General features: G+C 40.7%; 4 protein-coding genes across 8 annotated transcripts; 3 read left to right on the top strand and 1 right to left on the bottom strand.

Annotated features, from left to right (window-relative positions):
• Window positions 1–45,215: 45,215 nt before the first annotated feature.
• On the top strand, window positions 45,216–53,439 carry smu1a (SMU1 DNA replication regulator and spliceosomal factor a). Its single transcript, XM_078260039.1, has 12 exons — window positions 45,216–45,324; window positions 45,883–46,093; window positions 46,611–46,763; window positions 46,964–47,074; window positions 47,521–47,649; window positions 47,834–47,953; window positions 48,089–48,205; window positions 48,575–48,702; window positions 48,839–48,965; window positions 49,806–49,973; window positions 50,291–50,443; window positions 52,160–53,439. The coding sequence occupies exons 1-12, from the start codon at window positions 45,299–45,301 to the stop codon at window positions 52,256–52,258; spliced, it is 1,542 nt and encodes a 513-aa protein (XP_078116165.1). The 5' UTR covers window positions 45,216–45,298; the 3' UTR covers window positions 52,259–53,439.
• Window positions 53,440–55,737: 2,298 nt separating this feature from the next.
• Window positions 55,738–89,685, top strand: LOC144524063 (putative carboxypeptidase X1). 2 transcript variants are annotated; one of them, XM_078260037.1, is made up of 14 exons: window positions 55,738–56,135; window positions 63,431–63,540; window positions 63,796–63,935; window positions 64,412–64,496; window positions 72,356–72,515; window positions 72,607–72,698; window positions 74,299–74,422; window positions 78,039–78,235; window positions 79,034–79,213; window positions 83,560–83,757; window positions 83,990–84,086; window positions 84,696–84,835; window positions 85,475–85,577; window positions 87,131–89,685. In XM_078260037.1, the coding sequence occupies exons 1-14, from the start codon at window positions 55,808–55,810 to the stop codon at window positions 87,436–87,438; spliced, it is 2,262 nt and encodes a 753-aa protein (XP_078116163.1). In that variant the 5' UTR covers window positions 55,738–55,807; the 3' UTR covers window positions 87,439–89,685. The 2 variants fall into 2 exon arrangements, with proteins under 2 accessions (XP_078116163.1, XP_078116164.1); XM_078260038.1 differs by lacking the exons at window positions 55,738–56,135; window positions 63,431–63,540; window positions 63,796–63,935; ... (8 more) ...; window positions 85,475–85,577; window positions 87,131–89,685 and adding exons at window positions 65,657–65,705; window positions 66,381–66,544; window positions 67,158–69,340 and having other exon boundaries at window positions 64,418–64,496.
• A 71-nt stretch (window positions 89,686–89,756) lies between these two features.
• Window positions 89,757–107,463, bottom strand: elp1 (elongator acetyltransferase complex subunit 1). The gene is made up of 36 exons (XM_078260036.1): window positions 107,368–107,463; window positions 106,168–106,380; window positions 105,819–105,971; window positions 105,580–105,661; window positions 104,974–105,054; window positions 104,715–104,800; window positions 104,392–104,582; window positions 104,039–104,162; window positions 103,810–103,903; window positions 103,175–103,405; window positions 102,921–103,091; window positions 102,503–102,581; window positions 102,043–102,198; window positions 101,357–101,463; window positions 100,731–100,834; window positions 100,575–100,628; window positions 100,372–100,477; window positions 99,735–99,850; window positions 99,476–99,549; window positions 98,440–98,518; window positions 98,130–98,209; window positions 97,900–98,037; window positions 97,614–97,699; window positions 97,366–97,514; window positions 96,577–96,700; window positions 94,687–94,784; window positions 93,961–94,162; window positions 93,767–93,828; window positions 93,610–93,672; window positions 93,437–93,497; window positions 92,610–92,723; window positions 92,073–92,172; window positions 91,824–91,951; window positions 90,635–90,786; window positions 90,131–90,206; window positions 89,757–89,913 (listed from the first exon to the last, which is right to left on the bottom strand). Exons 2-36 carry the CDS (start codon window positions 106,315–106,317, stop codon window positions 89,846–89,848), a joined length of 3,939 nt encoding a protein of 1,312 aa, XP_078116162.1. The 5' UTR covers window positions 106,318–106,380; window positions 107,368–107,463; the 3' UTR covers window positions 89,757–89,845.
• A 437-nt stretch (window positions 107,464–107,900) lies between these two features.
• On the top strand, window positions 107,901–141,432 carry arhgef37 (Rho guanine nucleotide exchange factor (GEF) 37). 4 transcript variants are annotated; one of them, XM_078260033.1, is made up of 17 exons: window positions 107,901–108,019; window positions 108,935–109,036; window positions 112,615–112,805; window positions 113,237–113,328; window positions 118,548–119,074; window positions 121,645–121,774; window positions 122,941–123,088; window positions 123,230–123,429; window positions 124,033–124,163; window positions 126,304–126,408; window positions 127,886–127,999; window positions 128,978–129,147; window positions 129,951–130,098; window positions 131,043–131,171; window positions 132,690–132,885; window positions 134,145–134,314; window positions 137,691–141,432. In XM_078260033.1, exons 5-17 carry the CDS (start codon window positions 118,559–118,561, stop codon window positions 137,907–137,909), a joined length of 2,376 nt encoding a protein of 791 aa, XP_078116159.1. In that variant the 5' UTR covers window positions 107,901–108,019; window positions 108,935–109,036; window positions 112,615–112,805; window positions 113,237–113,328; window positions 118,548–118,558; the 3' UTR covers window positions 137,910–141,432. The 4 variants fall into 4 exon arrangements, with proteins under 4 accessions (XP_078116159.1, XP_078116157.1, XP_078116160.1 ...); XM_078260031.1 differs by having other exon boundaries at window positions 113,234–113,328; XM_078260034.1 differs by having other exon boundaries at window positions 113,220–113,328.
• Window positions 141,433–144,179: the final 2,747 nt, after the last annotated feature.

Here is a 144,179-nt window from a genome sequence, read left to right as displayed (position 1 = left end):
GGGTGGACTGGCAATGGGTAATTAGCTGCACACATTTAGCTTCGGTGCTTTCCATGTCCGCCTTTAAGGTGTCAGCTGTAGATAGTGGCCGTCTTTATGTGTGATGGATGTTGTAATTACAGCAGGCGGGAGAGCTGGCGACTAAAATTGGAAATAAAGTGTAGTTTGGCCCAATCATGAGACCCTTTTACCAGGACCCAGGTCTCTCTGCCAACAGTAGCAAGACATTTCCAAACTTTTTGTTTTTTTTAGATTAGTTGGTTTTGTTTTGTTTGTGACATCTTACTTTTCAGACTCAAGTCCCAAGGAGCTTGAGATAACTTTGTAACTCCAGCACTGTGGGTCCTGGGATAAATTGCCTCTGGGCGCAGCTTCGCAGATGCCACAGATGTATGGCCTGCCTCAGAATCTGTCACTTTAATTTAACTACATCAAAGGATAGGCTCTCTGAATAATGCACTGCACCATGGGGGGGGGCTCGGGGGGTACAACTCCTGACAGCTGCATTTTGGGGAACCTGCAGAGAGAGAGAGAAAGCCAGAGACAGAGAGCTAGAGACTGACAGAAAGAGCGATGTGGAAAAGCACTGGGAATTCTTCAGCTTAATTGCATTGTGTTTGAAATCCCCTAGTTCCTCAATAAGTGAACTGTATCTAAGATAATAAATAAATAAATGTCCTGCCTACGTGGCTGAAATTGGATAATTTTCTGCTGACAGAAAACGTTTCTACCGCAGGTAAGTGGAGGATTGTTGTTGTAGCATCTCAACTGATGGTGACAAACTGTTTCAAAGACTTGTTCAGTTTCTTGGTAGGAAATTATAGACATCTACGCACATGCTGCACTACAGCAGTAGGGGTGTGAATCTCTAGGCACCTCACAATCCGATTCCTACGATGTGATTATAAAACAGTTATCAATGCATCAAACATTTAAAATTTCTATACATGATTTGTTTTTTCTCACTGTTTTTTTCACTGTGCCGATGAAAGGATCCAGCGAGTGCCGCGTCAAAGATGTCAGAGCAGTTTCACGCGGCGACACTATAGTGTGGCGATCAGCTGAGAATCCTGCCTTCACTGAGGGGGTACTATCTACAGTGGAAAACAAAATAGAGAAAAGCGACTGGTACCAAAAGTGAGTTCAGTGAAGTCGTGCTGAACCATGCAGTGAAAATAAGGCGTAAGACCACTGGACCACAATGATGCCCCCATGACTGTAAATTTCACACTTAGTTAAAGTTGCTATATGTAACTTTCCATTTGTGTTGATTTCAGCGGCCCCCTTTGGACAAACCAGGATTTAGCGTTACGGGGAGGTCATATAGTTGCGATGAATGCTTTGTTCAGACAGAAAGTCCTTCATTTACAATAAGAGAATACGTTACAGATGCATCGTTGCATTTCAAGTGTTGCATACGGTAACTTAGCCTACTTTGAAATGTATCGTGAGCTTAACCGGGTAACGTAATCACTGTCACTGTGTTACGAGCCAATCCAATAAGAGTTTGTTGTAGCAACCAACGTAAAAATAACTTTTATAACTTAAATAGCACATTTCATGAAACCCAAGGACGCGTTGCACAAATACAGGGGGACAAGGGAAAAGAAAATAGTAGGCCAACACAAACACGGACTAAAAGGAATCCAACGTCTGTGCTAAATGGAAGAGGGACGTAATTTAATGTTGGCTGCTGACGTACAACCACATGAAATAGATATATTACATACCTGAGGGCCAATTCTTGGAAAAATACACAGTTTCCTGTATGTCTTCTTATGTCTTTTTTCAGCAGAAACCAGAGGCTCCTTGGAAGCTAAAAAGTTTGTTTAGCGTGTTACGATGACTATGTTCCTGACAGAAACGATTTTTTAATAAAAACAGTGTTTGGGTTGAACTCTCCCTGTTGACCATCTGTGTGTCCCTGAACCTGCAGAAGTATTAGTTTGTTTTTTTAATATAAGTGTAGCAAATGTAAATCCTCCCTGACACACACCTTCTGTATACAGCTCTGGGTTTGATTTACAGAGAGAGAGCCTGTCTGGATTTGACAAACCCCCAAAACCTCTTTCCAAGCAATTCTCAAACAGCTTTTCTATCTCAAAATCTACCCTTTGACTGCCGTCAAGTTTAAATTTGAGCGTTCCTCAGGTTTCAATCAAGAATCGATTTCACAAAAAAAAGGATGAAGAGCTGAGAAGAGGTTTTATCGCCCACGAAGATATGTATTCTCCATGTTGTAACCATTAAACTGCTCACTTAACTCATCTGTAAAGTCATCTCTGACAGCATGAAGGTTTCTTCACAATCTCTCCACCAATGCTTCATTATGCAAATAATTTAGTAAAATACATAGCTGCTTGGCTGATGCGACGACAGACAGATGTAGATGTATAAACAGAAGAATTGGAACTAACCAATGAAGAACTAAGAGTAATAGGAAAACTGAAATGTGCCTGTTTTGAACCTCTTGATCTTTTGGACTCTGGATTTGTTTGCCTGTGTGGACTGCCTCATGAACTCGTAAGCTTTTGTCCCTTCATGGTCAATAATAATCTGAACCGCATCAGTCTGCAAGCTGTCTGCAATCTGGTCATATCCCTGTTGCCCCGCTTGCACCAACTGTGACATTCTGTTTTCTTTTTTTTTTTTTGGTGGCATTTTAGGCCTTTATTTGATAGGACAGCCTAGATATGAAAGGGTAGAGAGAGGTGGAATGACATGCAGCAAAGGGCCACAGGTCGGAACCGAACCCATGGCTGCTGCGGCGAGGACTGAGCCTCTGCATATGGGGGCTAGCTCTACCAGGTGAGTTACTTAGGTGCTGCCAACTGTGACATTATTCTATATTATTTCTGAAAGCGCCAATTAACCCTATCAAAAGCCTTTTTCGGCGTCAAGGCTTAGTAGTATCGCAGCTTTATTTTTCCTTTTCTATTCTATCTATCAAATGTAGCGTCCTTCTGATATTGTCATGTGTTTGCAAGTTTTTAACAAACCCAGTTTGGTCTTCGTCAATTAATTCCGGGAGAAGGTTCTCAAGTCTTTTTGCAATAATCGCTGTATACAATTTATAATCCACGTTGAGAATTGAATTAGGTCTATAGTTACTGCAATATTCCCTGTCTTTACCCTCCTTTGGGAGTACTGTAATAAGTGCCTCTTTCCATGATGGGGGGAGTTTACCTTCTCCTTTAATCAAATTAAATGCTTTCAGAAGGAGGGGAGCTAGCTCTTCTTTAAAGGTTATATACCACTCTGCTGGAAAACCATCACTACCGGGAGTTTTACTTGACTTTAAGTTGGCTATTGCATTATTTATCTCTTCCAGTGAAAACTCTGCAATGACACAATCATTTTGTCTCTTGCCAATACGAGGTAGATCCAGATCGATAAGAAATTGTTCCATTGCTTCTACTTTAGTACTGGAGTTTTCCGTATGTAGTTTTTTGTAGTAGTTTAGGAAAATGGCTTCTATTTCTACTGGATGATATTTTAGTTGATTTGTTTCTGGGTCGTAAACGTCGGGCAAGTAATTTAGTTGCCTTAGGGCCTGATTCATAATATGTCTGTTTGTAAAAACGAGCTTTCTTCTTGTTCTAATAGATCATTAATCTGTTTATTTAACTGTTGTATTTGCACTAAAAGTTTTGGATCACTGTTATTTTTATGTTGCTGTTCCACATTAGATAGATCTAATACAAGGTTATTATATTCCAAGACCCTCCTCTTTTTATTTGATGTTGTCACTGCCTTCAGTGAGTCCCATAGTATAGATGGATCCACCTCCCCGTTGTCATTAATCTTTACATATTCTCTTATATCTGATTTAATTTGTTTTACAGCTGCTTTGTTATTTAATAAGCCTATATTTAACCTCCACCCCGTATTCCGCCTCCTACCTTCTAGTTGAACTGTTAGATATAGTGCACTATGGTCAGAGACGTCAGCTACTCCAATTCTACATTCCCGCACCCTATAATAATCACTCTTTGGCATAAAAAAATAATCTATCCTGGAATAGGTAGAATGTGGGGCCGAATAATGGGTATAATTCCTGTCGAGTGGATGAGTACACCTCCAGATATCACAATATCCGATTTCATCCCAGGCTGTTTTGATAAATTTTGATAATTTGCTTTTTTCTTTTTCTTTTCTTTAGACTAGTAGTGTCCAGGTAGTGATTCAATACTATATTAAAATCGCCTCCGCATAAACAGACCCCCTCTGCTTCCAGTGCAATTACATCCATTAGTGATTTGAAAAATTGTTTGTTACTATTAGGAGGTGCATAAACATTTACTAAGGTTACTATATCCTCTTCAATCCTTCCGTTTACAATGAGATATATAGCCTTGTTCTCTTTTATTTCCTTAATGACTTCGAACTTAAGTGTATTTGCAATAAGAATAGCAATTCCTCTCCTGTGACTTTGCACAAATGAATTATAGTAGGTATTTTTAAAACCAAACAGTTTCAATTTTTTTATGCTCTTGCTGAGAAAGATGAGTTTCTTGCAAAAAAAATATATGTGGGTTCTCTTTTTAATCGTTCTCTTTTAATCGGGTTTCCCAACCCATTCACATTTAAGGACAGTAACTTCACTTCATTAGACTGCATCACAGCTGGGCTGAAAATATCTCACACCATTATGTTCCCACAGGCTAAACATTGAAACATTGAAGTAAAGATAACTGGAACACAATAACGTGCTTAGAACAGATTAGAACAGGCATTATAACAAACACAAAATAAGACTTCCAAAGTCTGAAGAGCATTCTTCAGTTTTAAGTGAAGGGGGAATGATACCTTTTACAGAAAAAGGGCCCCCTCCCAGTTAGTCCGCTACAGGCTGTCTCTGAACTTAAGTGCGTGCCCGTAGGCAGAGCTGAACTCTCACTGCTCCCGCGAGTCAGCACATGAATACAATATAGTTTATTATGGGACAATTATTTACCGTCTGTTTTGAAACACTACTGCTCATCCCGGTGGCTACGCTGAAATTCCTGGAGGCGCACTCTAGCTCGCCTGGCACTACTCTCAAGGTCTACACCTATGTGCAAACCCACTTTCTGCCAGGGTGAAGATCTTTGGAGACGCTCCATTAGATGTTTCCTACCAAGCGGTTTCTCTGGCACCTCCACACTGTAACCCCGCTGTCGGAGCTCCTGCACTGCCTCCCAGGAACTGCTGTACACCTGCACACCGCTATCCAGTGGATACGCATCCTGTTAAAGGGCGTCTGGAATCGGATGCCTTTATCTTTCAGTGTCTTTTTGATGCCGGTGTATGCCTTGCGCTGCTGGAGAACGGTGACCGTATAGTCGTGGTCAAAAAACAGCGGTTTCTCTCCTATTGTGATTTTCTGTCGCCATGCATTCTGGATAATCATCTCCTTAGTACTGTATTGCTGGAAATTAATTATAATAGATCTCGGGGGTGAGTTGGGCCCAGGTTTCGGCGCCAGGGCTCTGTGGGCGCGGTGTATCTGCAACTCCACCTCATCACTCAGCTTAAGTTCGGTTCGTAACAGCTTTTCAACAAACGATCACTGACCCATCTTCCGCATTCTCTGGTACACCGTGGATCCGCAGATTGTTTCGCCTTGCTCTCGACTCCAAGTCATTCAATTTGTCCTCCAGCTTCTGTTGGTCCTTCATCATTTGTTGGAGAGTGGTGTTAGCTTCAGTACTCCACGTTTCCGTGTTGTCGATCCGGGTCTCCATCTCGCTGATTTTCTCGTTTTGCTCCTGTATAGCTTGCATCTATGTAGCTAGCTGTTGGTTGACGTCTTGCTTGAACTTGTGGAATTCTTCTCTCATGTCATGTTTAATTTCTTCTTTAAACATTTTTAGATCTTGCTTTAGTTCCAATTTAAAGTCGCCAATCTGCTTACTTATATCTTCAAGACCCGTGCACCCCGCTCCTGTTGTTGAGTCGCCGCCATGTTGACCTTCTTCCTGCATGTCGTCCTTAGCATGTTCTGCCCAGTGTAAATCTTTACCCGCCGGTTTATCTTGCGTCCCTCTAACTTTGCCTTTGTACGCCCCCTTCATAATCTTAACAGATTCAACTTCGTTTTCTTTGAGTTCGTGTTATGGGGGTCGTAAATACGCCGACTATCAGGAGCTAAGCGCTCAGGCTGCCATTTCGTTCTGTAGCCAAACCGGAAGTCTGCTAACTTTACTTTTAACAGCTGAAAACATTTGACAATGTTTTCTGAAACATTTTACTAACTACTCATCAGTTTTCCAGCGATAGTTCCTCTGTCTCTGAGGTTGATTTCTTGGCTTACTGAGCAGCTCTACTGAAAGTACATGACTAATATGCAGCTTAATCAAGGCAATTGTTGGAAAGGTCATCTAATGAGTTGGAATGAAGATCATATGTTAGCCTTTATCCCTCACTGTGGGATGTCGTGGTGAGCTGGGAACACCTGCCGCCTCCTGTCAAAACATTAGCTCATGGTAATTGCCTAAAGTGATCTCCTTGTTTTACCAGATCGACTGTGTGCCACTAGAAGAAGTAGTAAAGATCTCATACAGATGATTTATGAATAGAGGATGCACACTGTATATAATCTTATTTTAAAGCAGAATTCAGAAGCTCCTAAATGGTCTCATTACAATTGTTATTTTACATTTTGCGCTAAAACTTGTTTGACTATATCTCCTAAGTATTAGCATGTGTTGCAGGGAAAGAAATTGCCAGAAATTATGTTTTATATACTAATAATTTCCAACAGGAAATGCATTTGGTGAGAAATGTAATGTCACATTAAATGTGTTTATCAACATAATCAGAAGATGTCAGAAAAAATGAATTTTATTTCTTCAGTCTTTAAGAAAATATAACGTATCCTGGACCGATACAAATGTTTAAACATTTGTATCACTAGGTGTATACTGATTAGCGATCCTCATTCTGTATAAGGATTTTAAAGATTTTCCATGATGGGGATATTAAATAATGACTGTTAGTGGGTGTGAAGCATTATTTGACACCCCTCTGTAAGGCAAAAGAGCTTAGCTCGTTTTATTTGCAAAACATGTGGTTCTCCTCCTGTCTTATGTGGTAGTCAAAGAAAATAATATTAATTTGCAACTTACTGGAGCCCTTTCAATGGGAACTGGGTCCATAAGCACAAGCTGGGTTTATGCAGGTGCTAAACAAAAGCCCAATAGAATAGTCTTTATTGTCATTGTACATGTACATCAAAATTGGATGCAGTCATTTCAGTGAAAACATGTGCAAAAGCGCAAAACAGGTAAATAAATAAATATAAAAGAGCCTCTAAAATGTACTATAAAAATATATAAAAGAGACAGAAGCTATAACTTCATTTAGTTTTTCCTGAGAATGTTCATCACTTTAAGTAGTCTTCCTACTATGCTTTCTCTCAGTTCTAACTTATGTTTGGTAAAATGAAAAATCCAACAGCCACATTATTGGCAGTAGTAGCAGTAACAGCAGTACTATGAAACCCTTCCTTCTTTTTGACTCCTGAGTCCACCGGCATTGCAACAGATTGCGTTTTTATGTTCCCATAATTCATGATCGCAGTCGGCTGCAGTCACTTTCATCAGCCAAGCCACACGCTTTACAGCCCGGTACGCTGCCAGTATTTAAAGCCAAGGCTTTTTATGAGACATCCTCAATTGAGACCCAAACACCCCATGTTATATTGTACATTGTAATTCTATAGGATGATCACTGGATTCACAGCCCGTCCTCATCCAGAAAACGACTGTATAGGTCGATTGTGCAAGCAGCTCATCACGATTTGTATTTGCATTTGTTGTTAGGCGGCAAACTTTTATGGTCGTAGTTATTATGGCAAGAACAAACCAGGAAGTGAGCACCAAATTCCACAAAAGGAAGCAGGTGGGGGTGGTGGCTGGGTCAAACAAACGGGACTTTCACTCACGGCACCGGAATTTGTGTCCTTTGTGAAAGTAAAAGTCAACCTTCACTTTTCTGTTCAAATTTGTTTATTAGGATTTTGAAATTTGACAGACTGCCTTTAATATGAGTCATTCCCACTCGTAGTCATCTTATAATTCTAATTTTGCCAAATTAATTTCTATTGAGGCTTCCTCCTCCACTGGTTTCCCTTCTCGTCTTATATTTTCTTCCTTTTCCCTCTTTCCTCTCCCGCTGTCGTCTTATATTTTCTTCCTTTTCCCTCTTTCCTCTCCCACTTTTTTTTGGTCTCATCTTGTCTCTCCTGTCCTCTGCTCCCCTCTTCTCACTTTTTGTCCACTCCTTCCATCTTTTTTCACCGCTTCCTCTACCCTACCCTTTTGTGTCCTCGTTTTCTATCTTTTTCTCTGTTGCACTAATTTCTCCTCTCCTCCTCGTTGCAGACTCTAAGGACTCCTGTGGACACCGAAAGGTCAGTGACTGTGGGACAATCGCACAAACGCACCAGTTTCCAAAACACCATAACATTATAGCGAGGAGACACGCACGCACGCACACACACACACCCCCCCCCACACACCCCCCCACACACACACACACACACACTCTGCCAGTCCAGCAGGTGACACTAACTTGAACCCAGCATGTGAAGGCTGACAGTTTTTGAAAGAAGAAATCACAATAGGTGTCCTGTAATGGTTCTGTAAAACACATCAGGCCCACAGTTTCACATATAATGTGATCCATGGACTGTGACATTTAATTCACAATTTCTAGTAAGTAATTGCTGCATCTTTTGAGGAAAATGCGCAACATTTAATTGAGATGGCAGTATATGTGTCAACATTACTCACATACAGGTAACAAGTTTCTTACTTTGAGATGTATTCAACATGGTTTCTATATAAAAAACTGACCTGTCAGATTTTCTGACAGCCCATCAATGGATCATGTTGTGTTCATATGGTAGAGGTTACATGTGCTGTATGTTGCAGAAGGATGGCTTCCAATCAATCTCACATTTCCAGTTGATGTGATGTCTGTGTTTTAATTTCAACTGATGGATTAAAGTTTTAAATCCATTTTCATCAGACTCAAAATAAGTTGTTTTTTTTAACATGAAAAAGGGAAAAGCACCAATTGCCCAAATGAACTGCAACGATTTATGTAGACAAATACTCAACCCAGGCTTCGTTGGTTTCAACATGGTGTCTTTGCCTTTCTTTTAGCCTCCTGGAAAGTTGACATTTTTGAGGTGCGAGATGTTATTAATCAATGACCACAAAATGTAACTGGAAAGAGAAGTGGGTACGTTGTGTCTGAATTTAGATTGAGATTTGAGGCCATATAATTGCATGCAGTAAATCAATTATCAAATAATTATTTGCACGATTTGATTGTGAAACAATTGTGTTACATATTTCACCACCACTGTATACACAATGTGAGGTGTGGATGCTCTGTTGTCTCAGCAGTGAGGAAGTGAGTAGTTTATCTTTCTTTCCACCCAGTTCCCAATTAAACATCCCCTTGCACCGAGTCTGTTCTCTCTTCTGCACTCCAGTGTGCCATGAAGTCCAATCACATCCTGGACCAAGTAAGCAGGCACATGCCTCACTACATACCTCATATGTAGGCCCATATCTTGTAAGTAAAAAGGGGATTATTGTTTGCATTTTTAATATGTAGGGTAGTTATAAAGACTCTCAATACTACTGTTAAGTAAACAGTAAACCTTAACCCTTGTCCCTCGTGAGAAATTTCGGTCAAATTGGACAATGTACACTAAAGTTACAACAACTTCTTCGTTCATCGATAAATGCTCAAAATGGCTGCCACGCCACGCCCACACCATTGGACGAAAAGTTTTGCTTTTAATAACTTTTCATTGTTAAGGTCTTTAAATGACACAGACCGAATTTGAAGTCGATCTGATAAAATCTCTAGGAGGAGTTCGTTAAAGTACAGCACCTTGACTTTTAGGTCTACTTCCTGTTGCCACTAGGGGGCGCTATGACTTTGAGTAAATATCGGCCTTTATTTGTCCTCAGGGTTGGACACTTAGGAATCCTGAAAAGTTTCGAGCCAACTGGACAATGTAACACGCAGGTCCCACTTTCTGTTTCGATGACGAAACGCACAAAATGGCTGCCCCACTACGGCCATGCCCTATGACGAAAAGTTTTTCTTTTAATAACTTTTCAGACCAAATTTTACGTTGATCGGATGAAATCTCTATGAGGAGTTTGTTAAAGTACGACATATGGAAATGGCCAAAATCACACTAATTTTGAACTTTCAATTCAAAATGGCGGACTTCCTGTTGGGTTTAGGGTATGGATTCAATGAGCTTTTCTGTACGTCTTGACAGGCTACATATGTGTACCAAGTTTCGTGAGTCTACGTTAAACGTACTGCAGGGGCTCAATTGTTTTGATTTTGTAGGGGGCGCCTATTCCCGAAACCCGTAAAATACGTACATTTTCACCAGAATTGATGCGACTGCCAATTTTGTTGAGTTTTTGAGTATGTTAAGCCCCTCAAAAAGGCAATTCATTTGCCAGAAGAAAGGAAAGGAAAGGAAGAATTCCTTTCAATAGGGCCTTCACCGCTGTTGGCGCTCAGGCCCTAATAATAAAAAGTATACGTGCATCAGTGTCATTTCCAGCAGGAGCAGGCAGTTGTTTTCAGTGTAAATCCACTATTTGCAACCTGTCCAGCACATAGTTTATTAAGAACTGGATAATGTGTTTAAAGATGGCGCCCCATTCATTCCTAAGAATGTTGTTTACCGAAAAAGTCTACCTCGTATTTCTGCGTTTTTGGAACTATAGACCACACTAAAGTCGTTATAATCATGCATGACTGTGACTTCCTTTGGCCGAGCCAGCTGACTTCCAGTTGGCTACTTAAAAGTGTATTGCTTGGTCTAGCACCAAACAGCAGACAGACACAGTTAATGGTTTTGGTGAACATAATGGAGCGTTTAGAGCCCGATGTTCTTCTAATAAGGTGATAATACGTCAATGTTGTGTTAACTGCTTGTTCTGCTGCCCCATGTGTCCAAAATAAATTAATTGATTGATGCTGCTGTAAAATGCAAATATAAAATCTTTTGGGGATGAAAAAAACATTGAAACATACACAAGCCAGTTTGTAAGCTCTGTATCCATGAGGCTCCACAGTTTCATACATCCTTTTTTCTCAGAGACTTGGCTGGAAAAACTATTTTTAAAGGCAGCTCCACTGTCACTGTAGCCCAGCAGCCTTGAGGCACCGTACCCCAGTGGAAACTGTCATTTTAAACAAACTGCAGCCACACAGCGTGTATTCTACTTTTTGAGCAACACACTGTACTATATTTGAAGGAAGCCTTGTTGTCACAATGCCATAACAACCTTCAGGCCTCCATGCCTCATTGAAAGCCACATTCCACTGTAGGCTGTTGCTCCCTGTGTGAGACGGACACTGTGTCGTTGTCATTAGCAAAGTGTGATGATTGGAAGAGCTGAGCTTTTGGCAGCTGCTGACAGGGATCCATTTTCAAGGCAAACACCCAGTCGTGTTTAATTCAAAGCCCTTCTGCAGAAAGTTGGCTCAAAGTCGGAGGGCTCTAACAAGCTTTAAAAGTCATCCAGAAAGCTTTCATGTCAGCGCTCATCATCTCAGCCATGTATACTAGTTGCCCACTAATGAGATTTGCCACGTTCCTGGCATTCCTCTTTGGTCATTGGGTTATGCAATAGACAGTTAGATGCAGATGTGGTAAGTGTTTTTAAAAGCCTCATTTGCTGTTTTCATGACTTATGTGTTCGCCCACGCTCTCCTCAGTCACACACACACACACACACACACACACACACGCACACAAACACACACACAGTGGCTGAATCACATATTATTTGTCCCAAGTCAATGTTATAATGTGTATGTGTCAGAGACAGAGAGAACAAATGGCAAAAATAGACAGAGGATGAGAGAAAGACTGTGTGTGATGGTATATTTCTATTTTAGACTTGAAGAGTGAGGATGTTTTTGGAAAGTGAAGACATTTTGTCTGATTCTCACTTTCAGACTTTTAGTATTAACACTTGGTCTGGGTTTAAGTTATGGTCAGGTTAAGAGAAGGCCAAACATTTTGGTTAAAAGCAGGCGGAGGAGCTGTGGGGACCACAATTTGTTTATAAATTGTGGGGACTCACACATGGGCGTAAATCTGATCTAACAGTAGGGGGGGACAATAAACATAAAATTTCTGAAGAGCAATTTTTGAAGGGGACACAAATAATTCAACCACAATTATACTCGTAGAGGACATGTGTACACAGATGAAAGCCTTAATACTATCATTAGTGTAGCATGGAGACTGTACCATTATCCTTCTTCTCAGTGTTTCTCTTGATTCAGTAAAAAAGCTGACTAAACTGACCAAAATATTCTTCTATAAAACCATGTATTTATTTCTAAGTTGTTTACAATCAAGCCACAAAAATACCTTAAAACATAATGACTTATTTTGAAAATATTTCCCCATATAAAAGAAATACAATGCTTTTGTACACTTGTTGAATTAGCTTATCATAATGTAAATTAGTGAGCCACTAGTAAAGCTCTTCTGCTCACACTGACAGCCACACACCTCCAAAAATATGAACTAAACTCAACACATTTACCTGAGACTCTACACCTGACTGTCCCTGGTCTCCCTGTTCCTCAGTTCTTTCTGTTTCCTTTGCCTGTGACATAGTGATGTTAGTATTTCCATAAGCACCCATTCTGATGTTACCAAATTGTCTTGATATGAGGACTTATTGTACTTACTTGGCGTTTTTGGTGTACTGAAAAAGGATCTTATGCCTGTTATGTCTGTCATTTTATCTGGGCAACAACAACACAAATCTTTAACGTCAGATGTCTAAATATGAGTTAGGTTCATAGGTTCACCACGTGGTCATATTATAATTCTAAAATGATCTTGCGTCCTCCACATAAATATTAGGTTTCGTCTGGGACAAAGGATATATATTTAACTGATCAGCCACTTAACTTCATATTCAGCAACACACAACTGTAGATCTTCAATATTAACCCTAATAACACATAACGTTAGGCTTGTCGCTGTGGTAACGTTAGTTGTAGAGGGTGCATTTCTATCCAACAAGCTATTAAATAAGCTAGGTAACGTTACATTATATTAAACTAACATAGCAAACTTTTTGTCATGACTAATTCGTTAATTACTCAGCATCATTTCTATTTGAGAAAAGAACAACTTCATCCGATGTTTAATGTGAATAAAATAGCCTTGAACTGCCTACTTACTACATTCCTGTCACTACCGATGTGACTGAGTGCAGATCCAAACTTACAGCAGGCAGTGGACCAAACCACTGTGAGGCAAGGGAGGGGGGACTCAAAATGTTTCTAAACTTAAAAAGCATGTCCTGACCCCCCCAATCCCCCTGGGATTTTCGCCCTTGGACTCACATATCTGGTGACAAAATGCTGGTACCCACAAGGCTAACCATGTACAGGGCTAATATTTCTTGGTTTATCTCAAAATTAGGTTTAGGTTAAAGTTAGTTTTAGGATTGTGATTTATGTAGTGGTCATGGTTAAGGTCTAATGTAGCCTCCTGAAAATTAATGTAAGTTAATATATTGCCTTCACACTTTTCCTTATACATTTGTTCTCTTAGACGCAGCATACTCTTGCGGAACATTACTTCAGTATATCTAAGAGGAGTTGCTTGGATTATTGATCGATACCAATGACAACAATTACAGGCTTGTGTCTGGAGATTTGTGGCCTTTTAAAGCTCAGTCATTGCTACATTTCATAATGGAGGAAAGACCTTTATGTGAGCGACATCTCATTCAAGAGAACCAAAACAAATGACAAGTGTTATGAATTATTCAAGTAGCTACCATGGTGACATTTAAGCACTTTAGGGACCGTTCGGTATTTATGGAATGGACCACCAGAGAAAAATAGGGGAGGGTCATGTCTTTTTATTCTTTGTTGATGGGAGGGTCGTCCAATTGTTTTTAGTCTAGGGGGGAGGGTCACCCAACTTTTGTATTCATGAGAAGAGCAAAATTTCAAAGTGGCTTGTTTGGTGCATATTTATCCATGTAGCTCTCTCAGTCTCGGCCCCTATTGCTAGCAGATGGGTCCCTCCTTGTTTAGTCAGCCAGACAATTTGAGCTGTGGCTTTAGAGACCGTGATATCCCAAACTGAATAAATCCTGCTCGCACATATTAAACACAAAATTGCTTTGCTAGCTCCATCGTGTTGTAACTAAGACATCTGCTGAAAAAATAATTTTATTCATTAGCATGATTGCCGTACAGTTTAGTTCAAAAACATCCAAAACACCGTACAAAAACATACCAGACACAAGCTTTTATTTTGAAAAGTCGAAGCTAGCGGACTACACCAGCCGGGAGGGCATGAGACGGGAGGTCTCCAGGCTGCAGCCATACCTGACTCAAATATCCTTTCGACAGCATTTTCAAGGCATTTGAGAAGGAAGGAGTGGTAGCATGCAAGCTCCCAAATTGAAGCTTGTCTGAGAAATGGAGTTTTGGATAATGTTCAGCTTCGGCGAGCTTTACCTATGTGCTAAAATATACAATGACTGAGGAAGCCTAATGACAGTCCATAGCAACCAGTGTTGAATTTGTTATTTCCCAGTGGGCTTTGCTGAATGGCCTCAATGTTTTATTGTTTTATTTCATGTGAATACTAGTTTACTAAATGAGTAACTTAGTATTTGAAGTAATGCAGTAATGCAGAAAGTGTGCATTGAAATGGCCACCACACCATAACAGAGGAGTGTGATGCCTAAGATGAGAATGCAGAGGTTTAGTCACATAAGTAATGGCTGTAAATAAAACAATAGGTATCTGTTTATCTTTCCCAAGTGCAAACCAGTACACAATGCATTCATAAATTACTGGGGAGGGTCATCCTTTTTTTTCCATATCATTTTGGAGGGTCATCTAAAATGTATTGCTGGTGAAGGGAGGATCAGGTCTTTTTTGATTAAAGATCCCAAAACTCCTCCGGTGGCCCCTGAAATAAATAACGAACAGCTTGTTCCATGCTCTCATTAGCGAGCTTACATGTCGATATTATGAGAATTAGTTTATCATTTGCAGAGACTGTCCTTACCCGAAAAACAGAAAACATATTGTATTTGTCATTGTTAGGCAGCAGCTCCCTCTAGTGGCCATAATAATTGTGACCTGTGCAAAGCAGGTAGTACAACCCCGAAATTCCACAAGGTTCCGGTTTTGTTCCATCGTCCGCCATGCGTCATACCACACAGGGAGCGTCAGAAGAGTGTTTTGCCCAAGCTCGAGCCCTTCCACTCCCAGTTGAAAGTCCCCCGCTATGTCAAAACTAGACCTGGCGTGTATTTTTAGCGGAGAGCCACTTTTGGGACGCAGCTGGTAGAATAACAAGCATTGTCTTGAGTGGCCGTGATTTCAGGCCAGGGGCACATCTCTTCACATCTTGCTCAATTGGATAGACCTACAACCAATCAGAGCCCCCCATCTTCTTAGCGACCATCGGGGCCAGCTGATAAATTAAACTTTTGCCGAATCCCGTAGGAAGGACGGCAAAAACATCTTTCTGATCGACAAATGCCTCGATCGTGGTTCTCTGTTCCTCTTTTAAAATGAATGCGCTGTCGATATCTTCTATAACAGACGCGATGGCGGAATCTACACATCTCAATTCTCCACCGGCAGCCATCTTTGTTGTAAACGAATTCAACCCAAGCACTCTTTGGTGACTTGGTTGATTACGTTGCTGTTGATCATCTGTCCATCATCGTATAAAATCTGTCCTGTCAATTTGATTGGTCCGAACAGCTCTGGTTCGAGCATAGTTGCTCCACAACGGATCAAGTCCAGACCGAACTTCCCGACCTCAAATGTTGTGGGCGTTGTGAGGCTACAGATCAAATATATACATACATACATACATACATACATTAGGTGATGCATGATACAGACAAATGTTTAAAAAGTTTATACAAATATTTTAAAAAGAGGGGTACAGTATAAAGTAAGGTTTGTATAAGAGAATTAATCCTTTAAAGTTGGATTGATGTCATTAACCAAACATACCGTAATTTTAATCATTCCATGATTTTCCTCTTTCTTCTTCTTCTGAAGAACAAATAAGATCCTGCTTGAATAATGTTGATGTGATAGTTTGCAATTAAGCACTAACCCATCATGCCATGTGGCCATTTGGTCCCAACCTGACTGAATCAAGATTATTGCCAGGGATACCTTTTTTTGTGAATGCATACACACACAAAAAAAGAAGACAAAAAATTGATTCAGGGCCAAACACCAGAGGCTGTGTATGTGTCTGCTGCTTGTGTTGGACAGAATGCCATCTTGTATTGGCTGCAAGCTTTGATGAATCTGGTCACAGCAGTAACAGCTGACTGCATCACTCTCATCTCTCCAAGATATCTAATTAGAGATGAGATGTGTGACCGCTCAGCAAGATGAATGATATGTTTCTACTAAAGCCTGAAAGCCAATTTAGCCGACAGAGTTGCCTATAGCATGAAGAGAGAACATAAGGTGGTTAGTTGTCGGCCATACCGTGCTTGCAGCACAGTCTATAGAGAGAGAGATGGCATGACTGCAAATACACTGTCTATGGCAGTAGTGGTAAATAATTAAGGGCCTTTACCTCAGTGTTGACATTTCCACTAATGGTGGCAGAGTGATCCCGACCAGCTGAAGTGACTCAGGCTGCCGACTGACTGACTCTCATTGCAAACACATACAAACGCAGACACATCCTCACTATGAATAGGCCAATCCCAGGTCCTGCCTGTTCTCGCAATCCCAGCTTGTTATGAGGGAGAAATTACAGGCTGTTAGCGAAATCACAGGCTGTTGTACCAATAATAGGAATGAGCCATTTGTGACACGCTGTGTCATTCATTTCATGTCATTACTCAATATTAGTAAAGTCTTTATACATCAGACAATCGCTAAGTCATTATGTGAACAGGAAAATATCCATGAAAACCAAGGGAACTACTCACTATGTCTTGAGAAAATTGTAAAAAAAAAAAAAAAGAGAGAGAAAAAAGGGTGGTTGTGAATAAGACAAGTGTCAAGTTTGGAATTGCCTTGCAGTTCAGATGTAATTTGATAATATTTGAGGGTATTTAGGTAAAAAGACATTCATTTGAGAGAACCCATAAACCCTCATGTCAGGGGAAAATTGCATGAAATGTGCCAAGTGTAAAATTGTTGATTGATTATTTCAAATTATTCTTATAGCATTAAATAAGGCAATCCTAGTAATAACTGGTAGAGTCAATGTTTTGCTTTTGGTCCAGTTGTTTTTGTGTCCTTTGGTCGGACACAGCCAGCCAGTTTATCTTTTTTAACAATACCAATGGGGGACGTCGAATACTTTAAGATTTTAAATTAAAAAATATAATATATGATAGTTTTAAATTATTTTACATGTTGTCAGATTATTGTAACATTCCCCCAAAAGAACCCAGGTGATGAGTGGAATAGCATTTTTTGAGACAGGCTACTAAATTAACCACTGAACACACGCAACACACAGAACAGACACCAATCCATAGCTTTTTCCAGCTCATTTATCCTCCAGGCCGTAATGAGTGACTGAAATCAGCTGCCTACAACCACTCACTGAAAATAGGCTCATTCGAGATGAGCCAGGTCTACACAGAATCGATCACCGGCGATCGCCGCCCAATGCATGCCGGTTAGATTTGTGTCCGACTTGATCCCGACTTGATCTGACGTCATGCACACATGGGCAACGATAACCTCAAGAGATCAAGGTGGCCGCAGGTTTGAGACGCAGGCAGCGCAGTTGCTTTTCACCGACTGCAAGACCCAGGCGGACCCAGGGTACGGCTGGCTTGAATAAAGTACTGTAGATTCATAAGCGGAGTTTGACATTCGAGCCAGGGGGGGCAAAATTGTAGAAGCTGAGACCTGGCCTACCATTTGGGGAACACAGCACGAGCACATATGGACAAAACAAACATGCTAAATAAACATGTTTTATTTTTAAAGAAGATTTTAAATTACATTGTAACAATTTAACAATTCGCCCTTATGAAATCCAATCGCGGCACGGCTGTCTTGGAACGCAATAGACAGACGGTGGCAAACTGCCCAAATTCAACTAAAATGTAACCGTGAACAATCAGTGTTGGACCTCCAGTCTGTTGAGATGCCTCTCCAAACGCAGAAACCAAGTGCAGTCACACCATAAAACGTAAAGACAAGTTGAGAAAAAAGATCCGTATTTTGCCGTAATCCAATGACATGGAAAAAAAAGTAATTCACAGCGATCAGGAGATCCACTTCGCCATTTAAATAATGTGGAATAAAACGTATAAAAGTCCAAATCTACACAAAACGTGCAATCAATTAGTAAGTTGACAGCAAATGTATATACATGGCATTTAGGAAACCTTTATTACAGCGTTGGCACGGTAAGATGTCCAGACTAGTGCAACAGTAATTTCCGTTTTTTTGCGTCCTGCATATGTGTCGACAATGGTCTCAGGTGAGAGCCAGAGCCCTGAAAAAATATTTTTTTTACTAAAGCAGTAGGCCTATATGAAATCAGATGTATTACCTACTACCATTTAGTTGTTTTGTGTTATTTAAAATGTTTATAAAATATCTGGTCATGCCCCCCCCCCACAAATTCCGCATATGTGTAGATTTCAGAAATGTTAGCTTGTGACTAAAGTGTGACTTCCCAACTATCATTGGAGTGTTCTTTATCAATCCACAAACCTCCAGTTTGCTCCAGAGATTGCATTTAAACTTGACAGCTCCCGGGTGTTAATGTGAAGCAACACATTATTGGAGATGAATCACCATTCGCTGACTAAAAATAAAGATTAGAAAAACCTGACATTTGTTCCACACACTTCATGTTGTGGTAGCTGGCATGTTGTGACACTAAGAAATGCCACGGCGGAAAGCGGAAATGCGTGCGCTCTTTGACACGAGATGGGAGCTCACGCTGCTGTTGTGCGTGACAGTGTTTTTTTTTACATATACTGTAGCGGCTCAAGTTGTTACAGTGTTGGAACATGACAGCCCATACATTGGCTGCTCTCAACTCTCTATGGGCAAAACAAGAGAAAAACTGGTTTTTGGTGAAACTAATTCTCAAACAGCAAGAGAGACGATGACAGTGTCTTTGTGAAATGGAGTCTCTGAGCACTAAGAGGATTCAGGCTGGCAAAGAAAAACTGGGTTTGTGTTCTGGCTGTCCATCTCAACAGGAAGACAAGATAGAGGTGTGTTGACAGACTGACGTGTGTGTGTGTGTGTGTGTGTGTGTGTGTGTGTGTGTGTGTGTGTGTGTGTGTATTTCTTTCTTTTGTGTCCATTTTCATTCAGAGTAGTTGCAGGATGAAATGTGTTCCCATGCAATTCATAAAAGCAAAGTAGTCGAAGAAGGTTTTGAAGTTTATTTGCACATGAAAGGAATAAAAACAAAATTAAAAGTAGAAAAAGATGAAGCAGAGAGTAACGAACACAAACTGTGGGTGAGAAAAAAGAAAGTCCGATGGGGTTTCAAAAATATGTCACACAAAAGAAGAAGGAAGTGATTTTATATGAAATTGGGTTTTAAATTTGGGGCATTAACAAGCAGAGTGACCCAACTCATTTCAAGCTGTCATTTGTTTGAGAAAATCCTTAAAAAACAGTGAAAAGTGCATATTAAAAAAATGCAAAATTGTCTTCACCTGCTCAGACAGTTTTCCATTGTGTAATGGAAAATTAGTCTTGACCCCAGACTACATGAGGTGGAAATAGAGGCTGGAAAATTGGACAGAGAGAACATATAGCATCAATCCTTAACACAATATCAAAATAATAACAGTTTTGGTTCATATGACAAAGAACAAATCCCAATCCTCTCAAGTGGCCTTGGGGCTAAATAATTGTTCAGCAGTCCTACGGTCCAGAGAAGTACACACTAACGGTAGCTGACTGCATCCCCAGATCAGTGATGGAGGGAGATTGGACTGACAACACTAATAACATTGATCCCTCTATCTTCCCCACACTCTCATTCTTCATTCTGCACCACCTTGATATTAAGGTTACACATCTATCTGTCTCAAAGGAGCTGCGGCTGTCTTTCCACATGATGAACAGAGGTCTTCGTCAGCCGGGCAAGAAACTGACCTTTTCATCAGCAGAGCACAGCATCTGATGAGTTCCACAATTCCTAAGCAATTTGAACAGCCTTATTAGCTGAACAGGTTATGTGGTTTATTGACAGCATTCTGATATATTTATACATTATGTCTACAATAGAGTGTTCTACGCGCTGTTCTATGTATGTGGATAACTGATTTGGCTTAATTTGATTGTTTATTTGGTACAAGTCTGTTTTTTGTTTGTTTTTTTTGCTCATTGAAGCTGGCTTAAAATGTGTCTGCAGCTGGTTCACGTCCAAGAGGTTTCAGGTTTTGTGTTTGGATTGAAACAATACATGTAAACTACCGGTAATTTAAAAATGAATGGACTTGCCTACTATAGATATTCTTTAGTTTACATGGTTTAAACATGGTATAAAGCTGCTTAATCACAAAATATCACTCATGATCAAACCACACTAAACTAAGTATATGCTGGAAGTGTGGAAAAAATGGAATACTGGAAACATTGTGGAATATAAAACATAAGATAATAGTAACAATGGTAAAAAATAAAATTAGACTTCAACCAGTGCATGCTGGGAGTTTTAGCTTCATGCCTACCGCTTATGAGTCATACATTCATAGATAGATAGATAGATAGATAGATAGATAGATAGATAGATAGATAGATAGATAGATAGATTTTATTAATCCCAAATTGGGAAATGACTCTGTTACTGCAGGAAGTTACAAGTAACCAAGGACATACACACATGCTACCTCACACACATACAGAAAATACAAGAAGTATACTAGAAATAATAAATAAGATTAAAAATAAATAAATAAATAAGATTAAAAAAATAAAATGAACTACTGAAAAATATACTTAGAGGTGTGAAAAAAAATTAACATGTATATACAAGTGTAGAATAAAACGTACAACTTATATACATAGTATATATAACAAAATATGTATAATGTTAAATATGAAGTAACCAGTGTGCAAGTAGCATAACAGTGCAATATTGTAATGTGTGTGGTAATGAGATAGTTATGTCACAGACAGCTGTGAACTGTTGTACAGTTTTATGGAATGTGGGAGGAATGCTTTTTTGTAGCGGTCTGTACGACGTCGGTCTCCTCGGCTGTGAACCGCTCCTGGCGTGCGCCCATGGATGTATTAAGAGCGTGCGCCTAGCAAATCTGCCATTATAATAGCAATCCGCCATGGAACAAGCTTTTAAAGGGAATGTGAGATAATGCTCTGATTGGTTTATTGCACGTTACGCCCAAACCACACCTATGAGTAATGTAGCTACTTCAGACCAACCAACCAATTTTAGATTTGCGTCATTTATCCCGCCGGTATAATAGCAACCGTATAGGCCCGTTGTGTTAAAGCACTCTGGCCTAATCAGTGTTCCATGAGTTCAGAATGATAATATGAGGAACAGGACAAAACTTTGGGACTTTACATATTGACAAAAGCAGAGGTGTGGTTGTAGGGAGTAAAGAAAGGCTTATATTTCATGTTTGATTTATGTACTTTACTCCTTATTGTGGCTTCATTTGCAAGTACAATAATGAAATTGTTCTATCAAATTAAGTTGAAAACACACACTGCTAACTGACTTTTAAGGCTCTGACACACCAACCTGATGGCCGACCGTCAGCAGAAAAGGCAGTTGGACTGACTGCCTCCCCGTGTTTGTCAAAAAAGTGCTTCGGAATACACCGAAGCGACGCCGACTTGAGAGTAAGTTCTGCGCGTGCGCGAGACGTAATACGTCTCCATAACAGCAGGCAGCGCTAATCTGTATCGTCGTCCAAAAAATGAAAACCGGCAGCTGATTGGAGGAACGCGTCACGTGGGTCTGGCCTCTCCTGGATTTTACCATCGGGTATAATGCCGGCTTCGCTCGGAATACAATCTCATATTTTATGAAGATAGTTCACCGAAACGTGTTTCTGAAAACATTTTAAGAGAGAAATAGGCCATGCAGTTGCTGAATCTGTCTTCATTTCAGATCGACAGAGGTCAGTTTAAAAGATTTTCGTCAGATTTTGAGAGGCTTAGTCACGCTCATCCCGCTCGTCATTTCCGGGTTAGCACTCCACCAATCAGATTGGTCATTGAGTCCGATTGCCCGCCTTCTGACCCAGCAAGTCAGGTCGGCCAAAATGAAGGCACGGAACACACCGAACAGGCTTGAGTCACTGACCTTGCCAGACTGTCCGACGGCCGAAAATCGGGTTGGTGTGTCAAGGCCATTAGGCCCACTGTAACACTATGAATGGTATTTTTCCCCTTCAAGCAACGTCAGCAGGATTGTAAACCTACAGGAAGTGTATAAATGGCTGAAAAAGAGTGACACAGAGAGCCCTCAGGCACTGGTGGGTTTCAGAGTAGGACAGCCCTGAGCTTTACAGACAGGTGAACATGGGGATAAAACCCAGATTTCTGGAGGTGATGCGTAGTTTTTTCGGACTAAACAGAAGAAGAAATGTGTAGTCAATGATTCTTTTTTTCTTTTTTAGGTGCACGTAAAACACACACACACACACACAGGCCAACTGTTCACCCACATTACTGGCAGGAAAACAGCATCTTGATACGACTCCTGGTGGCTTTTTAAACATACACAAAAATACAAACACGAGAAAAGAATCTGATGTCATCAAAGTACCACAATCACAGCAGTCTCTATGAGTGTGTGATAACTGGCTCGTTGAGAAAGAAGTGGGCCTCTCTGTGGCCCGCTAAGTAAAGACAGATATTCATGTTTAATTCATCTGTAGCCTAGTTCATTTGGGACAAGTGACTTGATTTCTTACTACAGCACATGGTCAGTAGAACTTGACAGTTGCTTGGAGACACAGACCTCCCCAGTAACACTTTGAACATGAGAGTGCACTCATAAGCTTTCGTAGAAAAGACATGCATTTTGACTCCTTGTCTCTCACTGGACGTCCAGTAAGTCACAGACGTTGACTAAGACATCTGCTGTCTGATAGTGAGCTGGGCCTGTGTTTTATTAAAGTGGCTCCCCCAACGGGGTCAGCCCTATGTTCCCACAGCCCAATGGTCCCACAGCCTAACGTTCCCACAGTCCAATGGTCCCACAGCCCAACGTTCCCACAGCCCAATGGTCCCACAGCCCAACGTTCCCACAGCCCAATGGTCCCACAGCCCAACGTTCCCACAGCCCAATGGTCCCACAGCCCTATGTTCCCACAGCCCAATGGTCCCACAGCCCTATGTTCCCACAGCTCAATGGTCTCACAGCCCTATGTTCCCACATTTCTAAGATTGTTCTTAAAAGTAGGCCCTGTGTTCCCACAGCCCCTATATTCCCACATTTCTAGGACATTTTCAAAATTAGGTGTTCCTACATTTCCATTCAAGGGTTAGGGTTAGGGGTTAGGAGAACATAGGGCCTAATTTTGTAAAAATAAATCTTAGAAATGTGGGAACATAAGGCTGTGGGAACATAAGGCTGTGGGAACATAGGCTGTGGGAACAGAGGCACGCTCCCACACCAACAATCTGAACTCCTGCTATTAAAAGAAGGACATGAACATTTCGGTAAATGTGTCTAATACTTGCATACACAAAGAGCTTTTCTTGTATATAAACAAAATTGAATTTACATTGATGCTTATTTATGCATAGTTTTCCTCTTTTCTGCTTTTTGCTGGTGCATTGCTGCGTTTCTTGCTGCGCTACGGCCACCTGTCAATCAGTGGAATAGTATGAAATCACAGGCATTAATGTTTATTGTGCATGTGCATCCTCCATCCATGCTTTAAAGTGGAATTAATTGACATGATCTCCCTCTACGAGCAATCTAAACACCAAAAATAACAACAAACACACATTTGGCAGCTGAAAGCTATGAAATGACTGGCGGAGTATTTGTAATACATTTTTTTAAATTTAGGTTGTTCATACGAATCACTTGCTCATTACAACATCCTCCATTGCTAAGAGGGTAAACAATCTTAGCTTGGCTCTAGAGCACTGATCACATATCCACATAGTTCAGTGATTCAAATGGGATGTGTGATGTGTTCACTGATGGTTGAAACAATCAACCAATCAGAACTTTGTACGTTGAGATTAGGAATGGGTTATCTTCCGACTTAGCTAGTGAGCTACCTAGCTACATATTGAAAAAATAGCGAGAGAATAATGGCTACAAAAAGGTGACAATTGGGATGAGATCATCGCAGCTGTATAGGTTGTTGTACTGTTTGATCACCCTAGCAATGCTTCTGTATCAACTGGGAAATATGTTCGCGGGATGAATACGTCACTTGATACTCATAAGAAATCGACTAACATTAACACATTTTTTAGGTTAAATGCATAAAGTGAAACAAATGTCATTTGTGTCTGATTATCAGGATGTATAGTTTTTACAGGGCCCATCAACTCAGGTTAGGGGTCATTTGCAACAGCAAATATGTTTCTAAAGAAACAATGCCACCTAAATATTTTTTTTCTAAATATGGAAACTGCAACAGGATTGGGCGGAGGACTGGAAAAGAAGTGATAGTACAGCCATCAAAGATAACGATCAACAGGGTTTTTATTTACCCTAACCCAAAGTCAAAACAGAAAATCTTTCTGCCCCATCACTATAGCTAGAAAACCCAAAACTACCTTAGCCTAACTTAACAACTTAATGATCAAAAATGCAACAAACGTTTTGTCCTGAATGTCTCAAAGGGAGAATCTGAGAGTATCTCACTCTCAGCATGTGCCGCACAGAAAAAGCTCCAATTGTTTTTTTTTCTCCCATGATGAGAAGAGCAGCTCCAGGTGTGTGACTTTCCACACCTGCTCCTAATACTGTTAATTGGGTGTGGGTGGAGCTACTTGGCAGGACTGTAGATGTTACCAGTTACCTTGCTCCTATGCCCTGGTTACACGTACATGGTTATTTTGAGGAGACATTTCTCTTTGTTTGTGCCCTTCGTTTACACGCAAATGGAGAATTCGCCAAGTCTTTCTAAAACCTCCGGCCAGAGTGGAGATTTGGGAAATCTTCGTTTGCACGTTTGCATGTAAACTGAGACAAACGGAGGTTTAGGCAGCCGAGAGAGAGAAAGAGGAAGTGATTCGTTGCTGTTGTTGCTATTTTGGGGATTCTGATTGGCTAACGTGGGCTTGAGCTGCTCGATACACTGCCACCTACAGGTTTGGCATGCTCTTGACGGCATATATACACGGGTACGTAAACGAACACTTTTCTGAAACCTGACAGCTGTGCACGATGTTATTTTTGAAAACGGAGAGGTTGAAATGTCCGTTTATGAAAATAGCCGGCCACGTGTAAACGTAGCACTAGTCTCAAATTGCCAGACCTTCCTCAACAGCGCTGCAGAGGAGGGTCTGGCTAGTCCACTCAGCATTCCGGGATGGGGAGAAAAACGTGCTCTGGTTTATTGGCATTTCTTTAAACCAATTACAGTCATTTTGGGCGGTGCTAAGTGCTGTACGGAGCAACGGTGCCTCTGCGAAATAGCCTAGGGAAGGAACTTGTTATGGTGGAACATGTGTCCGTTCAAAGGTTGTTTTAGTCGTGCAACAGAAAACTCAGATTGGACAGATAGTCTAGCTAGCTGTCTGGATTTACCCTGCAGAGATCGGAGGAGCAGTTAACCATAGTCCTCAGAAATCCACCGGAGTTTAAAATTGTTGATTTTCATTTGGTTTGGTAAGCTAAATAAAAATCATGTGAAACAATGTGAAGTTAAAAGCTAAAGTGTTGAGCACCTGACAATAGAGCACTGGCCCATAACAAGACTGAGGTGGACTGAACGGATGCAGCATTTGTTTGGCCTTGAGGCTAATGGTGTCTGAATGGAACCACCTTTCACTGTGAAATTCTGTATGCCTTGTGCGTCTGAAAGCAAATATTGAGATGACACTTTTAATCTTCTGTGGGAAAATCAATACATAAGTTTCCCCAACATGACAGCTGTGAACTTGTGACTCCTTTCAAACTCATTTTTCACCGTGAAATCTCACAATCACAGCGTAAGATCAGTGTTTTATATTGCCATGAAAACTAAATTCATCAAATCTCAGTAAAAAGCCAAGTGAATTTCATGGCATGACTCTTCACCCCGTTACAAGATAAAGTGGCACTTCAGCAGCGAGCACAATCTGCATCACGGCAACTATTTTGAGAGGAACACCTCACCAGCCGTGTGTGCAATATTCCGAGGCAACGTGTGATTACGCTATCAAATAGCTATCCAACAGTCATTATTTTATTGTCATACAGGATGAGAAGACAGGGCGAGGGGAAGCCAGAGGAAGCAGAGGCTGACTGGCGATCCTCAAGGGAGGAAGCCGCCTCAGGGAGGAAGCTGACGGCTGAGGAAGCATCACAACATCTCTTACAAGAGATGTTTACCTGCAACAGAAAGAGACAGATGCTTTATGCACACACACACATGCACACACGCACACGCACACACACACACACACACACACACACACACACACACACAGACACACACACGTAAGGAGCCTCTACTAGCCTAATGGATAAGCCAGAGCACCAGAAAAACACTCCCATTAAGTGTGTCTGAAGATGGATTGATGAAATCTCTGAAATTCTGTTTCCCTGCAAGTGTGTCATTTAGGTCTTCCCAAGGGCCAAAATGGCGTACAAGATTTAAAATGAAAGTACTTGATGTTTTTAGCCATAAGACAGCTCAAAAACGAATGAACACATTTAGGGCAAAAACAGTGGATTATTAAGCCTTGGTTTGAGGAAATATTTGATATTATTATAAAGTCCAGACAGTAATCAATATCTGAACAAAGATATTGGTATATAATCAAAGAATTATGTTATGTAGTGGTGAGCTAGACATAATTGTATTGCCAGGAACAGGCTTAAGGTTGATTTATACTTCTGCGTAAAATCTACACAGTGACTACGTACGTAGGCATGTGGAGATACCAACCCTACGCCGGACCCTATGCCGGACCCTACGCCATAGCCTGACGTGCACCTCTCGAAAACTTTAACTACATGTCGCAGCAACGCACATCGCTCGGCTGTGGCTTGGTGGCGTTGCATTCCCCCCAACTCACTTCATGGAGGACCATAAACAACATGAAATCAAGGAGAGAGTTAACTTCTCCTGCTCCAGATTTCCCACCGTGGTCAGAAAGCACAGGGGAGACACTTTGTTTCTCTCGCTATGACTCTAGAGTTGGTACTCGCTCCGAAGCTAATCGCTGTCACTCTCTCACTCTCTCTACCAAACACTCCCCACACACACACACACACACACACACACACACACACACACACATACATGCCGGCCCCGCTGAGATCGATGCACACACCAACGCACAAGTATGAACTTCAGGCCACTTACGTAGGCTACGGCGAAAGATCTGCGTGGAGCCTCGGCAGAAGTATAAATCACACTTTACCATGGACTGCTGTAATGCATTTGCCATCATCTGTGCTTGCTTGTTTGTGCTTGCTTGTTTGTGTGCCACTTGTTTGTATGTCTTAGTCCTTTTTGCTTAGGCCTATCATTATAGATGTAACGTGATTTATTTTAATTTGTTAGCCCTTGTATTTTAGGATGCCTGTTGTCAGCTGGCCAGGGGACTACAGCTGGAAATTAGCCGTAGAGGCTAAAGCTGCTCCTTTTACTGTACAGTTAATTAAGGGGAACTGTCCACGACATTATAAACTTATAAACGAAACAAAACAAAACCATCATTTCTTGCTATTAAAAAACACATCTTTCTCACATTGGAGACAACAACAGCAACAATTTGTGCCCACAAAATAAATTCAAGCAGTCAAATGTGTTCACTCCCCTTTATACAAAAATAATGTGGGAAACAATATTGACCCCAATAACACCATGAACATGTAGGAAAAAAAAATGTCTTCACCCTTTTCACCTGTATTGGAAAGCAGACTTTAAAGATGCAGACAGGAAATAAGATGGAGATGAAGCAGGTACATTGCAGTAATATAGTGTGTGCCGTAACAATTCAGGACAACCCCTCATGCCAGAAATTTGTTTTTCTAATTATGTTCCAAATTACACCTGCAAATATATTCATGGACATAGGGACTGACAAGCGAGCATGTAGGGGTGGATGCTGCATACAAAGTAGTGACAGTGTAGTGCATAATGTGAATTGCATATAAGAATGTTCTTACCCAGCTCTGAAGATAAACGTACCATAACTTACCACAAACTAAAGCACAGCCTTCAAAATGCTATTGATTTTTGTCTGATGGACTACTTTGAGTCTCATCATTGACTCCTCAGTATAAATTGCATGCTTTCATTGTGAGAAGCCTTTCAACAAGATGGATATTGGGATTCTATATAGAAGTCATCAAGAGTTATGGAGTGGAGTTATAGTGAACTTTCAGCCAGGACTGATTGCACTGGAGCTTTGACAGGGATTTCCTCTATACAAATGCTCAGGATTTGGACTTAAACTAATTGTATTTCACTTTGGGGAATGAGAAGTGTGATATCCTATCACCTTTACAATTTCCAATTGGGGGGGGATTCAGACACATCCGACCATCATATTCACCAGGCGGAAAATTGATTAAAACTGTACGTGTGAGTGTATGAGAACGAGCTTGCAGGAAAGCAGGATGACAAGATTTATTGCTTTGTGAGAGTATAAAAGACAACAGAGTTAGTTAGTCAGAGCAAAATGAGATGACCTTTAATATCATGCCGAATCTGCCCTTAAATTCCCCTGAGTCACTATGATTGTGTTTGTCATGTTTTTGCAGCCCGGCGGCAGAGAAGCCAACCTCAGGAGAATGAGTTTGATAGTCGATAAAAGAAGCGAGAACATGAGATCTTATCCTTTCTGATATGATCTTTTAAAGCTAAATGAGGCTATTTGTCACCCGTGTCTGCAGCTTTATTTTATTCCTTTTCTGGTTCCAAAGGGTCATTTAACGGACTGGTTTATTTTACTCATGAATACTATATTTCCCCCTCAACGGGTTCTGAGTGACATGGAGAAGTCTAGTACCCCTTTCACACCAATGGATCTACCAGGGTCATACCCAGGTTGACTTGTGTGTTTGAATGGGGTAACCCATCTCCATCTACTCGGCTTCACTACCCAGGTTGCCACGTGGGTAGTTTTGTGGTAGTTAGTGTTTCAAACAAAATATATATATATGTAAAAACGGTATATTGGAGCTGTGGGTAAATTACTTTTCCAAATGTTAAGAATGGGATGGTACATCCAAGTTTTTCCCAAAAAGCTAAAATGGACATTTTAGCAGAAAATAATAATCAGCAAAAACAGCAAAAGGGGTTTGTTTCTTCATGCGTAAAGCTGGATTTATCTCAGGCTGCGCTGTGGCTCATAAGGAATAAATATATCAACAATATAACTGGGAGCATGACATTGCAGACCCTCAACAGTTATGAGCCAAATCTTAAAATCAAATCCTAAAACTCACAGGGAGTCAGTTGCAAGAATGGAAGTGATGTGATCTGATTTCCTTAAGTTTGTTAAAAGGGGGCGGCCTTTTTCGGAGGTTATGGTGTAGCAACACAGCCTGCAAGTAGCCACCTTAGCTATACCACACACTACAACGTAACATGCACCTCCTCAAAAAGATAGAAGTGGAGACTGCAAGACCTGTGATTGGCCTGCTTGGGCTGCTGGTGTTTTCTATTCCGACTAGTTGTCCAATGCCAGTTGAGATTAATGACATGATGTGCCTGATAATGTGGGACATAATGCATCTAGTGTTGTAGTGACCCAATGCTAGACTACGTACAAAACCCTTCATATGCCAGCGACATTTACAGCGGGATTGTTGACACAGAAATATAAATGTAGCTTTACAGAAAACTATGGTTTATCATAACTTTGGTTTTGTTCTGGTAGCTCCAGCCTTTGTTTATAATATTGTATTCACCAAAGTGAATGCTAAGATCTCAGAATATGACAGCATTGCTAAAAATAGGTTCCAATCACACAGAGAGCCAGGGGCGGGGCTAGAACGGAGGCACGGGGTGGCACGGGGTGTTCAGTCCGTGCTCAACAGGTATTAATAGGCTGCATCCTGGCGTGAATTTTTTTAACTGTGGCTAGGTCTGATCACATTAGTGATAAAGACGATTCCTGCTCAGTCAACTTTCTCTGGAGAAACAGACTTTATTAAACTTTATTGATCCCTAAGGGGGAAGAGGCTTGCTGCAGCAGCGGAGAATAGAGATGTCAGCTAATCAAGAAAAGATCTAAAGATTGTAAGAAATAAAAATGAAAAGGCAATAAGGGATATAAATAAAGAATGCAATGAAAAAGAAAATATATTAAAGATCTTCCAGGAGTTTAATAACTGCTAGGTAATAACTAAATGTTATGGTATGATGTAATTGTTGCGCTGAATATGAATACAAACAGCGAGGGTTCACATGAGGATAGAGAGAGAAGAAAAGAGACTTTAACTCGACACTTTTCTTTTCCCAGCAGGATACTGAGTCAGGATTTTCGGACACTAGTCAACAGGTCACATCATTTAGCCCACAGTCACTAGCTTCTGCTTATATTCCCTCTCCCAGCAGATTGCATATGTAAGATTTTTCACCCTGGACATTTGTTTCTAGCTGCACCACTATGAGGTTCAGTACTTAATTATAACTTATAAAGGAGGTGGTTCCTCCTTTGAAAACTAATGCTGATGAAATGCAGTTCAAAAAGAATAAAATATGTTTTCAAGGGTGTCTTTTCTTTGTAGTTTGAGTTCAGCTAAAGCGGATGTAATGGACCAGTGCAACATTAAAAGGGATCCAAAACAATAATGCCCCATGAAAATAATATACCACCTCCAAAAATACATTGTTTAGCAGACATTGGATATGTATTAACATTAACCTGAGCTGAAATTGTTTTGTCAAACTAAATCCATGAGCCATGAGAATACTTCTCGCTTTATTTTCTCAACAAAACAGACAAGATGTCCTAAAAGTGCTATGGATGAAATCATCTAATGATCTATCTCCATGACAACTGAGCAAACTCCATCAACCTGATGAAGACTGTGAAAAGTGGTCCTTGAGTTTGAGTACTGCGGCCCTTTGCTGCGTGTCGTCCCCCTCTCTCTCCCCTTTCATGTCTTCAGCTGTCCTATATAAATAAAGGCCTAAAATGCCCCAAAAATTATCTTTTAAAAAAAAACTATATATTTTGTGAAAGCACCAATAGTCAACCCTACAATATCGCCGCAATATCTACATTTGGTCAAACAATTTGTGATATTTGATTTTTTTCCATTTTGCCCAACTCTACGTCAGCGTTCTATTACATGCAGAGCAGAAGGTCTCACTGAACCTCTGTTGTTAGTTATTATACACATGCCCAGGACCTATACAGGCACTAATGGAGAGATGTCAGAGTGAGGGGGCTGCCTGTGACAGGTGCCCGAGCAGTTGCAGTGCGGTGCCTTGTTTAAGGGCACATTTGCAGTGCCCAGGAGGGGAACTTACATGAACCCTTCATGTCCTGCAACTAAGCTTATCGAACAAGCCACCGAATCTTCAATACCACTAACAACGCACTGTCTGCTGATGACATGTAGGCTACAGCGCCAGTTTGTTGTCTCTCATTCCCTCCAAACAGGGGCACTCTGGCAGCTTAGCTGCTGTCAATTAAGCGAAAAGGACCTTTTTTTCTTCCTTTTAATAATAATAAAACAAATTAAAAAAAAAACATTAACAATACATTAAAAAAACACGTTGACATTATTTTTGGTACAAAAAGGAATGACTAAATGGGATTACGGTTGGACTTTAAAGTCACAAACTTGCCTCATGTCTTATTAATATTGTGGGTTTTTTACTCTCTGCAGGGAGAAACCAGCACTGACACCCCACTGTATTGGATTTGCTTTTGAGTCTTATCAGCTCTCCCGTGTTGGGTTGCGTGGGCTTCAGTGTTGTATAAGTTTTTTACTCCGCTGAATGGAGGTTTGGAAACACCTCTGCTCTCTAAAATCATTCATTCCTTCCATTCCCGTTGGCCACAAAAGACATTTAGTGTAACATACTCTCTCTCTCTTCAACAGAAGACGCCTCAGGTATTTTTTTCCTAGTGCTTCTTCTCAGAAGGAAATCTAATAAAAAAAATGGGATTGATAATGATTTTCTGAATAAATATTGACTTAAAGGAATGTAGAGAGTGGCCTGGAGCAACAGTTTGTGCATGCAGGGCTCTTTATTTTCAGTGCCAGGGTAAAGAGATTCTGTATAGCTCAAAGGGCGAATACTGCCAAGGATAAGGGTTTGATTCACTGTGTGTGTGTCTAAAAGTAATAATCTGCAACATTTTAGTATTGATGATCATGTCTGTCACAGATTGAATGTACTGTACATCCAATTTATCAGCACCTTATATTTGTATGTACCAGTTTATTTGCTGTGCAGTGTCTCATAGCTATATGAATTGATGTGTTTCTGGTTTCCAATTAGTTTTTAAATAAACAGAAGAACTGGGTAGGTAGGATGAGCATATAATGGCCATTGTTGAACTGACAAAATGACTTTGGATCGGCAGAAATTCAGACTTCATTAACCACCAAAACAAAACGAAGGAAAATGCCAACTGCACCTGTTTGACTGACTGTATATTTCTGGGAAGTGCAGTACATAACAACATCACAGAAATGAGTGCCTGGCACCCAACATATAGTCGCAAACAGAATGAAAAGATGAGCAGGATTACCACATTAATGGATTGGATATAAATCATGTATTTCTAAAGATGCAGTAACCCTTGTGTTGTCTTCCCATTGACCATGCAACTTTTGTTTTTCTGGGTCTAGATTTTAAATTAGCACTATTTGGTCGTCTTTTTTCTACATTTTTGTCGCTTTCCTGATGTTTTTGTCCCTTTATCTGCGCTTTTTGACGTTTTGTTTATTTATTTATTTTCACGTTTTTTTAAGCTTTTTTAACGTTCTTTCCAATGCTACAAAATTGAATTAAACCAAATGTAATGAAAGTAGTGAACCGATCGTTTATTTTACTTCTTATCAGCGTCATAGGGAACCATCCACGTTATTTTTTTTGGTTGAAAGAAACCAAAATTTCTGATATAGAAGCTTTTTGAAAACAGGACAACAGGACGGTTAACATCGTAAAGAACATTTTGGAGGCTGGACAATTGCATTTACAGGAGACACAACCAGATGTGGGTTTGCTACAGAAAGAAAGAAGTGAGGTGGAGACGTGTCCACTCTCTCAGGTTTCAAAATAAAAGTTTCTATTCATCCCAAAGCTAATGATAATAATATAAGAGTCAGAGCTGTCTCTCTCACACACATCCATACACACAGACTGCATGAAAATGTGCTTTGCGTTCAGTCTGAGAAAGAAATTCCTTCATCTGTCATTTCAGTTTTTTAAATATAAGCTAAAGGTATAGGCCTAGCTACTGCCATGGTGGACAGCCTGACAGCCCCTCCAACCTGATCTCACAGAATTCCATGAAATGAACACGGCCCCTTAACTCATAATCTGTGGCAGTTGCAAAAAAATTCCGTGATGGGTCCACAGAAGAATTCCGTGAAATGAACACAGCCCCCTAAGTTAAAGAAAAGGTCGTGGGTGGGCTTACGTTTCCATGACATGTGGGACAACAACGGGACAGTTGGGTTTAGGAAAAGAAGAATGGGACGGTTACGGTTGGGTTTAGGAAACGTGACACGAGGGACACGATCCCTGGTCTCCTGGGTGAAAGTCCTGTGTTGTTTGACCCATCCACCACCCCAACCAACCTCCCTATGCGGATTTTCGGGCTTTCATACTACTCGCTACCGTAGTCGCTCCTAATGCTACGTCATCTTCTCATTGACTTTACATTGGCATTGTTTTCCGTGGTGGCCACACGGAATTTTCACACATTCCGTGCCACCACCACGTAATGCGATGTTAACAGTTCGTGATCATTTCACGGAATTCTGTGAGACCAGGCTGGCCCCTCAGACATCAACAGTGGCAGCACAGTTAGCAGTTGGTCGATTCAATTACTGAAATTTTAAAGGTCTGAGGCTGAACTTTGCACAAAACCTCCACAAGGATTTACTTTGAGAGCAAATCCTCTGATAGTGTCAATTCCATTCTAAAAAACTACATTTGGTGTCCAATTTCTCTTTAATAAATGGTCCTATTAAATGAAATAAAACTTATATTAGAATATGTTACAAGTTATGACAAACATAGAAAAGCATCCTGTACTTAATGAATCAACTAGGGCTTAATGTAAACTCCAATCCTCATCCTGTCTTTGACCTTTAAATATGAGTTGAGTGGTTGATAGTATGCATTGGCACATCACATAAAAAGCATCCTCTTAATGACTTTGTGTAACAAAACATAATTCGTACTTTCTAGATATTTTCTGAGGCCTCAGGCCAATTCTGTCTCTCGATCAGTAATTAACATTCATGCTGCAAAAGCTCGAAACAACAGAGCGCAGGCTGTTCCACCCGCTCAATAGGCCCGGGGCGCCAAATCTTTATGCATCAGAAACTTTTTGAAATTATGCTTGTGCTTCTCAAGACTTGGCCCCTGTTTCACCCCTCACAGAACACACCATCCACCGGTGAGTTTCATTTGATAAGCAGCACATGTTCTATGTTTCATTACTTGCTCTTGGGGCGGGATTACATATGAATCACTTCAATTAATATGAATAAACAGAAGAAAGAAAAAACACGATGCACGATGCACATGCTATACAAAATCTTCTACAACCCAGAGTTAAAAATCATTGTTTCCAGTCAGCTGCAGCTATTAGACCTAGTGTCATGTATAGCTTGAGATCACATACATTTCAGCTCTGACCTCTTCCAGACTGAACGCATAGCACATTTTCATCCCAATTTATATGTGTGAATTCAACCCCTGGCATGTTTTTACAAAACAGAACTCAAGTTGTTTCCTTTATTTTACTCCAGACCCACTTACTTTGCTCCTGCTGTCTCTGTACATACATCATGTCATGCTGCTTTGGGACAAACATCATTTTTTCTCCCGAACTGAAACAGTTTAAACCTGAGTGGACATGTCTCCACCTCGCTTTATGCTTTCTACAGCAAACTGACAATTTCCTTTTTTTTGTGGTTGATAATGTCTGAATTTCTGTAGATGGCAAAAAACATGTTGTCTGCGGACTCCCTGGCTGCAGGGTTGTTGTGTAGGGAGAGATTGACAGATGCTCACACTCCACTTCTTCTGCTTCACACTCCAGTCCACCTGAGTATGTGCGTGCGTGCGTGCGTGCGTGCGTGCGTGCGTGCGTGCGTGCGTGCGTGCGTGCGCGCTGGTAAAAGAATGACATCTGTGTGAATGGGTGCATGTTTTTGTTCGCAGGTGTTTTCTCTGCATCAGTGAGCATTCATCCTCAGAGTTTTAGCAGAGAAGTGTCTCCTTCAGTCAGCAGCTGGTTTTTGCCTTTGTGCTTTTGCCTATAAATGAAGTCATACTGATAGATAATGGTCTGGCTTTTCTTTTGTGGAATACTGAAAAGTTTTACTTTGTCTGGTTGCCATCAATCTAGAAAATGTTTAGAGGGGAAAATCACTCTTTGGCAGAACTGATCACAGACATAAGAACCTGTGACAAGGGGTCTTAAGTACTGCTCCATTTTTAGGGGACACAAAACTTAAAGCTTAGGAACCACTGATTTAATGTGTAGCACATAAGCACAGTCTTTATTTTATTTTTAATATTAAAGGACAATTCCGGCGCAAAACAAACCTAGGGGTTAATAACAGATGTGTACCCACTCTGTCTAGGGTGACCAGATTTCCTGGAACTAAAACCGGGACACTTTGTGCGTGACCGGCTAGGAGTAAATGACGCCTAGGCATCATTTACTCCTCCCTCCTGTTTTGCGTCTTTTGTTGAGGAAGTAACCTCCTTAAATGTGCATATGTCAATTATTCACCTCAATGATACATGAATTCCTATTTAATTTATTAATAAACCCCTGGACTGTAATATTTCAGATGTGTTTGAGCAAGATTTCTGCTCATATCCAAAACTTTGTGCACATACACAAAATACAATATATCTGTGTTCTCTGTGATTTGGAGTCATGATATAGTTTGAGAAAAGTAAAGTTTTTTTGGAGAAAAATAAAGTTATAATAGGTATTACAAGAATAAAGTCACTATATTTCAGAAAATAATCTATACCTGCACTGCTGTGCATTACGTGATTGCTCTGCTGATATGGTAGATCTCAGACCTCCTGACAGGCACAGAGTCCCGTTTGGGTCTCTGAATGAGACAAATAGTTTAGCTAGGGAAGTGGCTGTACGCTGCTACATCGGAGGTGGAAAACCGAAACTACTGCTGCAGAAATACACGGAACACAAACGGGACACATCTGCCGCAGCATGTCGACAGCTGAGCGGTATATAAACCGCTCAGCTATAAACCTGAAGCTGCCCTGCATTTTACAGCGAGTGTGGACACTAAGCGACACACAGGTCTGCTTCAGAGCTCCGTGTGAGTCTGACCCATGGACTTGAAACGTCACGTCACAGGAACTTCAAACTAAATCATTAGTATTTCGCTCCTAAACTCTGTGTTAATGGCATCAATATATTAACATTTGGCTATTATTACTCCGAAAACGTCACCTTTCACAGCTTTCCTCACGTAAATACGATTGCTAGGTGATAGCAAAAGCAAGGCTTTTGTCGGGACTCGGGACACAGAAAATCAAAATCGGGACTGTCCCGGTCAAACCGGGACGTCTGGTCACCATAACTCTGTTGCTCTCTGGGACATGTTTTCATGCTAATCGAATGTGTTTGTAGCTTGAAACAAGCTAGCGTGGACCGCTGATTAGCTTACAACGCTAGTATTCGGGGCACAGGGAAAGTAAAAACAAATCGCTATTTATAACACTAAAAAGGCTCGAAATATCACCACACTTCAATAGTAGCATAATGAGGGTCCCTAAATGTTAACTGAAGCATTGAGAATTTTATAAGTGTACAGACAGTTTATTAAAAAGATAGATTATAAAGACAGTCACGTTCTCGTATACAGGCGGCCTCCATCTTGGGAGCTACTGTCTCCCTAGAGGCTGTATTGTTAATTACATGCGCAGGAGCAGAGTGTTAAATCTATTCCCAGATCATCAGTTGTGGGTTAAAAATGTAAAGTTTCTAAAAAAAATAAATAAAAAAAAGGTGACACTGCCCTGCTCCTGGAGGGATACTACCCTGCATAATTTAGGTAGCTCCCTACTCTAACACACCTGATTCGAATGATCTGCTCATTATAAAGCAGCTGAAGCTTGTCAAGGGCTTGATAATGAGCAGATCATTAGAATCAGGTATGAGTAGGGAGATACCTAAAACATGCAGGGCAGTAGCTTTCCAGGAGCAGGGTTGGAGACCAAGACCTCCTCGTCATTAAAATCAGAAGGGTTTGAGACCATGGATGTGCTCAGTAAATATAATTGAAATCTCCCTTAAAGGTGCAGTAGGTAAGTCTTATAAAACTAACTTTCTGTCCTATTTGCTGAAACTGACCCTATAATTTATATGCCAATGTTCTAGACAACCTTTCCAGGATGTTTCCAATCTCCCTTTTACTGTGCTTTGGGATGTTGGGAAGTTCCCACTATACCACAACCCGGTAGAGGAAATGGATTGATTGATGATATATTGATATGCAAGTAGTCTGTCTGTATGTATAATGCTGAGATAAAGCCTGATATCCGGTGCATTCCGCTATCTCCGCAATTGAAGCTACCTAGCAGAATACCGGGAGTAGGGCCACACCTCAACCCCGCCTCTTCCAGCAGTCTTATAAACACCCACCTACCCTATCCTCTCATTCCCCTCCCACCCTTCTTCTTTCTTCCTCTCCGTTCTCCTCTCCTTAAGGTCCTAAGGGGGTCTGTCGGGCTTGGGTGCTACAGTGGATTCCCTACCAAAGCTTCCTCACAAAGCAGTCAGCAAAAGGGATAACTACAACTGACTTCATGCACACTGATCATCTTTCATTCATCTTTCATTAAGAAATTGTTCAAAGGTATCTAGTCAATGGTGTGGTCCTTGCTAGTGAATACTGCAAGGGCACCTTCACTGCATCCAGGGTTTAGCACCGCCCAGGATGGTTGTGATTGGTTTTAAGAAATACAAATAAGCCAGAAAAGGGTTTTTTCCCATATGCCAGAATGTTAACCTGTGCAGTCAGACCATACTCCAGCACTGACACAGCGCTGTGGAGATACGATCTGGCATGAGGTCTGGCAATGAGAGACTACTATGCAAGCAAAAATCGTCTGATGATGGCAACAGAGGAAAGGCAGAGGGCTCACCTTATATAAATGTTAAGATTCATCCCTTAAAGCTATAGTCCGTAGTTTCTGTCTTCCCCATGAGGAATTCTAAGTAATGACAACAAAACTGTCGGCACATCCGACATGATACAAGCCTTCCGTGATCGCGCACCACCCCCACCACTCCTCCACACAGTTGCTTGTAACCAAGGAGGACACGGAGGATTAAAAAAACATGATGGACTCTTCAGAAGAGGTCATTATCTTCGCTCGATTTTCTGCACGCAAAAGTCGCTGGTTGACACCATTTTCTAAACATAACCATACTGAGAAATACAGAGGGAGTTGTGTGGAGCTGATAGTCTTAATTAGCTTCGTATCAACTAATTTGGCAATGGCTTGAATGAGACAGACTTTCATTAATATAAAAAAGCTACGCACTAAAGCTTTAAGGGTCAGAAATATCCTCAATAAATTCCGCTGCAATCTGGACAGTAGTTGTTGAGTTCTGAACAAAAGTGTTGGACGGACTAACTAAGCACCACTAATGGTCCAAAACAACATCTCAAAGATTTAAGATCCTCTTAACTAGGTTTTTCCAAAGCTTTTAACTGCAACTTACTGTTACTTACCGACACTTACTGACACTGAGGAAGACCACAAGATGTGGTTGAAAGGTTTTTCTTGTCAATAAAAAGGATTTACTGTAAATTGAATGTCTGTGTTTCCATTATAATGACAAACTGGCTATCAGTTTTTTCCTGACCTTTTCTTTGCACACTGGAATTTAAATGAGCTAACAGAGTGCAAGAACTTTATAACAGTGTTACATTTCTAGGCACGTGTTAGAGACAATGTCCATGTTTTTCAAAAATGGCATGGTTACAGTTTGTATTCTTGATACTAACACATGCTGTGAATTTTATATGGTTTTATTATCTGCTATTTACAGTAAAGGGTTATTTCCACCAGCAGTGCAGCTCCGATAAGAGATACATGAAGAAATGTATTTCAGTATAGTTCAGCGCTAAGACTTTACATAATTTCATCTTGACGGACAGTAATTACATCATGCACCGTAAATCATGAATTGAAAATGCAGATATGGAAAAAAAGCCATCTGGCTCTCATTATCTGGATGTGACCTTTGCAAATGGGTTGATCTCTTACTTTCATTCAACTGTGATGGACAGTCATATTCCTATAGAGACAAAATGCCACTGAAAAAGTAATATAACACACAGTGGTGCTATAGGACAGATGAGGCAAGGTAGTGACATTTCAGATTACTTTCTGCAAGAACCCACTAGTGATTTTCAGCCCGATCCAATATTTGAAAAGGAACCATGCATGCCAGTCCAGTCTCTATAGATGCCAACTGCCATGGGGCACGGTGACAGTCCACGGCCCATTATTTCAGCTTGAAGCAGTCTCCCTGCTGGGATGTGCTGCTGTGGACCAGTGAAAATGGCCTCAATCAAAAAAGAATGTTGAGTACTTCCTTTCAATACCAACCGCGTCTCAGAGACCAAGTGGACAGTTGACATGTATGCTAACACACTGCAATAAAGCCAAGTATATACTTTAGGAATGGGCCAGGGCTAAAGAAGGACAGAATACAAAATAATCTCCCCCATACATTAGCTTGGGTGTATCTTTCACAAAGTGCACTTATGTATTTGTTGGAGTGTTTATATTCCATCAACTAGCTTTGTTCCACTCCAACAGTACACGTTAATTAAACCACCACGGATAAATTTATTCTATTATTGGATTCTCTCTGCCGGTGAGTCTCCCAAATGAGCCTGAGTCCCATTGCACTTCATGTGTTGGTGCAGCTCAGGACGCCGTGTCGGGGCTGTACATGAGAAAACAATGCAATGGTAATCCTTAGCAAAGGACAGGAAAATTGGACCTGACTATGTTGCCCTCTTCCCCTTAGGACTGCCTTCCCTTCAGCAGGGGCTGACAGAAGATGGATTTACTTATTATCGTGCCTGTGCATTACAATGAGCGAGACACGGAGAATCAATAAATCCCCGGGAAGAGTGTGAGGGCCATACAAATGCACGTTCAAGCCAGGTAGAAAAAAGGCAATCGCTCCAGTAAAAGTAAGCAGAGAGGCCTAAGTATCTGCATTCCTTCTGTTGTATAAATTATTAGACAGTTACTAAGAAAATTACCACGTTAATTAACTGCAAATAGCCTCCCTTTGTCTTCTGTGTTTTGCATAATACTCTAATTTCAACCTGCCGGATCTCCCTACTGTGAGCTCTATTGAATGGGATTCTGAACACATTTAGGTTTCAATTGTGAGCCTCAATAGAATGATCAGAGCCTTTTGTGGCTCTGCACCTCGGAGGACCTCAAAATGCCTGCAACTACAGGCTATCATGCAAGCTTTTATTGTGCCTTCAACTACTGTAACAGATTTTATGTTAGTCCCTGTTGGTTATAGAATTGGCTGACATTTCACACCTCAAAGCTCATCATGGCCATTGCGACCCCACATTCCCCAAAGGCATGCCTTTCATCCTTACTCCATCCTAAAAGATTCTGGCATGTTTCATAAATGTCCATAAAGCCTTCCAGTGGACAACCTGACAAAAAAGACACCTTGAGTTGTAGATGTCAGACTTACATGAATATGGGCCCTGGAAAAAGCAGAGATAGACCAGTAACTGAAAAGACAGACCTTACCCTACTCAAAACCACTTGTGTCAGCACTGATGTTTTTTTTAATTAATTTCTGTAAATACAACACGGCCCAGGGAGCTTTTCAGCTGAGGAGAGGCAGCGGCATTCACCCGGTAAGTGGATAGCCTCTATTTACATTGTCACAGGTAGAAACGTGCCCTGCTGCGTATCTCTCTTATCCAGACTGCTCAGGGACAAGCATGTATCAGTTCATGTGTGTGCTGCCTGGTACACTGCCTTACAGGCACAATCCCATTTCCAGCTTAGTGCTCTATCACCTTGATGACCTGTAATTTATCATGCTCCAATGCAAGCTGCTGCGGCATGAACAAACCCAATTCTTCGTCTCTGTATGGGTTGGTGCCCCTCCTCTCCAGGAAACTGAATGCAGCTATTCCTGTTTTTGTGCCAAGAAGATTGAAAATATCAATAAGGGTTTCTCAATGAGTCCCCTTTAGCTTTCTAATGCGTCCATTTAGAATAATGGACATGCCAATAGGACTGACGCTCAGACCCAAGCTGCAAACAGCCTACAGGGACAGATCCATCAAGATTTAACACCACAACCCCTCCAATCACCAATACCTCTCAGAAACACACACACACACACACACACACATACACACACACTCAAAACACACACACCCTTCCACCCACTACCACTTGTGACTCGAGGACTGACTGACTGGCGAAGAAATCAGCAATTGGTAAGGAGTTGTAAGCTTCTCGGTCGCAAATTAATGGACCTTTGTTCATTGTGTTCGGCCAGGGAGAAAGGTGGAAATAAATAAGCATAGAAAATGTCTGACTTTGACCAGAGACAACAGTCAACAAGCTTTCCGGTAATCCAGAAAGTGATCTTTACCAGTAGTTTAACTTGCTTTACTTAACCAAACCGTTAAGTTTTAAAAAAGCAGAGTTTGTATAGTCATATGTGGATGTGGAGTTGCTCTCTAAGGCACTGAAAATGTTCCTACTTTGCTGTTTAGGTATGAAGACTTTTTGCTGGGTCTTTAAATCATGAAGAAGACCCCACCAATGGACAGTTCAACATTATGCAAAGCTAACCCTAACCCCACATAAAGTATGTCCTATTAAAAATCGGTCTCAAATTTTGTTCACAGGTTAGGTTTTTTCACTTAACGGACAGATGAAAATGAAAGATCCAGTTCACATTGTATTCATATAATTTCGCCATGACCATTTGTGTTCAGGTTAGTGAATCACGCTGCTGATTTGTAGCTCACGATGATGATGAGGAGAAATAGTCAACAATGCTGTTCAGCGAATCTCAGTTCATAATGTATGTGAGGGTGCCACAGACCATGTTTTTTCTTTTATCATGTAACATACAGTATATCTGATCATTTCAAATCCAACTACTGTGAACTAGACAATGCTGCATCAATTCAAATTGTTCGACTCTGATGTGAATCATGACCATCTAATCCTGAGTCAAACCATCAATATACAGTATGCATGCAGAGCATCTTTGCTGTTCAAATCTGAGAAAAGCCAGTTAATCCTACTCCAACAGCACATCTGCAATCCCCTCTTTACCTGACAAGACATCGCAAAGATTTACTATCATGTGTAACTTATTCTTATCTTGTGTTATCCCCATCAAAAAGTAATGTGACTGAATCTCAGCTATTACATACAGCAGTAATTCCTATTTCCTATGTGAGTTTTTTTGCATTTGTTTTGTAGTAATTGGCACCCTTGGAGAGAAAGTACTTCCTTCACTCAAGACATTGAACATAAATAAAAAAGTGTATATGAAACAAAACTACAGGAAAATAATTATTACATTAACATCCTTGTTATGCAATATAATATAATATTTCCTTTATTTGCCAAGTTTATTTATACATACGAGGAATATTTCCTCTGCATCCTAACTAATTAGGAGCGCCCTGGGCGCCAGCCATAGTCCTGTGCCTGGGGACCAACTCCGTTGTAATGCCATTGCACTAATGCATGTCACTACTGCATTTTAAATGAAACCTTTAACAGACACAATGTGTTTACTTGCCTCTAGGCTCAATTATTTTGTGCTTCCGTTAAAGTAGCTGCTCCCAGGCAGTCTCCCTTCTCTTATTTCTTTACTTTATTTGATGTCCTGTTGGGCATTTCCTACAGTGTGTCCTGTTTCTGTATCAGCCAAACACAACACGAATATACAATATTGATGCAACAACTGTGTACAATTCTGCAGGCGGTTAGGTATGTTGGGGTATACTACAAATCCAGAATGCGTTTTAGAAAGCAGGGTAGCTGTCTGCTGTCACAGTTAAAGTTGTCTCTCTCTTTGTCACTCTGCAGTTTTGTCACCAATGGATTCGTTCATCTGTTCATCCCTTAAACAAGTTGCCCTTGGCTCGATGCCTGGCTTTGTTATTATTGCCAGAGCTGTGAGTATTCAGTGTGGTCATTTCAGTTTAGCATTTCAAATGGTTTCCATGAGAACACAAGATATTGGAATTGTGAGGATTCTGCCAGAAATGCAGAATTGTCTGAAGTGTCTAGCAAAAATGTGATGCTGAAGCAGTGAATTGTGGATCACTGCTTAGATTTTCGCAGGATAGATAAACAGAGTTTAATTCATGGAAATCTGGTCATTTTGTCCAGAGTTTAAACAAAGTTTAAACAAAGTTTTTTTTTTGGCTCAAACACATTGTGGGACTCATAGCTTTGAAGTGTTTTGATGCCTGATATTAATTCATAGCACCGTCCACTAGGTGTTTATTTTCACAGTTTTCTTCCTGACTGACCAAAGAAAGGGTACATTTCTTTGTGATGGTAATGTGTTCCAATTACAATGGGAAAGGGTAACTTTATTGAACAGCGAGAATGGCACGCACCTCACATAAATTTAGAAATGTCTTTGTTTTTTCTCAGAAAGGATGAAGTGATTACATTACAGCCTTTTGTGTCGCTGTCATTCCTCCAGCGTGGTGTTGTCTCCCTCTGCGTTAAGCATTCCCCATGCAGCTTCTGCTTTGTCATGCCAGAAGATGGCACAATTATATTAACATCTTTCTTCTGCTCTTACGTTAATATATTCAGAATGACTGCGGTGTTATGGGATTGTGTGAAAACACCACTCCTCCTCTCCACATCCTGCTCATTGCTTCCCGATACATTTATCCATCTGCAAAGGCAAATGAAACCAAAGGAGGTCTGGTGTGTTCTTGGTGCCAAATTAATTTCCAACGTGGATGAGGCTCGCTGAGGGATTATGTCATGATTGCCAAAAACAATCCATCCCAGGCCGTGGGGCTGCAGACTGAAGTGGTGCTGCTCTGAGCATCATCGTAACCTTGAAAGACCTTCACTGGCGGAGAGAAGAGAGTCAAGAGGGCCTCTGAGTCATAGCTGTGCAGATAGCGCCCCCTGTTGATCATCCTGGAAACAACCAAGGAATAGCATTAAAGCAGATGGGAACTGCTGGGCACACTAATGCGTATGAGGCTCATAAGAATCACTGTATAGGTCCTCTTATGGACAGAGTACCAGGGAACACAAACCTATCCATGCTTTGACTTCATAAAGGCAAGATCTGATTCTGGTATATTCTCTTGTTCAACTAATTTCTAGCAGACATCCTGCTGCTGACCATTGTTGCCTCTTCAAGGACCCTTGTTGGTCCCTGGACAGGTGTATAATACTGAATGACCTTATAACATTATAGCCACCACAAAGGTTATTATTGTGGATGGATGAATATATGGAGTTCAATGAAATTGAATATAACTGACATCAAGTGAAAGAATTGACATATACTGTAAAGTAGCCTACACAATAGTACATTAAGTTGTATTTATTACATATGATTTATTTGTATTATAGGCATGTAATGCTCTCAATCATAATTTTGTGAGCCTTTTTTGTAAGTCAACTCGAAAAGAAAATCCTATTTAACTGTCCGTTTTGTATTTTATACAGTACGGTCTAGTTTGTTATATCCCAAAATACCACCTCCACACACTGAGCGTTTTATTTTGAAGGTCCCTAACTCCCCCCCAGTACTTCCGTGTTTGCGTGTCCTGCGTGTCTTGCTTCTCCTGCAGGCTCAAGAGTGTCTTGTGGCTGCTAATTTGAGATAAATAATCATGTCTCTGGAGGTGGAATCCGCAGAGTAAGTAGTCAAGTTAATTTATCTGAAAGAAGGGTAATTTCTATAATGAATTGCCTGCTAATAACTCCGCATTTGATAACATTGTCCGTCAAAGAGGCCTGTCTCATCCTTTGCTGCAATCCGTTAGCATTAGCTTCCTGAGCTAAGCTAACAAGCTAATCTTACAGTCACCCCCGTAGAAGATGTTTTTTTTTTTTTTTAGCGGTAATTTCAGTCCGAAGTGTTGCTCTGATATTTGAAGTATTACATTATCCTCATGTTGTATTTTCATTGCATAGCAATGGAATAAACAACTCAAATATGGGAGTTAGAATAAGTTAGCATTAGCTAACGTTACACTGCCAGTTGCCACCAGACTCTGCTCTGACCGGGGAAGTAAACTATTCAAACTTAAGCAGCAAAAATCAATTGATTGTTAGTTATGTTACTGTTGTTAAATTATCCACTAACCTCAAACTATGACTCCTTATCCAATACATCAACACATTGTAATTTGAATAGCTTCAGCTAAGCTATCTTGCAATATTTGTTTATCCAAATGTCTTGTGTTTTCCACAGCGTGATCCGTCTGATTATGCAGTACTTAAAAGAAAATAATCTCCAGCGGACTCTAGTCGCCCTGCAGGAGGAGACCACCGTGTCTCTGAACACTGTGGATAGTATCGAGAGCTTTGTGGCAGACATAAACAGCGGCCACTGGGATACTGTCCTGCAAGCCATCCAGTCCCTCAAGCTGCCAGATAAGACCCTGATAGACCTTTATGAACAGGTGAGGTTTTGGATAAATTGTTGTCTACAGCTTCTCTCATTGTCCACTTTACATTTTGATATCCTCCTGCATTCCCCAGTGCATCCATAATAAGCTTGTCTTGAGGTGACATATGATGGGCTCCTTTTATTTTCTCTCTAGTCTGTCTTTTTTTCCCCAACTTCATGAACTTAATTCACCAGGTATGATTGCTTAATATTGTCTCCTCCTTGGTCTTTGTGTAGTGTTGTTGTTTTACGCGTGATTGTTGTCCCATTTCGTTTCTTTACAGAATTAAACGTGATTCCTGTTGGTTTTTACTCAAGGAGGCAGTTTGTTTAATGCATTGTTCTCGCTACTCCTTTCTTAATCAAGATGTATTAGTTTATCGGTTTTGAGATAAAAAAAAAAAAAAAAAAGACCCTGCATTTGTTTTGCTGTTGTCCCATGTCAACAGATGTTTCAGTGAAAAGGACCTGGTGGATCATGCCTGAAGTCACATGTCCTCTAAATATGAATGTCTGTGTTTCCTGAACAGGTGGTGTTAGAGCTGATCGAGTTGAGAGAGTTGGGTGCAGCCCGTTCCCTCCTCAGGCAGACTGACCCCATGATCATGCTGAAACAGACCCAGCCAGAGAGATACATCCACCTGGAGAACCTGTTGGCTCGCTCTTACTTCGATCCCAGAGAGGTGAGTCCAAACCAAACGTGTGACAAGATGCAATCTTTATTCATCCATCCATCAAATCATTTTAGGATCAGTTGGTCTGGCTGTTCATTTTGCTTTTGGCTTCAAAATACCTCCAGCTGCAAATGTTGCATAAAGATAACATCTGAAAGACATATTACAGTTGTGCGGCATTTCTGATATTTGTGTTTCTTGATGTCCAGGCGTACCCAGATGGCAGCAGTAAGGAAAAGCGCAGAGCGGCCATCGCCCAGGCCCTGGCAGGGGAGGTCAGCGTAGTGCCGCCCTCTCGTCTCATGGCTCTGCTGGGACAGGTAAGTGATCCAGAAACACCCAGATGTGATGAGTGTAATTCCTTAATAAGAGACTCACCATAAGATAACTAATTTGTATCTTAATCCTGACATAGTTGCAACATATTTGCATACTTGTGCCTCTTGATTAATCTTCAAAGAAAGTGAGTGAAGTCCGCACAGCAGCTGAATGCCCACAGTTAGGCCTTCCTCAGGTGTGGAAGGCCGAATTATCAGCCGAAACGTTGTGTGTGCCTTCTTTGCAAAATATTTTTTCCGGAGCATTCAGCTGTTGTGTGGACTTAACTCACTTTCTTTGAATATACATTTTTTTGTCCTGCACCAGCAACTATATGGACGTCCACAACGTCGTCTTTCTTGATCTTGGTTAATCTTTGCCGTGAAAGTTATGCTACCATTCAAATAAAGTGCTGCTGATGATTTTGATCTTCATTCTCCTCATTCAGTCTCTGAAGTGGCAGCAGCATCAGGGCCTCCTGCCTCCTGGCATGACTATCGATTTGTTCAGGGGTAAAGCTGCCGTTAAAGATGTTGAGGAGGAGCGCTTCCCCACCCAGCTCAGCAGACAGATCAAGGTACCCACACTGTCCCAAGATACGGATCGTTGAAAGCAACATTAATGGGCTGCTTCACTGTTCCAAACTGCATTCAGCCAAGCATACTGTCATTTTGATATAGCTCTGCCAGGAGATACAATACATTTTTATGATTTAAATGCCTAAAGTCTTCTGACTTGACTTCTTTTTCTTCCCTGCACAGTTCGGACAGAAATCTCATGTGGAGTGTTCACGGTTCTCCCCTGATGGTCAGTATCTGGTCACTGGCTCTGTGGACGGCTTCATCGAGGTCTGGAACTTCACCACCGGCAAAATCAGAAAGGTAGCTTAATGCTAAATAAAGGCACATCAACCTGATTTACTGTGTGGTTAAATATATAGCTACATTGACTTTTTATCATTTCAAAATGACTTGTGCCGACTTGAAATAATTGCGTGCATTATTTGTGTCCTACAGGATCTGAAGTACCAGGCTCAGGATAACCTCATGATGATGGACGATGCTGTGTTGTGTATGGGCTTCAGTCGGGACACAGAGATGTTGGCCACCGGAGCCCAGGATGGGAAGATTAAGGTAGACAAGAAACATTACTGCTAGAAACATTTGCGCAGCAGGTTCTTCCTCTAGTACACATGGATTATAGCGCTATGTCTTAAAAGAAAACTTGTACCCATCAGGGTTTATGCAGGGACGTTTTATGTTTTAAATAGACGTATGACAGCTGGTATTTAAACAGCAATGGTATGTATGGTTCGTTGTTTCAACGAGGTGTAAAAACCCTGAAAATCGCGATGTAAATGGTATCATGAAATATAAGTAGTCCTCCAATATAAAAATCCACTTATTTCCAATGTATTCTTTTTGCTTTTCTGTTGTACAAACAGATGTGTTTATTGGACATTGACCTATGGAAGTAAAAAAAGTAATAATTTGTGTGTCTAGGTGTGGAAGATCCAGAGCGGTCAGTGTCTGAGGAGGTTTGAGCGCGCCCACAGTAAAGGAGTAACATGCGTCAGTTTCTGTAAAGACAGCAGCCAGATCCTCAGCGCCTCTTTCGACCAGATAATCAGGTAAACTCACTTCTTGCCAAACGCCTTCACCCTCTTCCTCCGAACTCCCAAAAAAACTTAACAATGAATTCTTCCAGTTGGTGACACAACAGTGGTCTTTACTGACATGCATTTAATTCTTCTTTTTTTGCTGAAGAATCCATGGACTGAAGTCAGGTAAAACTCTTAAGGAATTCCGCGGCCACACCTCATTTGTGAACGAGGCCACCTTCACTCCAGACGGTCACCACATCATCAGTGCTTCCTCGGACGGCACAGTCAAGGTGAGAGAAGCCGCTGCAAAAATAAGATGTCTTTTGCAGCTACGCAGTTAAAGGACAAATCCGGCGCAAAATGAAGCTAGGGGTTAATAACACATGATTACCGAGTCGACCGTTCTCTGGGATTTGTTTTCATGCTAATTGAATGTGACCAGTTTTAGCCCAAACCGCTAATTAGCTTATAACGCTAGTTGTCGTGGCATGGGTTAAGTAAAAAGAAATCTCTATTTCTATACCACTAACAAGGCTCAACATAGCACCACACTTCCACGGTAGCATAATGAGGATCCCTACATGTAAACCAAAGCATTGAGAACTTTGTAAGTGTACAGACAGTTTATAAAGACAATACCGTTCACGTATACAGGCCGGCGGCATCTTGGGAAACCAGTCACGACCAGTTGAAAGACGACCTATGTTACTGGTTACACGGCGTTCAACTCTTTTTTTTTAATAACCTGTCTGTACACTTACAAAGTTCTCAATGCTTCAGTTTACATGTAGGGACCCTCATTATGCTACCGTGGAAGTGTGGTGCTATTTTGAGCCTTGTTAGTGGTGTAGAAATAGAGATTTCTTTTTACTTAACCCATGCCCCGATGACTAGCGTTATAAGCTAATTAGCGGTTTGGGCTAAAACCGGTCACATTCAATTAGCATGAAAACAAATCCCAGAGAAGGGTCGACTCGGTAATCATGTGTTATTAACCCCTAGGTTCATTTTGTTCCGGATTTTTCCTTTAAGGTCTTAATGGTATTAATGTGCCTGTGCGTAAGCTGTGTTATCTTGAGAGCATGTGTGTCTGACCAGTGTCTCGTCCCCCTGTGTTCGACCTGCTCCAGATGTGGAACATAAAGACCACCGAGTGCTCCAACACCTTCAAGCCTCTGGGCACGTCAGCCGGCACCGACATCACAGTCAACAACGTCATCCAGCTGCCCAAGAACCCGGAGCATTTTGTCGTGTGTAACCGCTCCAACACGGTGGTCATCATGAACATGCAGGGACAGGTCAGTTCCAATCAAATCAGCTCATCAGAGCACAGTGTAGCTCCCTAAGTGCTGTTAGGAGCGACAGCAGGGTGCTGAAATAGGCTCATGAGCCATTACATAAACATTTTTTATTTATTTTTTAATCTGGTTTTAAAACAAGGTCAGTCATTTTGAACCCAGTGTTTTATCTCTAAAATACTGAGCAATAAACGTGTAGCTATTTTGAGCGTGTTTGTTGTTTGCTTATGAAACTGAACCTGCCTGCCTTTTTAACGTGTGTGTGTGTGTGTGTGTGTGTGTCTGTGTGTGCGTGTGCGCGCCCCTGTGCCCTGCAGATCGTGAGGAGTTTCAGCTCCGGTAAGAGGGAAGGAGGTGACTTTGTGTGCTGCACTCTGTCGCCCCGCGGCGAGTGGATCTACTGCGTGGGTGAAGACTTTGTGCTCTACTGCTTCAGCACCGTCACCGGCAAGCTGGAGAGAACGCTGACGGTACGTGACTGCTCTCAGGAGCTCACATCAAAGTGTCCGAAAATATCACATTCCCTCCTCTGCTTCTGCTGCAAAACAAACGGACTGTTAAGTTTTGGTTCATGTCTTGGAGTTCTTTTGTCTTCCTTCCACACCCCCCTTGCTTGTTTTTTAATACATGACTTTATAAACAAGCTTGGACAAATACAAATAAATTAATCATTTATGATCATTGCTGTATTTGGCCTGTCTAGAGGAAACCCAAGTTCTCCACAAGTCGCTTAACTTATTTTTTTCTTCTTGCCTCCGTGCCAGCGGTAGCCGTGGCCAGAGGCATTATGTTTTCGGGTTGCCCCCATACGTGTGAACACGATCTCTCAGGAACGCCTTGAGGGAATCTCTTCACATTTGGCACAATGATTCATTCATTCATTCATGGTTTACGTCAGATAAATAATTACAACATTTTTTTTTTTTTTAGGTTCTAGGGCTGAACGATTTGGTGGAAAAAATCTAATTGCGATTCTTCTGCCAGATATTGCGATTACGATTCAATTTGCACATTTTGTTAGCTAAAGTTCAACATTCACGGTGTAAAGGCCGTTTTATGCTTCTGCGTCGAATCAGGGGCGTACCCCCGCAGACCCCTCTGCGTCTACGCCGGACCCTACACCGTAGCCTCTCAAACTTTAACTACACGTCGCTCGGCCGCGGCTTGGCATCGTTGCATTCCCCCCCCTGGTTCTTCATATCCTGGTTCTCCTTCTCCATACACAACATGAAATCAAGGAGAGGGTTAACTTCTCCTGCTCCAGATTTCCCACCGTGGTCAGAAAGCACAGGAGGAGACACTTTGTTTCTCTCGCTATGACTCTAGAGTCGCTACTCGCTCCGAAGCTAATCGCCGTCACTCTCTCACGTCTCCCTCGCTCTATCACCCACTCCACACACACACACACACACATGCCGGCTCGACACACACCAGCGCACAAGTATAAACATCAGGTCACTACGTAGGCTTCGGCGAAAGCGCTGCGTGGAGCCTCCTCAGAACCATGAAACGGCCTTAACGGATAAAACATGTCATAACATGAGACACAATCAAACCCGCTCTATATTCTTATGCAAGGATGAGAACATAGATATGAATTGCCAGCAATAAGTGTTTTTCTTTCAAAAAGCATGGAACATTGAACACTCGCACTGTTATAATAATACAAAAACAATTCCAATAAAAAAATACCAGTAATTTTACCTTTTATTAAGTACCTTAATTCTGCTAGTAAGACATTTATTACTTTGTTGCTCCGGTTTTGTAACTTAAAGGAAAAATCCGGCGCAAAATGAAGCTAGGGGTTAATAACACATGATTAACGAGTCGACCGTTCTCTGGGATTTGTTTTCATGCTAATTGAATGTGACCAGTTTTAGCCCAAACCGCTAATTAGCTTATAACGCTAGTCGTCGGGGCATGGGTTAAGTAAAAAGAAATCTCTATTTCTACACCACTAACAAGGCTCAAAATAGCACCACACTTCCACGGTAGCATAATGAGGATCCCTACATGTAAACTGAAGCATTGAGAACTTTGTAAGTGTACAGACAGGTTATTAAATTAGTTAAATGAAATCATTTCTAGATCTGCATTTTGCTAACTTAAAATAGCGAATAGTCTTTTTGAGTTTTCGGCTATATGGCGTCCGTAATTTTTAAACCATATGTCCTTTGTCCCTCCAGGTACACGAGAAGGATGTGATTGGCATCGCCCACCACCCCCATCAGAACCTCATCGCCTCCTACAGCGAGGACGGTCTGCTGAAGCTCTGGAAGCCTTGAGGTGTTTGATTTCCAAACTGAGACTGGCCGTTCGTCACCCAGCAGCTGCTCGCCTCACTCCTGGACACTGCTCTGCCCGTTTTGTTTGGTCTTTGTCTTTTCACAGCACTGGGTGACTCTCTCTATTTCAGGTCACTGTGAACTTGAGGTTTTGGTATACATGTTGACAATCTCAATGACACCATAGGTTTTACTAGGGTTGGGCATTGTGTGGATTTTAACAATTCTTCCTTTCGATTCCGGTTCTTATCTATTCCGATTCTTCGAAGGCTGGAGTTGAAACGGGTCACATGCTTATTTTCACAAATAAGAGGAAGGTTTTATTTTGATTCAATGGTGGGTTGCAGCTTTACCGGGCTTTTTCAACGTAAACTAAAGCCACACTTACCGCTTACTGTGCTCCAAGGCTGCAACACAACAAGCGCCTGGCCGCTACGGAAACCAAAAGTCACGCATGTTAAATTTGGAACCCATGATCAGATTTGAGACCAAATCCTCCAAACGATTCCAATAAAGAAACGATGGAATGGAATCGTAATTTTTGAAACGAGTAGGAATCGGTTCCTCAATGCCCAACTCTAGGTTTTACCTATTCAGCTGCATGTTTCCATTAGCACGGGTGCTGTTCTTTTACCATGGGGGGGGGGGGTGAGGAGTGTAGCTACTAGACTCAGTTTTTAAAATTTTCACTCTTTTGTAAATATGTTTTATTTTTTTTAAATTTACATTTCTGTGAAGTTTTTTCCAAGAAGACCTGGTTAAGTAGTGTGTTGTTGTCTTTTTTTTTTTTTCCTTCTTTTTTTTTGAATTTCTAACTAGAATTGAATGGCATCACTGTAAAATTCTTCTAGATATATTTTTTTCTGAAATGTAGTTCTACATGGAGAACCACATAATCCATTAAATGTAATAACAAAGTCATTGTAAGGCATTTTGTTCCCACACTGTACATACATTTGGAATGAGACTTAATATTTCAAGTTTCTATAACTTGCTGGATGTATGTATTTCCCGTTATTATATCTCGTCTGTGCCATTAAAGCTATTTAACCAGAACAGAAGAAAGCACCTTTTACGTTGTGTTGACCTGTGGTGTTGGAGAACCGGAATATTATCCAATCAGAGAATATGAAAAGATTTTCTTCATTACAAAACAACATTTTATGGGACTGTAAACTTAACTCTGAATAACTAAATGCTCAGTCATGCATGCTGCCTCTGTGTAACAGAAAGATGGAGAGATGAGGAGTTGACCGAGTTTGATCCCTGAATAAACTCTGGTCGGATGGTTGTTAGTACAGCAGCTCAGAGTGTGAAGTTAGTCAGCAAGACTGATGCCAGGATTTTGATTACGCATTCAAAATAAAAGCATGGATTTGTAACTTTTACCTAGTATGTTTAAGAGTTTGAAAGTGTCAGCTACTGACTTTGCATTTCTGCTGCATCTGTTGTCACCTTTTATAAAATGTGCTCTTAAAAAGGAGACTGAATAACTGCTAATCAGAAGCAAAAAAAATGGCAGTTAACCTTTTAGGTCAATTTTATACTAGAATCGTGAGCTTGGAAATTCAGCTACCAGGATTACCTGTCTATGTGTTAGACCAACAAGTGATTTCTGTTCCTTATTATAATGGTGAAGGATAAGAAAATGACATGTTGATTTAAGTAACCTGAGGGTTGGTGAATTCTCCACCTTGCCATATCCAGCTGACATTGCAAGGAACAAATTGTAAGACTTTTTTTTTTTTTAAATGGCTTGCATTCCTTACATGTGGCTTTATGTATTGTACTTTACGGGTGAAAACAATCCTACGTTTTAGGGCTGCAACCAACAATCATTTTTATTATTGGTTAATCACCTGATTATTTTCTCGAGTTTCTGGTTTTGTCAGAAAATGGTGAGAAATGCTTGTTAGAATTTTCCAGAGCCAAAGGTGGCACCTTCAAATTCCATGATTTATCCAACCACCTGAATAATTCAGTTTGGTATCAAACCTCACAAAGAAAAGCAGCAAATCTTGCTAGTACAGTTGCAATTTCTTTTCTGTTGGTTAACTAATTGTTTCAACTCTACTTTTTATTTAAACATTCTTATTCCTCACTGCTATTTATTATATTATTTATTCAATTCAGTTTATTTATGAAAGGGGACAGTGCAAATTAATAAAACGCATGACTTTACATGGGTTAAAAATGCCAGAATTAGCCAAAAGGCTATTTTTGTCCCCTGCCCTCAATTCAATCAGGAGAGACTTCGTTGCAGATATACAAAGGTTTATTGTACATATGCATAATATAAAATGTACTGTAATGAGTCTTTGGAGATTAGACTCCACCGTTATAAAAATAATTTGTAAGGGTTAGAGAAGCCAAGACATATCCCCCCCGATGGAGTCCAGACACTGGTGATGGTGGCGAAGGAATCCGAAGACCGGACCGAAGGAGCTGTCTGCCGGAAGGGGACTCAGGGCGCCGTGGGTGACGATGACCAGAGGTGGAAGGGGAGGAGGAGGGTTGTACGTTTGCCTGAAATGACAACTGACAGCAGAGAGAAGACATATAAAGCAGCATGTCATGCTGTGATTGGCTCATGAATTTCTTGGCCAATTCTGGTCGGTTTACTGAAAAGTGAACCCCTCAAAACAGCTGATTAGTTTTAGGAAGAGAGAGAGGTGATTGAAGTTATTAGAAGTCTTCCTGAAAGAATACGCTGAGCTACATTTGCTTAAAAAGGCTTTTTTTTTAAATACAAAGAAACAAAAAGGAAGACAACGCAACCAAAACAAAACTTGGCACAAAACAGCACAGAAGCGGAAAAATTAGCAACAAAACAAAACACAACGCAGAACTTACAACCAGTGGTGGAATGTAACTAAGTACATTTACTCAAGTACTGTACTTAAGTAAACATTTTTGGTAGTTGTACTTTACTTTTCATGCCACTTTCTACTTCTACTCCGCTACATTCAGAGAGAAATACTGTCCTTTTTACTCCACTACATTCATCTGACAGCTTTAGTTACTAGTTACTTTACAAATTAGGATTTTTGCACACAAACCACACGATGTTTATAACATACAATGTTTTAATATTTAATTAAACTACCCAACAATATAACGGCCTCCAAGTAACCTACAGCTGAAATGATTAGACGATTAAACATTGATCTGTTTTGCTCTTTTCCAGTTTCTAAAATGTGAGGATTTCTCTGTCTTGAGTACTTTTACTTTTAATACTTTAAGTACATTTTGATAAATAATGATAATACCTATTTACTTACTTACATCATTTTACTTAACTAACATTTTCAATGCAGGACCTTTACTTATAACAGAGTATTTTTACAGTATGGTATTAGCACTTTTACTTAAGTAAAGGATCTGAATACTTCTTCCACCACGGCTTACAACACAGCTTTTATTTTTTCAATCTGTGACTGGAAGTTGTTTTTTTGCATTGTGGGTGACTTGACCGTGTTGCAGAGCGGTAGGTCAGGGAGGTTGAATGAGTGTTTGGTGTCAGAGGGGTTTCTGCATGGAAGAGATACTATGGCAGGAGCTCTGCACATCACTCTGTTCTTATTTCTGCATTGTGGATCATTTATCCTCATTTCAGCCAGAACTGCTAATGACACGACTACAGTGAGCTCCACCGTTGATTCAGATCCAGCTTTCCCTACAACTGAGAGCCTTTCTCCTGCAAGGAAAACAAACGTAACCGAGGTTCCCACCACAAGACTCACAGCTTCACAATCAACAGATAAACCTCCCAAAAGCACTCCAACTACTAAACATCTGACTGAAGACAATGGTAAGACAGCGGAGACAGCAGTGTCCATAAAAGAGACAGAAGAAGAAGAAGGTCCTTTGGAATTAGGTGAGTAGATTATACGTTTTGTTTGTTTTACCCACTATGAAACCACATCATTAATGTGAAAATGTGCTGTGTGTCTGTGGTATTCAATAATGAGTGATCAAATGGATCCCTAAAACAGTTTTACATTATTATTTGTACTTGATTGGAAAGATCTGCATAAGGCCAGTTGTGCTAACCTACTTTTTAACAACATGACTAATTGTTTACTGGTTTTACATGTGTCTAATTACTTTTCCCAGAAACAGCCATGCTGTTGAAGTTCAAATTTCAAGTGTAGCCTACATTCATGTGTTACTCTGCAAACAAACATAATGTAACCTCCCCTGAGAACAAATTAACCAGGACTGTTGATTAGTTTGCATCGTTAGAAAACAGATATAATAAATCTACAAACTGGGGGAGTTTGGGGAATACATTTTTTTTACTCATCAGACCAAACCCCCTGTATGTCAAAGGTTCCAAAGATCCATGACCCATTGGTGTTAGTTATAGTTAATGACTCAGGTTTTAAATAACAAGTCTAAGAATCTTTCAGGGTTCCTCAAAGACTCAGATTTTCAAAGTGTAAAGAGAGCTCTGTGGGCTCCGCATATCTGCGGTCAGAGAGTCAGTGTCCGAGGGTTGGGGGAGGATGTTCCACATTCTACCCTGTGTGCAGTGAGACATTTTAGCTGTGTGTGTGTTTTTTTTTGCTGATTAAAACCAGATGGGCTGTGATGGCTCAGATAAAAAAAAAAAAAGAACAAGACCCCTCATACTCCTCAAAACCGACCAATGTGATGTTATCCATGTAGGCAGTGATTCGACTGTACACTCATTGAAGCTGCGGCTGCAGCCAAATGGCTATAATGTAAATACATGTAAGTATCTACAGCCAAAAAACTCTCCAGCTCAGCAGCATTTACATGAATCCAGTCTCAGGTTTTCTTTGCTGCTTGCTGTGGCTCTCCATGGTGTCCTCTGTTGGTGGTAAATAAAGAACTTTCCAACCCATGGGAGTTGTTCAAAATTTTAGGAAAATACCCTCATTATTTCTTGCCAAGAGTTAGATAAAAAGATTGGTGCTTTGCTTATATATGTCCATTAAATATGAAGCCAGAGGCAGCAGATGGTTAATTTAGCATAAAGACTAGAAACACCTAGGGCTCTGTTTTAATAATCTAAGCGCACGGCGTGAAGCGCCTGGCGCAGGAGCGTTTAGGGCGTGTTCAAATCCACTTTTGCTAGTTTGACGGCGGAAAAAAGGGTCCGTGCGCCGGGCGCATGGTTCAAAAGGGTTGTACTTAGTGTCTTCATTAATTCATAGGTGTGTTTTGGGCGTAACATGCAATAAACCAATCAGTGTCATCTCCCATTCCCTTTAAAAGCCAGGTGCATTTGGACCTTGGCACATTGCTATTATGATGGCGGATTTGCACCGTAATATTTCTATTTGTAATCTTTTACATGTTTGTGTGCTGCTGCGCGTCCATGTGTGTGTGTAACAAGCATAGTGTGTAACAAGCATTTGTGTGCGCGCGCTGTGCTAAGTCTAGGCGCATTATACTAATTCGCTGTTTAAATAACAATGGAATGCTGCGCTATTGACTTTAGACCAGGTTTTTGTTGGTCCATGGCGCGATCACTTTCCGCTGCCTCAAGATATCAATACGGCAACAATGCACCTGAACACACCTCCCTGTAAGACCAGCACGCCCATGGGCACAAAGATGGGCGCGGGTGCATTTGCTATTTAATGCAAAATGGTTCTTCTTGGTGTACTGTACTGACTAATTCCCAGTCTGAAGTAATGCTATTCAACATGTTAACGTTTTCTATGTATGAAATGGTTTGCATTCTTGTAGAAAGAAGGTCCACCAGGAGCGTTAAGGTAGCGAAGAAGCCCAAAACGATCCCGAAGAAAACCAAACTCATCACCAAGAAGCCGAAGGTTGTTAAGAAAGCCAAACCTCAGATCAAACACAGTGTGAGCCAATCAGTGGCCACGGAGACAGTCCCACGTATGTATGGGCGTAAGCACTGATGTCTACAGTATCAATCAGACAAGGGTCAGACATTAGTGGCAGAACAGTTTGAAGTGCTTTCACTAACTTTATGGGGTTTACTGTGTCAGGACAATTCAAGTGGTCACAGGTGATTTTTCAACCATTAATAATTTCTTCACCAACATATAATAGTTTATATGAAATGTGGAGATCACTGGTACACACTGAATTGTCAGTTGAGGCAAACTCACCCAGGAAAGCATCAAACACACCATATAAATACCATATGGATCCCTTGCTGAGGCAGTGAATACTGTATATCTAAACCTGTAGTCGCCAGACCTATCTCCACAACGCTGCAGAATCTGCTGCTTCACTACTGAAAGCACAGACTCTAATAAACCCTTGATGAGAAGACTGGGAGCAGCTTCATGTGAGGGTGATCAGAGAGCTTACTGGCCACAAAGATCTCCCATATCTTTATTTACCGGCCTCTGCAGACATTGTAAATGTCTCATGTCCTGTTTTTTTTTGTTGATTTCCTATTCGTCCACCTTTGTCTTTTCTCTGTATGCTTCTCTCCAGTCTCTCTTTTGGTACCTTTCTCCCACATGCACACAGACTTAAACTGCTTTGTACTATGTTTAAAAGGACATTCAAGTCCTGACCTTAGAGTACATGATAAACATTGAAGGGGTAGATGTTTTGCCTCCACAGTTACTGTAACACACACACACACACACACACACACACACACACACACACACACAGGTTTGTGGCACTATCTTTGTGGGGACCCGCCATTGACATACTGCATTCCCTAGCCCCTTACCCTAACCTTAACCAACACAACTAAATGCCTAACCTTAACCCTTACCCTCAGCCTAACCATAACCTAATTATATCCCTAATCCTAAAACCAAGTCTTAACCCTCAAACAGCCCTTTAAACTTGTGGGGTCCAGCATTTTGGCCCCACAAAGCTGTCGGGACCCCACAAGTATACTGGACTCCCGGTTTTTGGACCCCACGAATAGTTAAACAAGCACACACACACACACACACACACACACACACACACACACACACACACACACATGCATGCATATACTTATATACAAGACTCTTTGTACACACACACACACTTAACAAAGGCATATACAGAAAACAGCTGGTAGACCAAGCAGACTGCACAGACTCAAAGAAAACTGTGTGTGTGTGTGTGTGTGTGTGTGTGTGTGTGTGTGTGCGTGTGTGTGTGTGTGTGTGTGTGTGTGTGTGTGTGTGTGTGTGTGTACTGGGCTGGGCTGGGAATTACGCCGGAAAAGTTGCCATGTTGGGAAAGTAAGTAAAAGTGTGAAAGTAGAAACTGATAATAGAACCTCTTCCTATCTGACTAAGTGAAGAACATGTTTAGTTTTGTTCTTTTTAAGAATATCAAATGACCTAACAGCCAGTTTCTTGGTTTTGTCATGAAAGAAAATCTATTAACACTCACAAAGTTTCCAAATTGAGTTAAGTGTCTTTTCAATTTGCCGTGTACTGTATGTTAAGTTTGCTTCCAGTTGTGTTCATCATTTCCTGTCTGTGTGAGATGTCAACTGTTATTTTGATGAAAGAAAGTGGAAAATTTGATTTGGTGGGTGGTCCCATACAGCACAACAGGTATGACGAACTTCACCTCCTGAGCCAGAAGTTTGAAATCCTGCAAGCACGAAATGAAGAAAAGCTTAATACTCACCATCCATTTAAGAAGAAACTTGAATGGTGATGAGTTTAAACATTTACTCCCTAATCCAAGGAGATTGTTTGATGGCTATCTCGAGATCGTCTAATCAAATTCAAATATAAATATAGTGGAAGGTTTGGCATGGAACAAGTGATTTGTTAATTGTTTGATATTGTATGTTTTCTTTAGAGCCCGACCGATAAAGGATTTTTAAGGCTGATATCGATACAAATATTTGGTGATTTAAAAATCTGATATTCCGATATATCGGCCAGATTTCCCTAACATAATTTTATTTATTTATGAGTCCTCACTAAAATAATATGATAATGCAGTTAAAAAATAAACTTCTTTGTTTTATTGTCACAACAGAACAGAGGAACATCAGAATATATTAAAGTTCTGATAAATAAAATGTATAAAAATACAAACTTAAGATATGAAACTTAAAGGGTTAAACACGAGCGTTGCCAACAGTGACGTTGTAGAGCGCCCTCTGGTGGACAAACTATGCAGCGCCAACACTCATGACGTGGTTGAAGGGTGTTTCGTCCGTTTTTATTTTATTTTTTAAATATTCATTTATCGGCCATTATAAATGCCGATACCGATAGTTTGGAAAATACCTAATATCGGCCGATAATATCGGCCCGCCGATATATCAGTCGGGCTCTAGTTTTCTTTAAGGCAAATGGGATAGGCCACCAATTCCCATCATTTGATGATGATTTTACAGGTGGTGTTACGGCAATATGATACATTTAAACGGACGTTGCTTAGTTATGAGTTTGACTCACTTGCATTTTGCACAATTAAAACTTCTTTAAAGCCTAAATATTGACCAAAAGCATTCTTTGAATCATGAAGCCAAAAGGTCATGTGGAGGAATCCAGGGAGATTAGACTCGGTGGGGGATGTTTCTCTGATGAGGCATCTCGGGACGCATCTTCCTCTTGTGCTTCTTTCAAAGAGAGGAAAGAAGGCAAAAGGAAGTGAAAAAGGGTGTGGGGGAAGTGGATGTGAAAACTGAGATAGACAGGAGAGACAGGGTTACTTATATAAACCTCACTACTAGTCTAATGAAAAGGCAATTCCCTCAGTTTCAGGCAGATAAAGTTCCTCTCCTCCAAAAAACTATTTTTCTGTTTGCATTTCAGGACCACTATGTGCTTAAAGGTCTTGCCCCAGAACATACATACAATCTTCATTTTTTTTTTTCTCCTTGTGGACTTTATTCACCCAGATAATCAGCTGGGTTGTGGACTGCTTTACTCTCTGGCTCAGCTTTAGTTGTTTCAGAAGTTTGTGGTTGGGCAGAAATCCCTACGGTCAACCGCAAAAAAAAAACAACAAAAAAATATATAAATTACTTTTTAAGAGTCACACGCAGCTCAACAGAGATCCAGCTGGACCACAAGGCAAAAGGGGGGAATGCTCTTTATAGGAAAAGGCCACCTACATTTAGCATTTATTTACACTGCTTCTATATCTTGGCCTGAGACTTTTTAACAGCCAGGAAAGCTCCCTGGCAGGAAGAGGCCGTTTGAACTGAGCTGAACCCTCCATACAATGAGAGTCTGTCTGAGCTGTTAATACAGCAGCAGAGGACCCTAAACAAGTTTAAAGACATGTCACCCTCTGCAAGAGAGTTGTGCTTTCTTTATTTCCTGCTGTCCTTTTTACATCTCTTTCAATTTGCTTCCTCGGCTGGCTTTGTAAATCCATCAGTGTTAGAAGACCTGTTTCAGCTTTAGCTTTTTGATATTAATAAACGTCCGTTACATTCAAGCCATTGTCAAATGAGTTGCTACAAAGCTAATTAAAACTATCAGCTCCACACAACTCTCTCTGAATTTCTCAGTATGGCTATGTTCAGAAGATTGTGGTGTCCGGCGACTTTCGCGTGCAGAAACTCGAAGAGTCCATCATGTTTTTTTTAATCCTCCGTGTCCTCCTTGGCTACTGCGCGGTGCGCGGTCACGGAAGGCTTGTATCATGTGGAAGCGCCAACAGCTTTGTTGACATTACTTAGAATTCCTCAGGGGGGCGGCAGAAACTACGCACTATAGGTTTAAGTAAAAGTTGCAATACCTCAATATGAAAAATACTCAATTACAAGTCCAAATCTAAGTAAAAACATAAAGGAGTCCCTCATTTGATGTTTTTGATAATAGTGGTGGAGAGTGCTGTCTCACACATCTCTCTGAAATCACCAACAGGTGTTCAGATGTGTTGAGATTTGGTGATTATAATGGCCATAGCATATGATTTACATAACGTTCATACTCATCACACATTCAGCGAGGCTTCATATCCTGTATGTAAGTTTCTACACTCATTTGTTCATCTTTTCTTTTAATCTGTCACCTGTCATTTGATACATTGATAAAATGTGTCTCCTTTATTGTTATATAATTCATGCGGATTATATAACATTAAAATATCTCAAGTCATAAATGGACAAAGCTGTTTTTCCTTTCTTGTCTTTTGAATGATTTGATTTGTTCTCACATGCTTTTGAGAATTGATCTTGTGAACTCTGAGCTCTCACAAGGTGAAATGTTTCTACGTTCAATATTAAATAAGTATGTACATGTGAGTGTATGTGTTTGTATAACTGCAGTACATATAGATTAGATTCAACTGTATTGTCATTGTGCAGAGTACAAGTACAACGACAACGAAATGCAGTCTGCGTCCAACCAGAAGTGCAAAACGAGCAGAAAAGTGCAACGTGATATACAAAGTATAGAAAGGTATAGATAGGTGGTGCATAGACAGGACAAGAAATATAGTGCAGTGTAGACAGTAGTACACAGTTGGTTTACAGAAGGTGGTTTAGAGTAATATAAATTAAATATAAATATGTGCAATGTATTAGCCGTTACCTTATAAGAGCAGAATAAATATGTCTATGTAATATGAACAATGTATGAACAACATGTACAGATATGTGCAATGTAGTAGCAGCAACATTATAATAGTAGTAAAAATAATATAGATATATGCAGTGTATTAACTGAATATATTATAAGAAAAACTGAATAAATATGGATATTCAGTATGAACCATGTAGACAGATATGTACAGCTATGTGCAGTGTGGTAACAGTACCATTGTAGTGCAGAAACAGTAACATTATAAGAATAAGTGTATCTGCAGGATGAATAGTATAAAGAGCAGTAGAATATGGCTATGTATAAGTGTAGTTACAGTATGTACATTTGTAAATAAATAGAACACTATAGGTGGGATAGGGTAGTGCACTTGTCCGGGGTGGGTGTGCAAACGTGCATATACTGTGTGATACAGAGGAGCAAAGTGGATTGAGATGCTGGTTCCATGCGTTTTACCCCCAATGTAAGATGGAATTTGAAGCTTTACTTAACAATAAATTCGGTATCATTCAACATGGACAATAATCTTCTGTCTTGACTGAATGTCATGCTCTAACAGCTGGTCTTTTAACACTTTCTGTGCAAAAGTACTAGAGTTTTACCTCTGGAACTGCTCTGCCTTCTCCTGTCATGGTATAATACTGTAATATTCAAAATGTGAGTAAATCCCTGTTGACTGTCTCAGAATGTCCTCCACTGGGTCTGGAGTCACTGAAGGTAAAAGACAACCAGCTGAGAGCGTCATCCTATAAGCGTAGAGGCCTGGGCCCTCACCGCGGCCGACTCAACATTCAGGTAACCACACAGACTAACAGCAAACCAACAACTTTATCTGTTACATGCTATCTACAGAGCAACAGTATCACTGTGTGTGTGTGTGTGTGTGTGTGTGTGTGTGTGTGTGTGTGTGTGTGTGTATGTGTGTACATGTGTGTGTGTGTGACTGTGTGTGAGTGTGTGTGTGTGTGTGTGTGTGTGTGTGTGTGTGTGTGTGTGTGTGCGCGTGTGTGCGCGTGCGTGTGTGCATGCGTGTGTGTGTGTGTGTTGCAGTCTGGAGTAGAGGACGGTGATATCTACGATGGAGGCTGGTGTGCTCAGTACAGAGACAAGATGCAGTGGCTGGAGGTCGACGCTCTGCGACTGACTCGCTTCATCGGTGTCATCCTGCAGGGTCGCAGCTCCATCTGGAGGTCAGTACAGAAGGTTAAAGTTCATACACGGTCACAGTGAACACTGGGAAATGTAGTTTTGCAGAGATGTTCACTTTTGAAGCACTCCTTCAATGTGATATCCCTCTCAAAAGTCTTTTAACACTTGCTAAAATGAACAGCTTCCCAATACTATTCATCTGGCCTTTAAATTAAAGCTAAAAGTCAGCACTGCACTTTTCCTGCACTGTATATTTTGGTATAGGCCTATCTTAAGACACATAAATACCAGGCTTCCCTCTATCATCCTTATTTTTATTTCCCTGAAGCTCAGGTAATGTTTATGATTAATCCTGTAAATTTGAAAAATGGATAAATGCATGATGTGATGCTTGTTTTCCCTAATGGTACATGGGGGTCTTATTTTGGACCCAAGCTCTCTTTGCAAGGTTACTCTGTGTATTACATGCGAAATGACATGTAGGCCTACTAACTATATGTGTCTTGTTCACACACAGTTGGAACGTGGTGCATACCTACAAGGTGCAGTTCAGTAACGACTCGCTGGTCTGGAAGCCGTGCATGAACGGGAGCGAAGAGGCTGTGAGTGAACATATTGCTCTTTTAACATTCAAACTCAACTCCTCTCTATACTCCTTTGTACATTTTCCCTGCCTTCTGCTTTCAAGGCTTTTGTTGTAAGGATGGTAACAGCTTGTGTGGGTGAATTACACTGGTATGACTTTCCCTTTCTTATTTTATTAGGCTATGCAACATGAAGCATTTACAGCTAAAATCCAGAAAAACACATGAACAGCACCATGACGTTCCCTTTTCTGCCACTGAGTAACACGATGAAGCAATTCATACATAGGCCTACAAATATTGTGAATTTAACAATTAAAGAGGATGGTGCTGTAGGCCTATTCACTTAAGGTAGGCTATGTTATAACCTTTGGAAACATAGGCTATGTTTTATAGGTTTCCTACTCATTTGCTTGTAATTTTTCCAATAATATGTTCTGTAAATGATAATTTTAGGACATAAAAAAGGCTTGGTTGATTTTTAAGAAGAAAAAAACAGGAACTAACGGCCTTACTAAAAAATAGATAAGCATGTATTTTTAAACAGCATTTAATAGCTTCCATGATGTATGAACAGTAGACTTCTTAAAAATTGTCATACTTTTAAAGTGATATCCACTTTGTAGCCAGGTAAATATGTTGGCTAGTATAGCCTAGCTTTGGCAACAAAAGCAGTGAATGAATATGTGAATCAATATGTTTTGCACATTGCCTCGTCAGTTTTATGATGACAATGCTATTTGGTTTGAATTGTTTAGGTTTAAAGAAATAATTATGGTTTAGTGTTGTCATGGTTACAATAATAACGTTGTTACGTTACGGTTATGGAAAGGTCATGCGTTTAAAACTAAACAAAAACAACATTGACTATCGGGTTTAAACGAGACACGAACAGCAGTCTGCTGTGATTAAGTTCAATATTTAGCTAGTCAGTATCCAGCACGAGCACCTCCCCTCGCGTACTTTGTCTGGACAGTTGAAGACATAATGGAGGGCTACGGAGAAACGGAGACTAGTGTGAGTCGAGGCGCGGGCCCTGACTCGCCGAGACCCCGTAATGAGGACCGGGCCGCGGCGTTACGATTCGTGGCAGAGAGAGTGCTGAGCGAGAGGAAGGAGGAGGAAGAGGAGGAGGAGAAGGATATCTGCTTCAACATCCTCTCCTCCTTTATCAACAGCCTGGACGACCGACAGTGGGAGACCATACGGGACAGGATGAGAGAACCAGTAAGTTACCTGCTAGCTACCTGTCATAGATATAGCTAGCTAGCTATGTACTGACAGTCCTGCTAGCTAGCTAGCTAACTTAACGTCACTTTACCTCTGCACAAAACACACCTGTTATCTCGTAGTGCTTTCTTGGCAGAAAGTCTGGTTCCCGCTGAACACATCTTTACTCATACAAAAAGTAAGCATAGTTTATAGCTTTGGTTACATTTGGTTATTGTTTAACAGAAAATAATTCAAACCAAAATGTCCAAAGTTTAGACGTTCTATTTTTTTTCTTTGAATCCATTCAGCAGCATATGGCGCAACAGCCTAAAATTAAATGATTAAACAGAATAAGAGCTAAATACGATCTGGAAAAAACTTGAATCAGTCCTAAAAAAACGTTTGTAATATAATAAACATTTGTTTAAAAAAAAAAAAAAGCCTTATATGAACTCTGGCTGCCATAAATCTCTGAATTTAAGTGCTTTATTTTGCCTTTTTAATTTGCAATATTAGGGCACTGGTTTCTAATATAACCAGTTCATTTTAACCATGATAAATCATAAGTCATATGATAAAACCTTAAGGGTTTCACTTTGTTTTCACTTGTTTAGAATTAGAACACAGAAGCTGGCATTAAATGTCTCCAGTAGCCTACAGGCGGTATTACACTGTGCTTTTTCCTTCCAGCTGACACAGACTCACCTGGCCCAGGTGTCTACGAGGATCATCGGGGTGGTGTCCGAGCTGGTGTCCCAGGTGCTGGTCCCAGCCCTGACGGTCCATCTGCAGATCCAAGATTCTTCAGAGGCTTCACCCAGCAAAGAGGAGGAGACTCCGGGCAAAGACAGAAGGTAGAAGATCCTCCTCTCATCCCTAAATAGGCCTCTACAGTGTGTATATTAATACTTAACAACAGCAGGAGTGTCTGTGGATCAGACAGCTGATTTAGTTAACAGGGAAACAAGACATTTCTTCCCGTAGAGTCTTCTTTTGCTGATGAAAAGAGAATACTGCTGAAATAACGTATCGATTAATTTTTTGGGTAAAAAAACTGTTGTTTGTAACAGAAAATTAGTTCATTTGTTTTCTGTTTTACATTATTTAAGATTAATTTTGTACATGTTATATAGTTTTTATATATTTTGTACTGTTGGTCAGACAAAACTTGCAATTTAAAGATGTCTCTTTGGCCTCAGGGAAGTTTTTAAAGTTTCTCACTTTTTCCTGCTTTATTCGATAGACTTTTATTACTATAGACAATTAATCAAGTAATCCAAAGGTTACTCGATAATGAAAATAATTGTTAATTGTTAATCCCTAAAAGAGACATTTCTGCTCATATTTTTGCTTTGATTGAGGTTACTGTGTGGAGCACTGGGCAAATATGCGATTAGTACTATCATTAAGAAAACTTCCAAGTGTGATTCAACTTATTAATAACTGTTTCTTTCTTTATTTGGGTAGGTCTGCCTCCCAAATGTCAGCCGGTAGCATGCTGGGAGAAGTGGCGCAGCAGGTGGACCAGGGCCAGGAGCAGGCGGCAGATGTCAGGTCTGCCTCAAAAAAGTCTGTGAGCTTTGTAGACGGGGCCCTCTTTGAGTGTGGATCATGGCAAGACATCGAAAGTTTTTTGGATCCGGCAACAGGGGAGGTGATGTCAGCTATCGTTCAAAGCTTGGACACCTGTCCAGAGCTGACAGAAGGCCCTGTTAGCAGAATCCTAAAACACATCGCCATGAAAATTCAATTGTTAAAACGGACCAGGGAAGAGACAGAAAAAAGATCTTTGAAAGAGTTAGATTTGGACTTGTACTGCTGCAGCTGCTGGTGGTACCTTCATGAGAAACTTCAGAGCTGCACCAGCAAAGTAAAAGAAGCCTTTAAAAATAGCCCAAAGGATAAAAGACCCCAGGAGGCAAAATCTGAAGTCGGAGACGGAGACGGAGACGGATCGCCTCTTCAGGACAAGGCAATAACTTATCCGATGACTGTGTCCCCTGAGGAGGTTGTCAAAGAACTTTCATGCAGCAGGTTTCGAGGTATCTGCCTGCATATACTGAAGGGATTCCTCCTGAGGTCAATGCTCATGTTTTCCCCGTATTGTTTCAAGGGAAGGGCCATCACGCATGAGCCCGACGTGGACTCAGTGGCCTCAGATATGTTGGACACTGTGTTAAACAGTGTAAAACAATTGTCGGAGCCACAGCCAAGGAAATGGACCTTCCCATGGCAACGGTCTGAAAACACCACCGTGTCTGAGAAACGTATTGTCTCCACAGCCGTGGCGCTTAAAACCAATTTGCAGAAGACGATGCGGAAGTTTTATAACTCCTACAAAAAGGCTTCAGACAAACTGAGGGAGGACGAAAAGGAAGAGGCCAGGAGGGTGTTGTCTGATCTTCTTTCCAGCAGAAATGGTGATGACAACATTGGTTCCAACAGTGATGACAAAGCTGAGGACACCCAGAAGGGAAGTGTTATTCAGGACACCCAGGAGGGCGGTGGGATTCAGAGCTTCCACAGCACAGCGACTGGTTTATCTGAGTCCGTGGTCAACAGCATGGCAGGCGTGGTGAAGTCTTTCCTGGATGAAACGGAGCAGTCGTTGAAACAAGACGACAGCAGCGTCCGGGGTGACGACGCAGCATTGACCGGGCTGGAAAAGCTGATCAGCCAGGACAAGCTGTTCACCTTCTCTAAGCTGCTGGCAGACAAGCTCGCTAGCATGTTTGACGAACAGGTACAGAGTGCTCCTAGGTCGCTGGCTCCCGGCAGAAAGGCGTGGTCCGATTCAGAACTCAGCCAGCCGACAAGACAGTCTGTTGGTGTCATCACGCCCACCGAGCAGGTGTACGTATTCGTCGAGGAAGCCGTAAAGCGCCTGATGACATCGCTCATCTTCCCTCCGGCATCCTGGGGAATGGGTACAATGATCAAGGTCCAAAGCGGCGACTCAACTGCCCCTGACTGGGAAGAGTCATCGAAGAAGTACGAGGCCTCCATACAAGCCTACTGTATGCTGATCGCCCAGCAGGTGATACAAATCCTCGCCGCTGCGCATGCTTCCTCCGAGCTCCAGCAGGAAGTCATTGAGCCAAAGAAAAAGAAGAACATCATCCATTTCTTCCAGGAACTTACAAACAAGATCACAAGGAATTGGTGGACTCGGACCAACAAGGAGGTCTAAGACGTCCAGCTGGCTACAGAGGACAGACAAGTCATTTTAACATTTACTGTATTACTAAAGATTTCCCTCTGAAGCCCTACCTGTCCCTACAACCTCCTACCCCACCCATTCCACCCTTCCTCATCCGCCTACATGTTAAAATGACTTGCCAACTACACCCCGTTCACTTCAGCTGGCCCTAACTCTTCTATGAAATGGCACCTTTACTTTTCCATATTAAATAAAGAAATGATTTTAATTTCATCAATTTAGTTTCAGTAGTATTTGTTGGTATACAGTAACACAATCTCTGTCAGATAAAGAACTTTTGCAACTCTCTCCAAGAAACTCCCAAGGATATAAACGGCTGCTTATGAACTCATCAACCTACACTCTAGTCTATTTTTCCACTGAACAAGTATTTCATCGCCTAGTTCTGTCTTAAAACATTACGAGTATGTACTCACCTACTTTACAAATTGAACTCTCTATTTTCTCTAAATTACTTTAAATTACAGTGTCAAATTCAGTGGCGGCTTTTGGCACGGGCGAACCGGGCATCCGCCTGGGGCGGCATTTTTTCATGACACATGGGGGGCGGCACGAGCACTTAAAAAAAAAAAATCCTCGAAGCGGTTTTCTACTGTATTATCTATCATTTCACCGTGTGGAGAATTGGCAAATTGGCGCCCCTGCTTGCTGAGAAGGTACCGTGCACAGAGAGCTGTGTGACAAGGGGAGGGGGGAGTGGGGAACAGTTCACCTCTGGGTCGAACGGGTTGCTGGGCATAGGCGCCGATACCGTTACTCCGGCCGATACCGGTACTCCGCTAATACTGAGCACCCACGAAGCTGATCGCGGTTATGTGTCAGTTAAACTTTTCATCTCCAATCCTATCCTGAGTTGAAAGATTTGAGATTTAGAATATTTATTCTATATTTTATTTGCATATTATTCTTAATATTTTATATTATTGTTGCTCTCTTCTCTTGTTAAATTTTGTATATATCTGATTGTATATATTTTTGGCACATATATATATATTATTATTATTATATTTGTATAGGGGAGCACTTGAGAGGGGTCTCGCCTGGGTGTAATTCAATGTAGAACCGCCCCTGGTCAAATTACACAGTCATATTAATAATAACCAGCAAGTTATTCAAAAATACATTTTGTAGGAAACTGAAAGGGTTAAATTCTTATATGTATGAATTAATAAATCATATTCTGTCAGGTTCAGGGGAATGTCCTGCTGCTCTTCATACAGCATGTTTTACTGGCTTTTGGTAAATTTCCTTGACATTTTTTATTGTAAAATGGTTACATTTCAGCACTTCCTGCACTACATTTTTAAGAAAACGCTTCATGTTGACTCTCCTGTACACACTTGATCTTTAATGTCAGTTTGTGGAAGAAAATAAGAAAAGGGAAAAAGTCATTACACTTTAGTTTACCCACAAGATGTTCCCAACATTCCAACAAAAGACTGAAGGAAAATTTGGTCACTAGTGTTTTTTGAAGGACATGAACAATATTGTGTTCGTACAAAATTCAGTTATTTCTTCTTCTTATAGTATGCAAACAATCTAACAGTGGACAAAAACTCGGAAGTTACTTATTTTTGTTAGGAAGGAATAATAATACTAATGCATTGTGTTGTTTTGTTAGCTTCTTAACCCTTGTGTTGTCGTCCATGAACTTGTCATTCCGGGTCAAAATTGAAAAATGCGTTTTTTTGGAACTGTTTCTGACTTTTTTGACGCTTTTTTATGCTTTTGGCTACGTTTTTGTCCCTCTTTTCAACGCTTAAAAAAAAAAAAAAAATCGTGGTCAATAAACCTAATAACATGACATTATACCTCATTTTTGAGTTTGAAAAAAGCAGATATTATGAATTATTTTGACTAATATATATATATATATGTATATATATATATATATGTATATATATATATAGCTATATATATAGCTATATATATATAATATCAGAGGTGGCTGGTTTATGTCAACGTTTGGTCAGGATGCTGTTTTGAAACCATTAAAAAAAGTTTTTTCAAATGCCATGAAATTAAATAAAACAACCAAAATTCAATGGAAGTAATCATTACTCTTACCTGCGAAGAACATGGATGTGTATGGTGTATGGGTTCCATCCAACGTACATGCATGCATCCAAGTTATTTTGGGGCAATTTGGTTGTTAAGAAACCCATATTTCTGAAATAACAAACTTTGAAAGCGGGTCAAATTTGACCCGAGGACAACACAAGCGATAACCTCAGTGACAGGGCTTTGTGATTGGGTTAGATTCATGAAACTCCTCTGCCCTTTGGTTATTCAGGATGGCAAAACTGGTTTGGAAACTTTGCAGCCGTGGTTAAGTTTGCTTATTTGACTGGTCTTTAAGTTATGTGTGCCAAAGCCACAGCTGACCATGAAGTGTCAATCATGCAAAGACATTTTTTCCAATAGGGGCATCAGACTGGTTCAAATGTTCTCTAAAGACAAATGACTATAAAAAAGACATATTTTATTATTTGTAGAAGTCAGTTTATGTCCTCTTGTATTTTATTGACATACACAAGTATGATTATTCACAAGAGAGGAGAAAACAGTAAATCTCAGGAAGATTAATGTCAAATCAAAAGAGAGCAAGGCAAGGCATGGCAGCTTTATTTGTATAGCACATTTCAGCAGCAGGGCAATTTAAAGTAAAAATGATTAAAAGATTAAAAATATATAAAATACGAGAATAAAATTTACAGTGCAGTATAAGAAATTAACAAATCTTTAAAGAAAGGCAACATCAAAAAGAAAGGTCTTCAGCCTTGATTTAAAAGAACTGAGAGTTGCAGCAGACCTGCAGTTTTCTGGGAGTTTGTTCCAGATATGTGGAGCGTAAAACTAAACGCTGCTTCCCCCTGTTTAGTTCTGACTCTGGGGACAACAAGCAGACCTGTCCCCAGACGACCTGAGAGGTCTGGGTGGTTCATAGTTTTGTAGCAGATCAGAAATGTATTTTGGCCCTAAACCGTTTAGTGATTTATAAACCAGCAAAAGTATTTTGAAATCAATTCTTTGAGGCACAGGAAGCCAGTGTAGAGACTTCAGAACTGGAGTGATGTGATCCACTTTCTTGGTCTTAGTGAGGACTCGAGCAGCAGCGTTCTGAATCAGCTGCTGCTGTCTGATTGATTCTTTAGGGAGACCTGCAAGGACACCTAAAAAAGGTAATTAGAAGGTGATGGCATGGCCAAATGGAACTAAAAATCATGACAGCTAAACGTGTCGTTTCATGAGCCTTGTTGGAGTAGTGTTTTCACGTGTTTTTTTTGATGCAATTTAGGCTGTGGATGGACAGGAGAATGGATGACATCATGAGAAAGGTCCTTGGTTAGATTTAAGTAATGTGATTTCATGTTTTGCATCTTAAACCACTTCTACTACAAGACTGAAGATTCCTCGTGTTTCACCACATCTCTTTGTGCTGCAGGTATTTGAAGGAAACCAGGACACAGAGACACCTGTCCTCGCCCTTTTCAACACTTCCACTGTGGCCCGTTACATCCGGATCAACCCACAGACCTGGTACCAGAACGGGACGCAGGGTGACATCTGTCTGAGAGCTGAGGTGTTGGGCTGCACACTCCCAGGTACAGGAGGCCAACTGCTAGAATCAATGTTTTTATGTAAACTTTATTTTCAGTTTGGTCACTGTAACATACACCTTTTCCATGATCACAGATCCAAATAATATCTACGCATGGCAGACACAGCCAACAGGGTCTAAAGACAAGCTGGACTTCAGACACCACAACTACAAGGAGATGAGAAAGGTTAGACAATGGTGTTAAAGAAGAAGAGACTCATGACGCAGGCTTGAACCATTTGTACATATTGCTATGAAAAGTAATGCATTGCAATGTGTTTGTATTCCATGTATTCATTGCTGTATGGAAGATGTGGGGCTGGATGGGTTGGTTGTAAAACAAGGTTTTCAAGCGGGGGAGCAGAGTTCGCATCCTGGGGAAACCAAAAGACCTTGATCCAGAAAATGTATGTTTGTGTCTCGGGAGTACTTCTTAAGGGGACCAATGTTTTAATCTAGAGCCCAACCGATAAAGTATTTTTAGGGCCGATATCAATAAAAAAATATTTGGTGATTTAAAAATCCGATATTCCGATATATATTGGCCGATATATATTTAAAAACCAAATCCAGAAACGCGTAACAAAACATAAACAGATTTCCCTAACAGTTATTTGTAGTTATTTATTGTTATTATTATTATAATAATTATGATTATTTTCACTAAAATAATATGATAATGCAGTTTAAAAATAAACTTGTTTGTTTTATTGTCAGAACAGAGGAACATCAAAATATATTAAAGTTCTGATAAATAAAATGTATAAAATTACAAACTGAAGATAATGAAACTTAAAGTCCTTTGAACAAAAACACAATAACAAAAAAATAAATCAAAGAGACGGGACGGGAGGAAAGGGAGGTTGTAGAGCGCCCTCTGGTGGACAAACTATGCAGCGCCAACACTCATAACATGGTTGAAGGGTGTTTCGTCCGTTTTTATTTTACTTTTTAAATATTCATTTATCGGCCATTATAAATGCCGATACCGATAGTTTGGAAAATGCTTAATGTCGGCCCACTGATATATCGGTCGGGCTCTATTTTAATCCAAACCACAATCTTTTTTCTAATCTTAACTAGTTGTTTTGGTGCCTAAACTTAACTGTTGTCCCAGCATGACGGTCACCTTTTGTCGGCTAAACTAAACTGCAACAGCCGCTTACGGACCAAGGCCTCAAGGCGCTCTGTAGCAGGCTCACAGTGACCTTTTCTCGGCTAAATTTATTTCTAAAGACTGCTAAACTTAACTGTGACCGGCTGGCGCTTGCCGTTATTTCGTAGGACATCATACAAATTGTTGGAAGTTTTCGTATGATATCATACGATATCATGAGAATGCGTTGCATGATGACGATGATGTTTTCAATCTGCTCCTGACATTTAACTCAACCAATTGGACACTTCTTGACAGAAAAGCTTTGCCATCAAGAGATTTTTTTTTTTTATTATTAATAAAACTCCAGCCTCATGTTGACACACAGCCTACCAGTTTAGGGGTTTTTGCAGTGAGTCTAGGAAGCTCCCACAGTGTGTGTGGTCTGGTCTTAGTCTGACCATAAAACAAATATTATGGGAGGTTTCACGCCTTCATGGCAGCGTCCTCACTGTGCTGCCACTACCTGCGGTCTGTTTGGAGACATCGACCTGCATCTGATGGTCAGAGAACAGCCCACGGAAACAAACAGATCCACATTCAGCATTTTAACACAACTTAGACAGGTCAGGCATAAGTGCATGTTGATTGTAAAACAGACAAAATGTGCAACTTTGTTGTTGTGTCCCAGTTGATGAAGTCGGTGAACGAGGCGTGTCCTGACATCACTCGCATCTACAGCATCGGGAAGAGTTACACGGGTCTGAAGCTCTACGTCATGGAGATCTCTGACAACCCTGGAAAACACGAGCTGGGTGAGATACACTGGAGACAGATGTGAAGATGTGGAACTTTCTAAGTCTACCCCACCTGTTTAAAAGGAAAAACCTCATTCTAATGTTCATCATATGACACCTAAAATGTAGAAAATCCAGTTGGTGAAGTTTAATCATTTTCATCAACCAAAAGCTGAACATTTTTTAAATAATGTGTGGTCTTTCATACGATACGAGACGAGACGATATGATACGATACGATACGATACAACTTTTATTGCCAGCCAGGGCTGAAATTCTTTTTGCATCCCTGGGTAGCTCATATAAGAAAGAGGACATAGACATACATACAGACATACATAAGATGAATAACACATACAGGACATACATGAAACAATACCACAAATGACATAAACACCCAAGTAAGGAAACAAAGCATACATGTATAACAACAGAAAATGACATGAACAGACGCACAGACAAGGTCTTAGAGACTTGTAACCCTGAATAAATATTGCACTGGATTTAACTTAGCTGGTTTAACAATAGGATAGATTGATGTATGAAAGAGTTAGTTCATGGTCAAAGAATATGAGTTAGAGAACCTAAAAGAAATGCTTCATTAACTGAAATCACAGTCATCTATGTGCTGTACTGCTCCGATTAGAGGAATCATTCATTCTAATGAGGGACAGATGCTTCGCGATCACATACAAGGGGTCAGAAGCGACTTCTGCAATGGCTGCCTCTGTATTCCATCCGTGCAAAACTACACAGCCCAGCACTGTGTGTGAAACATAAACCTATACAGAACATAGTTCCCCTTCGTTTGCTCTGAAGTGTACAAATGTTTTCTTTGGCCTCCTCAGCTCTGCCCACATGGCAGCAGAGTGGAGAGGTTTCCCACCAAAACACATGGCAGTGAAGGCAGCACAGAGTAGCAGAAGGAGAGTGGAAGATCATGGCTGTCTATTCAGTGTTTCAAATTTGTCTTTAGTTATCAAATGTAATGGTCTCACAGGTGCAAAACTTCTGCCAAAGGATTTTTTCAGCTTGTTTCATTGCAGTTAGGACTTTTTTTTTTTAATTAAGTAAAATGCACGATCTTTCAACCTAAAGCCCCTGACACACTAACCCGACGGCCGACCGTTGGCAGAAAAGGCAGTCAGCTCCCCGAGGTCCAAAAAGTGCCTCAGAACACACCGAAGCGACGCCGACTTGAGCGTGTAATACGTCTCTGTAACAGCAGGCGGCGCTAATCTGTATTGTCGCCCAAAAAATGAAAACCGGCAGCTGATTGGACGAACGTGTCTCGTGGGTCTGGTTTCTCCGGAAATTCAAAGCCAGACTGTCATGGCGGCTTGTTCAGAATACGATCTCATATTGTACTAAAATAGTTCACCGAAACGTGTTTCTGAAAACATTTTAAGCAAGAAATAGGCCATGCAGTTGCCGAATCTGTCTTCATTTCAGATCAACAAAGGTCAGTTTAAAAGATTTTCATCAGATTTTGAGAGGCGTTAGTCACACTCATCCCGCTCGTCATTTCCGGCTTAGCACTCCACCAATCAGATTGGTCATGGAGTCCGACTGCCCGCCCTCCGACACAACATGTCAGGTCGGCCAAAATGAAGGCTGACGGCTCCTCCGACGGACGACAGCACGGAACCCACGGAACAGACTCGAGTCACTGTCCTCACCAGACTGTCCAACGGCCGATTATCGGGTTGGTGTGTCACTGCCTTAAGTCAAAACACAGAAATCATCAAAACTGGTGTGGACTTCCTGTCTGGTGTCTTTTAATATCAGGACTGCAGATAATTGGTTGCCTTTACAGAAGGAAAAAATTCGTTTTTCTCTCCACTCTTTTCAGTGACCTGTTTTTTTTTTTTATCCACCTCAAAGTCTTTTTTTCCAGGGATCAGTGTTTTGATTGGGTGCGGTGTTTTGTTCCATGTGTTGGAACGATCTTATGTGACTGAGTTTTCAGCATGTTCGGTCATCTGCCATCTCTGTGGTCACAGTTGGAACACACAAACAGGCTTTAAAATAGTCAAATATACTCCTCCTGCCCCTTCCCTTTCTTTATGTAACTTTCTTTTTTCCCATGTGTTTTGTTCGACTACAATACTATTGATGCTGCTGTCTTGGCTGGGTCACTGATACTTAGGTTTACATTTCATATTAGAGATTATATAAATGCATTTAATAAAACCACAAGAATCCCAAAGATGAATTGCACATGTATCAAAGGGTTAAATCTTGAAGTTAAAGTTTGTTACTTACAGCAAACCGCAGGCACAGTCTGAAAAACTTCAACACTTTTAACCTGCAAAGGCTTTTATTTTTGTAAGTGATTACTGTATAAGTAACTGGCTCTACCAAAACACTGATTCACGATCCTTAGTAGTGTTTCCAGCTCTAGTTATTGAAGCGAAGCCATCTCCATACAGAGTTGTCAAGTCAAGAAAAAACGTGTGAGCTGAAACTCCTGCTCACAAACAGTGTGAGGAGGAGGTGAGAGATTTCAGAGCTGCCTGTCAGTGCATGCAGACCACACAGGAAACAGATCCAGGTCTTTATAAACGGGGTGTGTGAAAGAGGTTGATCTGTACAGAAGGTATTTCAGAGAGCACAGATCGTTTAGGAGTATTAACGTTTTTGAGGAGGATGTAGCACACTGCTTCCTCAAAAAGATACTTGATTTGCCTCTTGGGGTCTTGCTCTGTCTTGGTTTTGATTTTCAGAGACCCTTTCTATCTATATGAACTCATTTTGACTTTGGAACAATGTAAAGTCAAAAGTATTAAACATGTCAAATGCAGTGGTGGAATAAGTATTCAGATCCTGTACTTAAGTAAAAGTGCTAATACCACACTAGAAATACTCTGCTACAAGTAAAAGTCCTGGATTGATAATGTCACTTGAGTAAAAGTATGTAAGTATCATCAGGAAAATGTACTTAAAGTATTAAAGGTAAAAATACTTAATGCAGAAAAATCCTCACGACACTGGGAACGATCTGTCAATCAACTAACTGTTTAATTGTCTAAACATTTTAGGTCTACTTGTAGGCCTATATTTTGTTGGGTAGTGTAATTTATATAAAACATCGTATTTATAACATATAAACTTAGACTTTAATGTCCCTGAGAAGCAATTTGTTGTACAGTACAGGCATTTTGACACAGAATCCACAACACAAACATTGAACCAGACATCTACAGCCCTATTTATCTAACACATAACATACACACATCAATAAATAGAATACAGTAAAAAGGAGTGTGTTCCCTAAAAAGCCTAATGTCATACATAAATGAAACTACTGCACAGTACTTCACATATATCCCTCCTCCAGTCTGTAAACTTGTGTTTTGTGGGGAAACATTTTGATTTATAAAGTAACTAGTAACTAAAGCTGTCAGATGAATGTAGTGGAATAAAAAGTACAATATTTCCCTCTGAAATGTAGCGGAGTAGAAGTAGAAAGTAGCATGAAAAGGAAAGAGTAAAGTACCTCAAATTTGTACTTAAGTACAGAACTTGAGTAAATGTACTTAGTTACATTCCACTAACTGGTCAAATGGTAAAATATATCAGAACTGGTGCTCTTAACGCCATTCCTGTGTCTGTGTTTTGGCGCCCCCTGCAGGAGAACCAGAGTTCCGTTACGTTGCAGGGATGCATGGGAATGAAGTGCTGGGCCGAGAGCTTCTGCTCAATCTCATGCAGTACATGTGCCAAGAGTACAAGCGGGGCGACCAGCGCATCGTCCGGCTGGTCACAGAGACTCGCATCCACCTTCTGCCCTCCATGAACCCCGATGGATATGAGATGGCCTTTAAAAAGGTGCCTGGAAATTAGAGATGCACCGATCCGACTTTTTCTGTCAATACCCGATACCGTTCCTATACCGTTGTTGAATTAATAATACACTGCATACCTTCCACCTTATACCTTCCTTCCACCATGTGGAAGAGACTAAAGGCACCAGACTTTCCTAACTAAACATTACTTTCCTAACTGAGACAAAATAACATAGATGTAATAATGTATTGAATTCTTATTTATTTCTACACTCAACTCTTCCAGCATGTGACACAGGGAAAAAAACTAACAAAACTGGATCGGCCCGTGGATCTGTTTATTTTTTCCGATCCCCTATTTTGTCAATATCGGGACAGATATCCAATCTTAATATCGGATCGGTGCACCCCTACTGGACATGAGGGCTGCCCAATGTATCGTCTTTTTTTTATTATCATCGCAATATCCGCTGGCGCATTATACACATTGCGAAAGGCTCAGAGATTTTCTGTATTAGTTGAAAGAAAATATCAGCAGAAAACTTCCTATCAGCAGAAAATAGAATCCTTTCATTTGTTTGAAATTCAAAGAGCAGTTTGTTGTGTTTGAGCAGAATACTGAAAGCCGCTGAACTGGGAACACTTTAATATGTGTGTATCTCAAGTTATATCGTTATCGCCATATTCAACAATGTAAACGCATATCTCACATTTTCCTCATATCATGCAGCCCTACTGGAAATGCATTTAGTCCAGTTGTTGTTGTGTTGTAATGATGGCTCCAGACTTGAGTGCTTAGTGACCATAACTTAACAGCAATCCCGCTTTCTCTAATGTGCAGGGCTCAGAGCTGGCAGGTTGGGGCTTGGGTCGTTACAGCTATGAAGGTATCGACATGAACCACAATTTTGCTGACCTAAACTCAGGGATGTGGTCCGCCATCGAGCTGGCGACAGACCAGTCCAAACTCATCAACCACTACTTCCCCATCCCTGAGCAATACACCTCTGAGGAGGCCTTTGTAAGTTTTATATGCACACGTCACACACACACACCATTCTTCCTCTGCTTCTTGCAGTATTTCTCTAATTCTCAAAATGAGGACTCTTCTCTTTTTCTGCCTCCTTATCTTTTGATCTCATTTCTGTTCTTAGCAGTGCTTTCACGTTTGATATTTAGGGTGACAGGAACATTTTGACGGCTTAGCCCCTTTTAACTTTCACTTGTTTCATTACAACTTTATGCAACAGGGTCTGTGAGAAACACCAACAATATTAGCACTAATGCTAAGAAAGAAAGAAGACACTCACAATATAGCTGATGGTCTGGTGTGTTTATAGGCTTCCCAATTCAATTGAAAAACTGTGTCTATTGTTGCTACATGTTGCATTAAAGCCACTTGGTGTATTTGAAAATGATGACTGATGGCAGAGTGGTTATGGAAAGTTGTGTTTGAGGCTTGCTGTTTATTCCAACCATAAATGTATCAGATATTATAAGAAAAAAAGTCAAACAGTAACGCTGCAAAATCGAGATGGGAATAATGATAAAACAAAGAATGCAATGGCAAGAATGTTACACACTAAAATATTGTTTATAGTTAAAGGGGTGATAGAATGATTATATAGGGTATTTTACACTGTTCCTTAAGGTCTCCTAATAGGGTATGTAACATTAGTTGGGCTGAAAATTGCCTGAATGCTATTTTATTAGGCCCTTAACTACCCTGTGAATATGGCTCTATTTGGAACAAGAGCTTTTCTTCCAAATATGGTATGCTCATGAATATTTAGATGAGCTTCGCGCTGATTGGTTTGAGCAAACCCCATAGAAACACATTGGAGACGCGACAGCAGGTCTCATATTTCAGACACTGCAAAGGTATACATTATTGACCCTTCGCTAAGCTACGCCCGAAAACTGCCACAGGCCAATCGTGGCTTAGCAACTGTAACTAGGCGCGGGAGGTCTGTCAAGCTTTCGAGCGAGGGAAACACCATATGCCGAAGCATTGTGAAAATCCGATACCCGGTATCCTAAAAGTTTGGACGGGGTGGTGGAATTTTTCCCTTCCCGAAAACCTAAAACCCAAGGGGAGAAAGGCCGGGCGTGGATCAAGCAGTGTGGGAGGCCCCATTCACAACTAGCTAAATGTCGACAGTATTAACAAAAACACATACGTTTGCTCCAAGGCAAGAACACGCTAATGTTAGCACAGCATTGCTTGGAAATAATGACAGTTCTTTGTTCATAATGCATATATTTGAACATAAAATAAAGACAATTCCAGCGTAAAACAAACCTAGGGGTTAAATAACAGATGTGTACCCACTCTGTCGCTCTCTGGGACATGTTTTCAAGCTAGCGCGGACCGCTGATTAGCTTACAACGCTAATATTCGGGGCACAGGGAAATTAAAAACAAATCGCTATTTATACCACTAAAAAGGCTCAAAATATCACCAAACTTCAACGGTAGCATTCTTCCGCTTGAATTTAATGAATTTTTGTGAACATTAGGGGTTTCGTTAGCTGCGACTGTCCCTCCAATCCTATGTTTACAGATCGCGGCTAGTTAGCTTCACTTTCGGCATAATTAAAGTATATTTACAGTTTGAATTTCGTCACGCCACTTATATAACATCTACCCCAAGGTCTTATAAAGCTAACTATGGTGTCCGATTTCAATTTAATGCATTTTTGTGAACATTAGGGATTTCGTTAGCTGCTACTGTTCCTTCAATCCTATGAATCGCGGCTAGCTGCAGGCCCTGGAGCTCCATCAGGGCCGTGGCATTTTGTAGTCCAGTAACCCAGAACCGGTGACTTTGCGCGGGTATGGAGTGCCGCGGGCTTCCCCTCGTGACGGAGATCCAGCTAGCTGACAGCGAGCCAGAGTCTATGAAGTAGGACACGCCGGGCGGCGAGGTAGCACCGGCCGCTGTCACGTAGCCTGCTGAGCTCCTGCTGAACTGCGACACACAGTCGGACAAAATTTGCAATTAGCCATCAATTTTCGTAAAACGGTCCATATTTGACCTCTACATAGTTCGCATAAAAAAGTCTCAGAAGTGAATTTACTAATTAAATAGCAGACCTCTGGAGATCTGCATGACCTAGCTAGATTCAGAAGACTAAGCTGACCTCAGGTCAGTGGTGTAGCCTATGCAAATGTTGGGGCGTGACAAAGACTAGGATTTGGGATGCTTACGTCATCTTCCAGCTTTGTTGAGATTCGCCCGTTTTCAGCGGCAGTTTCAAAATGTGAGATTTGCAGAGGATAGGGGTATCAATGGGATTTTGAGCTTCTATGTATGTTCTATTTACCCACCGAACTGTCGTTATTCAACTATGACAAGGTAAAATCGGTTTTGCATTCTATCACCCCTTTAAGGGAATTCATTCCTTCCAAGGCCCTCACAGATGTTTTCATTTACTCTGGTTGATAGACTTGATTAGACTAGGTTTAATCAGGCAAGTAAGTGAAATTGCCTGTGTGGGTGCACCATAGGTGTGTTTGTTAGGATAATTATTTATCAAAGAATGGACAAAATCACTGGAGTTCTCTTAAACGTGTCTTTACTTGCAGCAAGTAGAGTCAGTTTACAGCACTTCAGCATAAGTACAGGAAATGACTGTCGACAGTCTTTAACAGTAGCTTTTTATAGGGAAAAGGGAGTAATATCACATAAAGAGAAACTTTCTTATCTTTGGTCAGGCTTGACATCTCCCCCACATGCCCTGCCCTTTTATGTGCTTTCCATAAGGTCAGTGATAATCATGATTATCACATGAGAAACAGAAATGGATGCACAGTTTCTTATGCAAATAGTTTAACACTAAAATGAAGCAAAGACTATAGCAAGCATAACTTTTCTAACAGCCTTTCAGAGGCAACGATGATTTAAACATTGCATATTATGCTATTCAGTAATTCCACTTCCATTTGGACCACACATATAATTTCTCTACACTTCCACGAGACTTTGACATCATCTTATGTGGCTAACTTGTGGGGTATACTAATTTTGAACAAAAAAATTATTGTATCTTTGTTAAAATGATTAAATGCACAAATGTAACTCTAAAGTACAGCAGTAAATACTCTGAATATCTGATATCTGAATATGGATGAAATGTAAAACACAGGAATATCTATCAAAAGAAACTATGAGAAAATACTGGGGGAAGACTCAGGACTAGGTGGAGAGATTATATCTCCACCTGGGATCGCCCAGTCAGAGCTGGTTAATGTGGCCCGGGAAAGGGAAGCTTTGGGTCCAATGCTGGAGCTGCTGCCCCCGCGACCCGACCCCGGATAAATGGTTGGATAAATGGAAGATGGATGGAGTGTAGGGCTGGACAATGTATCGATATTGTATCGATATTGATATATGAGGCTAGATATCGTCTTACATTTTGGATATTGTAATATCGTGTAGGACTGGGCAATATATCGATATTATATCGATATCGTGATGTGAGGCTAGATATCGTCTTAGATTTTGGATATCGTAATATCGTGATATGACATAAGTGTTGTCTTTTACTGGTTTTAAAGGCTGCATTACAGTAAAGTGATGTACTTTTCTGAACTTACCAGACTGCATTTGCCTTTACCGCACTTAGACATTATGTCCACATTACTGATGATTATTTATCTAAAATCTAAATGTGAAGATATTTTGTTAAAGCACCAATTGTCAACCCTGCTATATCGCCACATTATCGACATCGAGGGATTTGGTCAAACATATCGGGATATTTGATTTTCTCCATATCGCCCAGCTCTAATGGATTGTTAGAAAAGTTATGCTTGCTATAATCTTTGCTTCCTTTTAGTGTTAAACTATTTGCATGAAGTCTATGTGAAACTATTTCTGTTCTCATGAGATAATCATGAGAGCCACTGACCTTGTGAAAAGCACAGAATGTCCCTGAGGGCAGAGCACATGTGGAGGAGACGCGGGGCCTGACCAGAGATAAGAAGACAGTATTTCTTTTGTAATATTACTCCCTCTTGCTTATGAAAAGCTGCTGCTGAAGACTATCATTAGTCATTTTCTGTACTTATGCTGTGAGTACTGTAAACTGACTCTACTTGCAAGTAATAACGAACTTTTGAGAGCACTCCAATGATTTTGTCCACTCTTTGATAAATAATTATCCTAACAATGGATGGATGGAGAAAATTCATTGTCTGGCTGAAGCTAGTGGTATAACGTCTGCCACTGTTTACTGATCTGTTGTGATGAGAACGTCAGACGCGTGTCTTAAACTGCAAATCTACAAAACCACAAATGTACAATATGTGTATAAACTGTGAGTGGAGCCTATCCTCTGACTGGATCTCCCGCTCCGACATCAGGTGGCGTCAGAGACCCGAGCTGTCATCAACTGGATGCAGAACATCCCATTTGTTCTTAGCGCTAACCTCCATGGCGGAGAGCTGGTGGTCGTCTACCCGTTTGACATGACCCGGGACTGGGCACCTCACGAGCACACGCCCACCGCTGATGAGAGCTTCTTCCGCTGGTTGGCCACAGTGTACGCCAGCACCAATCAGGTCAAACCCCCAGTCTTCCTGTCACTTCCTGCTCTCATTCTTAACCCTTGTGTTGTCTTCCCGTTGATCATGCACGCTGTAAAGCTTAAAACATAACTTATCACCCAATTCTGTGTTGCACCTTGTAGCCAAATTCATTCCAACTTATTCCCACTAGTTTTACACTTATGTTTGGAATTCATGTTCAATGAACCTCATTTATGTGAAATTATACATATATATATATATCCAGGTGATGTCCAACCCGGACCGGCGGCCCTGCCACAACAAGGACTTCATTAGATACAACAACATCATCAATGGAGCCGCATGGCACAACGTACCAGGAAGTAAGAATGTGTGTGTTTTTCAAAAGTAAAATTATGTGAAATGATGATGGTATAGTTATTATATTCATATGTATGGTAGAGTTTGGTTTGCATTCCATAATCAGGTGAGATTTGGCTCTGCAGGTTATTTATTAGTTATGAGCTTTTGGGAATAATTCACACTCTACGTGTTAATCTATGAAGTCATAGTCTCGCTTTGCCAGACCTTCCTCCACAATGCTGTGGAGGAGGGTGTGGCTAGTCCAAACACAGCATAAAAGTTATTTTAGTCGTGTAACAGAAAACTCAGATTGGACAGATAGTCTAGCTAGCTGTTTTTCCGTCGGCAACAGAGTAACCCTGGAAGTGGAACATCGAGGATGTGGACTAGATGAAGTCATAAAAGTTAGCGACAAGGTTTGACTGGAGCAAAAGTGAGATTTGTTGTTGCAATTTAATAAAAACAGCTTTACAAAATGGCAGTGGATATTGTTGTGACAGAAAGTGACAGATTACAGCTTTAAGTCTAAAATGAGGTTAACATCTTGGTAACAAATTGAACACAACCCCAGCAGAGACGCCATCAAATATCGCCAATATCCATTTCTGCGTTTGTTTCTTTCCTTGCAGGTATGAATGATTTCAGCTACCTGCACACCAACTGTTTCGAGGTGACGGTGGAGTTGTCCTGTGATAAATTCCCTCACGCCAGTGAGCTTCCCATCGAGTGGGAGAACAACAGAGAATCTCTGCTGGTTTACATGGAGCAGGTCTGCTCTGGTTGAGTTCTGCTAACATGTTGATCTTTTTAAAAAATATTTTCCTTCTTCAGTTGCTCTCCCTTAATCTTTGTTTCTTTAATATCCCTTTTTAATATCCCTCTTCTTATTTATTTTTCTTAAATCAGATGAACATCCCTTGAAAAAATGAGTTGCCAAATCTGGTAGCAAAAAATGGAATAGAACATAACATTGTATATATGTCAGTGTTTCCTTTAGGATTTGTTTTAGCAGTGGGGGCAGGTCTGTCCAAACAACGGACCCACCGCGGTGACGTTTTTGGTGGAGCTGTTCGTTTAATAGTCGACTCGGAAGAAAGCGAACGTTTTGACAATAAACTACATCAACACAACACTATGTGGAGTTAAACTGGACGGGCCCAATAACCTCTGAATAGTACTTGTTTTTAAATTGCAATGTGAGTGGCAGTCAACGGGGGGGGCATTATGTCGGCAGGATCATTTAAAAGGCAAACGCGACTACCTTGTGCGTCCGCCCTATTTCTGATACCGTGGCGGCAGAAATTTTGCCATGGCGGGCCGCCACTACAAAATCAACATGGAGGAAACACTGTATGTTTTATATACAGCACAAATAAAACTGTACTGTCTCTCTTTTGTTTTGTTTTAGGTCCACCGTGGAATAAAGGGGGTGGTGCGAGACAAAGACACAGAGGCTGGCATAGCAGATGCCATCATTAAAGTCGATGACATCGATCATCATATCAGATCAGGTACGGTCTTACATCAGATATTTATTAAATCAAGCTCTGTGGCCGGAAAACAAAAAGAAACGTACATATGGTACATAACTAATATATTTAAAGGTATTATATATGTTATACTTTACTCAACTGTCATCCAAAATAAACTGAAGTCAATAAATAAGTAAATTAAACTATTACAAAACATTGTCCTTAAAGCAAATTAAATTCTTGTGGAGGCGCCTCTTTTTTAAATACATTTTTTTTTATTCCAAAAAACAAATATTGTATAGGGGTGGGAATCACGAGAAGCCTCACGATACAATATCATTACGATACTTATGTCACCATACGATATTATTGCGATTTTAAACAAACTGCGGTAACACTTTACTTGAAGGTATCTACATAAGAGTGACATGACACTGTCATGACACATGAACCCTAACTCTAACCCTAACCATAACCATAACCATAACCATAACTTGTTATGACAAAAACCGAATGACACTTATGCGTTATGTCATAAACGTTTATGACTTGTTTATAATGTTTATGACACGTTCATGACAGTGTCATGTCACTCTTATGTAGATACCTTCAAGTAAAGTGTAACCTATATTGCAATATTCTGCGATTATATGGCAATTTATAACCTTCTTTCCAACTTCAAATTTTTTCCAATTTCAATTCAGTCCCTCCAGAAAAACGTGATTATGCGATCGCATAATTCAATGCATAATCAGCCAAAGTCTGCATATTTATGCGGGGGCGGGGGGGGCCCATTTTTTAAAATACGCTGCACTTTCGCCGCATAAATTGCCGATTTCCGCGCAAATTATGCGGGGCTTGCATGATTTCATAATCCCCGCATTTTCGTTGCGAAAAAGTCCCAAATATCTTAGCAGAAAGTTAAAAAATGTTGCGTTTACTTCACACAAGAGCAGCCATTTTCCCCCGTTGCCACGGGAACGTTATGAAGTGACGTAATTACGCGACGTGAACATCATCGAAAAGCTGCAAACCCCGCGATGAAACCGTGATGAAACCCCAATTTTTGCAAGTTCCCGCAATTTCATCGCATAAAATTGCATAAATATCCCGCATATTCCATCGCATTTTTTAAGAAAACGTGACGCATAATCAAGGATTTTTGCCCACAACAATCACAAAAAAACTCTGCATTTTTCTGGAAGGACTGTCAAATGATGTCACCAAAAGGAAACTTTGGTAACATCCGTTTTATCTAAAAAGATAAATCTGTTGTTTGTTCATCTCACTTCACTTTTATTGCTGCAAAATGGGATTGTCAAGCAGACAAACTGACCAACACATATATATATAATAAAAGATCCATACTTGGCGTTGTGTATCGATACAGTATTGCCACGGAAAATACCGCGACACTATGCTGTATCGATTCCCCCCCACCCCTAGTAGTAATAAGTTGAATAATGTGCTTTAAGGCCATGGATTTGGGAAAGTACTGTATACAGTAAATAGTTTTCATCCTAAATGTTACTTCAGGTCACCTCTGATGATTTCTGCTCACTGTCAACTTCTGCTTGTCTTTCCTTCTCCAGTTACTGATGGAGACTACTGGCGGCTGCTGAATCCCGGTGAGTACCAGGTGACGGTCAGCGCAGAGGGCTACTTCCCCTCCTCCCGCACCTGCCAGGTCATGTACGACCACTACCCGACAATCTGCGACTTCCGCCTCACCAAGATGCCCAAACAGAGGCTAAAAGACATTCTGGCGAGGGGAGGGAAACTCCCCAAGGACCTGCAGCTCCGACTGCGACAGCTACGCCTGCGCAAGCTCCGCGTCACCACCAAGGCCATCAACCAGCGGCGCATCGCTGACGCTGCCAAACGGACAAAGAGGATGTGATGATTGAAGATAATATCAGAACAAAGCTGGACTTGGTTCAGTTCACTTTGGGTTCAGAGACACCCATCTTCACTGGATTCATGTCACTTTATGATTTAAAAAGAAATTGCTGTTATCGAAGACAAAACAGCTGGGGACCTTGCTTCTTTTTCAACAACATGCAGTTTAACACCTGAGAAATTATGTTTCATCTTTTGCTGTGGAGCAGCAGAGCAACTGAGGGAACAATCCGGTCGATTTCAACACGTAGCTCTGTTTGGAAATTTGGAGTGCTGTCAGTAGCGAGCAAAACGAAAACAATCGGTGTTGCCTACAGCGTGTTATCCTCCTGCTAGAGTTAGCACCCAGGAGGCTGAAACCAGGCAAGTTTTAAACGTGCTTTTAGCCTCTTACAGTTTTTCCCGATCGCTATGACACTTTCTTCAATACGTTTAACAACTTTCCTAAACTCTTAACACAGTTAGCACAACATCCGTCTGTGTAGGCTATACAATTAATACATTTCTTGTTGCTTTGACACAAAATGCATACAGTTAACACACATTTAAAATGCTTGAACTTCTTTTACACACAAGCTCCACCAAGACCAAAACAATGGATTTTTACTGACCATTTTACAAATGCTTTCACTCTGTATGTCAGAACAGATAACATCATGTTCTAAAGCTAATGTATAGGCTAAAGTCAAAGTGAACAGCTGTTCATATTGTAAATTGAAACACAAATATACCCCCTGCATTTTATACAGAAACAGCTGATTGAAGTTATGCAAATAGATCAATCACAGCTGATTCCCTTCTAGGAAACACACTCAGGTGTTGAGGTTCTTTCAATTGCATGATCATATGGTAGTACAGTAAAAGAGGTCCTATTTGAACAATATACTGTAGATGAACACAGAAAATAAGAAAAATGCCTTCACGAGGGAGAGGAAGAGGAGTACCAGGACAATTCTGTCTCTGTCTCCTTTTTTTCATAAACCATACATTCTATAAAGCTACTCTGAGATGGGTCATTCATTTTTTTGTATTGAATCTCTGCAGCAAAAGGAGCAAAACGGTGGCCGGGTTGGATCAGTGGGTAGAGCAGGCGCACATATACTTGGAGGTTTATACCTCAACGCAGAGGTCCAGGGTTCAAATCCAACCTGTGATGATTTCCTGCATGTCTTTCCCCCCTTTCTCAACTAGCTGTCCTGTCAAATAAAAGCCCAAAAAATAATCTTACAAAAAATGTACTAAACAAAACAAAAATGTAGAGAGGCTTCAAGAGAAACTGCAGTGTAAAACACAATCCATGATCAATACAATATACTATTGTCTGTTGTATAAGGACAGACCTGACACATATAAAATAATGTAGTTTCTGTAATTCCATCTGATGTTAGTGTTTTGTATGACGTTGTGCTATGATCGACTAAATGTTCCTGTTGGGAGAGAACGTGTTAGTGTTTTGGAAGAATTATTTGACTTAGACACATGATTGCATTGTTTTGGTGAACACAGTGTATTGTGTTATATATTATTGTATTTTGAAAATCAGTGTTAGAGTTTAGTTTACAATGTGTGATTTTGAGCATGAAATTAACTGTTTTACCAATCGTGTGTTGTAGGTGTTTTGGTGCGTTAAGAGTTTAGGAAAGTTGTTAAAAGTATTGAAAAAATTGTCATAGCGATCGTAAAAAACTGTAACATGTTCAAAATGTCATTACAAGTGCGTACCCATGTGAAATGATTCCTTCTGAGTGAACACAGTGAATCTGACTGCAGTAGATGTGAAAGAAATGCATAAAAGTTGTGCTACTTCAGCTCTGTTTTGTTCCGATTTTCTCGCTACTGACAGCACTCCAAATTTACAAACAACAGAGCTACGTGTTGAAATCGACCGGAATTCTCCTTTGAGGTCACTTTTACACACCAGTGATGTGGTATTTGAAATAAAGGACTATTAGGGTAAAGTGTGACTTTTTAGCTTTCAAAGTGTTCCCATATGTGCACTTTTTATATGGAGCACAGCAGTAAAATGACAGGGCTACAGTTTCTACATTGTTAACAGAATCTTAATATAAATTAACCATTTTAAATCATATCCACTGTGCAGGAATACAGAGCCAGAACAACGATAAATGTGTCATTGTCTAAATACCCGTATGATTGTTAAATGATGGTGCAGAAAGAGGCCCTCGCCTCTTTTGATTGATACTAAAACCTGTTCACCTAAATCATTAAAACATTTTTTGACATCAAACTGTGTTTAAATTCTGGAAATACCTGGATGCAAAATCATGTTTCATTTCTGAACTCCAGAGAATTAACACATTTGGTAAGAGGAGACATGAACTGAATCTTTATTTATTACATAATTACCATTTGACTTTACAGTTAAAAAAAAAGCTAAAACTACTAATTTACATAAGAATAGCGAGCTTCCACTTGACTCCGTTTCTCATTTTTGGTGGCATCATGACCTCAGCAGCTACAAGGAAAAAAAAGACAAACGTTAAAAACAGACAAATTACTTTGAACGGAGAAATGATGGTACCTAGACTTTACAACCAACCCATTTCTGAGTGTGTGCTCACATATGGCACAGATCAGATGTGCATCCAAAAAAAAATTAAGTTGTTCAAACAGCGACCTGTGAGATAATAAGATGACTGTAAACCCTCTTTAACACTACACATTGTGCTGACCTTGTGAGGCTGCAGGTCTCTGCTGCTGCTGGAAAGAAGCCATGATGCTGTTTGCAGTCGAGTTTGGCCCAGTGAGCTGAAAAGCGAAATGAGATCACGCGTTACATTAAAAACACAAGATAACACTAACAATACTGCATTCTCCTTGCTCACATAGACACAGAATGGATGTAGACCCATGTGCTGACTCTTATCCTTGTATTTGGTTGCTTTGTGTTTTAATGCATTTCATTTTCTTATTCAAAAAGAGGCCTGGCAGTGTGCGCCCCATTCACAAAAGGCTCAGTCCTTGGCGCAGCTGCTATGGCATCGATTCCAACCTGTGGCCCTTTGCTGCATGTCGTCCCCCCCCTCTCTCTCCCCATTTCCTATTCACAGCTGTCCTGTCTAATAAAAGACTAAAAAAAATGGTCTTAAAAAAACCAATGGTTAAACCAATCACAGCAACAGACCTCAAATGTTATCATAACATGTGTTACGGTATAAATATGGTATAATATTTACCGGAGCTTGACTGTTCTGCAGGCCCTCAGGCCACACCTCAGGAATAGCTGCCTCCACCGTCTGCAGAGCGTCGTCGTAGGCCAGCTGCAGCTTCTCCGCCTGTTTGTCAAACTGGAACAGCACCAGGGCCTTCAGCGCGCTGTGCACTTCCTCTGCAGGAAAGACAATTAAAGGCTTCAGTGTGTGTGTGTGTGTGTGTGTTTAAAACGTTACCCTAGAACATGTCTGTCTGAAAAGAGAGAGAATGTGTTCCCATTCCATGTGTGTGTGTATATATATATATATATACACACACACACACATATATATATATATATATATATATATATATATATATATACATATACATATACATACACACACACACACACACACACACACACACACACACACACACAGTTGTGTTCAAAATAATAGCAGTCCAACATCACTAACCTCATAAATTAAATGTTTTGGTAGAAGTGATATTTCTACATGGCAAATCATGGCAAAAATGCTGTTTCTGAGGCAAAACCCAGTAATGCAGAGGAATTGTGGAATGTAGTTCAATCGTCCTGGGCTGGAATACCTGTTCACAGGTGCCAGAAGTTGGTTGACTCCATGCAACACAGATGTGAAGCAGTTCTCAGAAATAATGGTTATGCAACTAAATAATAGTGCAGTGATTCAAAGTAAAGCAAACCCTTGAGACATTTTTCAGTTCATACAGTAAATGTTTACTGTTTGAGAACAGCCTAATATTCCTTTTTCTTCACTTTCTGTAAAGGTAGAACACAAACTTGATCAATTTTGGTCATGTTTTGATTTGGAATTGAATGTGCAGTGTTCCCAATGCATTGATATTATGGAATTAAAAGCTATTCTAAGGATTTTGAGCATTATTTACCTTTTCTAAACACACTGCTATTATTCTGAACACAACTGTACATTTCTTTTAGTCCATGTCTTGAACATGCTGATTAAAATGCTTCTCCAGAATAAGACCACATTTCCCATCATCCCTGGCTGCTCCCTGCCATTTTACTGCCATTTCTGTACTGTACACCACAGAACTGAACAAGAATTTCAACAAGCAGACACAACTTAATCTCACTTACAGTGCCAAACCAAACACGGATGATTTCAACATTAAACAAATGTAAAAGAATGAAGTAACTATAAATGATGAGGAGCCTTTTAGTGTCTGTACCTCTCATCTTGTCCACAGTAGTGAGGATCTCACCCAGAGCGTACATCAGTGCTCTGTCTTCCATCGGGCTTCCCTCCTTCAGACTCAACTTTTTCCTCTCTGCTTTCCGACGGTTCTTTGACGACCTCCTGCAGGCAGAACATTAAACCGTTTTTCACATGGAACTTTACAATGTGGAAAACACCCCAATCTGACAACAATGTTTTTTTTTTTAGATGTGTGTGTGTGTGTGTGTGTGTTTTGTCTTACGAGGAGATGCGGGAGTTACTGTGGGAGTATTTGGAGCCGCTCATCACACTGCTGGCTTCAGAGTAAAGCTCCGCATCAGGACAGTCCGGACCATCCTCATCTGATGAAGAACACAGAGCGTTACTGCAAATTCAAGTTTCAATTATGATTTCAACTGCAGAATAGAGTCAGAAAATACACTTTCTATTTAATTCATTTCTTAATTCCTTGATTTTTGGCTTCCGTCTTGACCTTGTATGGAGTGTACTTAACCATATTGTGGGGGAATATGACTGAACATATTGAGCATACAGATGCTATGACTGGTCTGAGAAATTATTATTATATACGTTTTGACAAAAAAATAACACTATTGGAATTCTTTCTTACTGAGATTAAGCTTTTTACAACTTCCTTTTAGGCCTACTAGGGGGTGAACATTTGGTACTATAAAAAGCAACATATGGTATGACATTAACAGACAGATTTGACATAACATCATCAAAAAACATGTTAGCTCAGATACTTTAGGTTCTGTCAAGTTTGACTTGTTCTCACCCAGCATGTCCAGTCTGGCCTTTTCTTTCTGCTCCCGGACCACGGCCAGCCGGGTCCTGTGCCGTGTGAACGTCGCTATTTGGGCCTCCAGGAATGCAGTCTGGGTGCTGAAAGCTGACACAAGACAACATGACACAACAAGACATTAAAGTGCTCATATTATGCTCATTTTCAGGTTCATAATTGTATTTAGAGGTTGTACCAGAATAGGTTTATGTGGTTTAATTTTCAAAAAACACCATATATTTGTTGTATTGCACATTGCTGCAGCTCCTCTTTTCACCCTGTGTGTTGAGCTCTCTGTTTTAGTTACAGAGTGAGACATCTCACTTCTGTACCATCTTTGTTGGGAGTCGCACATACGCAGTACCTAGGTAAGGACTACTAGCCAGTCAGAAGCAGAGTATGAGGGCGTGCCATGCTAGCAGCTAGGTGAGCATTATAACGTGTGTTACAAAGTGACCACGTTTGTCTCTGAAGTAAAGGCTGGACTACAATAGAGCTGTTTGGAGCAGTTTGTGAACAGTGTTTTCTGTTGGACATGGTAAGTCCCTTTGGGGTGGACTTTGGGCTTTTTCACTTTATAAACCTATAACGTCCACAAAAAAGATATATAACACAATAAAGGAAAGGGAAAAAGCCAAAAAGCATAATATGAGCACTTTAAGACAAATTGTCTTTTCTTGTTTTGTTTGGCCTCTCTGTTCAACCCCTTCTTTTTTTTCCAGATCTGTTTAGGAATTGACAGTAGAAGACTAACTGGGGAGTAAGTTGAGATGAGAAGAGATAGTTAGATGGCTGAACAGGCCAGTCGGAGTTCTCCTCACCTTCCAACAGAGCTGGTTTGAGGTTGGTTTCTGTGATGTCCTGTCTGTTGTGCATGTAAATCTGAAGCAGATAAAGAACAGATACCACGGTAATGTCAACAATAAATAAATGAATAAACAAAAGTAAAAAAAAATAAAATAAAAAGTCCAATTAAAAAGAAGCTTTTACTGACCAATCGGAGCGCCTCCTCCCAGACTGAACCAGTGACCAGAGCCAAGATGGCCTCTTCACAGTCCTAGTGGAAAAAGAGTGAGCATGTTTCAACCATAAGCAAGCTGATTCATTGGAAGCCATTTTATCCAGCAGCTTCTTGCTGCAGAGGATCTTACTTTGGCGTACTGGTCCAACAGCAGAGCAGCTTCTGAGTACCGTCGCTGTTCAGTCAGCTTCTCTAAAAAGGGAAGGAAACTAACTGTTTTAGGATTTGCATGGTACCGTGTTTGACCATCTAACTGGCTACCTGTCTGTCTGACTGTCAACCTGCATTCTTATCTTTCTACAATCTACCGGTTGTTATGGTTACCTGCCAGGTCCCTGGCCAGCAGAGCCAACTGGTCGGGTGGTAGTGGGATTTGCTGCGCCGCACAGATGGCGTTCCTCCAACTGGAGCTGCTGGCGAATGCCTGCAGGGCGCCGGCTGGCTCGCCGCATCGCCACAGCAACAGGCCGGCCTGCTCCGCCTGCTGCTGCTCCATCAGGTGCTCGGCGTACGCACAGCTCAGAGCCTAGAGGTCAGAGTTCAGGGGCCAAGCTTTCCATAAAAAAGATCATCTCAAAGAATGTAAGTTAGTTATCTGAAAACTGGAAGAAGAAAAGTGTTCTGCAAACATACACTACCGGTCAAAAGGTTGGGGTCACTTAGAAATTTCCATTCCACTCCATTATAGACAGAATACCAGCTGATCTGAGTGGGCAGCAGATCTTTAATGCAATATCTACATTGCCCATTATCAGCAACCATTCATCCAATGTTCCAAAGGCACATTCTGTTTACTAATCTGATATCATTTTAAAAAGCTGACTGAAAAAAACATTGGAGAACCCTTTTGCAATGATGTAAGCACATAATGTAATCTGAAAACTGCTGCCCTGGTTAAAAAACACAATACAACTGATCTCAGCTGGTATTCTGTCTGGAATGGAGTGGAAATTTCTAAGTGACCCCTAACTTTTGACCGGTAGTGTATAACCACCTAAACTGATGGCTTTGATACTTCTGGGAGAAAAATATGCCGGACTGTGTTTCTACCTTGTTGTGAGCACCGTCTGTTGGGTACAGCCGCAGAGCTTCACTGTAGAGTTTCTGCTCCTTCACAAGAAGCAAAGCTTCAAGGAAATGTTCCTCTCCTGAACACAAAGCACAACGGAGATCAGGTCTCAGTAAACTTGTATTCAGCTTAAAAAAAAACAAAAAAAAAAAAACAGCCTGTCCAGACTTTGCAAACCATTAGAACATAGATTAACAGATCAACATGTATGTTCAGCGTTGGTTTTCTTGACGATTGCCACGCTGACTTTCTCAAGTTAGCCAAGAATATTGTCTCACATAAATCATGCACGCAGGATAACAACTTCCTAAGAACTGTGATTCATAAACCAATCATTTTTTCATCAAAGAAAAAACCTGCTTGTCTTGTAATTCAGAGTATCTGCACATTTTTAACAGCAAATGTAATGACTTTTAAGACCTTTTTTAAGTCCTCTAAAAAGGAAACTTTAAGACTTTACCACGACAAAATAACAAAAAAAAAAAATGTTCAGTGCGACACGACACAGAATGGTGTGGCAAAGCGTAGCGCGGCACAGCTCACCAGAGCCGCGCTCAAGACGACAACACGACAACTTTTATACCAAGTGCTGATTCGCCTTACAACCTTGACATGGTTGACTGTGTATGTATAAACTATCAGCCTTTAAGGTACTTCAGGTAATTTCTAAATTCTGGCCCCTCATAGCAGTTTGAAAAAGACATGGAGGATAGCCCCAGGACATTACAAAAGCCCACAAATACACAAAAGTTAAAGTATTCATCATCCTTTCTCTAAATTATGGGTAAATGTGGCTGCCAAATAGCCTTGAGGGGGGTTTGGGGGGGGTTTCTCCCCCAAGAGAATGCAACGCATTCATCAATCACCTACTCATCAATCACCTACTCGTCAGTCACCTATGGAATGATGCCGGTTGCACCCACATAGATCGAAGTGCTGCCCCCAGATGATGCACTGGTCAAATTGCGGTTGAAAAAAATAATCTCGTCAAAATGCCACCTAGGGTCTTTTTGTGAATGTACAAGAGTCAAACTTTCATTTAAAAGCATATTTAGGATGGAAGCGCCACTTTTAAGATGTAGCCTACCGTGTTTTTGTTTTTCGGGCAAATGACCTTTTGAATGGGAGTAATAGGGGCACTTTTATGCTAGCCTCAAAATAGCTATTTTTAAAACAGTAAGAAGGTTCGACACAACATGAAACTTTGCTCCAAGTATCACCAGGAGCTCTACACCTTAACTACACCGGTGCACAAGGGATACACTAAATCTGTGGCTACTTGTTTTGATATCGACTCGTTTTGACTGCCGAGGTGGTAGCAGCCGGAAACCACAAGAGCTACGGTGAGTTGTTCAAAACCTCTTTTTTTTAGTAAACTCTGGGTACACAAACAATGTCCTTAATGCTCGAGTTCATGTGTAGAGACCCTGGTGATATATATGTCAATGGGTGATACTTGGAGCAAAGTTTCATGTTGTGTTGAGTCTTCTTAGTGTTTTAAACCTAGCTGTTTTGAGGCTAGCATAAAAGTGTCCCTAGCACTCCCATTCAAAAGGCCATTTAACCGAAAAACGAAAATACGGTACATCTTAAAACTGACGCTGCCTTCCTAAATATGCTTTTAAACGAAAGTTTGACTCGGGTACATTCACAAAAAGACCCTAGGTTGCATTTTGGTGAGAGTTACGCTTTAAGACCTCCTTATCGTAAATTCCAGACATTTTCAGACCTTAAAAATCGAACATTTTATTCAAGATGTTTTTTTTAGGGACCCGTGGGGACCCTGTAATTGGAGAATCTCACAGCTAACGGTGGCTCTCTAAATAAAGAGCAGTAAAACGGGCCGAGCTGAACGAAAAATTCAGACTGACCACACTTGCTGAGGTGATGCAGGGCCTTCCTGTAGCGTTTCAGGTGCTTGTCGATGGTGTAGCGCTGGTAGTTTGGCTCCAGGTTCTTCAGCATGTTTAAGAAGGGAAGGTACTCTTTGGGGTCCTGCAGGGATTGTGTACAACAATGAACTGATACATACTGCGAAAATCATCCACCAATCACAACTAAGTCATATAAAGGAGTCAAAAAAAATAAATAATGAATGGGGAATGCTGGTGTTGCATTTTTGACTGTCAGGAATGTTGGACATGAATCCATTGTTTGTTCTTTTCATATCCTCCATAACATTTAAAACAAAAAAATCATTTTCATGGTACACTGATTCTTATGTATACACTCTCCGTTCCTTTGTTTGCTTTCCCCACGAACACCATAGATGCCAAGAACAAACATTACAGAAACTGGTTCTGCCGTCAGTGCTGATTATCCAATTGATATTTTGGAGAACCTTGCAGTGTAAGTGAACATATTAATATGTAAATCTGCGCAATATCTGGCAGCTTGAATGCACCTTGTGTCATTTTTACTCCACCTCTGGAGTTTTGGTGCATACTCACGCATATTAACGAGGACAATGGGTTTCCTTGAAAACTTCTAAATGCTTTAGGATACAGAGGTCCTCAACATCAGGGTTTACGTAATAATCTCGCTAACATAACTGATTGTGTTCGGTACACAATGTCATGCTACTTTGGACTTCCATTTTATTTAGTCAAAGTCAAGTGAAACAAGATAATGAAGACCTTTCTTCCTCTGCCGTGTTGTACCTTCTGAGATTTCTCGGCCACCATGAGCACGAGGTCAAAGTCGTACGTTCCCAGAGAGTGTTCGTACAGGTCGTTGACGTTGACGAGGAAGAGGAGGTACTTCAACGCCTCTTCAGCACTCACAGCACCGGGAGCATCAGGAGGGTTCACTGGGCAAATACACAAACACAGAACACAATAAGGAAGAAAAAATTGTGTAGCTGAGTGAAACAGAGTTCAGTTTAGGGTTAGGTCATCAGTGTTCTCACCTCGAAGCTCGTGGACTTTCTGCAGAGCAACCTCCAGCTCTGGAACGCTCTTCTTCACGTGAGTCGTCAGTATGGACAGAAAAAACCTGGAAGGTCGACAACATAATCAGTTGATATCCCTGCTTTATCTACTCTTATACAGACAGCACATGTTTGGCCTAATCACTGCAGAGCTGTTTTTAAGTCTTTTGAACCAAGGTGTGAGTCAAGTATCAAGTGGGCATGGCCAAGTCTCAGGTTTTTGAGGTTCTAAGCACATTTCTAAATTAATTTCAGAAGCACTGACTTGTTTGGATCCATTGATTCCATGGCGCTCCGTAAAGCATCACAAACTACATCCACTTTCTTCTGCCCAAAAACAGGCTGAGCCTGGGCTGGGCTGCACTCAGGACGGGGGTACATGGTGCCGGTTGTATCCTCCTCCCTGGGTACCAAAGAAAGAAACAATATAGGAGTAAAATACTTGTTAAAACAAGAGTTGCTATAACTGGAAAAACTAGATCTAAAGAATCTTACTTGAGCTCAGTGAGGAAGAGGTTGATGTGGCTGATGGAGTTAAGTTGTGTGATGAAGGTCTCCATGTTCTCCAGGAAAACCTGCGGGAAGAGATGGCCAGTGAAACGTGAGCAGTCAGGAACGCACATGGTGTCAGTGTTTGGTTTTGTGCTTTAATCTTAATTGATGCACTGCCTTCATAATTTAGAAAATGACCAGGAAACAGTCAAACAACTGAAACATATTAACTTAATAATAATAATAAACTGCCTGCTGTGGACAAAATAAAAGATGTAATGCCACAAAACTACACATGAAACCTTGTATGTACCTTTGGGTTGTGGTCATACATGAGGTTCAGGTTGATCCTCAGCTTCCTCATACACTCAAAAGAATCTCTGAACCTCAAACTGAAAAAAACAAAAACAAAACAGATTTAACACTCAGTTCAGTAGTCAAGTCAAGTCTTTAAGTATTAAGCTACAAACCATGACATTTGCATTACATCAAGACGATGTGTTACGTTTAAGTATTAAAAAGGCTAAATTTAGTTTAAAATGTACAATGTAAGAGCTGTTACACACCAACCAGATGGCCGACCGTCAGCAGAAAAGGCAGTCGGACTGATCAGTCGGGTCCCCGAGGTCCAAAAAAATGCCTCAAAACACAATGAGGCGACGCCGACTTCAGCGTACGCTCTGCGCGTGCGCGAAACGTAATACGTCTCCATAGCAGCAAGCGGCGCTTCTCTGTATTGTTTCCATTAACAGTCTATGATTGTTTCCCAGAAAATGAAAACCGGCAGCTGAGTGGACGAACGCGTCACATGGGTCTTTTTTCTCCGGAAATTCAAAGACAGACTGTCATGGCGGCTTGTTCAGATACGATCTCATGTTGTACTAAAATAGTTCACCGAAACGTGTTTCTGAAACATTTTAAGCGAGAAATAGGCCATGCAGTTGCTGAATCTGTCTTCATTTCAGATCGACATAGGTCAGTTTAAAAGATTTTCGTCAGATTTTGAGCGGCTCATCCGCTCCCCATTTCCGGGTGAGTTCCGACTGTCCTGTCTCTGACTGAACATGTCAAAATGAAGGCTGACAGCTCCTCCGACGGACGATGGCACGGAACACACCGAACAGACTCGAGTCACTGACCTCACCAGACTGTCCAACGGCTGATTATCGGCTTGGTGTGTCAGGGCCCTAAGAAGGTCTGGGAGTACCTTTAGTCATTGAGATTAAAGGTCCCTATGACATGCTGCTTTTTGGATGCTTTTATATAGGCCTCAGTGGTCCCCTAATACTGTATCTGAAGTCTCTTTCCTTCTTTTCTCAGGTGATATGATGGAAGAATCTCAAACTCACCTGTCCAGCCACTTCCTGAGCTGAGCCAACACCAGTGATCGATGATGCACGGTCTCCAGGTTCCCACGAGGCATCTGGACACAAATTCATACCTCTAATTTTTTTTTTTTTATAAATTTGTTATCTGCATCTGGAGCTTGGCTTTGCATAAAAAAAAAAAAAAACAGTCACAGACAATAACATTTGCAGCACTGCTGCAGTGTTTACACAGGAAAGTGAAAAGGTGGCAACAGGTCTGTTTATGTGTGATAAAACAGACCTGCAGAACCACTCTGGTGTCTTGCGGTACCACAGTGACGATCCTGGATCCCCTCTCCACCCGCCGCAGCGTCTCGTCATTCTGACCTCCATCTGAGGCCAAGGCTGCCTGCAGCCCTGCGGAGTGAAAGGGCTTTCAACTCAACTGTACCATGAATTACCGTATACCAACACAGCACAGATGTTCACATTACCTATAGGAGCAGCCGGCCAGAGGCCAGCTAACAACAGAGATAAAGTTAGAAGCTACTTCCAACAAACACTAAACTAAACTCCTCCTCCAAAGTTAAGATAACTGATGCAATACGCCATTTTATTTACGTGGATATGGACCTGTCTTTAACTTTAGATGGATGACACTGACCCTGCAACAGAGGTAGTAACTCACCTTTGGGATCTGCACAATAAGTTGTCCCATATTGTTATAACTCGGAATTTAAATTATATTTATTATTGCTATCCATAATTGTTATACTTTTTGTCATGTAAATTAAAAAAATATCGAAATTGTATTCAATCTCAGCTGGATAACATCAACTTTGAGTAACATTGTATCAGCTCGTTACAAATTCTGTAAGTGTGTGTGTGTGTGTGTGTGTGTGTGTGTGTGTGTGTGTGTGTGTGTGTGTCCGTCCTACCTTTGACACTGAGCACGCTCAGTTGGAGGCAGCGGCAGGTATGGGAGTGTGTGGTAATGAGGAGGAAGTCGTTGCAAATGGCAAAGGAGGAAATATTGGAGGCCAGCTGAGAAAGAAACAGACATAAATGAACACATTTCCCAGCAGCCCTTTCTCGGAATGAACGTACTGAGAGAGCTGGTAAAATAAAGTTGACAGCGTACCTCTGTGTCTCCAGCGTACAGGTGGGATCTGTCCGTCAGGCCGAACAGATACTCCTGAAGACATAAAAGCAAGACAAAAAGAAACATAAGGGTTAAGGCCTGTACAAAGAACTCACTCATAATAAGTCGTGTCAATATAATTGTATGGGTTTCTACCTCCCCACTGATGCTGCCGAGGGCCGTCTGAACGCAGGGAACAGGGAAGTTGATGGCACATCCGCTCGAGTCCCGCCAATCCTCCACTGACAGCTCAGGACGATCTACACAGAAATTATAATAAAACTAAATAAAGCTTTTTTGTTTCCTTCTGTAAACTAATGCATTTTACATGCTTATACGGCGACATTCTCCTGTTATACTGTCAATACCCTGCAATACCGAAGGCGGCAAATTATTATGCTGCTCAATGGTACTTCAGCTGGAAGAATACCTCCTATTTGGGAGGCTGAAAGTCAGACACAATCCTAGTGCCTTCCAGGCAGCGCTGCCTGGAAGGCACTAGGATTAGGCAATGGTTAGGGTTAGGTGCCTTGAAGTCAACGGTCGCAGCACTGCCTTGAAGTCGATTAGGCAATGGTTATGGTTAGGGTTAAAGTTGGGGTTAGGTGCCTTGAAGTCAACGGTCGCAGCGCTCCCTGGAAGGAGACGTTGGGGGCTTAAAACACCATCGAGCCACAATCTCCATGCTGTGCAGAGTGCTTGTGAATTATCAAATAATCCATTTTAAATTCATAAAATTTCCAACTAAACATAACTTAGAGAAGAAGAGTGTGGTGACTCACCCCAGCACAGCTTCCTGATCCGTCCATCTTCCAGTTGTAGTGCCACAGTGCCAGTCTGGGAGCAGTGAATCATACTGACAACAACACCATCGACTTCTATCTCAGACCTGAAATAAAAATGCACCGTGCAGAGTCCTAAATTTACAACATGGATGTGGAAAAATTGACTTTAATATCATCAATATAATATCAATTCAATGCAATTCAGTTCATTTGTAAGCTTAACAGGACAAAAACTAGTGCTGCCACTCGGGTGTTTTGAGTAGAGATGTAGAGGCTCCGATACTGCCTAAAACACTGGTATCGGTATGGGGAAGTACTGGAGTTTATGCACCGATCCGATACCACGTAAAAAAGCCCTAAGTAAAATCTACGTTAAAGTAGTTTATTTATGTTCTTTTTCCGTTATAACTGACTGTCAAACTGCTTAATAAAAGAAAGTTCTGTGGCATTCATGTTTCACAAAGAGTTTAACCTGAGCCAGACCGACAACAAAGATAGAAATCATATCACATCCATACAGAGATAGTAGTATACAGTTGTTAAAACATAATAAAATATATGACACACTGGTATCGGATTGGTACTCGGTATCGGCCGATACGCAAGTTCAGGTATCGGAATCGGTATCGGGAAGCAAAAAATGGTATCGGGCCATCTCTAGTTTTGAGTTCAGCCCTGCTGACCTGACAGTGAGCGTGTCATCAGCGTCATGAGCAGGGTGAAGCATCAGCAGGGTGGAGGAGTTTGGCAGCAGACCGGAGCTCACACACACAAACAGCTCGTCCTCCAGCCACAGCAGATGCCGCAGGGCCAGAGGCTGCTCCTGGAGAAGCGTCACTCTGCAGAAAAATCAGAGGAGCAGGAGAGCAATCCTTGAGGGAACATTGAAGAAACACTAGTAAAGCTATGAAAAAAAAACAACAATGTGCATTAATCAGACTGCTACCATCTTTAGCCTACAAGCTGAATACCAGCACCCAACTTCATGTAGTGCTTGTTTGTTTCAAAGTATCATATGGCAGATTTTAGACAAAAAAAATAGGTTCAAATGATTAAAGTCAACATGACAGACAGCTCAGGTGACGTTTCAGACAGGGAGTCGTCTGCAGAAAAACAGCTGCACTGCAGGTTGCTGTGTGTTACCTTAAAGTTTTCTGGAGGACCAGGGGACGAGACATCGTGCGGAACCCATCTGCTGTTTTGTCAACTTGTTCTCCTGAATCTGGAAAGATTGGTGGGTGCGGCAAAGAGAAAAAAATTGCTCAGAATAATATTTAGACCCAGAACAAAACAGATACACCTCAGTGTTTATCTCAATTTAAAACACCTGAAGAAAAAACAATGCTATGTGTGATGTGAGCATCAGCCCAGATTTCATTTTTGTGCAGCATCTGTCTCCTTTTACCCAAGATCCCTTGTGTTTTGCTCTCCTCACTCATATTCTCATTTCTCAAGCTGTAACAGGTGAAGAATGCAACAGCATTCAGCATACTAAATTCCACTATCATTCATTCTGGTGATTGCTGTCATCGCAAGCAAGCAAGCAAGCAAGCAAACCCACCTTGGCTGTAGACTGAGATCTGTCCGTCAGAGGTTAACGCTGCCAGCTGATTGGTCCTCTGAGGTTGGCAGAGGAAGGTCACCTGGTTGACTGGTGAGGTCAGCTGGAGCTCAAATGAACACATGGGAGGAGGAACCACACACTGCCTGAAGTTTGTCACCAGGATTTTATCTGGGGGGGATTTTAGATAAATATTAACATTATGTTGAAAATCATCCCACGGTTCCATGTCCCCTCGACTCGTTGTCCCTTACCTCCGTCAATCACAGCCACGTTGGCGTTGTCGGTGGCGTCCAGCCCGGGGCTCCTCCCAGTTGTCCAGCCCCAGTCGTAGGTGATGCTGATCCAGCTGCGGGTCACCACGTGGAGCCTCAGGGGGCGCTCGGGGTCCCAGCAGACACAGACCGGAGCCTTCTGAGAGTCTCTGCCAAAGTCCAGGCTCTGCTTCAGATACCAGTGGTAGTTCCCCACCACCCACAGCTGAACTGTAGAGGGAGCACGGGCAGATTTAAGGTGGCTGATTAATATACGTTTTCTTTTATTTATTTATTTATTTAATTATTCATTCAATTTAGTGATGAACAAAGTCATTATAGTTATTAAACAGGCTCTGCTTCTGTAGTATTTTCAGTGACATAACAATAAATTGCAAACTTCTAAAGGCAAGCCATGGAAAAACGTTCATCCAAATACTTTTGATAAAGAAAAAAGTCCAAAGTCAGTTTACTGCAGGTTAACATCAGAGGAGGAACGATGGATTGTCACGGATGTATCCAATTCATGTTAGATTCCTTGTGTTCCTTGTCTTTAGGTAATGATTTAATGTCACCGATGTGGTCCAACATGATGATTGGCCTGAGGGACGGGCTCCAACTTTGGCTGGACTTACTGGAAGTGTTGACTTGTTCGTCCTCTCCTGCAGTCATGTCCTCCAACCACACAGCTAAAACAGTGGAGTCACTGTTCCACAGCAAATCCTTCACCTGGAACACACACACACACAAAGTGTTTTATATTGGTTTTGAAAATTTAAAAAAAAATAAAAAATAAAAAATCACTAACTGAGGTTCATTATATATTTCTAAAACCGTCCGCGAGTCAGGTTTAGCTGAACGTACCTTGGCCTGGTCTTTGCTGAATGGGAGGGTAAAATCTCCATGCAGCAGTCCGTTCTTCTCCATGAAAACCACGCTGTGTTTGTTGGGATGACGCTGTGTGCTCGCTATCAGGTTGCCTGAGGGTCTGAAACATCAGGAGAAGATTGACCATAAATTCACACCTCTACTGTTCTCCCTTTTATTTCATCATGTAAATGATGGTTTATCCAGGAAAGACACCGGGATCTTTTACACATTAATACGGTTCTCCACATGGGAAAGAGCTTAATCTAAAAAAAAAAAATAAAAAAATAAAAATAATAATAATTTGTATTTAACGAACTACAAGAACATTTCTTTGGCAGCACTCTTACTTCCAGCAGAGCGCTTGCTCCAGGCCGTTGATGGGCTCGCTGGTTGCCTGCAAAACACCCTCCCTGTTCCAGACCCGGACCTTCCTGGCTCCGGTCTGAAGACAGACGGCGCTGACGGCAAACAGCTGACCATCACCTCGCCACGTCACCCGGGGTGTGCGGTCGTCCCAGGCTGCAGCCGGCTGCACCTCCTGTGGGCGCGTGTTTACATCATTCGAAATATTTTGATATTAAACAAATTTTCTATTCATTTTCAACACTTTTTATATATATATATATTTTTTTTTTCCCAGGCTTGGATGTTTCTGTGGTTAAACACCAACCTGGGTCTTCCTCTGTGCTGCCTGTTTCCCCTCTGAGCCGTGGAACTGAGTCTCCTTCTTCCCCCAACCCACCGTGATAAACTTCCCTGCAAAACACGCAATATACAGTAGATTGATGTATTATGAATGCTATTATTATCATTTAGCCATATAACAAATATTTCTACATTTCCATGAATCATCCCGTGACCCTCTGTGGGTCCTGACCCTCTGACTGGGAACCACTAATCTATACAGAGTCCATTTGGAGCCATTGTACCTTCGCCAAAGTCATCCTGGTGGATTCCGACCTCAGTGATCGGCTCAAAGTCTTTGGTCATCATGATGATTGTTTCCTGACCTGTGAGCACAAAGCATTAGTGATTTATTCATTTGTAACACTGCTTCATAGGTTTAGCTAAGAATGAACTAACTAAGCATTGATCTGTAACTATGGTTATCTAGAGCAACGGTGCATTTTGACCATACTCAGCTTATGAAAAGATTTGAACTATTGTTCATCTTTGACAATTTCCAAACAAAGAAAAAAGGTGCTACCAATGACTGCCTCCACTTTGTAATAACCCACTTCACTAACAGAACTAGCATCTTACCCCACCTTCACTGGTAGCAACTTTAAAAAAAAAAAAAAAAATGTTTAGACAATTGGATTGAGTATGTACTGGCCTTCTGCCCATTGTTGAGACAATAATAAGACTTGTATCTTGATATTTTTGGTGCTTTGTCCTGCTTGCAGCGATGCACAGGGAGCACTGACAACTCCACTGGGGGCTCTCCGACGATTCAAAACATTAAAATTAAGGAGGAAGTTTCTGATTTAAAAACAGTGAAATACGTTTTTTTGACATTTGTATTACATACTGACCAGTAGTGAGAACGACAAGCTCTTCATCAGGACTCCAGGTCATCGAGGTCAGACCGCTGTCCACACTGCCAACACACTCCAACTGTGGAACATGATCACAGACATTTTGTGAGAACTCTCATTGACATAATACATTCCCTTGCCCCTTATACTTACCTTAACTTAAAACCAACCCAAACATTAACCCTAAAGCCAACACTTAACTGCCACACAACTCTTTAAAGAAATGAGGTGCTAACCTGGCAGGTGTTGAAGTTGAAGAGGACGACATCGCCACCAGCTGTGCCCAAACAAGCCGACTCCAGTTCAGCCAGGTCCTGTAGTCCAACCACCATTCCGCTGCCATCCTCTGGGAGGAAACCCTCAGCTGTCAACGAGGCCTCACTGACCACCTGCAGAACACGATAGAGGAAAGTTGATTCCTATTTGAAATGCCGCGCCTCCCTTTGCTACTTTGTTTATTTGGACGCATCTCTAAACACGTTACTATCCTCAACCAGATAAAGCTAAAATAATTAAGTAAACAGAGATGTTTTGAGTGTGTTGTTTAAATCCAGAGCCAAGCACAGTATGTCATCCCCAGCTCACCTGGCCAGTGCGTGGGTCGTACTCTGTGATGGAGTAGTGGGAAGCGACCAGCAGCGAGCCGGTGTCAGCCCGAACTGCTAAACACTGCGGGGAGCCTGGACCTTGCAGCTCCGAGCTCCGTAGGCTCTTCAGCAGCTTCAAGTTCCGCATTTTACCTCAACACAGACTGAAAATACACAGAGCCTGAGTCTGGAGCCGGAGCCTGCAAAACACCTGAAACAGCAAAAATGAAACATGTTCTGTAGCAAAACTATTGACTGACATAGAGTGATGTATTATTACTGTATCATTACTGTGATTAAAAACACTAGAAATCTGGGATTTTTGTTATTATAATAGCATGAAATGGCTTCAGTGTTTAACATTACATTTCAGTGTGGCTGGTGTAAAATGTACCTATACCTGCTTGACAAATGGGTGTGGAATACATTCTATAAGCACCGATACAAATTCCGTAAAATATCATAGCAATATTGAGATATTCAGTCCAACATTAAAACACTGGCACACAGCAATGTTTATATAACGTTAATAGTTTCAGATTTAGAGAGTGGGGGGGGGGGGGCTGCACTGTCTGTGTTTGGCTGCTGTTGTGTGGAGAAATTAAATTAAATAAGCATTTGTTGACTTCAGAGTCACAAATGTGAAAAAGTGCCTGTTTTCCTCTGTTTCATGTACAACTCATGGATGTAACTATGAGAGTGATGCCCCACTGGATATATCAGATAAATACCGTGTTCTCTCTCTCTTTGGTTGCTAACACAGCCCCTACATTAACTTTAACGTTACAATACTCTATCATCTACATCTAGCTAGCTACATCTAACAACGCTCCTATTAATTGACGTTAACGTTACATTGTCAATTTATTGTTTTCTTGAAACTTTAACTGCTGGCCAGTTTTCTGAGCCCTGTAAACATCAGTTAGCTACGTTAACGTTATATAGGTTCGCCGAAAGCCAGACAAGTAGCTAACACAAACCAACAATAACGGTGAAGCTTTAAGGGTAACGTTACTTTGATAGCTAGTGTAAATAACTAACGGTAGTTTGTTAGCAGTCATACGGTTTTAGAAGGAACTGGATGTGCTAGCATATCTTTAAACTTGAAGGAGCGATGCTATTTAGCTGAAATTCTTCAATTAACCAAACAGAAAATGAAAGCTTTGAAAGCGTTTCCAAGAAAACTGTTAAAACCCACCTGGAAGACACAGCTAGAAGTAATAAAACCTTTTTAAATATCCAGCATCAACAACATAACATCATGCATGTGGCGCTGTCAGACTCATAACCTTTCACCTCTGACGCAGTTAGCTACATAAGGTACCGGAGGTGGAGCCCCCTGGCGCCGAGGAGTAAACAGGCATCCATGTGTGGAAATGGACTTTGTATTTAGTAAAATGTATTGATAAATTGATTTCTCTCAACAACACAATATAAATAAATGTTATCCTTTCAGTTAATCAGTTTATGATTTTTAGGGGGCAAACTTTATACACATAAAATATGATGATAACCCTACTATCATTTATCATATTTACAGTCATTGGTATAGATATCGACACAACACCCGCACTTCTGATTTTTGTTTATCAGTGCCCTCCCTTCTTTTTGCGTACCGAAAATATGTTCGGCTTTTACTCTGAAATTAACATATGTTGCTGCTTTTTTATAAGGCTTTTATTTTGATAAAGTCGTGCTCGTTTGTTATCATCGCGAGTTTGACAGGCTGCCGACATGACAACAACCATAGACACATGACAACAGGTAAACGGGAGTTTGTCAGGAACGCCGAGAGAGCTCAGGACATCACAACGGGATTAAATACGTGATGAGAGCACTGTGACAGAAAGGTAAACGTTTTATTACATTTCTTCGTCAGTATTCTCAATTCTGTCTTAATCCAAACAAGGCAGCCAACAGACTGCATAACGAAGGGTTTGCCTTTTCATCCCGCTCTGCGTCAGTTTGCTAACGAGCTTTTGTTGGTTTAAAGTCCTCTAACAGACATGTCTAAAAAAAAAAAAAATGGGTGGGTTAAGAAAATGAAAAAGCCTAAAAAATAGAGTATTGACTTGATTGGTTTCGGCCGCCCACATCAACTCTCATTCATAATAAAAATCAAAACAAGCTAATGTCGTTTTGCTGGTATCATTCACTGTATTGCCGCCAAGATGCTAGCTAACATATTAAATGAAAGCAGGCTTCACAAACTAACACAGTGTTATGGTGGACAGGTTGATTTTTTTTGACATTTTTTTTGTGAAGGACACCTTTCATTTACACCGGGGTTTAAAGTGTAAATCTTTATTATTTCCAGCTGTTGCACATAGAGCTATGATTGTCAAAACTGTGTGCACATATTTTACATAAACCTCTCACATTCAATCTGTAGTGTGTGTGTGTGTGTGTGTGTGTGTGTGTGTGTGTGTGTGTGTGTGTGTCTCAATATTGTATAAATGCTATTAAATACATCTGATGTGTGTAGTCATGTATTTTCATTTCCCCAAATCTATGTACAGTATGTCATCTCCATGCCTTGCTACCTGTGGAATCTGTGTGTATATTATATGTTAGACTTATGTGAAGCTATTTAAATAATTTACAGCTCTCCATTAACTTTTTGTCTGATTTGAAGAAGAAAAAAGTGACACAGGAAAGGCCAACTGTAAAGCCTCGTGTGAAATAGCTGGTTGTTGTTCAGACCAGGCACATGGTGTAGTGATATGATCAATGATGTTTAGTCCGTCTGAATTTGTTTATTTCAGTTCTCTGGTGATTAGGAAGCCAAGCTTACTACGATGTTTCCTTCTGCTGCTTCTGGTGTCCAGAGTGGAGCTACACTGAGAGAAGAAACCTAATGCACAGAGGTAATACTTCAATGTATTATTCTAATTATTCTGGGCACCATTCTGTGGATGTATCCATACTGTCTGTCACGGCACAATCTTTGCTATTGGTTGCCAGGCTTCACAGTTTAGCTATAGGACTTTTCCTATAGGGTTTTCCATTACATGTATGAACAGTTTGTGAATACATCAGTTTTGTTGACTTTTTCTTGCCTCAGTTGTTGTATTTCTTGCTTAACTTCTTGCATAGTGAGTTTTCAGTGTCAAATTTCTATATTTGTTTCTTCTAAAACATATTTATTTAAGGCTAGGGTGCCTATAAGTACTCACTGTAACTTGTTGCTTGTCTTCCAGCACACAGAATGAACTCAATGTTATGACTTTGCTGCGTTTCATTTACTGCTATTTATTCAACACTCCTCTCTGCCAATATTTCTTCCCCATTGTGATACCAGGTCAACAACATACCAATCATCAAGCAGCTTATGAATCCATGATGCAAAGTACAGTGTGAAAACTAAACAAACCACATGAGACAGTGTAAACCTCTAAAGGTCAGACCGAAGACAGCAAAGTAAAGTCGTGATGGCACCCTTAATCTGCTGTAACTTACAGTCATCCTAAAATAATTCTTCACTCAGTGTGGGTAATGCTGCAGCAACTTGAGACTTTGACAGATATAGTGTTTACTGCTGACTGAACAGGCAGGATGCAATCAGCACTGCTTTCATTTACAGCCATGATATCTTTTCTCAGCTGTTTGTCACTTTTTTTGTTTTGCCAGCAGCAGAGAGACCTTAATGAAGGTTATTAACAGACTTTGCATCCTTCCAGTTCAAAGTTCCTCTTGAGGTGTTGTCCAGGAGGAGCACGTTAAAGCAGTAATCTGGTCATATTGATTATGAACTTGAAAAGTAATGAGATCGCGGCCATTTTGTATCCCTGATGTCCCGAGGTGGACCTTAGCCACCTGATAGATGGTATTACATGTCTGATGTCAAAGTCTATCATATGATAGTTTCCTTTTAGTACCATACCAAAGATAATCTACGTCTGTATGGAGTGTAGGAAATAAATACAAATATTTGGGGGACAACTTTTGCCCCCACTGTCTAAAAGGTCCGGGCATTTACAAAATTGTGGTGGCACTTTGAATAGTTATTAGGGAATAAAGTTGCTGTTTTAATAAGAAATGAGCTCAGATTAAAATCCATTCAGTAATCACCTCCTTGTGCCAACGTGATGAAAAGCATACTATTGCTATTATTATTGGTGCATTTTTAACAGCGCAGTTTGTTTGCATGTATGTTAGATGACTGGAATGCAAACTCTGAGATTCCTTGGGGATTTGTTGCCCTTAATTTCTGACACTCTCATGTGAAGATATACATGCAAAGGAGCTAGGAAGTGGACCAACCCTGCAATTACAAAAAACATGGTTCTATATTTAGCCTTCTTATCTCATCACTCCACCCAGTTTTGACTCTTCTTTCACCTTGATCTTCTTAAAGCTCCTTTCCACTCCAGACATCAGTCACCAACTAACTACTAACTCAAAAGCTCTGCGGTCCAACAGGCGACTGGCACCGCATGTAATAAGCAAGTATTGTACACCCTGATATTTCAGAGTTTAAACAAACAGATAACAGTAGAATTCACAGTCTGCCTGTAATGTCAATAACAAGAAGGATAACAGTGTCAGCCTTTTCCACAGCCTTTTCCACAGCCTTGGAACTAGTATACTCAGTAATTTCTAGGAATGGGACATTTTTAGAAAGGCAGGCTTTGAGAATTCCCTGAAGCGTATTGTCACTTTGCACAAGCCGTGCTCTTCTGCAGCACACCTTAAGTTGTTGTCAGATCATCATGAATCAGCTCATTTAAAAAAAAAAAAAAAATGTTGTACTGCAGCATTCCATCCTGACATACCGATCGGATAAAGATTGGCCGCTGCCTTCCTGCCTCCATGACTGCAGTGAATCTCTCCATTGTCTCAGGGCTCATGCTAACGTTGCTACCGTAATTCTAATTATTGGCAGGGCTCATACTACGATGGTCTTTTGAGTGTATGTGTTTGGTTCGTCATTGTTTTTGAGAAACTAATGTTCTGTTGAATCATCTAAAGGTTAGTGGAAATTAGTATAGTAAAATATTGAAATATTTATAAATGCTAAGTCTGTAAATCTGAATATTCATTCAGTAGTTGTCCTTGACAAGTCCTATGTTGACATTTTCATTTTCTGAAAACAAAAGTCTAAATGAAGATGACGGAGGTAAAAATGAAGTAAGTAATGATTGCATCCTGCCTCCTCTGTCAGTGTTACATCTCCACCCAGATACTTTTTGGATTGGCAGCGACAGCTCCTGTCTGCACTATATCACACAACAGATTTTCTGTGTTGAAGAAAGGTGTGTTGTGAGAGATGACCGATTGATCTTGTGCTGTGGAACCAAATCCACTGGAGCTGAATGAAGCAGTCACTGAGAATCAAGTACCTCCTTGAAAGTAAAACTGTTGTTTGAATGTGTTTTTTTTTCAGTTTGGTATCCGGTAACAGAAGGATGTCTCTCTATTACTAAATAGACAGCCTGGGAAAACCCTGACGAACTTCCGGCAATTTAGAGATTTGCTCTGCAAGTCCGTCTGGCCAAGAAGCCCATTCAAGCCCATTTCCAATTTTTCCAAATTGAGGCACCAATCGCAACCGTTGAGGCGGGCTTTACACGATAATGATAGCGCAGCGACGGCGAGCAGCTTTTTGTTTATATTCAACATGACGGCCACCAAAGCGCAGCAACCCGTTGATGCCACTGTCGCTGCTACATCACCCGGATCTTTGGTCTGATTGGTTGAAGGACTATCCAGTTACGCCCAGAGGCATTTGAGCTAAAGTAGACTTGCATATCATAAAAACAGCATTTTACCAGGCTGCAGGCCACACTTTTAACTTCAATGATCCCAGAAACCCTTGGTTTGGTTTTATGTCCAAATACCTGCAAAACTAATGACATTCCCATCAGCCCTGTCACATTTTTTTCAATTTGATTTTTGATTTAATTAGCAAATGTTAGCATGCATAACATGCTAAACTAATACTGTTAATGTGGTAAAAATCTGGATATTAGCATTGTCATTGTGAGCATGTCAGCATGCTGATGTTAGTATTTTATGGAAAAGAACTGCTGTGTTTAAGTACAGCCTGTAGCGTAGCTGTTGGCTCTTAGTCTCAGTCTTGCTCAGATGCATTTTTTAAAAAGCTTTTAGCACCACAACAGGTCATTCTTTTCCATTGTAGTGTGACTGGTGTCTCTAATTAACATCAGATATTTGCACGGCTGGATACCTCCTTCCCTTAGGGGAAGCTCAATCTTTAATTTTGAATGAAAGTGAATGGTTATTCTGTGGACTCTCAAAGTTCTCTTAACTTTTCATTTGAATACCTTTGTAATGACTAGTAGCTGCTCAGTGGACATGCACGCACCGTCTTTAATTGTTTGTTTAATTGTTTGAAATGAACTGCAACCATAAATCTTTTATTTACGGCTGAAAAAATCCAAAGACGTGAGCCATGAGTCCTTTTTGTTACCTTCTCCACCAGAAAATCCAGACAATCCCTTTGGAATTGGAAGAGGATGGGACGTCCCACGGGGCTTTTGTTTCCTGTGAGAGGAAAACTTCAATCATTTCATCGCTCCGCCTTCATTGGTCTGTGCAGTGTTTCATGAAAGCTATCTAGGTGTTGTCCGATTGGTCCTTCATTCCACTGTGAGCCAATCAGCATCCGCCTGGGTGAGTGCCACTTCCTCTTCCCACCAGCTGCTGCAGTCAATCAGCTTATTCAGCTGTGTGTGTGTGTGTGTGTGTGTGTGTGTGTGTGTGTGTGTGTGTGTGTGTGTGTGTGTGTGTGTGTGTGTGTGTGTGTGTGTGTGTGCGCGCCCACCCTTTCCTCCCCCGCCCCTCTTTTTCCTTTGCAAAATAACCGGCCCACCGTCCTTTCCACTCCCATCCCCCCTTTCCTTACACACTTATACACAGTGTTTTTCTCTCACACACACACACACACACACACACACACACACACACACACACACACACACACACACACACTCCTGCCACATGAGGCTCAGCAGCAGCCTGCTGTGTGTGAGTCACTGGAGAAAGTTACACTGGTACATGTGTGTGTGTGTGTTTTCAATGCAGCAGTGTCTCCTCTGCAGCAGATTTCTACTTCAGTTGGGACAGAGCACAACAAGACAGAGAGAGAGGGGTGAGATCGAGGTTCACCACAGCCGAATCAAGGATTTTACATAAGGTAATGATAGCCTGATCTCATGTAAATGCTACTCTGTCACTCTATTGCACATTGCTGTTGTCAGGACAGTGGAGTTTGCTGTGGTTTTGGTTCTGCTTGTGGGCAGCAGATGTCTCAGCCAGGAGCTCTTTTTTTGGGGGGGATGTAAAGAAAGTTTTTGCGTCAGGTTGTGACTTTCATCATTTGTTTTTCTGTGTGTTTGTGTGCCATAATTGTAGTAACGTAATGGTTTAGAAAGGTTATAGGTAACACCAATATAATACCTGGGTTTTGGTAAATGGGCCAAAATGATACTCTTCTGAATACTTTACTTTTAGAGTTCTAAACATGTTTTTCTACAAGCTACTTTTACTTTTTTTTTTTTTTTTTAAAAAGTCAAACTTTTTTAGAAATGTTAAATTATGTCTAAACACAAGCAGCCTGTCAAGAACTTAGTCTACAAGTTTAGAAGTTTAGAACAAGCAACATTTTGATTCAAATAAGGAACTATTTGAACAAGCAGGTATTCAATGCCAGCTTTTGGTCCAGTTCTAATTATTGCTGCAGATTGTTTTTTTGTTTTTTTGCAAGTCCAAAAACAGTTTTGAGGTTTGACACCCATCTTTAGTTGTTATACCCAACTCTGGGTCACCATATGCTGCTAAAACCCTAAACCCTCTGTTGGAGGGAAAAGATAAATCTGTGAGGAAGGATTAGATCAGAATGAAGGATAACAGTCACAGTAACCTATTATTATAATAATGATGTTCAAGTGGTGGACACCTGAAAATACAATGCCATCCATCCAGTGTAGCCATGCACATGATAACAAACAAAGAAGACCAGAGGCCATTTAACATGTATTGTGTGAAGTTGTTTTTACAAACACCACTCTAGAACTACAGGCTTCAGGTAAGTCAAAAAGCAAAAACGGAACATTCTAACCTTCATGACTGTATGAATGAATTCAGGGCTGTTGTGTGAGACAGCTGCCAGTTTATTGCTACACCTAGCATAAAGTAATACGGAGTGTATTATACATAATGAAACCGAGTAAACGGATGAAAATTAAGTGATTCATTCTTCAGTTAAATATTTTTGATGACCTTTAGAGTAGATTCAGAACAGATTTACTCTGTGCAAGAACATATCTGTTCCTAATTTAGTGACTGTTTAGATATACAGTATCAGACTATTAGGGCTGTATATGTAACCTCAAGAGTCTTTTGGTACAGACTGAATGTGTCCAAAGAACAGTACACAGAGTATGAAGAGTGTAATGTAGAAAAACATGTTCAAAACATCATTTTCAAAGTAAGGTATCACAAAGATTTTGCTTTGGTATCGGGAGTGAAACCACCCAAGCCTACAGACTATGATGCATGGGAGAAACTCTGAGCCTAAGTTGCTGATGTGGTCATAAGTCACACAGACTCTATAATTTAATCACTGCCTCAAAAATAAAACTGTCATTAGAGTCCAACCTTTAAAGAAGGCTGTTTAGCTGAACCATGTAATGGCTAATTGTCACAGCGGTGGCAGCATTAGTCGCTCTGTAAGCAGCTTGCCAGCCTCCCAGTGGGTCAACACATGGTGTTCCAGCTCAGAGGATCCATGACAATACATCTCCCCTCTCTGCATGTTTGTGTGAAGTAAACAATACAAACCGGCCCACCAAAGGGTCCAGTCAGGCCCACTGGATGACTTTGCAAAGTTTGAAAATTGCAGAGAAGTAATTAATTCCAAATGTACTACTTTTAATCTCAGAGAATATCCGAGTTCTTTTTCAAGCCCAGGCCCACTTCAGATCAAATTGGGGGTATGTGGCCCATGAACTAAAATGAGTTTGACACCCCTGATATAAACACAGCCATCACATATGCAGCTATGCTGCTGTCTGAGGGGTTGTGGAGTTCATTTTGATATGAGATGATTGATATACTTCACTTCCAAGTGATAAAACCTTAAATCAAAATGAGGAATATTGTGTTAGCTGCCCTGAAAATTCTTGGAATTTCCATGTGGAAGCTATATCCAGCACCAAACTCTTACTTCACTTTTGTGGTCCGTGAACAACAGACAGAGGGTAGAAAATGGAAATTGAGTTTTTATGACAATAACTTTCTTTATACTACATACAAGTTGGGTTTGTCCATGTAAATGGTGAGTACATGAATTGCAGACAAATAGGTCCTTAAACTGAAAAAGTTGTTTATGTAATACTGAATATCTCCAACAGCATGGCAGTTGCCAACTACAGTCAGGTCCATAAATATTGGGACATTGACACAATTCTAATCTTTTTGGCTCTATACACCACCACAATGGAGGTTGAAGTGAAACGAACAAGATGTGCTTTAACTGCAGACTTTCAGCTTTAATTTGAGGGTATTTACATCCAAATCAGGTGAACGGTGTAGGAATTACAACAGTTTGTATATGTGCCTCCCACTTTTTAAGGGACCAAAAGTAATGGGACAATTGGCTGCTCAGCTGTTCCATGGCCAGGTGTGTGTTATTCCCTCATTATCCCATTTACAAGGAGCAGATAAAAGGTCATTTCAAGTGTGCTATTTGCATTTGGAATCTGTTGCTGTCAACTCTCAATATGAGATCCAAAGAGCTGTCAGTATCAGTGAAGCAAGCCATCATTAGGCTGAAAAATCTAAACAAACCCATCAGAGAGATAGCAAAAACATTAGGTGTGGCCAAATCAACTGTTTTGAACATTCTTAAAAAGAAAGAACGCACCGGTGAGCTCAGCGACACCAAAAGACCCGGAAGACCACGGAAAACAACTGTGGTGGATGACCGAAGAATACTTTCCCTGGTGAAGAAAACACCCTTCACAACAGTTGGCCAGATCAAGAACACTCTCCAGGAGGTAGGTGTATATGTGTCAAAGTCAACAATCAAGAGAAGACTTCACCAGAGTGAATACAGAGGGTTCACTACAAGATGTAAACCATTGGTGAGTCTCAAAAACAGGAAGGCCAGATTAGAGTTTGCCAAACAACATCTAAAAAAGCCTTCACATTTCTGGAACAACATCCTATGGACAGATGAGACAAAGATCAACTTGTAACAGAGTGATGGGAAGAGAAGAGTATGGAGAAGGAAAGGAACTGCTCATGATCCAAAGCATACCACTTCATCAGTGAAGTATGGTGGTGGTAGTGTCATGGCGTGGGCATGTATGGCTGCCAATGGAACTGGTTCTCTTGTATTTATTGATGATGTGACTGCTGACAAAAGCAGCAGGATGAATTCTGAAGTGTTTCGGGCAATATTATCTGCTCATATTCAGCCAAATGCTTCAGAACTCATTGGATGGCGCTCACAGTGCAGATGGACAATGACCCGAAGCATACTGCGAAAGCAACCAAAGAGTTTTTTAAGGGAAAGAAGTGGAATGTTATGCAATGGCCAAGTCAATCACCTGACCTGAATCCGATTGAGCATGCATTTCACTTGCTGAAGACAAAACTGAAGGGAAAATGCCCCAAGAACAAGCAGGAACTGAAGACAGTTGCAGTAGAGGCCTGGCAGAGCATCACCAGGGATGAAACCCAGCGCCTGGTGATGTCTATGCGTTCCAGACTTCAGGCTGTAATTGAATGCAAAGGATTTGCAACCAAGTATTAAAAAGTGAAAGTTTGATTTATGATTGTTAATCTGTCCCATTACTTTTGGTCCCTTAGAAAGTGGGAGGCACATATACAAACTGTTGTAATTCCTACACCGTTCACCTGATTTGGATGTAAATACCCTCAAATTAAAGCTGAAAGTCTGCAGTTAAAGCACATCTTGTTCGTTTCATTTCAACTCCATTGTGGTGGTGTATAGAGCCAAAAAGATTAGAATTGTGTCGATGTCCCAATATTTATGGACCTGACTGTAGTTTCATGCTTCTACAATCAGTATTCTTTCACCTTTTCATGTAAATGTGTCACTTCTGACAGCACAGCAGTGCTAAAATGGGAAACGCACATACAAGGGTAGGACTTACAAAAAGTTAACCCCTGCAGAAATCCTTATCTTCTGACTGTTGCTGGTTATCTCTTCTAGTTGTTTCATAATGCCCGAGTATTGAGCTTTTGAAGTTTAACACACCATTGTCCACACCTTATTTTACTCAACAAAAGACATCAAGTATGTTTTGCCTTTTAAGTTTCACTGGCCTGATGTATCTGTCCGAATAGCAGCCATCTATTTTGACTTTTTAAAAGATCATTTTCTTCTTGCTATGTTCGAGGCTAAAGCTGCTCATTCTAGCTGATATTTCAGCACAATTGGGCGACTTAGTTACTTGAACATTTACTTAATTTCTTGGAAATGCAAGAAAATGTATGATTGTAAAGTTTGGAGAGCCCTTCCTTGTCATCCAGTACTATTGACATCTGGTGGTCCATCTGGTTCACACTGGGATGAGGACATTTGACACCATGCAGCAGTTGCACTTAATCAATTATTTTATGTCACATGAAATCGTACGAGGTACAATTCCAGTAAAATGTTATCACACTGATAGCTCAGAGAATCAATAATGGGGGGGGAGACTTATATCTTGTTAAGATGGGTGTTCTTTTACAGTAGAAAACTGCAGTCCAAGCCATCATTTACCATAACTCTGTTTTCTCTGTGGTTTTAAATGTGAATAAAATGCTTTTATAATATTGGAAATATGCTTAACAATGCCTATGAAGAAGATAAAGAACCTGTTACTTATGAGTAGGGCTGAACGATTTGGGGAAAAAATTTAAGATATTGCGATTAGGATTCAATTTGCGAATATTATTTTTTTTTTAGCTAATGTTTAGCTAAAGTTCAATATTCACTGTGTAACAGATAAAACATGTCATGGAGCATTATAACATGAGACACCATCCGAACTGCTCTATATTCTCATGCAAGGATGAGAACATAGATATGAACTGCCAGCAATAAGTGTTTTTCTTTTAATAAGCATGGAACATTGAACAGTCAAACACAGAACATCTATCACAAAAGTAAACAATCTTAATCTCAAGGGTTAGTGTTAAACCAAACATTCAACTAAATATTGGACATTCATTGGAGATTAATCACGGTCTTCACTATTAGCTAATTGCATTCTTTCAAATCTCGGATTTTGATTTGAAAACGATTAATCGTTCAGCCCTACTTATGAAGGGATATTTATTTGCCATTACATAGCATGGAAACAAATGGTCTAAACCGTGTTTGCTTTGCTTTGACAGTGATCTCCAACATGGAGGTGCCCAGGAGGCCTCAGCCCTCCTCCTTCACACTGCCTCTCCCTAAACCGGCCTCATCTGCTCTGTCTCCCCTCGGAGCTTTGGAGAAGATCTCCAAGAAAGATGTAATGAAAGAGAAGTTCCAGGAGACGGAGGATGAAACCGCAGACACAGATGAGTTTGAGGAAGAGATTTTCAGCACAGAGGAGGAGTTGAATGCGTCGGTGTTTGTGGAGGCGCCTGCCGAGACCTCGGAACTTTTGGATACAAACACTTCCACTGGGGGGACAAATGTCAAACTCTCCTCACAGGATAGTTTCTCAGAGGACAGCACAATATCAGAGGAGAGGTTGGCAGAGGAGGCAGAAGAGGCCAAAAAGAAGTCTGAAGAGGAGGAAGCGGCAGCTAAAGAGAGGGAAGCCCAGAGACAGATGCTGGCCATCGAGGAGCTGGTCCAGTCGGAGAGGAATTACATTCGACTGCTGCAAATTAGCACCGTGACCATCAAGAGCAACCTCCAGAAACTACAGGTATAAATCAGTGAGGTATAAATGAAGCGTTTATAGCATTAAGTAGCTAGGGCTGGGACGATATGCTTTTGTCCCGATTTTGATTCTTTCACCATACATGTATTGCGATTTTCATTTATCGTGATTCTAGAAGTACTGCGATTCGATAGCATTGAGTATTGCGATTTTCTTTTCCTTCTTTAACAAAAACAAAAGTTGAATTATACACCTTTTGAGACGATATATCATGAGACATTTCCAAGAACTAATAGTTTTCTAAGAAGAAAGCACATCACATGTCAGTCAGCCAGGCTGACATTTATTTCATTTGTAAAGAAGTGCATAACATGGATTTTCTGTATTTTCTGCTTTCGGTCTGTTTTTCCTGGAAACAGACATGATGTAGTCGTCGTCTGCAGTACCGTATAAACAGAAAATATTTAGGTGAATCATTGGTAAAAAAAAAATTATAATTAAAAAAAGGTCGATTCTGGGGAAAAGAATACATTTAAAAAAATCATCGCCAAAAAAATTTGGAACATTTGTGGAGATCTACATTTACAATATATATCACACATGAGGGAACTGTTGACCCTATCATCTACCACCACATGATCCAAAACAGTACTTCCAACGGTACTTCTGCTTGTACAGGTTGTATAGCTCCTAGTTGCAAGTACATGGAACTATAAAGAAAAAAATGTAGAGTATGATTTTGCTGAGAAAGAGGCTGCAAGCCCCTATACAAAGATTTATATCAAACAATATATGCAGCATTAGAGCAAAGGCGTATTACATCTTTTTCTGGAGACGAGTGCCTTGGATTTTCTTGAAGCCTATTCAGTTTTAGATCATGTTTAGTTCCGAGTTTAGAATTTGTATCGTGGGACAACCCTTTGATTGTGCCTTTTTTAATTAAAATGTAATCACTACATGTTGAATTGGCACTGCAACTTCCAGAAAAACTGTAATGCGGAGGCTGCTCGGTGGTTTATTATCGTTAGCTTTTCATTACGTCTGAGGTATTGCTTGTTACTGCTAAATAATCATTTATTATTGGCACGGAAATGAAACGAGGTCTCGTACAACATAATGGAATCAGGCTTTATGTGCTGAAAGGACTGAGCTGTGTGAGTGAGCGTGAAAATGATAACGGGCCAAGGGAACAGTAGATGAAGGGATAGATAATGAAATGAAAACAAAATAAAAAGGAGCAGTGGAAGGGCTAAATTACGGGCTGATGACCTGTTAAGGGAAGGAGATTAACTGTTGAATAGAGGAACAGTTGATGAGATAGACATTAAAAAAAGAAATTGGTCTGTGTTATGTGGCATCGTCCGATGTAAAATTGAGAGACAAAATGCGAATGTGTGGAAATTAATGAAAGACGGAATTGAAAATATGGATAAAGGAATGTGATGGATGGAGGAAGGACAGCAGGAGAAAGACTGAGGGAAAGCAGCACAGTGGAGAACGGCTAGACAGAGAAATAGGATAAATATGTGAATGAATGGTGCCATTGTGAGACAGGAAAGTTGCTGGTTTGTTTTCTGTGCAGATTGTTCAGTCTTCCAGCAGTGCCCACTGTTCTCTCATTAGAATAGAATGGAGGCAAACAGAAGGGTTCTTTATTAGCTGTGCATTAGCATTTTTCTTGTAAGAGAGCAGACACACATGCATGCATATGTTGCACAAGATAGACATTTCATTTGAATATGTGAATACATCTTACTTTTAAATTCTACAATTGTTATAACACAGAAACTTCAGTTTTGGAAGGACATGATGCTGATGCTAATAACACTATATTGCCAAATTATCACTTGTGTCTGCTTTGCCGTTCAACGTTTATTTTAGTTTTCTGTTTTGAGTAGCAAAGTAACCTATATAAACTGAAATACCTGTTGTTACTTAGCTTATTGAGCTAACTCAGCTAACTCATTCAGGTGCTTCAATGTGGATTTAGTTTTTGGTTTAATTTGTACTATTTTATTCATATAGGCTCATGTTTTGTATTTGTCTTTTAACATCTCAGGATGTTGGAAATAAGTGTTGTCACTTTAACATGTTATTCCTTTGGACTCCGAGTGTCCCTTTTAGTTCCACACAATTTAGTGGAAAGGCTAAGGAATATGGTTAATATTTGGGGGAAATTAAAGAAAATGATTAAAAAAGCAACTCAACAATTTCAATAAAATGTTATTTATAGTGTCAAACAGGAGTTATCTCAGGACATTTTACAGGTAGAGTAGATCTACCCAACCCCCCATTGCAAACATTTGGTGCAATAGAGACTTCCTTTTTTCAGGCAGTAACCTCAGACAGACCCTGGCTCTTGGTGGGCGGCCAGTTGGGGCACAGAGACACTGACACAGATATACAGATATGGAGAAATATGATTCATATTAATTATAGCAGTTGGTATGATGATCGTTGATTCTAGCACATCCACTGGGAGTTGACTTGAGGTAATCAGGTCATTAGGTTAAATGATTATGTTTCATCTGCATGTCATTACATATTTAAATAGAATCTTAGCTCAGGAAATGAATCATTTCTGTTCTCACTTTCTGTCTGCCTGCCCACCGCAGCCTCCTCCAGCCAACCTGGACAGCATGTTTCTCTACATCGAGGATGTGATTGACGTGTCAAGTCGACTCCTCAGCCTGCTGGACCAGAAGCAGGTTCAGCCTGGAGACCCCCTCTTCCTGAAGACACTCTGTAAGGGATACAGCTTAACTTTCTCTCATTTAGTTTCTCACGTCGTTTCCTCAGCATTAGGTCTCCTCAGCATTTGCCCCAAATATCCCATCTTATTGATTGGGGTTGTCTTTGTTACCTCCTTTGTCACAACATGAGCTTAGGGCTGGGTATTGTTAAAAATGTTGGATACCGGTACTGCACTAGAGAAATAAATCTGTAAAATAACAAAGAAAGTAAATAATAAAGAAAGTTCTGGCAGCTCATTAGCCGGACTTTGCCCCGTAATTAAAACATGGACATTTTGTGTGTAGCTACAGTAAAAATACAGAACATTGTTAGGCCTATTATATAAAATTCTCTCATACAAAGCTGCTCAGTTAGTGAACTTATGTAAACGTTAAAAAAAAAAAAAAAACTTCAAAAGCATAGAAAAAAGTATCAAAAAGGTTGAAAAAAGCAAAGATTGTGCAAATAGAAATGTAAGTAACAAAAAACAACAGTGAATCACGTTCTAAGGACAATTTCTGTTAAAATACAGTCATACAACTGTTAATAATAGATATTTCTTAGAGTGTGGTACCGATACCGTGACTTCGATACCGGTCCCTTAGTCTATATACTTAACGTTCCACTTCCGGGATTGCTCCGTTGCCGCCGGAAAATCTGCCAGATTTCACTCATTTAGGCCGGATATCCGTTGCCTTGGGCTTTCTTTGTGTTGGCATTTTAACCTCCGGTGGATTTCTGAGGACTATGGTTAACTGCTCCTCAGATCTCTGCAGGGTAAATCCAGACAGCTAGCTAGACTATCTGTCCAATCAGAGTTTTCTGTTGCACGACTAAAACAACTTTTGAACGTACACATGTTCCACCAAAACAAGTTCCTTCCAAACCTATTTTGCAGAGGCACCGCAGCTTTTCTCCGGTGCTTAGCACCGCCCAAGACGATTGTGAATTTGTGGTTTAAAGAAATGCCAATAAACCAGAGCACGTTTTCCTCCCATCCCGGAATGCTGTGTGGACTAGTCACAATTGTGCATCTCCAATTGAATGCAAAACACACAAGTTTCTTGTTAAAGCTGTGTACCTGGAAATGTCTGCAATGCATGTACTGTATTTGCACATGCTAAAAGCCATGAGTAAGTTAAGTAAGTAAATAAATATATGTTTTGCCTCCCTGACAGGTGATTCGTTCCTCAGCCTGTCTTCAGACATTGAGGCAGCCTATAAGGAATACCTGGCCAACTACACCAACATTACAGTGGTGGAGAACAGCTACAAACAGAAGGAGGCGCTCTGGAATGAGATTGTCAGAGTCATCAAGGCCTCAGCGTAGGGAGCGATCATTTTCTGTTTTTTTATATTGCCTAAAACATAAAATTATAACTGGATAAACAAAAGACCTAACACGAAATGGTTGTTGATTTCAGTCCTGAAGTTATGACTGTTTAATGTTGCCATTCATCTCTCCAGGCCTGAAGTAAACGCCACCTCTCTGAGTTTCTTCTTGGTGATGCCGGTGCAGCGAATCGCCCGCTACCCCCTCCTCCTGCAGACCATCCAGAAACACACTGAACGAACGCACCCGGCGTATGGCCTTCTGGAGCATGCCGCTCATACCTCCATCGCCTTGAACTGTCGCATCAATGAGTACAAACGCTTCAGAGAAGTTGGTGAGGCCGGTTCATAAAGTCCACTATTATCATATAAGCTGATAACATAAAATATAATTTTCCCTTTTATGGTACCCTCCTTTGTGATCCAATTAGTGCGGGAAGGCACTGATACATCTAGAGTCAAGGATGCACTGATACATCTAGAATCAAGGATGCACTGATACATCTAGAATCAAGGATGCACTGATACATCTAGAATCAAGGATGCACTGATACATCTAGAATCAAGGATGCACTGATACATCTAGAATCAAGGATGCACTGATACATCTAGAGTCAAGGATGCACTGATACATCTAGAGTCAAAGATGTATGATTCAATACAGTGAATTCATTGAATTCATTGTGCAGAGTCCAGTTTAATTGGAGGACTGGTACGGTCTCTCAGGGACACTTTTTCACTTTCAATTAATTTTTTTCCTTTTAAATTGCACATTTTAAATTTATTTTACTGTTTACTTTTGCACTATTTAGAATGTATTGATTGTATTGTTTATATTTTGTATATTCCTCTGTTAGTCTGGCACATACTTTGAGATATTTGACAATAAAGTTGACTTGACTACCCCAGATTAACTGTCCCTCATACTATGATTGTAGCTGACAAATACAAGAAGACAGAAACCCTGACCATAAAGGACAAGATCAACCGCCTCAACACCCACAGCATCGCAAAGAAGACAGCGAGGCTCAGCCAGCACATCAAACATGAGACTGGAATAGCACCTAAGGTAGGATTGAAGTGTTTAATGGCCCTAGTTTAAATAACACCCTGCTGAAGGGTCTTGGAGCAACGCAAGACCCTTGCCATCTCCAGGATGCTGTTCTATATCTAACCCTGGCCGATGACTGTCCCTTGTTTGAAGTTAGACATTAGAAATCAGAGAAGCAACAAGTTCCAGTTATGTTTCATGGTGCTTATACTTTAAGGTAACTACTGACTCTCCCAGGCCTATGAGTTATAGCAATACAGTGGTTAATGATTAATCAGTGTTTTACCTGCAGACAAAACATTATATGACCTGTTATGAACCTGCTGTTTGCTCTGTTCTGCTACACTTTGCTTTGCCGTAAATTACACTTATCTGTCCACAGATTAAAAAATTTTTTTTTTTTTTAGGTCTGATCAAAGAGTTCACATCCATTAGCATCGTCACATGTGGCTTCATTTTTAATAGTTGCTCACAGGATAACATTTTCCTACTTTGCCTTATGATCTTTTTACATTCCGCATACATTATATAGGTTGCAGCTGCATTGCATATATGTAGAATATAAAGGAATCACACTTTGAAGCTCTGCAAAAACCCAATTATCTGTGCTGTCACCTGTCATTCAAAGCTATTTGCTGTATTTAAAACAAGTGCAACCACAGCCTTAGAGGACAGAATAGACTAGTAGCACTTTGCTAATGTCTGTATTACTAGACATTAATGATAAAGAAATAAAGAAAATATAGCTCAGACAGAGTAAAAGAAGGAGCCATGTGTCTAGACAAAATGCACCAATGTATTAATGTTGCATAACAGCACATGGAAATCAGTATTTACCAGGGGTTGTGAATCTTCACTGGTGTCACGATTCAATTTGATTATGATTATCCTGTCAACGATTCAAATCGATTCAATACTAGACGCGTCACCTCCTCATTATTATATATTGCTACACATGGTTTTCATCAACAAATTCAAGATGTCAGATATATATATGTATAAAACTCCCCTGTTTATTGTATCGGCTCCTAAAAAAAGACACTTCCTGAATATAGCGGAGTCTGAACGCAACAGACAAAGGGCAAAAACAAAAAAAAGCAGCACCCGGAAAATCAACAAGTAACATCATTAGGCAATAATCGATTATGGTCTGTCGCTGCATCGGTGCAGAATCGTCCGCTTCCGCATCGCGATGCATCGATGTATTTACATGGATTCTAAGTAGAGTGCGGATCGGGCCGCATTTTTCTGTCCGAGCCCGGCCCGCGTCCGACAGGAATTAAGATAATTTTTGTCCCAGACCGACACAGTTCAAATCTCATTTGTTTCTCATACTAATGACACATGTAGCCTACGTTTGTTTGTGTGGAAAGCTTTTATTAAGCAACTGTAGGAAGACATTCAGAAATGTCAACAGATGAGCGCATCAGCGCACACGGGGCAACAAGCGCAGGTTAACACAGGCTCACACCTACAGAATAAGCTTTTTTAAATTTAAAATGTTCAATTCCTTATCGCGCTGATGTGACCGAGCCCGACCCGAACCCGAACATCTTTTCTAAATATCTGTCCGAACCCGGCCCGGCCAGTCGGGTACCTTCAGGTCCCGATGGGCTCGGTTCGGGTATCCATCCTCTATTTCTAAGGGATTGGTACTAGTGATTTTAGTGATTGTTTGAAGTCGTAGATTCCTAAAGTATAGCATTATTCCACAGGTCCTGATCTAGCAGCTAGAGAAAGACATTTTGAAACCAAAGCAAATAAAAAGCATGCAGTAAATATGTTCTATTCCCATTATTTACATTATATTTTAACTGACAGTTTAGCTGACACTTTCATGATTAGGGATTTGACGCATCTACAAAATATTCTTCCTTGCACAATTAAAATCACAAGCAGCCAATAGTATTCATTAGAAAGGTCAGAGTCATACTGCCCTCAATGTGTTCTACTTAGTAAAAACTAAAAAGATGAAGGCAAAGGAAGAGAAATGATAGCAATTACAGAGCTTAGAAAAGAGTCAAATGTCATCTTGTGTTTCCAACTCACAAATCAAAGCCCCATGACCTTTTTAAATTCCTGAAATACGGGGCAATAAAGCACTTTTTAATCTAATTTCACAAAAAAATGTTATCTCTCCCTGTGTGTTGTGCTCCAGCTGGTGGATGAGGAGTTTGACGCCCTGGAAGGTTTCTTTTATGTTCTGGAGCATGGGATCCTGGAGCTCCTTGAGAACGTGGAGACGTACCTGCACCACCTACAGGTAGGCTGCATTTGTTCTAATGGATCATATTATATGTGCAACATTCTGCTGTTGACTGAGGCATTTCACCTGAGAGTGAACATATCATCTACTTATTTTCTCTTTGCTTTGTCTTGTTTTCCATCCTGATACCTCTCAGACAAACTGCTCTGGTACCTCCATTTTTAATACACTTTTCTCAGGTGAAATAAAGAATTTGGTAATTCTGATTTGAGCATCGTATTCTTGGGATTCAGGAAAAATCATTTTGTATGTTTACCACATTTAGTTAGAGATGTTCTGATAGCGATACCAGTATCAGAAAAGCCTCCGATACTGCCTAAAATGCTGGTATCTGTATCGGAAAGTACTGGAGTCTACGCATCGATCCGATACCATGTAATTTAGCCCCGAATAAATAGCTTTATTTGTTCTTTTTCCATTATGACTGACTGTCAAACTGGATAATAAAAGAAAGGCGATATGGCGTTCACTGTTTGTGTTTGTTCATGTTTCACAAAAAGTTTTACCCGAGCCAGGCTGAACAACAAAGATAGAAACCCTATCACATCCATACAGGGATAGTAGTATACAGCTGTTCAAACATAGTAAAATATATGACGCACTGGTATCGGATGAGTACTCTGTATCAGCTGATACGCAAGTTCAGGTATTGGAATTGGTATCAGGAAGGAAAAAATGGTATCGGACCATCTCTATATTTAGTGAGTATATCATATCTATGCCACATGGGAGGGGGAAGTCATACCTTGGATGTTTTGGGCTCCAGAAGATTTAATTTTACATGACAGTATTGTTAACATTGTTCCCTTCGTACTAATTCAATTCCACATATTCAATGTGAGTATATTAACCAACAAGTTTGGGAGTTGAGTCTCTTCCTTAAGAACACCTGCATGTCTTAAATGAAGGGTAAAAAGATTGCACCAGCCCATCCAAAGACTTGAACTAGTGACTTACAGTATATGCAGTGGAGAAGTGGAATAAGTGGAACATAACTGGATATGTATTTTTGAACATGTCGCCATGTGTTTCTGAGTCACACTGTTTAAACTGCGAGGCCCCTGGCGTCCCTGAGGTCAAAACACATGGGTTTCTGTGTACCATTTCACTCTAAAATTATCCTGGGTTGAAACTGTTCTTTTCCTCTTTCTATTCCAAACCAACAAAGATCAGCACTGTATCCTCTTTCCTTTTCATAGTTTCCTACTCATACTATTGAAGGCCAGTTATTTTCACCAGGCTATGCAAGTCGTCCTCTTGCTGAGATCATTTTCTACTGCTTCGACAAAGCAACGTTTCTTTAATAACTTCTAATTTGGAAATAGCAACCCGTTTGAACATAGAAAACAAACAAAAACGCAGACATTGGGAAATTCAGTAGTCCTACAACCGTTTCATTTTTCAAGATTAGCCCAACAGATGTCAGAGACCTCAGCAGGGGTTCACGGCTCCTTCTTCTTTGTTGGTTTTTCAGGTATTCCTGGCCTGCAAAACGGAGGAGTTTGATTTAGATATGGATGGAGAGAAGGCACCTATCTGCTACAAGGAGATCACTACTGCTCTCAGACAGTGGATTCTTCCTACATTTGTGAGTCTACCTGACATTCTCTAACCTGACTCCGCCAGATGGATTGCTTCGCATTTGCTCGGCATATCCATCTGGGAACTTTCCGTTGGAGAACTTTTGGGAAGGGGCGAAAATACTGGTTAGCTGATTGGATAAACCATCTGTCTATCACTAACCTGACTCCGCCAGATAGCTCGCGAGATCAGGACGGTCTCACGAGGCTAGACATTCTCATGCCGATACCAGTGGTAATCAAACAGTGGTGGAATGTAACTAAGTACATTTACTCAAGCACTGTACTACAGTACAAATGTGAAGTACTTGTACTTTACTTGAGTCTTTTCTTTTCATGCCTTTTTCTACTTCTACTCCGCTACATCAGAAATATTGTTTACTCCACTACATCCATCTGACAGCTTTAGTTACTTTACAAATTAAGATTTTTGCACACAACACACATGTGGTTTATTAAATATGATGTTTTATTGTAAATTAAACCACCCAACAATATATAGGCCAACAAGTCCAGATGAAATGATTAGACCATTAAACACTTAGTTGATTGACAGATCGTTTCCAGTTTCTAAAATGAGAGGATTTTTCTGCATTGAGTACTTTTACTTTTAATACTTTAGGTACATTTTCCTGATGATATTTACATACTTTTATTTAAGTAACATTTTCAATGCAGGACTTTTACTTGTAGCAGAGTATTTTTACAGTGTGGTATTAGTACTTTAACTCAAGTAAAGGATCTGAATACTTCTTCCACCACTGTAATCAAATCCTTTACTTAACTTAAAGCAAAAAAACAACAACCAAATTACAGAAATACTGAACTGCAAATACATTTGCTGCATTATTAATTGCACTTAAGGAAAAAAAAGTACACTTAAGTATTAAAAGTAAGCACAATGGACCCTGCCAGTCTAAAATGATTGATGCATTAACCAGCACAGCATTTGTCTGATGATGAGCATCATCTATACCTCCATGTAGGAGAAGAGGATGAGGACGTTAATCCACAAGCCGCTGTGTGCGCTCCGTGACCTCCTGGTGGGCCCGAGGAACCTGATCAGAAAAAGGCTGGACAAGCTGCTCGACTATGAACTGATAGAAGCCAAATCCACTCTGAGCTACGAGGAACAGGCTGTGGCCAACACGTACAGGTAGAGAGAGGGCTGGACTTATGTGTGGAAGGTCTGTTGCATACTGTATGCCAGACTTTAATCCTGGTTTAACAATTGTGTTCTCTTCATTTGTTTTGTAAGCATTTTTTTTTTTGTAAATGGCCATTATTTTATCAATCAGTTTAAGTGGAGTGGGAGGCACTTTAAATTATAATGGATAACATTTATCTCTGAGTCAGTGGCTCTATTCCTACAGCCTCCTCCTTTGAATTATGGCAGTCTGTATGATTATTATGGATGGGAATCACCAGAGGCCTCACAACACGATATCATCACGATACTTATATCACGATATTATTGCGATTTTTAACCATTTGGCAATATTCTGCAATATATTGTAATTTATTACCTTTTTTCCAACTTCAAATTTTTCCCAATCTCAAATGATGTCCCCAAAAGGAAACTTTGTCAACATCCGTTTTTAGATAAAAAGATACATTTCTCTGTTTGTCCATCTCAGTAAAATGTTATTGCTGTGAAATGGGATTGTCAAGCAGACAAACTGACCAACACATATATATATAATAATAGATCGATACTTGCCGTCTGTGTATCGATACAGTATTGCCACGGGAAATATTGCCATACTATGCTGATTCGAATGTTGTGGGGACGACCTTCTCCGCAGCGCTGTGGAGAAAGGTCTTGTAATGTGAAACCAGTATGAATAGACCCTTTGGAAGTTATGTTACGATGAGGGCGAGGTTGTCTAATGAAAGAATGAAACGTTAATTAAATTTCTGACTTCAACTTACATGCAAACCTCTCATCTCCTCTCACAGGACGATGAACACGTTGCTCCTTAATGAGCTTCCTCAGTTTAATGGTATGGCTCTGCAGATGATCTGGAGCATGTTGGGCACGTTCAGCTGCCTGCATAAAGACCTCGCCTCAGACATGGAGCAGTTGTTCCAGAGCTTTGCACAACAGGTAATCTCACATGCATGATGTGTTCTCTACATAGATGACAAGGTCAAGCAGAAAAATATACTCAGCCACAAAAGAAACGTCCTGTCACTTTCAGCTGCTTTTATAGTTTAAGCAAACTTAATATATGCAAATATTTGTATGAACATTAAAAGATTGAACAACTAAGACATACAGTAAACTGAACAATTTTTACAGACACGTGACTAACAGAAATGGAATAATGTGTCCCTGAACAAAGGGGGGGTCAAAATCAAAAGTAGCCCTCAGTAGCTGGTGTGGCCACCAGCTGCATTAAGTACATCTCCTCCTCATGTACTGCACCAGACTGGCCAGTTCTTGCGGTTGTTGTTGCCATCCTGTACCTGTCCCACAGGTGTGATATTCGGATGTACCGATCCTATACAGGTGTTGTTACACATGGTCTGCCACTGCGAGGACGATCAGCTGTGCTTCCTGTCTCCCTGTAGCGCTGTCTTAGGCGTCTCACAGTAGGGACATTGCACTGTATTGCCCTGGCCACATCTGCTGTCCTCATGCCTCCTTGCACCATGCCTAAGGCACGTTCACGCAGATTAGCAGGGACCCTGGGCGTCTTTCTTTTGGTGTTTTTTAGTCAGTAGAAAGGTCTCTCTTACTTTCCTCATTTTCTTATAACCGTGACCTTAATTGCCTACCGCCTGCAAGCTGTTATTATCTTTTGTTCATTAATTGTTTATGGTTCTTTGAACAAGCATGGAAAACATTGTTTAAACCCTTTACAATGAAGATCTCTAAAGTTATTTTGATTTTTACAAAAGTATCTTTACAATACAGTGTCCTGAAAAAGGGACGTTTCTTTTTTTTGTGCTGAGTTTAGATAAAGATCTTGGGTAACCTTTCCACTACGCTAACAAACGAGGATATGAACATTAATGGCTTTCAAATGAATTCATTTCTTCTTCCAGCTCCCTCACAGCTCTCTCAATCCCAGTGCATTCTGGAGGTGGGCAGAGTCTGCAGTGCTGGAAGGTGCGGGAAGACTGGAGACTTTGTGTCAAAGTGTAGAGGACACGCTGAATGCGCCTGCCGTCCAGGTGGGTACAGAATGATGGAGCTAAAAGTCATTGTTGTGTCACAGTGTGTTGTGTTGGGTTGTTGACCAAGAATACTGGTAAACAACTTGTGTGTTCATGCATTATTTACGACATTAATCCTTTTAAAGCCCAGGCCTAGTTTTATAAGTCAAAGACAGACAGACACGGTGCTCAACAGACCGTAAAATAAAGATATCATTAGGACAACATACAGACTACAACAGGTGCACAAGCCCAATAAATTTGAGCTGCTTGAATGGCATTAACACAATTGGTGCAAGACATTTACTAGAGACACTACATGTTCCAAAATAGAACGATGTCACCGAAGACGAAGCACAAGCATGTCCTGATTGAAATTTACTCAACAAAAGACACTGCAGTTAGGCATTTCCAACCCAGCTAACATTACTTTATGGACCTTTTTATGTTTGAGCAATTTTAACATCTGCATACACACTACCCGACACCGGTAGCTACTATAATTTGTTTAAAAAAGCATTAAATTGAACTCTGTTTAATGACTGTTTAAACCAATCTAGCAGTGTGGCTTTAGGAACACTTTGATCTGGAGTGAAATATCTCAGCAGCTATGAGAGGGATTGCCATAAAATTGTTTATATAGACATTCATAGTCCTCAGAGGATGAATCCTAATTACACTGATGCTCAGACAAGTCAATTTTAACCATTGTGCAACACGTCAGGTCGTGACCAAATACATTCCTTGTAGGCTCCTACTGTTCTAGAGTAGCAGCGGTGTTATATGTGATGAGAGGACAACAATTGACAGCAAGTTGTTGCATGTGATTATGTCATAGTTATGCCTTTGGTTTCTTGTAGTCATCAACAAATACCTTTTCTTTACAGTATGTCGTGCTGCCTGTAATGCCGGTTAGCTGTTTTGAACTGGGTCACATTCCTTAAAGATGCCAGGCAACCTGCATACATAACCGGCTGACAAGCGGGTTGCACAGTCACATCATGTTTTGCTATTAATATCTTTAAAGTAGATTAAAAACACTTTCTGACAGGTGATTCTTTAATACTGTTCATCGCTGTCAAACATGTTGTACAAGCTGGAGAATATTCCAAGTCATCACAGTGATTCATGTCTGCAGCTTTACAGTCTCATGTGTAACTACAAATCAGTCATCAGTAATTGATGAGAAGATTCTGAATATTCTTCTTCTTGTTCTGCAACTTTCTAATCACTTCCCAGTATGTTCACATATTCAGTGACAGATTTAATGCTTTTGCTAAGCTCATTCTGAGAAATAACTCACATGGTAATTTCTGAGATTTTGTTTTCAAATGTGTACAGTACAGTGACGACGGATAACAACCATTTTTTTTCATTCAGTTAGAATCTGGAACTAAGGATTATCCATGTTCTAGTAAGAAACGACTTTAACGTAGCCCTATACGTCAGGCCTATCTTGCTCTTCTTACCTTTGTCAGGTCTAATTATGTTTCATTTTCCTCTACATTCTCTTCTGCCTCTGTTTTCTTCTGCCAGCCTCTGAGTCCATCCTCTCAGCGTCGTCTGAAGCAGCTAACAGATAAGCACGGTTCTGGTAAAATCTACCAGGTGATGGAGATGGTGGTGGGCAGCCGGGACCTGGACCTGAACCTGGCCAGAGGCGAGCTGGTGGCCATAATCAGTGAGGCAGACAGCCGCGGGGACAAACGAAGATGGCTGGTCGACGCAGGAGGTAAGAACCACGGGGTTGCCTGAAGAGGAAAGCCATGACACCATGAACATCAGCCAATAGCAACATTTTATTGCAATAGCCGGTTTTCAACCAGGGCGGTCTCTATGCATATTTATAACACAATCTGTAGAATTCAAGCTTTGGACATGAATCCATCGACATCTTTTTTTTTTTTGATTCTGCCTTTCTTTAAATAATTGTTAATTTCTTATACTGCACTGTAACTTTTATTCTCGTATTTTATCTACGAGATTAGTTTTAATATTTTTTTTTATTGTTACTGAAGTTACATTGTTGAAAATTGAAATATAAATATAAATCATATAAAGACAATTAAAAAGTAAGACCGGTGGGACCGGCCGTTCTGGGAACGGCAAGGATTGCGGGTGGATTAAGTGTATAGAGCAACAGCTTATACGTAGTCCCATACTAGCAGCCTATTACCTCGCATTTTATCTGTTTTATTGTTTTCAACTGCTCTTTGAGGTTTTGTGTAAAGCACTTTGAATTGCCTTGTTGCTGAAATGTGTTATACAAATAAAGCTGCCTTGCCTTGCCTTAATAACATACCATACACATTGGGTTTTAGTTTCTTAAAGGCAGCTTTTTGGCGCCATCTTTTGGGTGTTTGGCAATATTGCAAATAACCAGCAATCAAACACAGGCCCAGTAGAATTTAGTATAGGTTAGAGAGCCAGACACCTGAACAGATAGGTGGCACATTTTAGAGGACATATTCTGAAAATGGAATTGGCTTCAAAAACAACAAAAAACAAAGTGTGATTTTAAAAGTATCAGATATTGTAGTCAGTGTACATACAAAGAGAGATTCCAAGTGTGTGCTGACTAAATGTTACAAAAGTAGATAATTTAAAAGGCGTTTTTGATAATTGATTAATAATTTTTGTCTTATGTTTCATCAAAAATGTCTAAAATTCACTGATTCCAGCATCTCAAATGTGAAAACTTTTTCATACTCCCCTGTGATAGTAAATTGAACACCTTTTGGGTTTTGGAAAACAAATAATTCGAAGATGTTCGCTTGGGTTCTGGAAAAATGTTGTGGCCACTTCTTTTTTTTTTTTACTATTTTCTGACATTTTGTAGACCAATCAATACATTTATTGACTGAGAAAATCGACAGATTTATCGGTCGTAAAAAATAATCATTAACTGCAGCCCTAATATATGATAACAAGGTACCACTTTACAGCTTTTCCATTGACAACACCTCCTTTATCTGTGTATGTTGTATTCAGGCAGAAGAGGGTACGCCCCCTGTTCCAAGCTGATTCGGTATCATCAGGCAACAGAGGACCCGCCTCCTTCACCGCACCTGACCCCGCCTGATGGCGTGACAGAAATCAGAAGACACTCCTACACCCCAGAGAGCCGGCCACTGACAGTCATGAGCCGGCCATGCTTCCAGGTGATTAATTGATTGATTAATTGACTCTACTTAAATGATGGAACCTTCACATTCACTACACAGAATTCTGCCTGTGATGCATACACCTGCATATTAATGAGGTAGAAAGTGATTCTCTTAAAAACTCTCTTAATGCTCCGGAATGATTTAAATACATAGTTTATATTAGCACCAGCCAAATATTGAAATGTGGAATTTCATATTTTGACATTAATATTTTCTAAACTAATACAACAATCGGCATATATAATGGCCTCGTTAGTGATCTAGACTTGTACATTTTGAGCAGCCATTCATGAGAATTAGCCTGGATGCAACATCGACCTCAGCTTGCTGCTAAATTATCTGACATCAGACTGCAAACTGTGAGTGTGTGTGTGTGTGTGTGTGTGTGTGTGTGTGTGTGTGTGTGTGTGTGTCTGAAGCTTTAACTGACCGATGTGACAGCATTCTGCTGTGGAAGCATCAATCTGTCACATGTCTGACTGGCACTGTGTGTGTTCGTGTGCACGCACACTGGAGTTATTTTGTGCATGCATGTTGTGTGTGTGTGTGTGTGTGTGTGTTATTAATAGAAAGGTCCATAATTGACTGTTTAACCTTGTAAGTGGGTTACTGTGTGAAGTGTTGAGAGTTAATTTATGCACCACTGCAGGCTGAGATAGTGTGTGTGTGTGTGAGTGAGAGATAGGCCTGCTAAAGTGAGTGATTGCTCCAGTGACCTTATAGACGCTGTACAGATGCCCCCTCCTCCCCACGTCCATCCCTCATGACCCGTCGGCATTCATAGTCATTGTTACAGATACGCCTTATTTTTTACCCAACTCCTTTCTGTTCTTTGATCCACACAAAATTTTAGGTTTTGTCAGTGGCTGAAGAAAATAGAGATGATTTATCACTGTCAACTTATAAAGAGCAGAAGCAGCAGCATTAAGGTGCCAAATTCATCTTGGCTGCTACTTTCTCTGTGATCTGTGACACAGTGTATAACAAACAATATTTTTACTACATTAATACATTTCTGTCTGGCTTCTGCAGACACGCAGGCAGTCTCCGTTAACTGTCTATTTCTCTCACATTTGTGGCCCCACCACGTTGTCATGACCATATATCAACACAGAGAGGCGCCACGTAGCTACACCACTCCTCGAGTCTTTTCATTTCCATCAGAAACATAGCTGCAGCAAATATTCGCCAAGCTCCTGCAACATGATACACTCTGCAGCCGATAGCCATGGTCGCTTTACTTCTTTTTTCCCCCCATCCTTGTCTCTGCCTGGCAAAATGCTAATGAAATGCTAATTGGTGTAGACCATCAGGGCAGAGCTAATGTTGTAGCTGAGGTGAAGGGTTTGTTAATGACACCGAGCAGCCAGCTAAACTTGGCTATTAGCACTGCTGTGGCACTCTGTCATACCAACACAGGGCTCATTAGGTGTGTGTGTGTGTGTGTGTGTGTGTGTGTGTGTGTGTGTGTGTGTGTGTGTGTGTGTGTGTGTGTGGTGATGAGATGGGATTTGTCAAGACACAACTAGTGGGCTTAACCTTTTCAGAGAATATTACAGTGAATTGTGTGTGTGTGTGTGTTCGCATTTGCACCTGTGTGCATGCATGCTGATGTCATGCTTATTTCTTAGATTAAGAAATAATAATAATTTCTTGAAGCGGTGTGTTGTGTGTAATCACACTGTTATTTAGGGATCCAAATCCTTTAGTATTGGGTATTCAAATTCAAGCCGATACTTATATTCACTTAAAGGAGCAGTGTATGTAGGATTTAGTGCCATCTAGCAGTGAGTCGTGTGTAGTAGAACCTATGGTCGCCTTCATGTAACGTAGAAACGTGAAAGGCCCTCTTTAGAGTCAGTGTTTGGTTTGTCCTTTCTGAGCTCCTGTAGAAAGATGGCAGGCTCAGTGGAAGAGGCCCCGCCATGGATGTATAATAAGAACTGGATAAGGTGTCGTCGCTTAGCCTTGCAGCCATTTTTTTTTTTTTCAGTGGCACTCGTGGTATTGGAAGGAAAAATCCCCCTGCGGCCAAAAAAAGCATTTTCCTCACCTGCTGCCATTGTAAAAAAAGACGTTGTAAGGACACCTCAAACTGCACACAAGGATGATTTTGACTCTTTCTATTCTGAAGTTTTTATATTTGATATCGGGAGCTGGTAAAAACTGTAATGTCACCACAATGTAAAGTCTATGGGTCGAGCGGTAAACTCACGGGCGGGACCAGTAGGACCTGCGCCTCAGGCCGCATATCAGGGAAGTAAACCCGGAACCTGAGAAACGTTTTTTTTTTGCCGTATGTGCCATGCAAGCAATTCTCATTGAACTGAATAGCCGCCATTTTGGGATTCGGTATCCAGTTATCATTAAATATTCAGTGGGACCAGCTACATTTGTAGATATGAAGGGCTCTTTCTGTATGAACGGAAACACAATGTTTCTTAATTTCAGGTGATTAAACACTAATGAAAACATAATTATGAATATTATAACCCATTTCTGCCAATTGATCTCCCTAAATCCTCCACACTGGTCCTTGAAATGTTGATTTAATTTGTGTCTGACACATTGAAATAACTAGCCTACTTAATCTGTCTAAAATGTGAAACATTTGCTTGTTACCACACTCAATATGCTGAACGCTATTGTTGAAATCATTTTAATGAAATTGTATCATAAAGTATATTTTCTGACATATGTATACACTATGTCAAATTTGTGCAAACTTGCATATCAAATAATGTAACTTAAGTACTGTAATGTAAGGTCATATCACAATATGATTCTTGTGGCAGTCAATAAATGATCATATTTGATTTATTGCCCAGCTTTAACACATGCTATCTGTACGCACATTAGCTTGCTGCAAAGTGACATGCAGACTTAACATGCTAATTATGAGCATGTTAACAAGCTCAATGTTCAATTCCAGACATCAGCATAGCATCCCATAGTAAGCATGCATGAAAAAGGACAACACAAGGCATGCTAACATGCTAGCATTTACATTCAGCCCAAATCAGAGCTGATCCTAACGAGCTAAGGCTGATAAGGTCAACTTAGACTGAACAAACTTGAGCAAAGTTTGACAATGTAGAGCTACAGCCGGGCAAATTGAGCCTGAGATGTCTTTAAATGGCCACATCACAGAAGATCAAACTTTTTGCGTGCATGACCTTTCCTCTGATGCCACCCTGCCAAATGTTACATTCTTTCCCCTCTATTACTAGTAAGGTCAAGAAATAACAGTGTTTTCTCTACATTTCTCTTCACTTTGTTCTCTGCTATGTAATAACCATTAGCACCTCACAAGGTACCTGGCGTGACAGACGTTTACTCCTTGTTTTTGACTCCGAGTCCTCTCTTCCAGATTTTGGCGGCATATGACTTCACAGCGAGAGGAAACCATGAAGTTTCTCTTCGAGCCGGCGAGCCAGTTCGTGTCCTGGAGCGCCACGACAAACGTGGGAACCCTGAATGGAGTCTAGTGGAGGCGAGAGGTGGGAAGAGAGGCTACGCGCCCTCCAACTACCTCACAATGGTTCCTATGGGGACTGGGCCACCTGGCACATACCAGCCCTACTGCTGAAAGGAAGGAGGGGAAAAACAGCAGCATGTACAGTATGACGGGGGATTCACCAACACTGTCTTTAGAAGGCTTACAGCAGTATTTTTGTAATGCACGTGCACCTGCTTTTCAGACAATAGCATTATTCTACATAGTGACCATCAGTTATTTTCATTTTCAATGTCAAATTCAGAGCTATTTGAGCCATTAATACAATAGTTACAGTAGATGGCCACATTGTTACTGTTATCTTCATCACTTATCCTACACCCACTTCCTGTGCACATTTACCAAATTACAAGAAAAGGAAAGTAAAAGTCAAGTCACGTCAGTTTTATTTATAAAACCCAAAATCACTAATTAGCCTCAAAGGGCTTTACAGAATACAACAGCCTCTGTCCTTAGACTCCTGATTGGATAAGTAATGGCGTAACCTTTTACAAGTACGGGCCTTCTCTTAGGCCATTTCTGTTCTAACTTGGATATATTTGAAAAAGTGACACTTTTGTCCACCAACACTAAAATATATATATTTTGCTCTCCAAAGTGGTGATGAGACAAGTCTCACATAATGGTGTGGACTAACAAATTTGAGCTTCAAAACAATGACATCTGATTGTGATGTCATTCCAAAAACTATCTAGACATTACTTGACGGTGCAACAGTGAAAATGTTAAAAAGCTAGTTGACAGAAATATCGTGAAGTTGCTGGCTCAATCGGCTAGAACATGAGCGACAGAAGGCACATGAAAATAGGGCGAGGGTAACCTTTGAGATATCCGCAGCGTTTTTAGGATGTCTCTGCTTTACTGTGGACATGGCCCCCACAGAATGCTTTAATCTTACTATATGTGACACACTGGAGAAAAACAAATGAAGGAAGCTACAGCCCGTGTGCTGGTTGTTATATTGTGTGGTGCTCAGATGGAATTTTAACTCTAATCTTCAAGTTGCACTGCAAATCTCTTCTGGTCATTATTACAAAGCACCAGAGATGATGGGGAGAATGGTTTTGAAGGCGCATTAGGGTCAGCTGAGCTCTATGAGAAGACGTATCCCAGCATCCTCAGCGGGACACTAGGACACTTGAATTGAAAACGAAAGGCTGCATGTTGTCGTTGGAGCCTCCGTGTGTTTGCGAGCTAACTGCAACACTTGGACTCACACAGAGCAAACAGCGTGCGTGCGTGCGTGCGTGTATCTGTTTGATATGAAATTGGGCTGACAGGTGTGTGTGTGTGTGTGTGTGTGTGTGTGTGTGTGTGTGTGTGTGTGTGTGTGTGTTTTGAGTGTCCTCCTCACCTGGAGGCAGGAGCAGTACTGTATCGAGACTGACAGGTACACAGCGCTCTCATCATCTCAGACTGTGTAATGTGATGTAAATGTTAAATGTCTCAAGGGCTGATTAGGAGAGAGATGGAGAGAGAGAGAGAGAGAGGAGAGGAGGTGGAGATGTAAAGACACAGGATGGAATTCCTACAGGGAGAAGAAGTAAAAGAGTTGGAGGGAAAATGGAAAAAAGGATGTGAGGAGGAATAGCAGGCAGGCAGGAGACTCGGCGGCACAGAGTGTTCCTGTTATTCTGGATGTTTATTTTGTCTAAGCCTCCTTCATTTTCCCACTCTAACCATGAGCTGATTTAAAATAGACTCCTCTCTTCCTGCGTTTACTTCTGTATCTGTAAAGTAGATATGTCACCAGCGTGCTTTCATTCCCTCCGTTCCTATTGCAGTACAAGACTAAATTCCTTCCTGAGGTTTTTGACTTGAAAAGGTTTTAAATAGATATAAAATAGTATAGACAGGACTGAAGCGAACTTCTTTTGTATTCATAGGCACCTGATGATGCTTGTTGCTATGGCTACTGTTCAATTAATGCAGGTCGCGTCTCCCTGTGGCATTTCTTCAAGTTGGATGGACTGGGAAAACATTTAGCTACAGCAGAATTTAAGTTGTTTTTGTCGGTTTAGCAAATATCTTCCACTTGAGTATCTTCTTGACACACAGAATACAGACCTGCATGACTGAACTGAAAAAAAAAGTACCATGGCTTCAGTTCTTCTACTTCTGTATTTAACATAAAAGCAGAGAGAGTGTCTTTCAATGCATTTAACTTTTAATTTCAGGGCTTTTTTTTTTTTATTTGAAGTCTTTGTCTCCATTAGTTTATGTATGTTGTATGTATTCACAGCTAAACAATGTGTCTATTGGTGAAAAGATCCTGATGCCCACCCATTATATTGAGCGAAATTACGAGATTCAAACTTCCAACTATTATATAGATTTATGAAGATTTGTCTAGGTAGAACATGAAAATCTTGTCACAACTGTGCAGAGATTAATATTAGAATTCAAAGCTATAGTGTGTAGTTTCTGTCTTCCCCCCATGAGGAATTCTAAATAATGACAACAAAACTGTCGGCACGTCCACATGATACAAGCCTTCCGTGATCGCGCACGCTCCCCCCCCCCTCCACACAGTTGCTAGTAGCCAAGGAGGACACGGAGGATTAAAATAAAACATGATGGACTCTTCAGAAGAGGTCATTATCTTCACTTGAGCTTCTGTGCGTGAAAGTCGCCGTTCGACACAATCTTCTGAACATAGTCATACTGAGAAATCCAGAGAGAGTTGTGTGGAGCTGATAGTCTTAATTTGGTTTGTAGCAATTTGGCAATGGCTTGAATGTCACGGACGTTTATTAATATCAAAAAGTTACGCACTAAGGCTTTAAAGCTCACTGTTTAGTCACTAAATTAATATTTAGATAAAGACAGTTTATCTGTTGTTGCTAGATGTTCGTCTCATAGGTAGACATTAGTATTAAGCAGTCACAAGACCCTTTGTACGCAGAGTTAAAAAGGGATCAGTGTCAGAATCATAATTTCCCTGCTTTTAGAGTAGAATTTCAATCTTTCGCAGCAGAGAGATTTGATACATTTGAAATCAAGAAAGAAGCAGCATTTAAGTCCTTGTTTTCTTTATTATTTCATATTTGTCCAACATGGTGGTGTCTACTTGACAGTGTCTGCATATGACATTCCTGAAAGTGGCATGTTTTTGCATATAATAGAGCCTTTTTCCACTGGATAGTGCTGTATCAGCTGCAGTGCACGTGAAGCAGAGGGAGGGAGCTGCCCAGCTGGAGCTTAGCTGTTCCCGTTCGTCTGAATGTCAGGACGGAGCAGAGCAGCAGGAGGGACAGCTAGTTCCAGTTTAAGACACGAGGGAGACTGTGCGTGAAATGTTACTAATATACCAAAATATTAAATGTCCTCAAGTTAAAAATCAGGCTAAACTGACGACATTTAACCTGCCTTTACCTGCCAGTTGAGCGTGACTGGAACAATTGAGCCTATTACATTTAGTTAAAAACCAGGTAATGGCTTTAAACCTTACATTTTGGCATTTATTCCTCTATTGAGTATATATTTTTAATTCCCATTAAAGACAAATGAACAGCGAGGAGCTGCTATTTTTGAATCCTTTCCTTATTCCCAGAGCAAACATGACCAAAAATGTAAATACTGAGAAGAAAAATAATGGATAAGAAGTAAAGGGTGAATTTTCCATTAAAATCTTTCTTTTTAATCAGAAACTTGATAAAATGCAGGCTATGTTTCGCGGTTAGGGCATAAACATAGTCCCTAATGTGTGTTGTGTCTGCGCAGATCAAAGGAGGCTGCCATTTTTCAACTCTCCACTAGAGGGAGTAGGAGATTGTGTGTGTGTGTGTGTGTGTGTGTGTGTGTGTGTGTGTGTGTGTGTGTGTGTCCTCTTTACCTTTGACAGTATTAGAGCTTGCCTGAGAGCAGAGTCTGAATATAATCCTGTACATTCTGTTCATATTTTTTGGGGGATTTTTTTTTAAAATTTTTTTTATTAAGCAGCTGTCAAACCAACGTGTGAAGTGTAACATGTTTAACCTGCTGATAATCTGGTTTCACTGGCTGTACAGCATTTCTGTTTATAATTTATTGTTTTGTAACTGTGTTTAGTCATATTGTTGTTTTAACTTATTTGATGCCACAGGGCTACCTGAACTGAGATGAACCTTGAAGTCTTTGAAGTGTTGCCAAAGTTAGGATGTTGAACACACACACACACACACACACACACACACACTTAGACCTATGCCTGCACAGGGTCTTATACACACACACACACACACACACACACACACACACACAGCAGATGGGAGTGTCTGCAGCTCAGCAGTAGTATCTGTCAAGGCAGCTGTGAACTGACTGTGTGTCTTCAATAAAAACTAACCAGAAACCTGTTCAGTGTCGTCATGTCGCCTCACATTAATACCACATGCTAAAATATGACCCTTCACACATGAAAACCATGCACCAGGGTTATTGTTTGTAGATCAGATCAGGTGTCGTGTGAAACTGAGAAATCATAACTTAGCTTTCATCAGATCAAAACAGTTTTCAAATCGTTTTTTCACTTTAATGTCTTGTGAAAACGTGTACTTGTTTGGGTTGGCATTGAACCCTGTGAGGGTTTTAACTGGTGATAATTTCCATAGGGGTTGGAACTTACAGTAAAGGACATGGACTTGATCTGAAACTATGTTCAAGGTCTACATTGAAGATAGAAATAGATAATATTGAACGTTGGTCATCAGCATTGTCCAAAGTCCATCTATTAGCTATACACGGCTTTCCTTTGATGGGTAGCAAGGGTCTGGAGCCAATCACAGCTCACATTGGACAAGAGGCAGGGTACACCCTGGATAGGTCGCCAGTCAATCACCTACAGGCAATATTAGGAGCTGCCAATTAACCAAACCTGCATGTCTTTGGACATCTACTTAGTCCATTTTGTCCAAAGACCCAAACAATGAAATAAAACTGAGACAGGTTGCAAATCCTCCTATTTAACAAGCTGAAACCAACACTGTCCGTTGAAGACCACCTAACTCCAAATGTGGTGTTAAACTGATTACGTTTTGCAACTTTTTCAGCGAAATATACAATATAAAACCCAATTTGTTTTCTAAAAGATGCACTCTCACAAAGCTGGAATTCATATCAACTCTTGAAGATACATGGTTTTCACAGGACAGTGACGAGTATTTTTTGCTTAATAAATGATTTGAATGATTAATCAATTATTAAGATGGCTTAATTGACTAGATACGTTACCAGTTAACATTGATTTGGTGAAAACTAGGTTAAAATCTGGATGATTTTGGTTGAAACGTAAATGTATTTTAGATGTGAAGATCACCTGTATTTCACTGTGAAGCAGGTCTTACACCTTACACCTGAAATTCTGTTAAAAAAAACAATGGTTATATGTAAAAAATTATAACTTTTTGACCAAATTTAGCCCGGACTACTAAACTGCAAATCACAATACTAAAGCTGATATGAGGCTTCACATTCTTGAGTTATTCAAATCAAATAGACATCTTCCGAAGTTACAATCACTTAAGTATAAAACTCCATCATTTTTTTTCTTATAACTTAATCATTTCTTTAACTCTTTTAAAATCCATCGGTCTTCCTCCCAGACACTAGTGAGGACAAACTGACGAGCTTTCAACCCGCTGGTTGCAAATTAAAATCCCAGACTTGTTGAAAAAGTCTGGACACTGAAGTTGACAACAACATAACTTACTTAGTCAACAACCACCACTGTGGTGCCCTTAAGCCAGGCACAGAAACCCAACAGCTGAGCAATTTACTTGTTCTGGAAGATTCTTACAGACTGAACATGTTTGCAGAGTAAACACATCTCCTCGTACTCTGCAGTGACAACAGGCCTGCTGTCCAAACTGGTCGGATTCTTCGCGCAGCAGCTGTCACCACATCATCTGCAGCTAATCTAAAATACTCTGTTTGCGTGCGTGCCTCCTCTCTTCGTGTCTCTTGGTTTTGTTCACATCCTGTCCTCAACTCTTCATTTTAATGCTGAGATTTACTCAGCAGTTTGCAGTCACTCTGCTCCCTTTCTTATTTTTCACCGGCATATAACAAAACTATTGTCAAATTCCCATTTTCTCTGAGCCACCTTAGTCATTTTGTTTTCTCCAGAGCAGAAGATGTGAGTTTGAACCGCTCACAGGTACCTCTTTCATCTTCATACACCTTCTGTGCAGCGGAGTAGAAAAACAAAATGCACAATAGAAAGCTGCAGTGAGAATCTACACACACACACAGATTTATATTCTGTGTTTAGCTTTGTTTATGTTTCGGGTGAGTTCAGTGAGTTCATCGTGCCGTGTGAATGTAAAGCAGCTCACAGCAAATGTTTCCCAGAGAAATAAAAATTGG

The sequence above is a fragment of the Sander vitreus genome, chromosome 10, assembly GCF_031162955.1.
Source record: "Sander vitreus isolate 19-12246 chromosome 10, sanVit1, whole genome shotgun sequence".
NCBI lineage: Eukaryota > Metazoa > Chordata > Actinopteri > Perciformes > Percidae > Sander > Sander vitreus.
This window is presented reverse-complemented; position numbering and strand designations above follow the sequence as displayed.

What these genes read in the sequence shown, in the direction of transcription:
- smu1a (XM_078260039.1), top strand. Translation starts at nt 45,299, where the DNA reads ATGTCTCTGGAGGTGGAATCCGCAGA. An exon ending in CTGGAGGTGGAATCCGCAGA is followed by an intron (nt 45,325 to 45,882) that starts GTAAGTAGTCAA and finishes TGTTTTCCACAG; the next exon opens with CGTGATCCGTCTGATTATGC. An exon ending in TCATGGCTCTGCTGGGACAG is followed by an intron (nt 47,075 to 47,520) that starts GTAAGTGATCCA and finishes CTCCTCATTCAG; the next exon opens with TCTCTGAAGTGGCAGCAGCA.
- LOC144524063 (XM_078260037.1), top strand. Translation starts at nt 55,808, where the DNA reads ATGGCAGGAGCTCTGCACATCACTCTGTTCTTATTTCTGCATTGTGGA. An exon ending in ATGAGATGGCCTTTAAAAAG is followed by an intron (nt 78,236 to 79,033) that starts GTGCCTGGAAAT and finishes TCTAATGTGCAG; the next exon opens with GGCTCAGAGCTGGCAGGTTG. An exon ending in ATGGCACAACGTACCAGGAA is followed by an intron (nt 84,087 to 84,695) that starts GTAAGAATGTGT and finishes CTTTCCTTGCAG; the next exon opens with GTATGAATGATTTCAGCTAC.
- elp1 (XM_078260036.1), bottom strand. Translation starts at nt 106,317, where the DNA reads ATGCGGAACTTGAAGCTGCTGAAGAGCCTACGGAGCTCGGAGCTGCAA. An exon ending in GAGCAAGCGCTCTGCTGGAA is followed by an intron (nt 104,163 to 104,391) that starts GTAAGAGTGCTG and finishes CTGATGTTTCAG; the next exon opens with ACCCTCAGGCAACCTGATAG. An exon ending in TCAGCAAAGACCAGGCCAAG is followed by an intron (nt 103,904 to 104,038) that starts GTACGTTCAGCT and finishes TGTGTGTTCCAG; the next exon opens with GTGAAGGATTTGCTGTGGAA.
- arhgef37 (XM_078260033.1), top strand. Translation starts at nt 118,559, where the DNA reads ATGGAGGTGCCCAGGAGGCCTCAGCCCTCCTCCTTCACACTGCCTCTC. An exon ending in ATGGCTGGTCGACGCAGGAG is followed by an intron (nt 132,886 to 134,144) that starts GTAAGAACCACG and finishes TGTTGTATTCAG; the next exon opens with GCAGAAGAGGGTACGCCCCC. An exon ending in TGAGCCGGCCATGCTTCCAG is followed by an intron (nt 134,315 to 137,690) that starts GTGATTAATTGA and finishes CCTCTCTTCCAG; the next exon opens with ATTTTGGCGGCATATGACTT.